General features: G+C 40.4%; 5 protein-coding genes across 5 annotated transcripts; 1 reads left to right on the top strand and 4 right to left on the bottom strand.

Annotated features, from left to right (window-relative positions):
* Window positions 1-20604: 20604 nt before the first annotated feature.
* On the bottom strand, window positions 20605-37906 carry LOC110972423 (peroxisomal succinyl-coenzyme A thioesterase-like). The gene is given in 12 exon segments (XM_051952144.1): window positions 20605-21299; window positions 21380-21521; window positions 26808-26888; window positions 27683-27776; window positions 27988-28070; window positions 29420-29539; window positions 36819-36952; window positions 36955-36987; window positions 37094-37284; window positions 37364-37463; window positions 37569-37770; window positions 37888-37906. Coding segments are annotated over 11 exon segments (1311 nt in total). The 5' UTR covers window positions 37765-37770; window positions 37888-37906; the 3' UTR covers window positions 20605-21162.
* Window positions 37907-44949: 7043 nt separating this feature from the next.
* On the top strand, window positions 44950-55982 carry LOC127535113 (peroxisomal succinyl-coenzyme A thioesterase-like). The gene is made up of 11 exons (XM_051952153.1): window positions 44950-45039; window positions 46649-46850; window positions 46956-47055; window positions 47135-47325; window positions 48320-48489; window positions 50888-51007; window positions 53420-53502; window positions 53677-53770; window positions 54216-54296; window positions 55304-55445; window positions 55531-55982. Exons 2-11 carry the CDS (start codon window positions 46655-46657, stop codon window positions 55665-55667), a joined length of 1314 nt encoding a protein of 437 aa, XP_051808113.1. The 5' UTR covers window positions 44950-45039; window positions 46649-46654; the 3' UTR covers window positions 55668-55982.
* An 8482-nt stretch (window positions 55983-64464) lies between these two features.
* LOC127535112 (peroxisomal succinyl-coenzyme A thioesterase-like) lies at window positions 64465-101865 on the bottom strand. Its single transcript, XM_051952146.1, has 11 exons — window positions 101750-101865; window positions 81798-81996; window positions 81622-81721; window positions 81351-81541; window positions 80182-80351; window positions 76643-76762; window positions 66692-66774; window positions 66434-66527; window positions 65908-65988; window positions 64757-64898; window positions 64465-64671 (listed from the first exon to the last, which is right to left on the bottom strand). Exons 2-11 carry the CDS (start codon window positions 81988-81990, stop codon window positions 64535-64537), a joined length of 1311 nt encoding a protein of 436 aa, XP_051808106.1. The 5' UTR covers window positions 81991-81996; window positions 101750-101865; the 3' UTR covers window positions 64465-64534.
* LOC127535111 (peroxisomal succinyl-coenzyme A thioesterase-like) lies at window positions 83778-101891 on the bottom strand. Its single transcript, XM_051952145.1, is given in 12 exon segments — window positions 83778-84417; window positions 84503-84583; window positions 84586-84643; window positions 85888-85968; window positions 86414-86507; window positions 86682-86764; window positions 94853-94972; window positions 98854-99023; window positions 100453-100643; window positions 100723-100822; window positions 100898-101096; window positions 101750-101891. Coding segments are annotated over 11 exon segments (1308 nt in total). The 5' UTR covers window positions 101091-101096; window positions 101750-101891; the 3' UTR covers window positions 83778-84280.
* Window positions 101892-116053: 14162 nt separating this feature from the next.
* kbtbd13b (kelch repeat and BTB domain containing 13b) lies at window positions 116054-119487 on the bottom strand. Its single transcript, XM_022213041.2, has one exon. It carries the CDS (start codon window positions 119485-119487, stop codon window positions 118042-118044), a length of 1446 nt encoding a protein of 481 aa, XP_022068733.2. The 3' UTR covers window positions 116054-118041.
* Window positions 119488-127430: the final 7943 nt, after the last annotated feature.

Here is a 127430-nt window from a genome sequence, read left to right as displayed (position 1 = left end):
ATACGGCATGCCAGGGGTTTTTTCACCCGTTGCCTGGCCAGAGAAAATGCGGCCTGTGATGCAGATGAAGTCCTGTGGCCTGACCCAGTACGGAGGAGTGATGCTGTGGCAGAGTAATGCACTTCTTTTCTTTGTACTTCATTTGTATATTTTTGTGCTGTATTTTTACGTACAAGTGCTACATGTAACTGCACAGGATTTCTGTTTTTTGCAAATTCTTTTTTCTATGTACAAGTGTTACAAATGCCCAGGTATTTTGCAACATGCATTTAGCCTGAATAAACATTTATTTCTACCACTTCATGTCCTGAGCATTGTGTTTTCCTTTTTTCTATGTAGTGTTTAGTGACTACTCAGTAGAGTATTTACTTTAGATTGACTTGAGGCATGATTTGACAGCATAGTTCAGTTTTGAGCACAGATTGAACTGTTTCGGAGTGAAAGTTTGGTTTTGCAAGAAGAGTCAGAGGTTTTGTGAATGTAGCTTGAAAATTGGGTTTTTTGTTCACAGTTTAGGGAAAAGGAGAACGGCTTTCCAGGAATGTGTCTTAGCAATTGAGAAAAACTGTAAGTCAGGAGCGTGGTTTCAGGTCCTATTGAAATGTATCACCCCAGTGATAATTATATTGATTCTATTCTGTCTGTTCACCTCATGTGTCTTTCTATGTGTCAAAGCCACGATGTCAAGAATCATCTGTTCCACACAATATGCAATATGTATCACAATATGCTCTCCTTCAAGAAGACAGGCATTCTGTGTACTCAGACGAAGGATCATCAGACGGAGAAGACGAAGTGTGAACAGAATGTGAAGTGAACTTAAAATAATCTCTCTTATGACAATCTAGCGAAGTGTAAGAGAGTGATAATACCAGGGATGTACACACATCCAAAGTTCCATATATTTATCAGCTAATTCTGCTTCTATCTTACTTTACTCTATTTTGCTCAACATTTAACCTATGCTTTTTATGCTTTCTCTCCCCTCCTGAGATGCTGATTCGCTCTGAGAGCCGTCGCTGTGGCAGCAGGATGATATGGGTGCTTTCCCCACCTTTCTGAAGTTACTGCCACAGGGGTTTTCCATCCACATGAAGAGGCATCCAAAATTAAAATCCATCCATCCATTCTCTATACACCGCTTTATCCTCACTAGGGTTGCCGGGGGTGCTGGAGCCTATCCCAGCTGACTCAGGCGGAGGCAGGGGACACCCTGGACAGGTCACCAGTCTGTCACAGGGCTACATATACAGACAAACAATCACACTCACATTCACACCTACGGGCAATTTAGAGTAATCAATTAACCTCAGCATATCTTTGGACTGTGGGAGGAAGCCGTAGTGCCCATAGAAAACCCACCCATGCACAGGGAGAACATGCAAACTCCATGAAGAAAGATTCTGGGAATGCAGAGACAAGAAATGGGGATCTTCTAGCTGCAAGGCGACAGTGCTAACCACCAATTCAATGTGCAGCCAAATAGAAATTCAGCCAGCTCTTAGGCTGAATCCCAAACCGCCCCCTACACACTCCCCCTCCACTACCGAGTGTCACTCCAAAAGAAGTCACACCCGCAGCTGTGGAGGGCACCTATTACTGAAGGGGGAGGGTATAAATACGATCGTCAGGAATGGGATGCCCTGTCGCCTCACCGGAAAACGGAAGACGTCATTGCCATGGTAACACAAAGACGCCTACTGTCACGGCTGTAGCTCTGTGGCACAGGTTGCAACTAACAAGGATCGCTGCTGCTTCCAGAAGACGAAAGTGTCCCACTTTTCTTTCACTCACATGTTTTCCAGTCCTATTATCTGGCATTTCAAATCCAACAAATGAATAAATGAATTCTGTCAGTTGTGTTCAAATTTTAAGGTGTCAGGGGGTGCACAATTAAATCAAACGTCAGCGGAGAAGAAGATTTGTTTCTTTTGATTTATCTTTTTTCACCACTCTTTTTGTGATGTTCTGTTAGTGTAAAAAAGGCGTGGGAGAAATAATGGACGAATATGGAACTCGCATCAATATGTTTGTTTCCTCCTCCATTTCGACGTGGCACTTCCTGAAAAAGTTGTCCAGAGTGAGCGTCGATGCAGACTCGCTATTTAAGGGCTGAACAGTCCACTCCCCCTCCGCACTACGCGGTTTGGGACGGCCCTGAATATGGAGGACCCTCCGCGGGAACGTGCAAACGGAGGGGTAGTGTGTAGGGATAGTGTGTAGGATTCAGCCTTAGTAAACTGGGATCACACTGGGGCCCACATGCTCCTGATTACACTAATCAACCACTAACAAAAGCAAAAAAAAAAAACTAGAACCACCCTCAAAGGGACCCCAGGGGTCATCACAGCATGTACTGTAACCAGCCAGTTACAATCACAGTTACAGCCTAAAGCCATCCATCATGTTGAGTGCAGCCACAGCAGATGTTAAATAGCAAGTCTGTCCACAATTTAAGCAGACAGCTTGACATCATGTTCCTTTTGGAGTATAATTCATCATACACACATTCTCATGTGTTCCATGATACAAGGTCAACAGACCTGTAGTCCATTTCATCTAGTTTGTTCCTCCCTTCCTCTCTATGTCCTCACATGAAGTCAAAACTTTGCTTTCCATCAATTTATCTTCAATAACTGAGCACACTGCCAACATAAGAGAGAAATAACAATTTTCAAGGGTTTGAAGTTCAACTTAAAGACCACCAGTATCCTTTACTCCGTGGTGGTTCACTCTGTAGTTTTCCTGAAGTGTAAAAATACTGACTGACTGCTGAGCTTCTTTCACATCTTAAGTTCAAGTTAAGCCTCACTATGTGAAGCTTCACTCTCCTCCCACAGCAGCATGTATCATTACTCTGCCTGGACACAAGATGGTAGCATGGACTACTGAAACTCCTCATTCAGCCTGTGGATGCTGTCAGGTGTGGTCTGTTGTACTCCAAAGGTCTGTACAGGGTGTCCCAAAAGTTTGGAAACAAAGTTTAACTGCAGTGTCTGTTTGAGTTTGGGGTGCATGAATTCACTCTTATTTTACCCATTTTTGTTATAGCATAATAAAGTAACTTAAAAGCATAGTATTTGCAGAGTGCAATAACTCGGAAGAAAATTAATAGAACCATAAGGTCCAGGTATGTTGGAGCATCACTTCAAAATGCAGGCCATCAGTGTCAGATTTCAAAACTCTTGATGGTAAAGTATCTGACAGTTTAAATTTTTTTAAACATCCAAAAGTACTATGAGGCAACATTTACTGGCCAGTTTGAGGAACCTTCCTAAGCATAAATGAAGATACATTCCAGAAGATACCAGTGTAACCAGTGTAACCAGGTGGTGGAAACGTTCACAACTTTGTATAAGAAACAAACATGAACATGTTGAAATTTGTTTGTTTTACACTAATCTGTTACTCTTCTGAATATATCTGTGGTACTGGTTTATTGAAATAACATTATATTATTTGGATTATAGACTTTTCATTTGTTTCCAAACTTTTGGGTCACCCTGTATGATAAAGCAGGACGTGATGTTACTGAGGTAGCTTCAGGTTTCATTTACCAGGGTATCACACACTAAATCCCATGCTAGGATATTGGAAATGAAGTTAAGACCAGCATTTGAGCCAGCAGATTTAGGAGGAACTTTCCAGGTTGTGTCCAGTGGACCAACTTTTTACAGCTGGTCAAGGGAGCCTAGGAGTTTGCTAGTTCAAATTATATGTGATTTATAGATTTGGTCAAAGTTTATGACTGAGTTCTCCCTTCCCTCCACTCACTACAAAAGCTTCTGCAGGGATGTGGTCGCTGTAGCATACCTTGGCAGTGAAGAAGCAGCTGAGCTTTAAGGCAAAGCTGTTCATTTACCAGATTGTCTATATCCCTTTTCCTGCCTGTTGTCTTGAACTTTGGGTAGTGACCGACGGAACAAAACTGTGAATATGAGCAGCTGGAATTAGTTTTCTCTGCAGGTTAACCAGGCTTAAAGGGGAACTTTGTTTTTTTTAACCTGGGGTCTGTTTTCATATGTCTTTTCATACATGTGAGTGATGGAGAAATGAATTTTCAACATAGCTCCAGTATTTAGCCAGGCAGGCAGCTTCGCAGCTCAGCTGTCTCGAGATTTGCTTTCTAGCGTCCTGAGGTTTGGATACAGACCACAACAAATAGCGATCGCCAAGTAATGTGGAGGTTTTCGTTCACTTCTCATCTCTAGTATGTTGTGGGACACTCGTTGAGACTATCCGAGCCGGTCAGTGTGGGAAAAAGCACGTTAGGGCAGACTTTGATGCGGGGGGGCAAGTTGCCCCATACTTTTCACTAGCTGAGCTGCGAAGCTGCCTGCCTGGATAAATACTGGAGCTATGTCGAGTCAGAGTTGTCTCTCAAGTCAAAGCAAAATTTTACTTGCGCAAGGAATCACTTGAACACAGCAGACAATGAACGTGTGACTGGCAATAGATGGAAACAATTTATTTTCTGAACAGGCACAAAATCAAGTTACATTGGTATGATCATAGCCTAGCCGCGCTAGACAACCCACGGCAACGAATTTAATTCTCTGCCAGGGTGGGTCTAGTTACCCTCCATAAGGCTCGAGGCTGGATTCTCCTAAAACTGGCCGGACCAATCACCATGAAGTGTAGAGTCAGAAGGCGGGCATAACTAAGTGACGACAGAAGCACGACGATTCTGACAGAAACAACCAGAAACAACTAGTCTAGCCGCGCTAGACAACCCACGGCAACGAATTTAATTCTCTGCCAGGGTCGACAACAAAAACGACAACAGTTGTTGAGCTCCATTAGCACCGACTCTGAATAATCTTTCTGTTAACATGTCTGTAATATACTTGAGCTTCACCCATTGACTGTATAAATAAGGCTTCATCGAACTACCGCATCCTCTGATTTCCGGCGTTCTAGGAGCCTATTCGTTGCGCTGATTGGTTGTATACCTACCCAATTGCTGCAAAGTGATTTGATAGACCCTTGTGCCTTCAGAAACATGGGTGTAGTGTGGCTAGGCTAGTATTATCAGTTTCTGAGCTGCAAATTTCAACCGGCTGCTTGGAGAACCAATTTGTTATATTTCCAAGGTCAGAGTTAAATCATGGAAATTGACTGGGTACACTGGGTTATATGAGTTCACAGTCACACAGTTATACAGTAGTTTGAAATCATAAATCACATTTAATCATGAAATAATTATAATTTTATAACAATGACCCTAAAATGGACTAAGTGGTTTGAACAATGGATGGATGATGGACAGATGGTCTCCTTGAGTTTATCAAAACAAGTTAAACAGCACTGCCATGTGATAACTTGAATATTTTGTAATTATTTGTCATGTTGCCATTCTCAACTCTTTTTGCTGTAGAAATGGGAACATACTGTGACTGTAAGAAGCTTGTCCACTTTTTTGTTCATCTGTATAAAGGTGAAAAATGGGATCTCAGAGAGTTTAGATAGCCATCTAGATAAACTGCTTATAAAAAAGCATGATATTGTTCTGCATGCCCAGATAAGCCAGCTCCTAAAGCACATTGAACACTCTTAAAGCATCGGTTAACACTGTCAGGCAGAAAGGGACAAATGTCAGATGTGTGCTATGGTGTCTCATAGGTATCATGGAGAAAATTTTAAAAAAAATGGTGCCCTCAAATTACAGAATTAATGTTTCTGAATTTATCGCTAATGTGCACACAAACCTTCAGTGCATGCAGCCTGGTGGAAATGCTACATCTAAACCTTCTCTGTGAAGTTTCTAAATTAATGTTCTCCCTAGTATTGTTTTTTTTTTTGAAAGTTTTAATTTGTCACTCTCTAAAATAAAATTAAGAGATGTAACAAACATAACAGTTTAATTTATGTGGATCATTTAATTCAAGAGAATTTTTCTTTTGCTCTCCATGACACTTCCCAGGCTCCTTCATCACATCTGTCATCAAAAAGGTTCTATATACTTTAAATGCATTTCGTTGGAGGTTTCCCAGAGGAGGTGAGAGCTGTGATACACCAGACCAGATCAACAGATCAACAGATTTTCACATATTTTAATCCCTGAGACACTAATACCAGACAAATCATTGTTTTTTTAATGACAAATTTAATTTTCAGGCAAGGCAAGTTTATATGTAGAGCACAATTCAAACAACACAGTTCAAGAAGCTTTGGAATGACAAAGAAATACATTCAGCACAGAACTTTAAAATTGATTATAAAAATGATTTAAAGGTAGACATTGAGATCATACAGTAAAATTGTAGACATAAAACATAAAAGCAATAAAAGTGCATTAAAGGTAGACATTAAGATCATACATTAATATGCATGCAATACAGACATATTCATTTCTCCTTCTTCTTCAACTATCCTGCCTGCCCCTGATCGGCTCCGTTGCAAACTTTCTATTATGAAAACAGTTCATCAAAAAGTATTTCTGAAAGCATTTGATGTGAGAAATAATATTACGTGTCCACTAGATCCACCAATTTCAGGCATCTCATTCACTGTCTATGTGCACCACATTACATGCTGGTTCCGTTGCCATGGGTTTAAAGCTGTGATCCTGCACCTTGTCAGCTATGACAGTCCTGGTACTAGCAAACAATGTAGCCAGTCCACAATAGATCATTTTTCAAGACATAGAAAGTGCTTGAGTTTACGGAAAGTCTTAAAATGTTGAATATAAATGCATAATTTCACGATGAATTTGCAGTAAACTGTGAATGCAGCAGACAGATGAAAAATGCAGGTAAATTCTAAATGAAACAAACATTTTTGTTCTTTAAGTTCATGTACATTTATTCATTGATTCAGTCATCAACCAAAATTTATTTGAATTGAAAAGCCTTGCTTATTGTGTCAAATATTGCTATTTGGCAAAAAAAAAGAAGAAAAAGCGATTAATCACAATTAATTACAAAGTCTCTAATTAATCAGATTTTTTTTTTTAAATTGTGTCTCACCACTGATAATTATATATAATTTAGCCACCACTTTGTGTTAGTTCATACAATATAATAACTATCTTGAAAAGAATTGATCATTCAGTCATGTAGAAAGAGAAACGCTGAACATTCTGGGGTTCCTGCTTCTCTAATGTGAGAATTTTCAGCATTTCTCTGTCATAGCTCAGAAAATTAAATAATTTGAGGCTTTGGATTGATGGTGAGATAAAATGAGACATTTGAGAACATATTGTGCTCTAAAAAAACTTTGATAGTCATTTTTCATTAGTTTTTGACACTTTCTATCTAAACAAATGAAAAAAATAGATAGTTGAAGCAATGGTTGCAGCTTTGCTTCTTTAGATCTTGAGAGTGAAGAAACTTTGATGTGATTGGATGATCGAATTGATGTGCATAACCTGACATCATGTTTGAGGAAAAAACAAAATTTTATTTCACTTTGGATCTCTGCAGTCATTAGGTGTTGTCTTGGTTACAGGTGGGATGATAATGTTGCACCAGGGTTTGCAACGCCGTACAGATTCTCCCTCAGAAAGACCAAGATCTTGGTCCAGGCGTCCTCCTGAGCACAACAATGTTCCACCGTCTGTCCGCCCCACAGAAGCATCACTGTAAAACAACAACAAACACCCGTCACAAGTCAAGCTCCTTATTCCCATCAGTGACTTCAGCTTCCCAGTCTCAAAGTGAACTTACACTTCTGACGTGTGTCTATTGTTCTGAAGATGCTGGCTCGAATATGTGGTGTGTATGGTGGTTCCATCAGGTGACCTGCTTTTGGGTACGACAGGATGGTCAGCAGGTGGCTGTTCCCTGCTCGCTCCATCATCTCTTTTATCTGGAAAACAGGAGATTCAAATCCTGATGTCATATCTGTCAAAAAAAAATTACATGCGACGGAGTTAAGTGACGATCAGTGTTGGTTTGTTTGATCGTTCGCAACATTACTCTAAAAAGGACAAACGAATTTGGAAGAAATTTTTAGGGAAAGTCAGAAATGTCACAAGGACCAATTGATTAGATTTTGGCAGTGATGCAGTTTATGGTCTGGATCTACAGATTACTTGAGGGTTTCTGTATTATTGCTAGATACTACAATAATACAGAAACATCAGCTCACATGATTATGATCCTACTACTAATTGACTGCTGCGAACCACGAATTGTTTAAAGATTTCATCCTGTAGAAATCATACAAATACTGAGCAGCCTTGGTAAATACTGTGCTCTCTGAGTGCTTTTCTTGTTTATCTGTGTGCAGACCTTGGATGTTTCCATTCTACAAATAATTTAAATCTTTTTTATTTACCTGGGAAACATCCTACGAAAATCCTCAAGTTAATACTTAGAAGCTGCTAAATTTACAGAATGATGGGAAAACTCCTAAAGTTCATGAGCAAACTAGTCAAATAAAAGAGGTGCTGCAGACTGAAAGGAAGTACGGCAACAGCTAAATATGTAGCATTTTTGTAAGATCTAACATCCCACTGAAAGAGTTGAATTTCGAATGTACACCATGTCCCAAAAGTTTCTTCACCCCAGAAAAACAAAGCTGAATATGCAATATAATTGATTTTTTCAATAAACAGTATTTCCCCCTTTCACTTTGATCACGGCTTTCAGTCTTTTAGGCATGGAACGTACGAGGTTCTTGAGTAAGGACGGTTCTATCTTCCCCCATCCCACACTACCCTTGAATTGAGCTGTTTCATGGTGGTTGGTGGTGGACTGGTAAAGATGCGTCTGTTCAGAATTTCCCAACAATTCTCAGTTGGGTTGAGGTCAGGGGAGTTCGGTGGTCATTCCTCCTTGCACAGAAAGCAAGGTAGATGCTCGGAATACCATTGCTGAGTCATATGGGCAGTATGTGCAAGACCACCATCTTGCACAAATACCAATTCTGAACACCTGTTGAACATTTTCTGTTCAGTTACAGGCCTTGACTTTATTTCCTCCAGGTCAAAACTGGAATTAGTATCTTTTCTAGAATGTTGTTGGTATAATATTGAGCACTAACAGTGGTACCTTGAGGCACAATGTGCAGCTCTGAGAGACCTGAAGCAGACATAGCCCCCCAAACCACACTATGGGCACTGAATTTCACTTGCTCGGAAGATGCTACTTCTTCATGATCATTTGGATAGATATGGTTGTTTTGGCTGTTGGGTGTCGGAAGTAAGTAGAGAGGGCATCCATTACAGAAAATTCAATTCTCCAAGTCTTTTGGAGTCAGAGTTATGTACTTATTTGAAAAAGCCTTTTTTTTTTTCTTTTTGCAGTTTGGTGAATTGTGGGGTACTTTGCCTCTTGTAAGCTTTCAGCCTCAATGTTTCTATTAAATAATGATGCACAGTGCTCTTACTAATATCTTCTCCAAGATTTTTCAGCCTCTGACTGAATTGCCAGCATGTCTGGTTTCTTTTACCCTTGGTCTTTCTCATCAGATACTTGGCTCTGGCATTTAGGCCTGATGGACGTCCTGAGCGAGGCAAGCCTTTGAAGGATCCTTCTTTGTTCTACCTTTGCCACCACTTCTGCACCCAGCGGATACTTCTGCCAAGGGCTTGCATTACCTGCTGTAGTAATGGCCTGTGCATAAATCTCAGACCCTGAAAGACTAGCTTTCCCACCCTTAATCTTGGCCACGGTAACAACGAGAACGATAATTTGGTTGTGAGTGTAATGCATTTTGGTCAAGCAATAAATGTATATGCTGAGACCTGGCAGTTTGACCAACAAACAAACAGGATGTGACTGACCAGGTGGAAACCATTTTCGTGACCAAGAATCAAATGTGCTGTCCAGTGGGGAAAACAAACTTTTGGGACATGGTGTATCTAATGTTTATATTTCTGTCTCCCTTGTTAGAACTTGTTGATAAAATCATTTGTTGCACTGGAGTATGTTGTATTTGTTCCTCTGGGGCTTCAACTATACCATCTCATTTCATGTGTTAGGATTTACTTTTTAAGGTAGTACTAACTAAACACTGAAATTGATATTACATATGAGTGTTACAATATTGATAATAATAACCATTGAATGTGCAAAGAATGTATGAGTTGTGCTTGACCTTTAAAAGGAAGAGACGGAGCTAAGCACTAACTCCAAGCTCTGATGAATACAGACAGGTCAGGCTGGAAAGTTACAGCCGCTTTCAAAATGTTTCTTCTTCTACACATGCACACACAATAACAAAGATAGAGTTTTGGCTTTGATACAATGTAGAAACTAATTGTACTGGAACTGCTAACTCAAGGTTGTTTGAGGGAGAAAACAATAATAATCCTCCGTGTAGGACTCCTGCAACCTCCCTATGAAATACCACTAATGGCTACATGACATTACACCGAACAAAGGAAGAGGACTAACCGGTAGAGAGCGGGAAGAAGTTTGCAGGAGGGTTCATCTCACAGGGAGTGGCTCCTGGGGATTGGATGAATCGTGCCAAGAGATATGGACATATCTGCGCACCAACTCATTGGAGAACTGAGTCTAAGCCATGGTTTATCCCCACCTTTAGCCAATCACATTTCAATATTTGAATTATGTTTGTGTTCTATAACCAATCACATTTCACCATACTGAATAAAATGCTCTGTTCATATCAGACTTTATCCTTTCCTGGGAGGCTGTTCCAAACAGAAAAGGTCCTTGTACAAGATTCTCTTGAGACACTGCAGTTACAAAAAAACTGTTTAATTGGAGAGAAGTAGTTTGTCTTCCATCTAAAAAAACTAACACACTCTACACATGCATTTAGTCAATATCAAATATTGTTCCCACTGGTTGCTGCAACAAATATCCACACTATATAAACATGTTTTCTCACTGTGAGCAAAATGTTGTTCTTCACTAAACTTAATAACTTTGGCTTAAAACTTTGATTTCCATGATTTCATAAGAAACAACATGCTTCTTCCTGAAAGAAAATCACATATATGTTGCAGATGATAGTGCAAAATGTTGAATAATGTGTTTGCAAAAATTCACAGCAGTTACTACAACAGCAGTATGCATTATTCCTTCTTACTTTCCCTATATTTTCTGGATCTGTCAAAAAAAAAAAAATACTGAGTTTTAATTAGGAAATCAAACAATTTATAAAGACTTTATTTCAAAAAAATATATTTTGTATTTCACATTTTGGATTTCAATATCTCACTGCACTGCACTTTTGTTGCTTATTTTCCTGCAGCAGCTTTAGATTTTCTTTCCTGCATCACCTTCCATTACCTCAGGAATTCATAATTGCAGCAATCAGTAACATCGAAACCAACTTCTGGTATCTCGATTTCATTTTTTTAAGTTATTTTTTTTGCCCTTTTGTTGGCTTTATTAGATAGGTTAGTGGAGAGGCAGAGAAGAATGAAGGGGAATGCTGGAAGAACTGCAGCAAAGGGCTCAAATCGAATCGAACCCAGGCCACTGTGTCAGAGACTATAGCCCCCATTTGTGGGACGCCCGCTCAGCCAGTTGAGCAACCTGGTCATCTGCATGCTAGCTTGACTTCTAATCTGACTTCAGAACTCTTTTTATTCACACATAAAGCTGTTAGAAAAATTAACTTACATCCTTTGCAGCCTCAGAGGCAGGCCAGTTCTGATCGTCTTCACCCACAACCAGCAACAGAGGACACTGAAGACGTCCCATCTGCTCAGAGACAAACAGCTTTTCACTCTTCACCTCTAGCAGCTTCAGATTTTCTTACCTGCTTCACCTTCCATTACGTCAGGAATTAGTAGAGTTTTGAGACTTTGCTGACAGTTATTGGAAAATACAAGAATATAAATTCACCCACAACACTGATAAATTTTTCAACAAGAGTGGTTTTACAATAGACAGGACATAATGTAAATCTCCTGTTAACTCTGAGCAACAAACAAAGCTGGTCTGAATCAAAGAAAACTCAACTCACATTTTTGTTCCATCAAATGTCTAACAGATTTTAACCTTATCCAAATGTACTTTTTTATCTCTCGTGAATTAGGACAATTCCATATAAAATCAACCAAGTCTGAAAATGTTCCCTTAATAGCATAAAAATAAGTAACAGACCCTTGAGTAAACATGGGTGGGAAATTTTGCGCCATTTATTTTGTGTTATTTTCTCCTACTGCAAACAGTAAAACTGCACTTGTAAATTGTCTATGGCATGGCATACCCTTGATGTTTTACCCGTTTTGTGAATATTCCCTGGAAAAAATTTAAGAAGTGCCTTTTGGATACATTTTCAAGAGTCACATCACAATGTACCATATGGGATTGGTCAAAACAAGTTAAAGGACATGAAGGATCCCTATATATTTACAGTTTGATATCAGATTCATCCTCCAGCCATGATTCCTTCTGTGTCAATTACCCTTGATGTATTAATGAAATATTTATGTAATAATTAAACTGTGATTCAACACTTGCATTGAAAACAAGATGAAGTGTTCAGGAATAAGAGATTGCGGTGATACTTACATCCACTTTGATTGAGGGGTCTGCGGTGGGCTGGAACACATCTCGCCAAATCACCTCATTCTTCTCATTGACGCGAATTTTTGAGGCATTGCTGGTTTGACAACAGAAGAAATAAAAACACTTGAAAAGGACAACTGTACATTCTAAATCTTGGCCAAACCAAGTCTCAGATTTACGACGGCGTTTTAGAGCCACATTGACTTTCTTTTTTTTTTTAGACTTCGAGAATAAAGTTGTAATTTTACGAGAATAAAGTCATAATTTTAAGAGAATAAAGTCGTAAAATTACGAGAATGAAGTCATAATATTACGAGAATAAACTCGTAAATTTACGAGAAAAAAGTCGGAATATTACGAGAAAAAAAGTCGTAATTTTACGACTTTATTGACGGAAAAGTACGAGAATAAAGTCGTACTTTTATGATTGAATAAGAATGAAGCTCCGAGAAGTCAGTCAAGAGTAGCTTACAGGAAGATCGCCTCGTTGACGACCATCTCTTTTGTAGTGCTGTTCCACATTGTTAGCAGGTAATGTAACGTCCACATCTATTTCTATAAAACGGTTTTTGTTTTAGCTAAACATTGGTTTGAGGTACAATTTAATTAACTTGTTATCTAAGGCTGTCTTCAGCTAACCATCTAGATAGCTAGATAGTTAGCTAAATTTGCTGGTTCGTAGGTTAAATATTAGCCCACGGTTTTTCAAAATTATCCACGTAATAATTTTACGAGCCAGATCTGTGAGTCGGCGTGCCACGTTTTGGACAGTTACCGATAATTCTAGTACAATTCTGTTAAATGTTGGGCTAATGTTCTGCACTCAGACTAATCAGTGATGTTTCTGTTTCCTTCGTCAGAATTGGGAACCTCAGTAGATGATGCAGCTAAGCCTACTTCAGAAGATGCCATAGCAGAGGACAACTGGAAAATAAAAAAACAGGTAGCACAAGGTAGAGTCTATTTATAATGCCTATTTGCTCCCAAGTCTAGCTTCTACCATGGCACGAGTGTTCAAGTTTGTTTTGAATGTGTTTATCTATGGAAGTTGTCTAAGTGATACACCTGTTCTCAGATATAATTAGGTCATACAAGCAAATATCACATTCCTGTGGTGTGATTGTAATTAACACAAATGCGCTCAACCGTGACAGATTCATTGTCAGCTGGTAATCAAATCAAACATGTAACATCATGAGGAGATAACATGAGGAGCAAGATAACAAACATTATATTTACTAGTATCTGAACGCACACTAAGTTCACCACAGTATTAACAATAATGCTCCGAAGAAACTCTCCACCTCTCATTAAAATTTTGATTACATTCTAATGAGAACTTTTCTACACTCACCATTCACTTAGTTGTTTAGTACTCATTCTTGTCATTAGCTGCTCATTGACTTCCCTGTTTTTTATTCTGCAGATCCAGGATGACAGAGAAGTCTGATATTGTAGCTTTCTTGAGAGGTCGAGGTGTTCCAGAGGAAACAGTCAATTTGATTGAAGAGCAAAAGGTACTGTCCTGATAGTACTAAAAAATAAAACAGTCCCACAGCCGGTTTTGTTTTGTAACTCTGAGGGGGCAAGAAAATTAACCTTTAAGAAGTTTGATTTCCATAAACTAGACTGAAAGCAATGTGTAATTTCCAAATGACATATTGCAGCATTTCCAAATCATAGAATTTGGTTTCTATGTTGTAATTATGAATAGTACTTGATTTGGTAAGAATCTGTTAAATAAATTGAGAGCAACTTTGCTCAAAGTGTTTGGTTAAACAAGCTGACCGAAGCACTATCTTGATGATTGTTCTATCTGGAGTATGAAACATAAATGGATTACTGAGGAGGGCTATATAATACGACATTGACTTTTTTAGCTGGAGTGATCACTACTACGGTGATAACAAGCGTTATATACCATACAACTCTGCATCAGAACACTTGCACAGCAACTGATGCATGTTTTCTTTGCTTTTTACTGTACATATTTAAGTTTCTTGTTTCTCACATTGCTCTCTCACATCTTTAGTTAACAGACCTGTCCCTTCCCTATTCACAGATTGACAGAGAGGTCGTCTTGCTCATGGAAGATGCACAACTGGCCAGTTATCTTCCATCATATGGAGATAGGGTTGCCCTGTTCAACTTTTGCAAGCGTAACACAAACTCATCAAAGCGGAAACAGAGTCTTTTTGAGAAAATAAGACAGAAACTCAAAATTGGAAAGAACAATGACAAAGAGGATGAGGAGCCAGAGACATCGAACAGCACAGAAAGTAGAACAAAGCAGCAGACAAGAAAAATTGAAATAGGATGGATTCACAGTGTCAATAATGTGACAAAGCAAGTGAGAACAAAACAGGGTGGAGGGACAAGAAAAGTCACAATGAACAAGGCAACTTTTGACGACATATTAAAACAAGGAAAGGCCCTGTTCTTTCCAGAAGGTGAATCTTGCAAAGGTCATGAATCTGACCTTGAATTTGATGTTTGGGATTTCAAGCAAATTTCTCTTCCCAAGGAAGTTTCTATTGAACAAATATTCAACACTGTCAAACTCCCAATTTTGCGCTTTTACTTAGCAACTAAGCCAAAACTAGTGTTTAGTGAGGAGTCTGATGTCTTTTGTGACACCTAGCATTTCTGTGAGATAACATCATTTGATTTTGTCCCCCAACTGAGCTGAATCTGTGGTATTGTTGACACATCTGCATTTTAAGCCCTGTACTTTTTGGTATTAATGTGAAATTCATTGTAGTTTGATTTCTGCAGTTATCAGAGGTTAAAGCAAGGGCTCGTCCAGGATTTGAACCCGGGACCTCTCACACCCTAAGCAAGAATCATACCCCTAGACCAACGAGCCACATATCAGCCTCTTCACAGCTGTCATTCTGTCCAGCTAAGATTGGACTGTTCAAACTGCCATGTGGCAAGTTGCAGTTCCACATTTCATCTAGTCCAACAGCACTCTCTGGTGGTTAAATGTTCATCTTGCTTACCTCAGAAGCTGCAGTTCAAACTGGTTTAACCCCGCAACCCTAACACCTAACACCCTAACCCCTTACTCTAATCCTAACCCGCTAACACCTAAATCCCGAATCCCCTAACCCTAACTGTAATATTCTGACAAGAATATATTTTATTTTGCCTTATGCATCATTTGATTATGGCTGTAGTCACCTGGTTGGATGGTGGTGTCACATGGTTGAGGACACACTGTGTTGTGGTGTGCTGGCTCCGCCTGCTTGTTTTTGCTATACTTATTACAAGCTCTGCTCAGTAAAGCGTTCTTCTTCTCATTCTACACTGGATACCTGCCTCCCTCGTTTATGTACGGACTGTACACACTCAGAAGCACAACACTATCAACTAACCCTAGCCCAGAATCGCTCTTTGTCTGGTCCCTCCCCCAGGACCAAATTGCCTTGGGAGACCCTACCAGGGGCTATTGCCCCGGACAACATAGCTCCCAGGATCACAGGGACACTCAAACCCCTCCACCGCGATAAGGTGGCGATTCAATGGGGGGTAACCTTAACCTTAACCTTAACACCTAACCCCCTAACCTCTTAACCCTGACTGTAATCCTAATTCCCTAACACCTAACTCTAATCCTAACTCCGTAAGTCTAACCCTAACCCCTGAGAAAAACCCAAAGGGTAGAGGGAGAGGAAAGAGGCCCGGTAAATCCCCCTAGGACCAACGAAATTAATAATTGATCTTCAGAGGATCACTGGACTCCCTACCCCCCTCCTCAGCTCTCTGTCTAACGGGTCCGGTTCTCCAGCCCAGTGGGGTCTGATCCAGATGGGTTCTGAAGAACATTTAAAGGCCTGGTCACACCGCCCGAACTTTGCTGGAGCATTCCCAGAGTGGTGAAAAAAATTCATCACCACTCGTAACCGTTCACCACCGTTTAACAGAAGTTGGCCCCCGTTAAAGCAACGCCGTATACGCTCAGCCACCGCTGATGTTTCTGGAGGGGCCCTCCTACCGCTCCGAAAGTTTTGAGCTGCACAAAATATTGCGAGCGGTGAGGAGGGGGCAATTTTCCGCCCCGGCAAAGTTCACCCCCACTCCACCAACGCCCAGTCAAAGATTGGCACCGCTAGACGCAAGTTCGTGGACGCTTGGGTCCGCAAGGCCAACGCAGAAATCTTGAACGCTGGACCACCGCTGCTTCGCCAACGTTGCCCGGGCGGCGATTAAACGTTGCACAAACTTCGGTGGAGCGGTTGTAAGCGTTTTACGAGCGGGCACGGGGTTGCTGGAATGGTGTCGGGCGTTGAAGCAGCGATCCATGGCGGCGATGAACTTTGGTTTGGCGTTGGTATAGAGGTGTTGGAGCGGGACCAGAATTTGGCTCTAAATACGGGGAGAAATGGACCAGGAGCTCATTTGGAATCAAGCTGCCGTTGAGTTCAGACCTCATCTCGAATTTGCTCAAAGTTACAGTAAAACTGTATCACCATGGATGCTGAGAGACTTGCTATGATTGGTGCACTAGTCCAGCAGCAGAATCAGAACCTCCTCAGATTGCAACAAGCTGTTGACAGAAGGAAAAGAGAGAGAAGAAGGAGAGACAGAGTTGTGTGGGTCAGACAGTGGCTGTGCTAGCAGTGGCTGCTGTTGTGGCCTGACTGGTCTCTGCAAAATATAATGGAATAATAAATGAAAAAGGTTGAAGTAAAATACATAACAGTATTTTTTCACAGTTGTTAAATATTTCTTGACACAACCAGTGGGCCACATCTATTTACCTGACTCCATTGCTTCAGCTGCCTGCTCAGTAATGATCTTCTTGGAGGCTGCTGCCTTTCCTTCTCCAGCCTTCCTCTTCTTTTGTCCATGTGGCATGATGAACTTCAACTATCGACTTCTATCAAAAATCTATCAGAACTTGTATCAAAACGATCCGTTCAGCTCCGTAGTCACAAGCGGTATGCCGCTAAACCAACTTTATACCCGCGCCGAGCCAACGCCCGCATGCGCAGAACGCCGCTATACCAACGCTCGCGTCACCGCTAACCCAACGCTCGCTACCGCTAAACCAACGCTAAAGCAACGCCGGCTTCAGCGGTGCACCGCTAAGCCAACGCCCGTGTTTTCGATTTTTTCCCATTTTGTGCGCGGTGACGAGCGTTGTCGAAATTCGGCCCCCCTCCCTACCGTTCAAGGAACGCTCCAGCAAAGTTCGGGCGGTGTGACTGGGCCTTAAGCTGGTATTCATGGAAAATTCACCTAGCTTCTCACTGCCTCCATCCAAACGCCTAATTCTGCTTCCTCTGATAATTAATTTAACTGAGTAGCCGCTTTCGAATGGTCAAATTAACTACCAGTCACGTCTGTTAACGGCAGCTTTTCCTTTCACGGGTTTTGGCACTTGGTAAGTTGCTAGGTTAAAGTTTAGAGGTTAGGAAAAAACCCCAAGGATATGTTTGTAATAGGCCACCCTCGGCCCCAAAGACTAGTAACCTTTCAGAACCTTTTTTAGATGTAATGCACACAATAACCTGACTTTTTTACCACCCCGGAAAATATTCACAAGTAATCATTGTGATAAGGATAAAGTGAATTTCCAGTCTGTTAACTTTGATTGCAGGAAAAATGTTAATTATACAATTGAGCAAGGGTATAGCAATAGCTCTTAATCATCAGATAATTATTCAAACATCCATATTCTTTCAATACTGAACACGACTCCTAAGTGGAACTATGCTTTCATAAAAGAGAAGTAATAATCACCCAGATCATATAATTTGGAGTGAGAGAGTAGCCGGCTTGGCCGTAGTCGACTGCTCACCTGAAACACGATAAGCCTTGGAGACCCGCCGGGGCCCAGGGGGAAGTGGACGGGGGTCCGGACCAGATTTAGATCTGCATGTATCCAATGTGATTGTTTGGGCCAGATAAAAGCTTTGTAATTCCATTCTGGTGTTGTTCCTCACAGGGAAAATAGAGTTCAGTAATGTTCCTTCAGTCAGCATTATTTTTAGATCACAGTTTCGTAATCCTCAAACACTGCAGAAAAAACACTACTTTTGTCCATAATTCCAATAGAACATTTATTCCTTTGCAGATCATGTTGAATTCCCCGACTGGAGTTGCGTGATAAAATCCCCTTTGCTCAGGGCATTTCTACCCTGGTTTGCATCGAGCGACTACCACCCAACGACTTCCAACTTGCGTCTCGATCAGGTGTAATTTATATTGAACTGAACCTTTTGCATATGCAATGACTGCACCCTTAATTAATATAGCAATGGTCTCATACTAAATTAACTTGAGCAATAGCTTCATTTCTACCCCCTCACAACTTGCACACTTGTACCATGCACCGACTACATGGACACCTCCACTTTTAAGGAACGGAAACTATCTGCTTTGGACTGTCCAGACAGCCTGTCTCCAACTGATCCCTGATCAGGAAGTGGAGAAACAGATGTCAGCCTCTAACTGTTGCTGGCATCCCATTGTGCAATCTTTTGGACAATGTGTACAGACTAAAAAATCCCTAATCTATTTTGAGTTTAGTAACCTTTACGGTGAACATTTGACCCTAGTTTGCCTTTGCTCTTGACTTCTCACCTCATTACCAGGTTAAAAACCTCTTATTTTAACAGTAGTCAAAACTCTTCCTAAAACATCTCAGTTTCATAGTAATCAAAAATCTTAAAAGCATTTACATTTCGTAAAGCATAAGTTCCTTATTTTAGTCTAATCAGTTTCCTATGGTAACCAAAAACATCACTTTTCACAGTGAGTTGCTATTCCCACTTGGTTACTTCTTAAAACAAAGATTCTCAAGACAACCTTTCAAAAATAATCAAACCATCACTTTTTACAGTGAGACACGCGTCTGATTTTTACATGTTTCAAAATTAAGGAACGTGACTAATAGACACTTGGTTAGTTCAAACACATTCATTAGGTTATGGCATAATTTGATCCTAAATCACAGGTTACAATATCACAATGTTCCCCTATTTAGCTGTTGTTCTGTCAGAGTCTCCCTCTTGTGGCTGATTCTGGGATCCCATATCTCCATGCTTCACAACACCCTCCACTATGAGATCCCAGTCAGCCCCTATAAATGGCTGGTTTTGGGATCCCATATCTCCATGCTTCACAACACCCCCTGACCCTAACTCTAATCCTAGCCCCCTAACCCTGGCGCGTGGCCTTGCCCCTGGCCCATCCATCTCTGCCCCTTCGTACGTCCGCAGGCGAGAGCTCTCGTGGAGCCTCCGGCTGTTGTAGATGGGGAGGGAGAGCCCGTCTCTGCCATTTTGCACATCTGCGGGCGAGGGCTCTAGCGGAGCCCCCAGCGACCACGGATGGGGAGGTGGGGCACACAACGATCCTAACCCCCTTTCCCTAACCCCAACACCGAGCCCCCTAACTCTAATCCTAATCCCCTAACCCCAACACTGAACTCCCTAACTCTAATCCTAGCCCCCTTAAATGTCTGTGAAGGTTCTCAGTCGTTCAGGTCATCTTGTGGTGAAGGATTTAATTCAGGCAACTGGACTTATTCTTGTGATCTTGAAGACGTTTCGCCTCTCATCCGAGCGGCTTCTTCAGTTCTAAGAATTAGTTTGAGAACTCTCCCCAGAAGATTTAACCACTTGTGCAGAGTTTCATTACTGGGGCGAAGTTCAGCCTCTCTGTGTTGGCCGTCAATCTCCTCCCACAGAAACAACACTCTGCTTGGACACAAGATGATGCCATTTAGTCACTGGAACCCCGCAGTCAGTCTGATCATGTTATATCGTTTAATATACAGTTATATTGCCAAGCTTTATTACTCCGCCAAGGCAAGGCAGCGTCTGTCTGTCTGTCTGTTAGCAACACTACTCAAAAACAGACTCGGATGACATTTTCAGGGAAGGTCAGAAATTACACAAACAGCAACTGATTCCAGCACAGCCGCTTGCCATTAACGTGATGAGCCAGAGCACCGGAGCAGGAGGGGGCGTGACACTTATGTTAATCTTAGAGGTAAAAAGCATCATAGCTTCATGTAAGTACAACGTAGTCTTGGCAGATAAATATAAATGGAAAAGAAGAAAGGAGAAAGGCAGGCTTGAACTGTCCTGGAAATACATGGGGATCATCATCTCATGGACTGATTACTCCAGAGAAGTGTTGAAGTATTCAGACACTTGTTCAATCATTTTGTATTTTATTAATAGAACAGCCGTACAGCATGAGAGTCAGAATGCAGATTTTAAAAAGCTTGGATTTCTTGAACACACCTCTGACAGCTCTGGTTTACAAAAATGAATCTATATCTCGATGATTATGCAAGGCAATTATCAATGAAAAGCTGCATCTGTTCTCTGGTGTTACTTTCTCTAATGTAATTAATTCAAAAACATATTGGCCAATAAATACATTTTATTCATATGGAAAACACTGTCAAAAGGAAAGTCCATCCAACTCAAAAAACAACCATTTGTGTTTTTCCTTATTTTAATTACTAAGTGTATGTGGCTTGGAAGTGGCAGCATGAGAGGTCATGATGTAAAATGATGTTACTGGCAACAGAGAAAGATATGCAGGAACTCTGCATTGTTTTTCACCATGTTCCCATTGAAATGATTTCCTCATTGTTACTTAACAGAAACACAAGAATCTTCTGGTTAGCTAAGTATCATATTGCAGATAGGCCTCCACTACAGTGCCCACTTTACTTCTACAATCATGCTTGTCAACTTGGTTACAGGTGGGAAAGTGTTGCTGCACCAGGGTTTGTGCTGCTGTACAGATTCTCCCTCAGAAAGATCAATATCTTCTTCCAAGCGTCTTCCTGAGCACGAGAATGTTCCACCGTCCGTCCACCCCACAGAGCCATCACTGCAAACACAACAAACACCTGCCATGTAAATGAAGTTCCTGATTCTGGTGCATTAATCTGCAATCAGCCAGAGACTTACTCTTCTCCAGTGTGCCCACTGTTCTGAACATGCTGATTCGGACGTGTGGTGTGTACGGTGGTTCAATCAGGTGACCTGCGTTTGGGTATGACAGGATGGTCAGCAGGTGGCTGTTCCCTGCTTGCTCCATCATCTCCTTCATCTGGAAAACAGGAGGTCCAAACTTTGTCTTTACCTTGAAAACTGTCATGCCCTCGAGCCCCAGCAAGCTGGCAGCCTTCCCTCTCCTTCCCCTTTTTCATCCTGTGAGTGTGGTGTGTGTGATTGTGGAGTGTTTACAGGTGCAGATCATTGGCTAATTACCTGAGGGTGCATACCTGCAGTGAGGAGTGGTCAGCTCTTCTACTCCTCTCTCTGCTCCATACAAGCTTGGCTCAGACCACAGCACAACAGGGTTAGTCAACCCAGCTACTCTGCATGTTCTTGCTTAGAATCTGTTCTTGTTCTAACCGTGTTTCTCCTCTGTGCAGTCTGTGGCCACTCCTGCTCACTCTCTCCGCTTGCCCGTCCTGCCTGTCAGCTCAGTCTGCCTGTCTCCCTGTCACACTTCTCTGGTCCACACACACTGTCAGCTACACGTCCTCGACACTTGGCTCTGTTTAACACCTTTATCACCAACAAAAGCCTCATCCTCCATGAATTCTTTTTGGTTAATAATCCGGACTTCCTTCCTTCACTGAAACATGGCACAAACTGCTGCACTGCTTTCCACTCAACCAAGCAACACCTAAAGGATAAACCTATACAGACAAACCCTGTCCAGAACAACCGGGTGGCGGTATTGCAGCAATTCACAGAAAATACATTAAAATCACCATGCTGTCCATCCTGGCTGTTTCCTCATTTGAACATCCATCCATCCATCCATTATCTATACACGGCCAAATCCTCATTAGGGTCGCGGGGAGGGGCTAGAGCCTATCCCAGCTGACTTGGGGCAAAGGCAGGGGACACCCTAGACAGGTCGACATATACAATCACACCTCACACCTATGAGGGATCACTTAACCGCAGAATATTTTTGACCTGTAGGAGGAAGCCAGAGGCATGCACAGGGAGAACATGCAAACTCCATGCAGAAAGATCCTGGGAAGGCCGGGATGTGAACCGGGGATCTTGTAGCTGCAGCCCGTCATTTGAACATGTTGTATATAAACTCCCTGGGCCTGGCCCTCTGGTTACTGCTGTTACTTACCACCCACCCAAACCAAACCCGGATTTTCTCACTGACTTCCCTGACATCCTCATCCAGTTCTGTACCATCTCGCCATCCGTTCTCCTCCTTGGTGACTTCAACATCCACATCGACAGTGCTGACTCTATACACGGCAATGAATTTCTCAATCTTCTCCACTGCTTTAATTTCACACAATACATTCACTTCCCCACACACAGCCGTGGTCACATCGTGGACTTGGTCTGCTCCACTGGTCTCCTTCACCGGTCTCCAGATATCACAGCCATCATGCTACAACCTCCCCCTTATCTCTCTCTACTGCTCTCACTCACAGGCTAGCTACATTCACCGTCCACCCCATTTCCCACCTCCCCTTCCTCTCAGAAATCCCAGAACGTGCTATTGCATCTCAGCTCCACACCCACCTCACGTCCAGTAATCTGAAGTTTATCAATCTGGTTTTTGGCCCAAATACAGAACTGAAACAGCCCTCCTCAAAATATCCAATGACCTACTCCTCTGGACAATTCAATATTCTCATCCTCCTTGACCTCATCACTTAGCCTAGCCGCGCTAGACAACCCACGGCAACGAATTTAATTCTCTGCCAGGGTGGGTCTAGTTACCCTCCATAAGGCTCGAGGCTGGATTCTCCTAAAACTGGCCGGACCAATCACCATGAAGTGTAGAGTCAGAAGGCGGGCGTAACGAAGTGACGACAGAGGTGTGACGATTCTGACAGAAAAAACCAGCGCACAATAAACAGTTATCTTTCGACTCGGCTTTGGCCACAGCCCTTTAAAGATTTGAAGCTAAAATTCAACTTGAAAGATAAACAAAGGACGGCATTTAATTGTTTCATTGAGAAGAAAGACGTATTTGGACTTATGCCGACGGGATATGGCAAATCCTTAATATACCAGTTAGCTCCGCAGCTCTGCGGCTCCGCTGGTTGGGAAGCTAATGGGACTTAGCCACAATCTGCCGGTGCTCTCGGAACTACGTCAGCCTATTCGTTGCGTTGATTGGTTGTATACCTACCCAATTGCTGCAGAGGGATTTCACAGACAACCTTTTAGCCCGCCTCCCTCCCTGTCGAGCTTCCCTAGACCCTTGTGCCGTCAGAAACATGGGTATAGCATGGCTAGGCTACTCATCACTGCCTTCGACACCATCCACCACTCTATCCTCCTCTCCTGTCTAAAACATCACTCCACATCACTGGCACAGCACTTGCCAGGATCAAATCATACCTCTCCAACCAACAACAATTCATCCATAGAAATAACTGCTCCTCCTCCACTGCTCCCCTAGCACAAGGCGTCCCCCAAGGTTTGGTGCTTGGTCCTCTACTCTTCATCCTTTACATCCTACCCCTTGGTAACCTCACTCGTCATCATAGTCTCCAGTTCCACTGCTATGCCGAAGATGTACAACTATGCATCTCCATCAGATCCCTCACCTCCTCCTCCCTCTCAAACTGCCTCGCTGGAATAAAATTCCGGATGCAAACTAACTACCTTCAACTCAACTGTGACAATTCTCTCACCCTGTCCATCCATCACTTCTGTCTCACTGTCGACGACAGTTCACCCCTGACTCCATTCCTCTCACACCCGCAACCTCGGACTAAGCATTGACACCCACCTCACTTTCGAACAGCACATCAGACATGTCACAAAAACAGCCTTTTGTAATCTGAAAAACATTGCTCGTCCTTGGCCATCTTTCTCCTTCTCTGCAGCTGAAATCCTCATCCACACCGTCATCACCTTCAGACTCACCTACTAGAATAGCCTCTTTTATGGTCTACCCTCCAAACTTCTCAATAAACTTCAGCTCATGCAGAACTCTGATGCCCATCTCCTCACCCACACCCGCTCACATGAACACATCACTCCCATCCTCCAAAATCTCCATTTGCTGCAAAAGTAAAGGAACTGGTCTCACTGTTCCAATACTTTTCGAGGGAAGGGTAAGTGGGGCTTCTTCCTTGTGTATCTTTGGAAGTCCATACACACGTGGACAAAATTGTTGGTACCCCTCAGTTAAAGAAGGAAAAACCCACAATTCTCACTGAAATCACTTGAAACTCACAAAAGTAACAATAAATAAAAATTTATTGAAAATTAAATAATCAAAAACAGCCATTGCTTTTGAATTGTTGATTAACATAATTATTTTAAAAAACAAACTAATGAAACAGGCCTGGACAAAAATGATGGTACCTCTATAAAAGATTGAAAACTATTTGACCAGAGTGACATGATTAACTCAGGTGTGTCATTTAATTGACATCACAGGTATTTCCAAACTCATAATCAGTCAGTCTGCCTATTTAAAGGGAGACAAGTAGTCACCCTGCTGTTTGGTGAAAAGGTGTGTACCACACTGAACATGGACAACAGAAAGCGAAGGAGAGAATTGTCCCAGGACATCCGAAAAAAATTATAGACAAACATCTTAAAGGTAAAGGCTATAAGACCATCTCTAAACAGCTTGAAGTTCCTGTGACAACAGGGGCTCATATTATTCAGAAGTTCAAGACCCACGGGACAGTAGCCAACCTCCCTGGACGTGGCCGCAAGAGGAAAATTGATGACAAATTGAAGAGACGGATCGTTCGAATTGTATCCAAAGAGCCCAGAGCAACCTCCAAAGAAATTAAAGATGAACTCCAAGGCCAAGGTACATCAGTGTCAGATCGCACCATTCGTCGTTGTTTGAGCCAAAGTGGACTTCATGGGAGACGACCAAGGAGGACACCACTGCTGAAAAAAAACTCATAAAAAAGCGAGACTGGAATTTGCAAAAATGCATGTTGACAAGCCACAAAGCTTCTGGGAGAATGTCCTTTGGACAGATGAGACCAAACTGGAGCTTTTTGGTAAGGCACATCAACTCTATGTTCATAGACTCAAAAACCAAGCATACGAAGAAAAGAACACTGTCCCTACGGTGAAACATGGAGGAGGCTCAGTAATGTTTTGGGGCTGCTTTGCTGCATCTGGCACAGGGTGTCTTGAAAGTGTGCAAGGTACGATGAAATCTGAAGACTATCAAGGCATTCTGGAGAGAAATGTGCTGCCTAGTGTCAGAAAACTTGGTCTCAGTCGCAGGTCATGGGTCTTCCAACAGGACAACGATCCAAAACACACAGCCAAAAACACCCAAGAATGGCTGAGAGAAAAGCGTTGGACTATTCTAAAGTGGCCTTCTATGAGCCCAGATCTGAATCCCATTGAACATATGTGGAAGGAGCTGAAACATGCCATTTGGAGAAGACACCCATCAAACCTGAGACAACTGGAGCTGTTTGCTCATGAGGAGTGGGCCAAAATACCTGTTGACAGCTGCAGAACGCTCATTGACAAATACAGAAATCGTTTAATTGCAGTGATTGCCTCAAAAGGTTGTGCAACAAAATATTAAGTTATGGGTACCATCATTTTTGTCCAGCCCTATTTCATTAGTTTGTTTTTTTAATAATTATGCTAATCAACAATTCAAAAGTGATGGCTGATTTTGATTATTTAATTTTCAATAAATTTTTATTTATTGTTACTTTTGTGAGTTTCAAGTGATTTCAGTGAGAATTGTGGGTTTTTCCTTCTTTAACTGAGGGGTACCAACAATTTTGTCCACGTGTGTATATGCATGGTGTCACTTCTCCTGGAAAAAGCTGGTAAATAATTGGCTTCTCCTCTTTTCCAGCTGTTGTAAGCAGTCTATGATCTTCTTTTGGTAACTGCCTGTGCAGTCACACCTCAGAGCATCATCGGTGACATTGTCAATGAGTCATGCTGTCATTGTAGCGTGATGATGGTCTGTGTTGAGTACCACTGTGGTAGTACTGTGGTCTTTATTCAGAGATTTTACTGCATTCCTGATGGTGTTGGATGGAATGACAGATTATTGCACTAGAGATCACCTCAGATACCTTCAACCTGAGTTGTTTTGCTTCTGCTTCTGCTTGATTGTTGTTCTTATGTCTGATTTTGTAGCTGAAATAAGGCCTAATACTGGTAACACTTATGTTGTTGAATTTAATGTGTGGGTGAATATGTAAAATTCAGCTTAATTTGATTGGAAAAATCCAGAGTAGTTCATAAACAGCAGTGAGTTTTATCCTTCCATCATCATATTAATATCTCAGTGAACTTGTTCACTTTGGTCTCAGTGATCAGTAAAATCTGAACAAACTTTTGTTATCCTGATTCCTAACCTGACCTCAAACCTCTTGTTACTCACATCCTTTGCAGACTCTGAGGTAGGCCAGTTCTGATCGTCCTCACTTACAACCAGCATCAGAGGACACTGGAGTCGTCCCACCTGATCAGAGACAAACAGCAGCAACATTTTACACTTCTTCACCTGTTGTAGCGTTAAATATTTCTGCATCATCTTCAATCGTCTTGGAAATCATTTATCTGTGGAGTTTTGAAATGGCCTTTACAGCAAAGTCTGTCTCAACAAATGTGAATTTCACAGGAGACAGGACATAAAGCAAAGATCCTGTTAACTTGGGTCAACAAACATAAAAGAGGTCTAGTTCGAAGTAATGGAACGCATCAAATTTTTCTGAGAATCATCACATTTTTACAATTTATTCAGTGTCAAAGCAATACAGCGATAGTTGTCAGTTCATCCAGTGGTACATATGAAGAAAAGAAAGAACTGCTGACAGCTAATTCTGTGAACTTCATTTTCCAAAATGTAAACAAATAATAGCAAACATGTTGTTGCGGCCCACATAATATAATAGCCTATACAGGACAGACAGTAAAGTCCAGTCATGGAATCATGATACGTTTATTTAGACAAAAGAAACTGAACAAAATCATAAAACATTCATAAGTCCAAAATATATCATTGCTTAAAATTTAAATTGACCTTTTGTTATTTTCTATTTTTTTGCCCATGTTGCCCATTCTGTAATTGCCTTGGGAATTGCTTTTATTCATATGTCAATTTTGGAGATGTTCCTCATCATTTGTACACAGAATCAAAATTGCATGCTTTCAAACTGTGTGCTGAAAAAGAAGGGCAAAAATACAGTTTTCAAACTAAAAACAGCATGAACTACATAAGAATGAGACAGAGACATTTTGGCTGGTGTTACTCACATCTACTTTGAATGAAGGGTCAGTGGGGATGGGCAGCAGCAGATCACGCCAGATCATTTCATTGTTCTCACTGAAGCGAGTTTTCTCAGCATTTCTGAATAGACAGCAAGATAAATATAAACATAAATAGATGGACTCCATGTTCTCTAACTCTGACTAATGGCCCAGCTCAGACTTGACCAAGACCAAGTCTCAGATTAATGTCTGTTTGTCTCCTTATCTTTCTTTCCATTCAATTTCTATGAATTTGTCTTTAACTTTGGCTTCAACAGAAATCATAATTAACTTCAAGTTGATCAACTTACTTATTCATGTAGTCCAGTACTTGTTCCACAGATCCGTCGACCGGCTGCACATGACTCCCACCAATACACACCGCACATCTGAGCTGGAAGACACACACACACTTTAAATATACAGCCTTTCACAGAAGAGCAGCTGAAAAAAAAATCTTAACGATTACTTTCAAAGCAGCGATTTTCCAAATTCTTTTTAAGAATGACTAAGCATTACCATCATAATTGTTGTAATTAGTAATCCTATCATCCTAAAGCATTATGAGCAGTGATAACACTGAACTGAATATTTAATTTGTGAAAATATGCCACAGCAACAACACAATATTGTAGTGGGGAAAAAAGCTGTTGGGTTAATAAGAGAAACATCAAATTACAACAGCAAATATTTCACACTGAAATTGGTATGATTAGTGGAAGAGGCAAAGTAAATTGGCTCATAACTGTTGGATGGAGTTTGACTCTGGTGCTATTTAAAGACACTAACTAGCTAAACATTGATTTGACATGGATGAGCCCAAAACAGAACTACCGGGGTTTGTTTAAGAAATTAAAGTATTTAAGATGAGCTTGTAAAGGTCAAAATCAATTGTTCATATATGCAGCCTGGAAAATTTCAAATGGGAACTAAAGCCAGTACGTGTCACTTACACATGATTATACCTAAGGTGCAACAGGAAGTTGGCCATTTTGAAATATGTGTCATATTTTGGATGATTTTGGACCATTTTGAATTTCAAAAGCTATGAACTCAAACAGGGTAAGAGCTCCAAATTGGGTAGGATGCACACCAGCCATGGGTGTTCAAAAGTTATTAAAATACTCTGCAAAAGTCTGAGGGCATGGAAATGGCGGTTCCTGGAACTTCAATGTTTCGCCATGTAGCAGGAAATGCTGTATAACTGGCCTGTACATGCTTTGATCTGCCTGAAACTTTACACGTGTCATCAGACTCCAGCTCTCATGACATCCATATGTTGAAATACAGTCACAATGATAGTTACACCTGGTGGATGGACAGCAAATGCTGTCTACCTAGCCTGTACATGCTCCAATCTGCCTCAGATTTTACACATGTGGTCAGAGGTTGGCCCTCATCACATCCATAGGACAAAAAAATGCGCTTTCATTCACAGTGCCACCTCATGGACATGCTTGGATTCGCTGACCAACAAGGATGCGAACAACAATGGCTTGTGCTGAAGAGGCTGTTTCAGTGATACTCTTGTTTCAGTATTTTTGCAATCAGCAGTGATAGCTGGCCATGTCTTTCCTCAAGAGAAGCCAAAGCAGCTCTTGAAGCCCAGAGGCCCCTGAATCCTGGTAACATGGCAAACTATTTCTCAGTCAGCAGTCTCCAAGTAGTTTCTGGTCCCAAAAGAAAACTCCAGCCAAGAGTTTATCTAGCATACATCAACCTTGACAGCTAAAGTTGTCTTACCTTCATAACCTGGGAGTAAACAGCCATTTTCAGGGTGAAAGCAGAGCCCAGGGAAAGGCCCAGCATGGCAATCCTACTGTCACAGATCTGAGGATGCTGCTGCAGGAATTTATAGGCTTTCTGCAGCAGAGAAACATAACAGAAAACAAAGTTTGACAAATACATAAACCAGTCTGTTTTTGTCTTCTTCCCCATATAGAACATCACACAATTTCTGATGGTTAAACAAACTTGAATCTGAAGTCTTTTTTTTTTTTTTTACTGGCCACGCATTTCTATAAACCTGCATCCATGACATCTTGGCAGCTGGTCCATCAGTCTGAAGCAGGCTGCTGTAATGTAGGTGTGAGTATAGTATCTGATCTGAGACATGTATTACTTAATAAGTTAGTAGAATGGAATCTGTTTTGTCTATTGTTGTATCTGACCAGTAAGTTGTGGGAAAACATACATTTCCTTTTTCCCTATGTAAGCAGGTGGTCTCTGACCTGAGATGTGTGTTTCTGTTTTGGTTTGGGAATGTTTACGTTAAAGTGGCTTCTGTGCCTGGGAGATCGTAAAGTGACATGGGGCCTGTCATTGAAGGGAAGCCATATGTCATGTTAGGTTTCCATACATGAATCGATATCAGTGCGTGCCTTCTGTTATCCTAGACGAGAAACTCTGTGTTATGTTGATTTAGGGGTGCATCCTGTTTTTACCTGTTTTCACCAGAAGGGTACAAAATGACCACTCGCCCATCATTCTGGGAGATGTTTGTATTGGCTGTGAACCTCCACAGGCAAACCATGGGGCCTGTCCAGATGCTGTCTTCTTATAATTATATCATATTAAAAGCAACAGTGTCACCGGATGTGTTATTCAACCTCGGCACATCTAAGAGACACCACGACATGAGCTTTGATGCTGAGCTTTACTCTGTGTTAGGTGACATTTCTTAACCTTAAAGAACCCATCTTAAACATATTCATAGGTTTATAATTTTGTTTGAAGGGCATACTAGAACATGTCTGCATGCTCTAATGTTCAACAGACACTAAATTGTGTTTGTCATATTTCACATTGCTGTAGCACCTCTCTCACCCTCTGTCCAAAGCTCCCTTTTGTAGAACAGTTTTGACATTTTAAGAGCCACATCCTGAAAAGGCCAGTCTGCTCTGATTGGTGGCTGGCCTGATGTCAACAGGTCAGACTAGCTACGTACCTGTACCATAGATCTGAGGTTATAGAGTAATAGTGGACCACTATTTTTGTTTCAAGGCATGGCCAGACAAGCTGTTGCGCAGCCCTAGTGGAAATGTGTTACATGATGACATAGATATGTATCGCAAGAATAACCTGGACTTCAAACAAGGCAAGGTAAAGAGCAGTTGTTTCTGTGGGAAAGACTAACTCATTGTGACTTTGGGCATTAGAAGTTCGGTAGAGAAGGAAAAGGAAAGCACCATATAGTACAACGTGTGCTCTTTAAGGAGGTGTCACACTTTCATTATCTTCTATTGTAGGAGTCAGGATGATTGTTTCCCCTTTATTTATTACCTCCGCCAGGAGGTTATGTAATCACCGGAGTTTGTCTGTCTGTCCGTCTGTGTGTGTGTGTCTGTTTGTCTGTTAACAGCATAACTCAAAAAGTCATGGACGGATTTTCACCACATTTTTACAGGATGTCCGGAAGAGCGAAAGTAACAATCGATTAGATTTTGGAGGTGATCCGGATCACCGTCTGGATCCAGGATTTTTTTGAAGGTCGAAGGACAATTGAGAGATGGCCGCCATCCTGTAAAAATTTGGTGAAAACTTTGGTGAAAATCCGTCCATGACTTTTTGAGTTATGCTGTTAACAGACAAACAGACACACACACACACACACACACACACACACACACAGACGGACAGACAGACAAACAGACACACGGCATGGCGGAGGTATGTGCTCTCCGAGTGCTTTTCTAGTTTGTTCTTTTTTCTCTTGAGTTAACCCCATCTAGTGGCTGAAGTATGGGGATAGAAGCGAGGGAGACTGCCAGGAAGGTGTGGCCGACCTGAAAGAGACAGTGTGTTGACTGCAACTCACATCCAAGGCTTGCGGCCCATTCATCTTAAGTTTACCTTTAGCATCGGAAGCGTTTTGTTTCTAAGTTTCTAAAAAATTTATGCTACAGTAAATAGTGCCGTATTTTAAAAACATTTTTCTGTAGACATTATTTTCTTTTGGATGTGTGTCAAGTCAGATGCTTCGGTACAGTCACCACAGTGGCTATATAGACTCAGGAATAGCCTCTACATCTGTCATTTTCTCATTTTGAAAAACTCAGATAGCTGTCCTAAATGAGGCATTCCTCCTCTACTGCTGCTGTGGCTACAAATCATTCAATCAACATAAGGGTCATTCCAAAATTGGAGGACATTTTACATCCCATCTCATCAAATTTTAAATTATCCATGGACAAAATACTAAAACATGCAGTTGTTGGGTAAATATATAATTGTCCTGAGACCAAATCTAAAAAATAAATAAAAATAGGAGAAAAGAATGCTTGAAAATATTTTTTAATGTATTTTTAATATAACAGCTAGAATAGTCATTTAGCACAAAATGTTAACATTTTTTAATATACCAAAGAAGTTTGGAGTTCCCCCTAAAATGTGATTTTTCTCGTACCACCCCCTAATGGCCAAACTGCATCTCAAATGAAACAGTTAAAAAGAGATTTAAATCTCCTTTTTTGGTGTTATTTTTTTCATTGGTGTCTCTTGTAATTGTGGGAACATTTTTTAATCAACATAATATTTTAAGTAATAATTATTATGCATGGAACGTGTGTCCCACAACATGCATGCAAACCTGTTAGCATAACCTTTTTAGCTGGTAGAAGAACAAAACTGTGAATCACGAGATACGCTGGAATTAACATCATTTAACAGTTTTCCAAAAGAATGGGTAAAGCAAAGCTATGTCCTCTTTTCTATTTTTCATATATTCATAACATTATCAGCCTTGATTGAATGTCTCACTCTACTTCATGCAACCTGTTACGCAAAATATCAGGATAAGACAAATTCTTTTTACTTTTTTCTTGACTTTATTTTCCATCAGTAAGTTTGTCCTCTTGGTCAGCAGCAGTAACAGCTAGCTAAATATCTAGCTTCTACTCCTTAGAAAAGGCTAACATTAGCATGGATTAGCAGCCCTGTTACTGTGAATAGTGTAGGGTTAGCAAACAACAAATAAAACCATAGATGTGTAAGTTGAGCCAATCAAGCCTTTGACAGTTCATTACCTATTACTGATGAATATGTAGCAAAAATTGTGAAAGAGAAAGTTTGTTTTTCAAAAACTGTGAAGGACAAATGTCCTCCAATTCTGGAATGACCCACATATTGTAAAATGATGACAAATAACCAGCTGATTTGTGCTATGAGTGAGTAAAGTTTTGGAAAACAACATGACTGGGAAATTGTTAACCTATGTTCTCATATACCTTTTTTCTGTTTACATTGTGGTGCATGGCAACCTCAAACTGATATTAAATAGCACTGAAGAGCAGCTGAGGGCCAGATCTGAATTTAAAAAAAAAATAGAGTGTAACACTAAAACATGGAAATGATTTCACATTCCGTACTCCCTCCATTAATATTTAATTTCAACACTGGAGGAGATAGTTGAATTACTTTCCCATCTTTTTTGAAAAATGTGGTCTTTCAGTGGGAGAGCATTATTTCTTCATTTTACATTCTGATTTTGTAATGCTTTCCCAAAAACTCTGTCTTCTCTCTCGCAAAAAGTTCCTGTTCAGCTGCAACTTCTGCTCAAAACAAATGTCCTGTGCTTCAGTTTAATTGTAGCTGCTAACTCTCTGACTGTTTCTGTTAGCTTGCCAAATTTTCTGCTGTCAGATCTGTGTGAAACAATCCTGTCAAAAGTCTCAAATCATTAGAAAACCAACTAGAATGTTGCTACTGAAATCGTTGCTACCGCCCTGCAGGTGCATTTGCTCTATTTCTTATAGTGTCCCTGACAGGCAATTACAGCTTAAATATACCAGTGTCCATATTTCTTACTCTAATAGTTATAAACTGAATAATAACTCAGCAGCACAGTGTCTTCCCATGTCGTCACAAGCAGCATCCCTTTCAGGCAGTTATTGTGCAGCAGATCACTGCCAGCATGGATCACCAGGTCAAAGACCTCAAGTGTTTTATTGGTGCTCTCACCGTCCTCAGATTTAATTGGTAAAAGCATATTTGCAGCATGAGAGTACACCCACGATGACATGCCTGGCTTTCAAGTGTTAATTATTAACAGCAATAATAATTAAAGCCACACTTTAAGCTGTGTGACAAATGTTATTGTGGTTTGTTCCAACTCATGTAATGCATCAGTGAGGTTACTGGAGATAAACTAACACATTTAGCTGCTCTGTATTTCTCCGATTTTGTTTCGAGTGGAGAGTAAAATATGCATATGAACATGTAGCTTTATGTCATTCATGATTTTAGATCAAAAGCTGACCTCACTAGATAAATGGGCAATGATTTTATTTCCAGAAACTGTGCAACATGGCATGTACTAAAATTTAACCCTATATTCCTATGCTGCAAATATGCTTTTACCAAATAAATCTGAAGAAAGTAATAGCATCATTTAAATACTCTACGTCTTTGATATGAATGATCTGTGCTGGCAGTAACTGCCCATAAGGGGCAATGTAGAAAAACTAAATTGGCCTAATTTATCTTAATGTGCTCACACATCAGTATATTTTGCTGATGCTACAATATAGAATATATGGATCTCTTACAATGGTACCAGCCATTCGTTGATTCCTGCACATTTGCTACAATGAGACAGCCAATGCAGATGCAGCAGACCAGCTGTAGGAAGGGTTGCAGGAGGGTTGTGGGAGGGGAGGGAAAAACAAAGGTTCATGACTGACTATCTCAGGACTTTGGACATATAAATTCTGTATATCTGTATTTTGTATCTCTTACATCAGTCCATGGATACTGCATGTTAAAAACAATAAAAGCTGCTAAACTTAAATTGACCAATTTTTTTTTCTGTAGCAAGGTGACAGAAAGTCATAGTTTAGTGGGAATATTGTTACATGTGGCTATTACAGTGAAAAATGGGGACACTGGTATATATACACGACCATTCAAAAGTTTGGGGTCACTCAGACAGTTTCAAATTTTCCATGAAAACTCACACTTTTATTCATGTGGTAACATTATTGCACAAGGGTTTTCTAATCATTATTAGCCTTTCAACACAATTAGCTAACAGTGTTTCTGGAAGGAAAAGAACACAGGAGTGATGGTTGCTGGAAATGTTCCTCTGTACCCTATGCAGATATTCCATTAACAATCAGCCATTTCCAGCTAGAATAGTCATTTAGCACATTAGCAACATTTAGACTGTATTTCTGATTCATTTAATGTTATCTTCATTGAATAAACAGGTTTTTCTTTCAACAATAAGGGCATTTCTAAGTGACCCCAAACTTTTTACTGTTTTAAATCCAGAAGTCCTACACACAAAAAAATGTAACACGCCCTGTAAGGCAAAGATAGATTAACCTGGTTACACTGTAACTGTGTAATGTTGTGTAGACACACTGCAGGAAGTAAAGTGAACGCATCTGCAAGAAGACAGATGCGATTTCATGGGTCAACATCATAGCTGGTATTTTATGGCTTGTGGATGTTTGCCAGGGTTGTTTCACAAAGAAAGCAAAGCAGTCTGAGTGAGAGAAGGCTCACTGTAAACTGAACCACAGGACTGTTGTGCAGCAACAATATTTCTGAACGCAGGTCAACAGTTTTGAAAAGGTTTTTTGTTGTAGAGATAGGAGTATACCTCCATATAAGCAGTCTCTGCTCTGGGTGAATGAGTGTTGAGGTGAATGAACCCATGAACCAGTTTTTTAACGGGTTTATTGACACATAACCTCCCCCACACAGAGATAAGAGACACACATTACAGCGTGTGTAGGCAGCTCAACAATACCACTGACGGATTGTAAGTCAATCTATCCCACACCCAGAATTTTAAAAGTACAAGTATTAGTTTCTGCAAGGCCTGTGATGTATTTTTAAACCCACGCTTGAATTCCAGTTTGTCCCAGAACAAAACTATGATGGGCTGCTTCTGTTTTGTCCAATAAGTTTCAGATCCCAATGGAGAGTGTTGACACTAATGACAATATCAAAGAAGCTGAGGAGTGACTTGGTTCGCACTAAAATAATTAGTAGATTGACAAAGTAATTAATCAAGACAAAATGAACTGGCAACTATTTGACAAATCAATTAATAGCTTATGGGATTTCTTTTTTTTTTTTTTTAATTCTGGAGCATTCTGTAATTCCAGCTACTACATAACAACAATTTGCTGCATTTTAGCACTGTAAAGATGGACTCAAATTCACTCTACTTCATGCAACCTGTTATGCAAAATATCAGGATAAGACAAATTTTACTTTTTTCTTGACTTTTTTTCCATCAGTAAGTTTGTCCTCTTGGTCAGCAGCAGTAACAGCTAGCTAAATATCTAGCTTCTACTCCTTAGAAAAGGCTAACATTAGCATGGATTAGCAGCCCTGTTAGTAATTAATCAAGACATTCTGTAATTCCAGCTTCTACACAACAACAATTTGCTGCATTTTAGCACTGTAAAGATTGACTCAAATTTCACACCTACATTTTTTGGTTGCTGAACAGTGATTTTTATCTAACTTCTTTTATTGAGGAATCACAAGCAGTTTTCACCAGCCTGACAGCATTCTGGCTACATTTAAAAGCTCACAACGTTGTTGGGCTTCAGAGCGCTTCAGCCTGTAAACTGTCACGCTGCTGGTCTAACTTCATCTGGTTCCTGAACAATATTTTAGATCTAGATCTCTCAGTTTGTTCTCAGCAAAAGCCAACAATGTCAAAATGATTAACCAGCACAACTCACAGGTTTCAGGACATTTTTCTATTTCACTCTTCGTCCAAGATCTAAAAAATGGTTTGTTTTGTTTCAAAGCATATAAGAGTTCTTATACATCCTTCTTTGTGTAAATACCTTATATGCTATCTTTCTAACAAGCTGAACAAATTGACAAATTGTAGCAGACCTACTTATTTGACACACTGTTTGGGCAATAGAATTTCATTCATTAAAGAGGGATGACTTTTAAAATGTATGGTTGGCTAAGAGTACCTGTCACATTCTGTAGAAGAAGAACACATAATGTACAGAAAAGGTCTTTTGAGATAATAAACAATACTTTGAAAAATAAATGCAGCTACGGCAAAATAACCAGACTGCACTGTGTAGTAACTACCAGATTATAAAAGTCCATTTTGTAGACAGCTTCTCCTGAGTGACCATAATATTCATTTCATGAGATTTACCTCAAAGTACTGGTTGTCCACCATTTTTCCAGTTTCCATGGTGGTTTTAGGTGTCAGGTAGTTAAGGGCCATGGAGGCGATGCCATTGGAGGCCAGCAGTGCTGCACGATATTCCACCAACGGCCCTCCACCCCCCACAGGTCCAGGAGGCCAGGAAAAGGTCCATTTCCTGAAGACAAGTCAGCACACTACAGTAAAAACATTTTGCATGGCAATGAAGTTGTAAGAGGTTTTTCCGCTGCTTTGGATTACATCTAATGTTACTCTAGTCCTACCTGCAGGCAGGAAGAGGGTCGCAGTGAGTCCATCCTCTGTGACTGGGATTCTGCGGACGCCGGGTGCCATGTACCAACGCTCCACCAACACACTGGCCAGCGGCACCTGATCCACAAAGCCCTCTGTCTGGTGACCCTGGTACACTGAAACTGTGACCTCCATGGGAGTCTGGACGTTTTTCTTCCTCAACCTGAAGGGTGATGGAATAGTCAGCCCCGACAGTGATAATGGATTCTGAACTGACTGGCATCATTTTACAGTTGGCCTACCTCAGCCCTGGTTTGCTGCCTGGAACTGGTCTGAGGCTCCACAGTAGACCCATTGCTTCAACCCCAGAATATGTCCCACCCACGCTGGTATCCTGTGAAACTGTGAAGTAGGGAGTACAATCTTTTCGATACCTGCAATAATACTTGGCTAAATGTATTTATTCATTTTCCTGATATTTTTATTTGCAGGCAATTAACCATGTACCATTTACAGTCCCGCTTGCATCAGCTGTGTAGTGAGCAAATGCTTCCCAGCTGTTTCCATCTTCACAATGGTAGGAGGCATGGATGGTGAGCTGGAAACCAGGGAGGACCTTCTGAACCAGGACGATGAACTTTTCATCCATCAGTCCTCTGGATGGATGGACTGACAAACTCACACAACGCTGCTCCTTGTCCATCTTCAACTGAAACAAATTACCAAAAGTGATGTGGTTGTTGTAGCATATCTTAGCCGTGAAGAAGCAGCTGAGCTTTAAGGCAAAACTCTTCATGTACCAGATTGTCTATATCATTTCTCCCACCTGTTGTCTTCAACTTTGGGTAGTCACTGACAGAAAAAAAAATGTTGATGCGACCAGCTTGAATTAGTTCTCCAAGACAGCTCAGTGTGGATCCACTACTCCTTCACAAGTCAATTGAAGTAGTTCAGGCACCTGATAAGGATCTCCCAGGAGGAGATAGAACAAGTCACAGGAGACCAGAAAGCCTGGGTGTCTCCTCTCTCTTTGTTAGTTTTGTGACCCTAAAGTGGACGAAGTGGTTTGAACAATGGATGGATGGATGGATGGATGGATGGATGGATGGTCCCTTTGACTTTTTGAAAACAAGTTTAACATTATTGCCATGTGATAACATCGACATTTTGTAACTATTTGCCATGTTGCCATTCTCAAATCATTGCTTAACCCAATGCAATACTGTAGAATAAAATAAGGAATTAAGATAATGTCACTTAACCATCCATTTTTGCTGTAGAAATGGGAAAGCATTGTAGAAGCTTGTCTACTTCATTATTTCAATTCAAGTTTCTCGAATTGTTCATCTGTACAAAAGTGAAAAATGTGATCTCAGAGAGATAAGATAGCCATCTAGATAAACTGCCTATAAAACGATCTGATTTAGTTTTGCTTGCCCAGTTAAGCCAGCTCCTAAAACACATTGAACTCAGTGACTAAAAAAAAAAAAAAAAAAGAAGCTTGGAGTAACAGCTAAAGATGGGAAAGAATCACTGGAGCTGGTCAACATTAATAAAAATAAAGCCCTAAAGGATGTATCCTCCTCAGAGGACAGGAGGAAGTGATTCTTAAAAATCATCACTGCACACTTGACATCTGCCAAAGAGTGCTTTGACACTCACAACTTAAAACTGTCCTTTGAAAATAATGTTACTTTTAATGAGACAATAATTTTCTCCTGAAAAAAATGTCATTCTATTTGTTAAGTTTCAACTAGATATGCAGTAGGTCTGAGCATTCTTCCTGCATTCATCTACATACAGTGTTGCTCAGCTTGTGCATGGGACTTTTACACTTAGAGCAGATCAGTTTTTGCATGAGTTTTGCTTGATCTTTAGTGCAACGGGATGTTATGTTTGAAGAATATCCTACGCTGTTTCTCAGACATACCAGCTATTGTTTTATCCAGAACTCTTTGCTGGCTTCATGAAGACCCAGTTGGGATAGCCACAGGCTGTTTTCTTCATATATGTACGCTTCATTTCTTTTCCCTGTGCTGTGGTCAACCTGGTCCTGGTCTGACATCTTCTCTTGTGAACTTGTCCACCGGTTGATCTGTTCTGTCAAGGTTTCTACTGCTTGGACTTGGATTTTATCCAGGGTGTCATCCACATATCTGAACCAGTATATATCAGAGGATACTCATCAGTCATTTAGAACTGAACAAGCCTTGTGGCTTGTGTTTCCTTTAAGCTCTCAGAAATAGCAGGATTGAGATGACCATACATCTGAAAGTTCATAAAAGACCTAATTCTTTATCCAAATTCTATTTAAGTTGCATAGTGTTTCATCAAGTTATGTGTAAGAATCACTTACTGTATTTGCAGACTGAAACAGACCTCCCAGCTGTTGATTCCAACAAACTGTATGACCGACTGCAGAGTTTTATCTGACCATGTGAAGTCCAGCCCCACTTGGCAGAGCTTCAGTCTCCTCCCACTAAACATCTCTCTCTCTGGACACAAGATGACGCCATTTAGTCACTTTAACTCAACCGTCAGATCATGTTTGTCTTTGTACAAATAGGCATCAACCCTCTTGCACGCATTGACAGGAATTGCAAATTGTTTACTTCAAGACCTGATTTTTTGTAGAATACTGTAAAAAGGAAGTTTATGAGCTCTCCTGTTCTGGATGAAAATAGAGGTCATTGGTAAAGCAAGGATCAGGAAGGGAAAGGACAGTCGTCGTATTTGGGCAGAGAGTTCAGCTCAGCCTGCAATATGGTTGCATGTATCAATCAAAAAAATCAGAAATGAGAACCTGTAAATTACCTGACAAGTTACATAACTATTACAGCCATTTAAAAGTAACTTGTTTCTTCACAGTATTAGGCACTGAAAAAAAGAACAGTTTCAAGCATTTTGTGTTACCAAAATTGAGCACATATTGGAATGTTTGGTGTCTGGGCCAGAGGGCATTTAGCTTACATCAACCTTTGAATGTACTGACTTTATCTCATTGTATGACCTGTTTCATGACACATAATCTGTAAATCTGTAACCAATAACAGCAATGACAAGTGTAATATACACTTTGCAGCTATTTATAAATATTTATGTTTGATTGGAAGTAAACATAACATCAAGAGGGTGAGGCTCAATGAGTACAAACCAACAAATTCATACAACGTAATTGTTTATTAAAAATGAATCACTCACATGTTTAAAGCATTCCAGGTGACATTAGCATTAGCATTCAGCATCAAAGATTGGAAAAACGTTGCCTGGCCTGATGAGTCTCAATTTCAGCTGCGACATTCAGATGAGTCAGAATTTGACATAAACAACATCAGCATGGATCCATCCTGCCTTTTATCAGTGTGGTGGTGGTGGCGTACTGGTGTGGGGGATGTATTCTTGGCCACACTTTGGGCCCCTTAGTACCAGCTGAGCATCCTTTAAAAACCACAGCCTACCTGAGTATTGTTGCTGAGCATGTTCATCCCTTTATGGCCACAGTGTTCCCATCTTCTGATGCTACTTTCAGCAGGATAATGCTCCATGTCACAAAGCTCAAATAACCTCTAAATGGTTTTTTGAACATGACAATGAGTTCACTGTACTCTTGTGGCTTCCACAGTCACCAGATCTCAATCTAATAGAACCTCTGGAATATGGTGGAACGGAAGATTAGCATCATGGACGTGCAGTCGACAAATCTGTAGCAACCGTGTGATGCTATCTTGTCAATATGGACCAAATCTCTGAGGAATGTTTCCAACACCTTGTTGAAAGTATGACATGAAGAATTAAGACAGTTCTGAAGGTAAAAGGGGTCCAATCTTTTACTAGCAAACTGTGCCTAATAAAGTGGTCAGTGAGTGTAGGTGATACATTTGGGCCCAGTGTGCTCTGCTGACAAAAACCTCTCTCACTTTCTCTGTAACAGGAGCTTTCTTTTTAATGCAAGCACATCAGCAGCATTGTTTTGAGACATTCACACCCATCCATACCTGTCTATGTTATTGATGAAGTGTAACTTTTCATAGCCACCACCTTGTGTTGTCTCCCCACTTGTTGCACTCTTGAACTGGGCTGTAAGGGATGCAAAGGTGATGTAAAAAAAAAAAAAAAAAAAAAAGACTCCTGGTTTTGAGCCATGACAGAACAAGACAGCCATTGTAGCTGGTGCTTGTAATGTAAAATTGTTTTTTTTTTCTCAGTGGAATCTCTGTTCCAGTTAATCTTATTACATTCTTTCAGTGTAACCTTTACTCCAGTTAACGTTTGAACTCATAGGTCTTGGGAGAAGATAAGGTCATCATGCCACCAGATATAATGAGAAAAGATCAGGTGGTGGTACCTGCTTTTCCACCGGTATCTATTGGTACGCCCATAAATAAGAAGAGTAGATACGACACTCCCCTCTGAGCGGCGTGCCTGCGGAGACACTAAGCTAGTGGGGGCAAAGTTTCAGTGTTTTCTATTGATGTCAATGGCCCGAAAACTAAAACAAGAAGAACTCCGGCTCACTGTGCTGCATACAGTTGCACACTACGTCGGACGATCAAGACAAGGAAACTTGGAATAACTTTCCACAAGTAAGAATAGTTTTTGGCTCTTTTTTCATTATTTAATCTTGTTGAGAGTCAATGAGAGCTAACTAGTTAGCCATTAGCAAAACACTAACACGAGCTAACAGCTGGACAACCAAATACCAGACGATTAATAGTAGCTGTAGTATAGCTGTACAAGCAGTAGCAGTAATACGAAAAGTACAAGCAGCAGTAGTAGTATAAGTAGCTGTTAGAGTCGTAGAAGTAGCATCAGCATGTGTACTAGTATTACAAGTTGTAGTAGCAGTGACGGTATCAGCAGCAGTAGTTGGTGTATTACCACTAGTATTGGTGGTATTGATAGTGGCCTTACTATTAATACCACCAATACTACCAATAGTAGTTATAAAGCCTAACTCATATATATTCAGATTAGCATCTATGTTATTCCTCCAAACCAATTTTATTATTGGGATTACAGGCAATTCTTTAGGACTGCTCTCAAATAATTGAAATGTTACTAAACAAAGTTATACTTATCAAATTAAATAGCTTTGGTCTCCAGTATATTGGCTAATTCAGTTCTTTGTACTTAATTTATTAGCATGATTTCTTCAGAAATATATTGTTGTGTACATACTTATTTACTTCTCGGTCTACTTTTTTTTTACTCCATGTAGGTTTCCCAAAGACTATGGGTTTAGGAAGAAGTGGGAAGCAGCTCTGAGGAGAGAGGGGTTTGCTGCAACTATATAACAGTCTAGAGAGAGAGCGATTAAAAAAATAATAATCCATCTATTCTCCATACACCGCTTTTCCTCACTAGGGTCACGGGGGTTGCTGGAGACTATCCCAGCTGACTCGGGCGATGGCAGGGGACACCCTGGACAGGTCGCCAGTATGTCGCAGGGCGACATATACAGACAAACAATCACACTCACATTCAGTTTTAGAGTGATCAATTAACCTCAGCATATTTTTGGACTGTGGGAGGAAGCTGGAGTGCCCGGAGAAAACCCACGCATGCACAGGGAGAACATGCAAAGTCCATGCAGAAAGATCCCAGGCCCAGGCTGGGATTTGAACCGGGGATCTTCTTGCTGCAAGGCGAAAGTGCTAACCACTATACACTGTGCAGCCCATAAATAATAATTAATATTAATAATTCTGTTGTTTATTGTAATTGTGTTTATTGTAAATGCAAATAAACTCTATCCTGTTCTAGTCTAGTTCCTTGTTATATGTATATAACAGCCTAGACATATATATGTGTATATATATATATATATATATATATAATTGAATAATAAATAATAATAAATTAATGTTAATAAGAGATAACAGATTACATTTGCAATTAAATCTTTTGATCTCAAAACATTTTCTACATATCTAAATATTTACATTTATATATGTAATGGCTGAACTGAAAAGATTCCCTGGCCTCTGGACCTAAATAATAAGATAACTAAAATTGCAGGCTACATTTGTAGGAAGCCTTTTTCTATGGGTTGTTTTTTTTTTCAGATCAAATATTCTCTATCAATAGCACATGTTTTATGCTGTCATCGGATACAGATAATGCAGACAAGGGGAAAAAATAAAAAATAAAATAAAATAGCACATTTTTAGATATTGACAATAAAGTAGACCACACGAAAATCGGTTGAGAAATGAGCAAATTATGATTTATTTTCAATGTACATGCTTTGCTTTGAATAGGAGCTTTGCCCCCTCCAAGATGGCCGCCACGTAGGCACGTCGCTTAGCCGGCTGCTACAGCGTGCTGGCGTGTCTACTCTTCATATCTATGGCAGTGACTGCTATGGCCAATAGCAGCCAATAGCAAATTGGTGCGTTTGATTTAGTCCACTGGGACGTTTTCCACAACTAGTCAATAGACATCAACAAGCGCTGCTGCGCTGGGACGGGACGAGCAATAAATTACACCTGAAATTCCATATGTTCTTGTGATTGGCTGAAAAACTTTCAACAGAATTTACAACCTTATCATCGACAGACAGATATTTAAAAAAAAACGGAGAGAAGCACTACAAAACGGTTAAGATTTTTTTCTGTCAAAGTAATAATGCAAAGGAAAATAACCTGTTTGTTGAAAAGAAAAGGCAGAGACACTGAAGATGGGTTACCACAGAAAATCAGAAACTAACTGCTACTACTGTAACTACTTTAGGCCTCTGTGGAAAATCTTTTAGGTGATGTGTTTTCATGTTTAGTTCCATTCTGAGTGTTTGCTCGTGACCTCATGTCTGTTCTTAGAGCCTTGTATTCTGGATGTGTATCAGTGTTTCAATTAAAGCAAAAAGTTTACCGCATTTTCAAGTGTTATTAATTCCTTTGGCCTACAGTAAAATATTATGTTTATATTTGTTTGTGTTTTAACTTTGCTATTTTAAAATCCATGAAGTTATAGCGAGACGAAGGTTTTGGTATTAGTACCAGAAAGAATTTAAAACTACTTTCACCCCTGCTCATACTAAAGAAAACAGAACAAGAGAACAATAAGTAATTCATAGTTACCAATTAAATAAGTGAAAAGACAATCATTAACTCCTATAAACACTTGGCATCGGTCAAGCCCCGTCTTCATCCTTGTATCGTGTAAAAAAAATCATGTTTTTATACTGAATTTTAAACTGGTGTATGTTTGGACATTGCTTCAACTCCACATTCAAACTGTTTCACAGACTGAAACACAGAAACTGTTTCTGGTGGTAAGGGCATTGCAAATTTTGCAGTTGTGTTTTCTTCTTAAATTACAGCTTCTTTCTCAACCACTGAACAATTTTACAATATTTCCTGGCAGTGGTTTATTTTTGGCCTTGTACATTATTTGTGCCGTTTGATATCACACCAGATTGTGGTTTTAAGTAATTTTGACTGTAAGAATAAGGGGTTGGTGTGTTCCAGATAACCGACCTTGTGAATGATCCTTATTGCCCTTTTTTTGGACAAGAATAATGAATGTAACAAACTCTTGTAATTGTTGCCCCAAACCTCTATGCAGTAGACTTCTGATCCAGAACCTGCTTTGCTTTGTATAATACTGAGATTTTTTGGACATTTTATTGTGTACAGGTGTAATACGCGACTTCCACTTCTTTTCATCTATCGTTGCCCCAAGGAGTTTATGCTTAAAAACTCTTTCAATCTGATCTCCATCTATCTCTATTTGAACTTCTTCTGCAGTTGCTAAATATTATTAATTTTGTTTTATTCAAGCTTAGGGATAATTTATTTCTATCAAACCATATTATTTATCTTCTCATTTCTGTAATGTCTTCTAATAGTTGATGAATGAGGTGACTGAAGCTCTGCCAAGTGGGGCTGGACTTCACATGGTCAGATAAAACTCTGCAGTCGGTCATACAGTTTGTTGGAATCAACAGCTGGGAGGTCCGTTTCAGTCTACGAATACAGTAAGTGATTCTTACACATAACTTGATGAAACACTATGCAACTTAAAAAGAATTTGGATAAAGAATTAGGTCTTTTATGAACTTTCAGATGTATGGTCATCTCAATCCTGCTATTTCTGAGAGCTTAAAGGAATCATCCACAAGGCTTGTTCAGTTCTAAATGACTGATGAGTATCCTCTGATATATACTGGTTCAGATATGTGGATGACACCCTGGATAAAATCCAAGTCCAAGCAGTAGAAACCTTGACAGAACAGATCAACCGGTGGACAAGTTCACAAGAGAAGATGTCAGACCAGGACCAGGTTGACCACAGCACAGGGAAAAGAAATGAAGCGTACATATATGAAGAAAACAGCCTGTGGCTATCCCAACTGGGTCTTCATGAAGCCAGCAAAGAGTTCTGGATAAAACAATAGCTGGTATGTCTGAGAAACAGAGTAGGATATTCTTCAAACATAACATCCCGTTGCACTAAAGATCAAGCAAAACTCATGCAAAAACTGATCTGCTCTAAGTGTAAAAGTCCCATGCACAAGCTGAGCAACACTGTATGTAGATGAATGCAGGGAGAATGCTCAGACCTACTGCATATCTAGTTGAAACTAAAAAAATAGAATGACATTTTTTTCAGGAGAAAATTATTGTCTCAACATTATTTTCAAAGGACAGTTTTAAGTTGTGAGTGTCAAAGCACTCTTTGGCAGATGTCAAGTGTGCAGTGATGATTTTTAAGAAGCACTTCCTCCTGTCCTCTGAGGAGGATACATCCTTTAGGGCTTTATTTTATTAATGTTGAACAGCTCCAGTGATTCTTTCCCATCTTTAGCTGTTACTCCGAGCTTCTTTTTTTTAGTCACTGAGATCAATGTGTTTTAGGAGCTGGGTTAATCAGATCGTTTTATAGGCAGTTTATCTAGATGGCTATCTTATCTCTCTGAGATCACATTTTTCACTTTTATACAGATGAACAATTTGAGAAACTTGAATTGAAATAATGAAGTAGACAAGCTTCTACAATGCTTTCCCATTTCTACAGCAAAAATGGATGGTTAAGTGACATTATCTTAATTCCTTATTTTATTCTACAGTATTGCATTGGTTTAAGCAATGATTTGAGAATGGCAACATGGCAAATAGTTACAAAATGTCGATGTTATCACATGGCAATAATGTTAAACTTGTTTTTTAAAAAGTCAAAGGGACCATCCATCCATCCATCCACCCATCCATCCATCCATCCATTGTTCAAACCACTTTGTCCACTTTAGGGTCGCAAAACTAACAAGGAGAGAGGAGACACCCAGGCTTTCTGGTCTCCTGTGACTTGTTCTATCTCCTCCTGGGAGATCCTTATCAGGTGCCTGAACTACTTCAATTGACTTGTGAAGGAGTAGTGGATCCACATTGAGCTGTCTTGGAGAACTAATTCAAGCTGGTCGCATCAACATTTTTTTTCTGTCAGTGACTACCCAGAGTTGAAGACAACAGGTGGGAGAAGCGATATAGACAATCTGGTACATGAAGAGTTTTGCCTTAAAGCTCAGCTGCTTCTTCACGGCTAAGATATGCTACAACAACCACATCACTTTTGGTAATTTGTTTCAGTTGAAGATGGACAAGGAGCAGCGTTGTGTGAGTTTGTCAGTCCATCCATCCAGAGGACTGATGGATGAAAAGTTCATCGTCCTGGTTCAGAAGGTCCTCCCTGGTTTCCAGCTGACCATCCATGCCTCCTACCATTGTGAAGATGGAAACAGCTGGGAAGCATTTGCTCACTACACAGCTGATGCAAGCGGGACTGTAAATGGTACATGGTTAATTTCCTGCAAATAAAAATATCAGGAAAATGAATAAATACATTTAGCCAAGTATTATTGCAGGTATCGAAAAGATTGTACTCCCTACTTCACAGTTTCACAGGATACCAGCGTGGGTGGGACATACTGTGGGGTTGAAGCGATGGGTCTACTGTGGAGCCTCAGACCAGTTCCAGGCAGCAAACCAGGGCTCAGGTAGGCCAACTGTAAAATGATGCCAATCAGTTCAGAATCCATTATCACTATCAGAGCTGACTATTCCATCACCCTTCAGGTTGAGGAAGAAGAACGTCCAGACTCCCATGGAGGTCACAATTTCAGTGTACCAGGGTCACCAGACAGAGGGCTTTGTGGATCAGGTGCCTCTGGCCAGTGTGTTGGTGGAGCGTTGGTACATGGCACCCGGCGTCCGCAGAATCCCAGTCACAGAGGATGGACTCACTGCGACCCTCTTCCTGCCTGCAGGTAGGACCAGAAGAAAGTCTAGAGGGAGGTGTTCTGTGGGTGTAAATGTGGCCAGCATTGGAGGCATGAACTGGATGTGAGGTGCATTAGGAAACAAATGCAGTGAGCAGAGAAAAGGAGATGTGAGAAGACTCTTAAAGGCTTTTCCAAAACACCTTTCTGACTTTTGAGGTTGTGCAAAATCAAAAATACAGGCGTGAAACCTCCCTTGGACCATGGTGTCGACTGAACAGCTGAACCTTGGTACAAATGAACAGTTAGTCTGGGTCTTGGTTGAACTTATACCGTGGCTCAGTATATTAGTGAACAAACTGTTTTTAGATGGTTTGGACTTGTGGACCAATAGCAGAAAGATTATTGTTGGAAGGAAAAATAATAAAAAAAAATAGTCAAAATGGCACAAAGGGAGGAGATCAAGTTTTTAATTGAAATATGGTGTGACAACATCATTTAAAGAATACTGGAAAAAATGCTGACACTTTCCAAGTATTTCTAGAAAGAATGTGAGACAGAATAGTAGAGGACAGGGGAGCAATTTCCCCTGAAGATGAACATCCTGCACCAGCCTTACACAAAGCTGCACATCGCCATTTCAAAATGCAGCACATCGACCTATGAGAAGGACAAATTTCCTTTTTAGGACGACTTGGGTATCATTAAGGACTTCTCTGCACACCAATCTGACAATCAATCATCAACAGATGACTGGTTGGAGGAATGTCGAGTGAAGATCTTTAGTGCAGTCATGTGATGACAATGTCAAATTTTGTGGATCAAATGTAGACAATGCAACAAAAACATGGACTTTGATTTGGAACTTCAGGTGTTAGAAGTCCTTTAAGCTGTGGCTGACAGGTATTGTTTGAGTACTTAAGTAAAAAAGATATTCAGTAAACACGTTAAAATAGCTTTCATTTGAAAGCAGTCCAGAGTTAAAGAAGGATCACAAAAACAAAATGTAACATGCAATGCTTTGATTTGGACCTGTCGATAGGACCTGGACCTTTCCCCGGCATCCTGGACCTGTGGGGGGGTGGAGGGCAGTTGGTGGAATATCGTGCAGCGCTGCTAGCCTCTCATGGCTTCGCTTCTCTGGTCCTCGACTACCTTACAAGTAAAATCACCATGGAAACTGGAAAGATGGTGGACAACCAGTACTTTGAGGTAAATCTGATTGATTTCATGTTTCAATCATATACATATATACACACACATATATATATATATATATATAGGTAAATAGATGGCTGCTCAGTGGAGTAGTGGTTAGCACTTTCGCCTTGCAGCAAAAAGATCCCTGGTTTGAATCCCGGGGTGGGCCTGGGATCTTTCTGCATGGAGTTTGCATGTTCTCCCTGTGCATGCGTGGGTTTTCTCCGGACACTCTGGCTTCCTCCCACAGTCCAAAAATATGCTGAGATTAACTGATTACTCTAAAATTGCCCGTAGGTGTGAATGTGAGTGTGATTGTTTGTCTGTATATGTAGCCCTGCGACAGACTGGCGACCTGTCCAGGGTGTCCCCTGCATTTGCCCGAGTCAGCTGGGATAGGCTCCAGCACCCCCCACGACCCCAGTGAGGATGAAGCGGTGCATAGAGAATGGATGGATGATGCAGTGAGGAGCTTCTAACCTCTTAAACAACCATGTTGGGAGATGTGTCCTGCGGTCATGGAAAGGATGTTAATCTGTCTCAGAATGATTGGCCTGCATCAAGCAAAGAAAACAACAACGTAGATTTCTGAAACAACTAAAGTCAGGCTAAAAATTGTCCAACGCATTATTAAAACTTAAAAGGATAGTGGTGAACCATCATCTTCGAGGAAGAAATGTGGTGGGTCTTGTGGTCTGATGAGTCCAGATTTACCTTGTTCCAAAGTGATGGGTGCATCACAGTAAGAAGAGAGGCGGATGAAGTGATGCACAAACTCATTTTCGTCCAGGTGTCACGGCGCAGGGGGAGAACCCGAGCAGAGAGCACACAGACGAGGAACTGAGACTGAACAAAGGCGGGTATATATTTACAGAGGGGACAATTAGCAGGGGACAGATGAAGAAAACCAAGGGTCCAGAGAAACTAAAATTAACTTGCAGACAGGGAAGGGCAGGGGGTGTCGGTGCTGGGAACTGGCCCGGCAGACGTTCTGAGGACGGGGACGTGGTGGGTGGCGGAGAGCGGATGAGTGGTTCAGGTTCCAGGAGGGGACGGCAGACAGGGTTTCAAGGCAGGGGAACACGGCAGGAATCCAGGTGGGGGTCCAGTTGGTGGGACCAGGCAGCAGGGTCAGCAGAGGACTGGGTAGAAGGAAAACAAGGGTCATTAGACAGGCGAAATACATGAGATATATTAAAGTGGTTTAAAGCCAAGACCAACTGACTGCATGAGCAGAGTCTACAATCTGGCAGGGTGTGGAGTTTGGGACCAGCTTTTATGGAGAGGATGACGAACAGGTGTGCTGCACCACAGCTGCCTGGAATTCAGTGGAGTAGTGATTGGAGATGAGCCACAGCTGGGCCAGGCAAACTGCCGAGCTTCAGCAGGGAGGATGAGGGAGGAGTCAGATGGGGGCTGAGGCTGGAGCAGAGGAGGGGGCTCTGACACCAGGGGCCACAGAAAGCCCAATTTGATCTCAAGTGAGCCGCACCAGTAACATCACAGCATAATAACCTATAAATAACCACAATTCCAACTTTTTCAGCACTATTCTGGCATTTAGCAAATAGAAATAATTTTGGTAATCCTAACTGACCTCAATCAGGAAAAGTTCAGTCTGATTTCATCCCAGACAGTGAGAAGAAAGGTTGTGTGTCTTTTTATACGGTCTATGTCAAGTTCTGGTTTCAACTATATAGAGAGATATTGTTTAGCTGGCTGCAGACACTGGAATGTGTGCCTGTTATCCATGTGTTTATGTGTCAATAATCCCATTTAAAAGTGGTTCATTCACTTTCACTCTCATTCCCCCTCCGCAGAGGCTGCTCAGCTATTAAAAGTAAAAATTGCTGGAGGAAGTGACTCATGTACAATTTCATTTCTTCTTAACTTGTTACAAAGAAATGTAATTGTACATTGTTACTGTGACATTAGTAGAGGTAATTTTGGTTCAGAGGTAGATTTCCTTATCTTGAGGAATTCATGAATCCAATAATGAATTCCTCAAGATAAGGAAATCTACGTCTGACAGCTCTTTAACCCTTTGATGCGCAACATGGGTGAAAAGTGACCCAAACCCAATGGAAAATAGGTATCTCCTGACCCACGCTGCGCAAAGAGTTAAAGTCAGAAAATGTGACTTCAGTCACTTGCACCAAGAGGAGAGCTCAAACTCAAAGATCATATCTACATTATAGCAGCCTGCTTCTCATTGATGGACCTGCTTCCATGATGTGATGGAAGCAGGTTTATGGAGATCTGTTGACAACAAAATGTTTTCAGGTTTGAGTTTGTTGAAGCATCAGAAGTTATGTGACATCTAACACATATCAGATAAACGGATGAAAACACACAGGTTTTTGCGTTTCGGCACTCACACTTTGTTTTCTGACTTGTTTTCCTGTTGCAGACAGCCTACAGAGTCCTGCAGCAGCATCCTCAAATCCTTGGCAGCAGGATCGCCATGTTGGGCCTTTCTCTTGGCACCAGTATTACATTCAGAATGGCTGTTTACTCCCAGGTTATAAAGGTAAGGCAACCACAGCTTCAACATACTTTCATATTCTTAGTATTTGTAATGTGAAAGTGTTTTTGGAAATACATGTGTTCACTTTTTGTCATTCCTGTTTATTAAGTCAAGTAAAATCAAGTTTATATTTTTATAACACATTTGAAATTAAAAGTGATGTACACATTTTAAGACAGGCATGGAGATGGTAGACAGATGTAGATAGGTGGACGGTTCCCCAGATTAGTGTCCTGGATGGTTGAACTGAACACAGCAATCCGTTCTGAATGCCCTACTGCCCCATCCATGGTGCTGAAGAGAAAGCTGTTTTCTGTGCAGCAACATAGGAACACTGTTAGATATCATCCTCAAAGTCAGTCTTTTTGCAGTCGTCATTGGGTATTGGCAAAGACATATGACTAAGACAAAATGTAGGAGGAATATTTGCACCGATAAATGTAAGAGAAGAGGAAATAATAAGATTTCAGTGAAGTTTTTTCTAGTTTTGAAATAGTACATACAGAAGCTCATGTGTATGTCACAGGCCAAATTAGAATCCAGGCAGATTTAGAATCCGCCAAGGCAGAATTAGAATTTTGATTTCGCCTAGGCGAAATCAAAATTCTACCATGGTTTTTGTACCGATTTCAATCTTGATATATTAATAGCCTGTATATTAGAAAGAATAACCCTAAAACTAACCCTAACCCTCTAACAGGATTTTGGTATACAGTATTCATATTCAGAACCCTTCAAATTTCAATCTAGCCTAGGCGAAATCAAAATTCTAATTCTGCCGAGGCAGGTTTAAAATCTGCCTGGATTCTAATTTCGCCTGTAACATATACATGCCTAAATCTGGTAGGTCAAAAGAGGTCAACAAGATCTGTAGTATATGTGATATAGATATGTTTTACTTACAATGGTTCAGAGACAGGAAACAATGGGGAATGGCTAATCTGGCTGACTGTTTTAGAGAGAAATATAGAGGGTAGGTTGTGTATTAGTCGGGACAAGTAACATTCTGAAGCCTCCAGGCCTAGAAATGGTTTACCATGTTACTAGAGCTGGATTAAGAGTGCCAGGAGCCCATGTCTTGGAGTATTTGTTTCCTCAGGAAGAGTACGACAAGCTTAGCTGCTGATTCTATAAATGCTGTATCAGGAGAAGCACAGAAAGAATCACTTCAGCACAGCACAAGAACAAGGAATTTGTCCTTCGTGAGCTCTTTTGAAACGGTCTTACTTTTTAAGAAGCTGGAAGTTCTGAGGACTTCCGCTTTGAGCCCATGTGTTGGAGTATTTGTTTCCTCAAGAAGAGTATGACAAGCTTAGCTGCTGATTCTATCAATGCTGTATCAGGAGAAGCACAGAAAGAATCACTTCAGCACAGCACAAGAACAAGGAATTTGTCCTTCATGAGCTCTTTTGAAATGGTCTTACTTTTTCAGAACCTGGGAGTTCTGCTTTTATTCCAGCAGTAACTCTGCTTTGCCAAAGCATTTTGCGATGGTCAATGCTTTAAATAGATCTTAAATGTAAGATTTGCTTCAAAAATGTTGCATCATCATCTCATGCAATTTTACCTGGAAACCTCCTGTTAGACCAATCATTGCACAAAGGAGGTGTCCCAGGCATTCCAGGATGAATGGTGAACACAGAGGAGACAACCCATTTGAACAGAGCAGCACAAGAAAGCAGGAGAGACCTGGCAGTGCTGGGAATGAACCTTAATAATGCCTGTGGATCAGTCCCACACAAGCTACTGGAAGTTTCCCTGACCAGATATCATGTCACAGAAGATCCAAAATCTCATCCTTGATTATGACAACAACTTTTGCCTGAGGTTCCCCTCTGGGACGTTGACATCAGCTTGGCATTGGCAGATGTTCTCCGTCCAAATGTGCCTCTTGTCACTGATTAAGATACTAATGGATGACTTAAATGTATTCACAATATCAGTGTCTGGATGCACATTCATATCAAATCAAAGCAAAATATAGGTGACACGGCTGTGAGTTGAGTCTTTGTAGGTTGCAATGTGAATTGCAACCTGCAAAGACTCAAATGGCTCAACACATTGGCAAGGATGACCAAAATTCAGGTTTCTGGTCTCAGGAAAAGGACAAACAAACGGACAGCTCAGCTTTGGACTGGGAGGAACTCGGTGTCCATTTGTGACAGACAAAGAAGTCAAGAGACTGAATATGGTGTTAACAAGTGAATGAAGATCAGTCAGTTCCTGCTGAGGTGGCTGGGCTTGATGTGAAGTGTGAGCAGCATTGCCCTTTACAGGTCTAATAGCAAGCTTAAGTTTCCTTTTAGGAAGTTAGGGAGTTTCCTTTTTTTGCTCCTTGTTACTTCTTGGAATCTGCTTGTTGATTAAAACAAATTGTTGTCATATACTGAAAGTGTGTGTGTGTGTGTCTCACAGCTCAGATGTGTGGTGTGTATTGGAGGGAGTCACGTGCAGCCAATCGATGGATCTGTGAAAGAAATACTGACTTTTGTTAGCCTGTAAGTTGATCTATTTAAATGTACTTCATGATTTCTGTTGATGCTGAGATAGAATACACATTCATAGAAACTGAATTTAAAAGATAAGAAGTGAATCTGAGACTTGGTTTTGGTCAAGATTTTGAACATGGAGTCATCTTTTAGGTGTTTTTATTTACTTTGTTGTCCAATCAGAAATGGCTCAAAAGTTCGCTTCAGTGAGAAGAATGAGATGATTTGGCGAGATTTGCTACTGCCCATCACCACTGACCCCTCATTCAAAGTGGATGTGAGTATCTCAACAATTTCTCTTATTCCTGAACACTTCATCTTGTTTTCAGTGCAAGTGTCTAATCACAGTGTACTTTTATTATTATTGCAATGACCCTATTTCATTGGAGATACAAAGCACATTGAGATAAGATTAAAATCATCTGTTGGACATTTGATGGAACAAAAAAGGCATGTGAGTTTAAATTTCCTTCAGACCAGCTTTGTTTGTTGCTCAAAGTTAACTGGAGATTTACATTATGTGCTGTCTATTGTGAAACCACCTTTGTTGAAAGATTTTCCAGCGGTGTGGGTAAATTTCTATTCTTTCTTTTGCCGACAACTGTAGATAATGTCTCAAAACTCTGTGGATAATTAATTCCTGATGTAATGGACGGTGATGCAGGTGAGATAATCTGAAGCTGCTACAGGTGAAGAGTGAAAAACTGTTTGTCTCTGAGCAGATGGGACGTTTCCAGTGTCCTCTGATGCTGGTTGTAGGTGAAGACGATCAGAGCTGGGCTGCCTATGATTCTGCAATGGATGTGAGTTTATTTTTCTGACAGCTTCATGTGTGAATAACAGGAGATCTGAAGTCAGGTTAGAAGTCAATATAGCAAAAGTTAGCTTAGATTTTACTGATTTCTGAGACAAAGTGGAATAAGTACAGTGAAATACTGAAGTCCAAAATGTTGACCGCAACATTTTCTTAAAAATCTTCATGAAATTTTTGATTATCTCATTAAAACTCAGTAATTTCTTTTTTGAAGGTAGAATTTTTTTTTTTTTTGACAGACCCAGCAAACATCCGGGAAGTAATAAGGAATAATGCACACTGGTGTTGTAGTAACTGATGTGAATTTGCCAAACACATTATACAACTTTTACACTGTTATCCATAGCATATATCAGCAACATATATGAGGTTTTCTTTCAGGAAGAAACATGTTATTTTATATGATCTCAGGCAAAACAAAGAGTTGAACTTCTTCACACTCTCAGTTCTACGTTTTGTGAAGAACAACATTTTAGCCACAGTGAGAAAACAACATGTTTCTATAATGTGGTTATTTGCTGCAGCAGCCAGTGGGAACAATATTTGATTTTGACTAAATGCATGAAATGATATAATATAGTTCAAGCTAAACGGAAACAAATAGAAAATACTGCAGAGCAATAAATGATTTTATCAACAAGAGAAATTCTAACAAAGGAGACAGAAATAAACATTGGATGGATCCAAATCTAAAATTCCACTCTATTCGCAGAGATGTTCAATTTTAGAAAAATTCTACATTTCATATATTTAGCTGCCATACTTCCTTTCAAATCTGCAGCTCCTCTTTTATTTGACTAGTTTGCTCTTAAGCTTTAGGAGATTTCTCATAGTTCTGTAAGTTAAGCAGCTTTGAAGTATTAACCTACCCGGTAAATACAAAGTTAGATTTATTTCTAGAATGCAAAGATCCAAGGTCTGCACTTTAATAAACTAAAGACATCGTGAAGCTTTCTGGCACATAGCAAATCAGGATTTGAACCTCCTATTTTCCAGATGAAGGAGATGATGGAGCGAGCAGGGAACAGCCACCTGCTGACCATCCTGTCGTACCCAAAAACAGGTCACCTGATTGAACCACCGTACACACCACACTTTCGAGCCAGCATCTTCAGAAAAGTGGGCACACGTGAGAAGTGTAAGTTCACTTTCAGGCCGGGAAGCTGGAGACACTGACGAGAATAAGGAGCTTCACTTCTGACGGCTGTTTGTTGTGTTTGCAGTCATGGTTCTGTGGGGCGGACAGACGGTGGAACATTCTCGTGCTCAGGAGGACGCCTGGAAGAAGATCTTGGTCTTTCTGAGGGAGAATCTGTACGGCGGCACAAACCCTGGTGCAACATTGTTATCCCACCTGTAAACAAGATGACAGCTAATGACTGCAGATATCCAAAGTGAAGTCAAAATTGTAGTTTTTTCCTCAAAGACGATGTCAGGTTACGCACAGTGGGAACACTGCTAAAACTATCCAGGCTGTAGTTGCTGTTCAGGTGGTGGTTCTCTCTTGGCTCAACTATACAAGTGAGCCCTGTCTCACTGTTACTTTATCTTGTGATATATTTTCAAAACTATAGGATTTTTTTTGGTTCAGTTTTGATGAATTCATAACTTATGGCTACCCTGGCTTCTTTTCCATGACAGCAGCCTATGAGTTTTTTGGGTGTTGCAGTAGAGACCTATCTGCCAGATTATCCAGGAAAGTCTCAGGTTTGTTAGGCAGTAGTGGGAAGATCAGTACAATAGGAACATAATCAAACCAGCAGAGTTTATACGCATACAATTTGCAGCTGAACTGAAGCTTTTTGTGAGAGACAGCACAGAGATTTTGGGAAAGCATTGCAAAATCAGAATGTAAAATTGAAAGATTGAAAAACCACATTTTTCAATAAAGATGGGAAACTAACAGAACTATCTTCTCCAGTCTTGAAATTCAATATTAATGGAGGAAGTACCTAATGTGAAATCATTTCCATGTTTTAGTATTACACAGTAGTATTTTAAAAGTTAGATTTGATCCTCAGCTGCCTTCAGTGCTATTTAATATCAGTTTGAGGTTGCTACATTGTGTAATGCATCACAATGTAAACAGAAAAAAAGTTATATGAGAACACCGGTTAACAATATCCCAGTCACCCAGTCATGTTGTTTTCCTAAACTCTATTCACTGCTGGCACAAATCAGCTGCTTTATTTGTTATCCTTTTACAACATACATTACCAGTCAAAAGTTTGGACTCACCTTCTCATTTAATGGTTTTTCTTTATTTTCAAAACTATTTACGTTGTCGATTGTCACTGAAGGCATCAAAACTATGAATGAACACAGATGGAATTATGTAGTGTCGAGTGGGACCTAGTCTTTTGAGATCCCAGGAGCAACCACTACCTGAATAAAAGCTTTAAGCAGACCAACGAAAAGCTAAAATGAGAAACTATATAAATTAACCACATGATTATGCTTATGCTTGATGCAAGAATGATTTTCATAGGCTGATATATATTCTGAAATGATGATTGCTATAGAATAGAATGATTTAAAATGAGTAATATGATCATGTTAAGATGTAATGATCAAAAGGAGTGATTATAAATAAAAGCACTGTGTATGAGGAGAAGTAGCCTATTTTTAACTGTGCACATACAAAAAAGGGGAACTACAATGCTGGGGAAATCTTGGCCTGTGAGGAGTGTGTGCACAGTTCCAAATATGGTTATAGGAAGCGCATGAAGAGCGTGTTGATCAATGTCTTAAACAAAGTGTATGTGTTAACAACGGAATGTGGATGCTGTGTACTTGCTGGAAAAACATGATTTCTGTATAACTGATGTATGTGTTACAAGAGTTAGACTGTGTCTAAACCTATGAGTCAACTGGGCGTACCAAGAGTAGAAATGTGTGTGTGTGTGTGTGTGTGTGTGTGTGTGTGTGTGTGTGTGTGTGTGTGTGTGTGTGTGTGTGTGTGTGTGTGTGTGTGTGTGTGTGTGTGTGTGTGTGTGTGTGCCCATGTTTTTGCTATATTGTAGGGACCAAATGTCCCCACAACTGTCGGAAAACCGAAAACTATGTCACTTGTGGGAACCTCATTTCGGTCCCCACAAGTTTAAACAGTGTTTTCTTGGCCATGTTGTTGTTACTGAAAAAAGTAAAAGTGCAAAAACGTTTTCTTTAGGGTTAGCCATTGTTTTGGTTAGGGTTAGGGTTTGGTTAAGGTTAGGGTTGGGTTAGGGTTGGGGTTTAGAGTTAGACAATTGTCTTTTACATGGTACGGGCCTACCAAACCCAGATAAGGATTGCCCCTCCATAAGGGAGGGGCAAATAATGGTGTAGGGGCCTGCCCCTGCTATGCCCAGTCCTCTCCCAACCCAGACAACAAAAGAAAACTCAGAGAAGAAAATCATCTGTGCACTTAGGGAAGAGAGAGAGGAAAAAAGGGGGGGAGAGACAATAAAAGGAAAGATAAAACTTTGAGGTTCACCCAAATGATACCAATTAGACTAACCTTATGGAGTTTTGAACCCAGGGTTCTCAGTTTGAGAGTCAAAGTCCAATCTGATGAGTTATAGTTCATTTGTTGCAGGCTGAGCTTTCAACAGGTCTAATTTGTTTGAATTTAGAGTCGAACAGGGGGAAGAAAACTAGAGCCTTGAGAGCTTGACAATTGTTTCTAAATACACTGCCTTTGTGTGGTTTTGAACCCAAGGTTCTCGGTTTGAGAGTCGAGGTTCAAACCAGTGAGCTATAATTCATTTGTTTTAATTTTAACATAAGAGACCTACATAGTTAAGGTTAGGGTCGAAAAGAGGAAAACACAAGTCTTGAGACCCAAACACCCGTTTCTAACCCAGCTGTCCTTATGCGGTTTTGAACCTGGGATTCTCCATTTGAGAGTAGAGGTTCAAACCAATAAGCTATAGTTTATTTGCTTCAATTTAAACTTTTCAACAAATCCAAATGGTTAAGGTTAGAATACAGGAAAAGGGTAAGAGTTAAAGTGCACAGTGAAAAAATAAGGAAATAAATAACAAAGAAAAAAATTTTAAATCAAGATCGGGACTTAATCGAAGAACTGGGTCCCCACCCTGACAGAGAAAAGGTAGAGTGGGGTTCTGTGCCCTGCAGTTGGTCTGGGGCTAGGGCAGGTACAAGGCCCGGCTTCTCCCCCCCTGCAGAAAGGATCCTCGCCATCTCGTTGGTCATCTGCGGTTCCTTAGGGTCCTGTGGAGGAGCCGGTGGGAAACTTGATGGGATGTCGACCTTCCGCTGCAGGCCAAGGGTTGAATTGTCGGTGTCAGCCAGGTCCCTGCACCCCGACTGCCCCCTCCGTCCAATGGCCCCGGACCGTGATGTAGAAGAAGATCTGGGGCTCGGTGATTTTTGGCCCTCCTCGTTCCCTCCAGGAAGGACCCTCGTCGTCACATCGGTCGTCTGCGGTTCCTCCAGGTACTGTGGTGGGGCCAGCGGGAAACCCGGTGGGACGTCGGCCCTCCGTTGAAGGCCAAGGGCTGGGTCGCCGGTGTCCACCGAGTATCTCCGGCTCCGCCCCCTCCTCCCTCCAGCGGCTATCTGCAGCTCTCTCCGCATGCAAAGGAAAATAACCTGTTTGTTGAAAAGAAAAGGCAGAGACACTGAAGATGGGTTACCACAGAAAATCAGAAACTAACTGCTACTACTGTAACTACTTTAGGCCTCTGTGGAAAATCTTTTAGGTGATGTGTTTTCATGTTTAGTTCCATTCTGAGTGTTTGCTCGTGACCTCATGTCTGTTCTTAGAGCCTTGTATTCTGGATGTGTATCAGTGTTTCAATTAAAGCAAAAAGTTTACCGCATTTTCAAGTGTTATTAATTCCTTTGGCCTCCAGTAAAATATTATGTTTTTATTTGTTTGTGTTTTAACTTTGCTATTTTAAAATCCATGAAGTTATAGCGAGACGAAGGTTTTGGTATTAGTACCAGAAAGAATTTAAAACTACTTTCACCCCTGCTCATACTAAAGAAAACAGAACAAGAGAACAATAAGTAATTCATAGTTACCAATTAAATAAGTGAAAAGACAATCATTAACTCCTATAAACACTTGGCATCGGTCAAGCCCCGTCTTCATCCTTGTATCGTGTAAAAAAATCATGTTTTTATACTGAATTTTAAACTGGTGTATGTTTGGACATTGCTTCAACTCCACATTCAAACTGTTTCACAGACTGAAACACAGAAACTGTTTCTGGTGGTAAGGGCATTGCAAATTTTGCAGTTGTGTTTTCTTCTTAAATTACAGCTTCTTTCTCAACCACTGAACAATTTTACAATATTTCCTGGCAGTGGTTTATTTTTGGCCTTCTACATTATTTGTGCCGTTTGATATCACACCAGATTGTGGTTTTAAGTAATTTTGACTGTAAGAATAAGGGGTTGGTGTGTTCCAGATAACCGACCTTGTGAATGATCCTTATTGCCCTTTTTTTGGACAAGAATAATGAATGTAACAAACTCTTGTAATTATTGCCCCAAACCTCTATGCAGTAGACTTCTGATCCAGAACCTGCTTTGCTTTGTATAATACTGAGATTTTTTGGACATTTTATTGTGTACAGGTGTAATATGCGACTTTCACTTCTTTTCATCTATCGTTGCCCCAAGGAGTTTATGCTTAAAAACTCTTTCAATCTGATCTCCATCTATCTCTATTTGAACTTCTTCTGCAGTTGCTAAATATCATTAATTTTGTTTTATTCAAGCTTAGGGATAATTTATTTCTATCAAACCATATTATTAATCTTCTCATTTCTGTAATGTCTTCTAGTAGTTAATGCAATTTGTCATCAGAGCAGAAAATATTTGTATCTTCTGCAAATGGTATTAATTTAAACAGATTGGCGACTTTGCAAAAATCATTTATATAAAGTATAAAACGTTTTGGTCCTAACATTGACCCCTGGTGGACACCATAAGCAATGTCAACTCAAAATTCTGTAACAAAGCCACTATTGAGTATGAACAAGAAGAAGAAGAGAATTGTTTGGGCCGATAAAAAACACAAGGAGTGGACATTAGATCAGAGGAAATCTGTGCATTTGTCTGATGAGTTCAAATTTGAGATCTTTGCTTCCACCCGCTGTATCTTTGTGAGACCAGAAAAGGTGAATGGATGGTCTCTGCATGCATGGTTCCCACCGTGAAGCATGGAGGAGGAGGTGTCATGGTGTGGGGGTGCTTCGCTGGTGACACAGTCTGGGATTTATTCAAAATTCAAAGCACACCGAACCAGCATGGTTACCACAGCTTCCTGTAGCGGCATGCCATCGCATCCGGTTTGCGTTTAGTTGGGCCATCATATGTTTTTCAACAGGACAATGACCTCAAACACACCTCTAGGCTGTGTAAGGGCTGTTTGACCAAGAAGGAGAGTGATGGAGTGCTGCGTCAGATGATCTCGCCTCCACAGTCACCTGACATAAACCCAATTCAGATGGTTTAGGTTGAGTTGAACTGCAGAGTGAAGGCAAAGGGGCCAACAAATGCTCAGCATCTCTGGGAACTCCTTCAGGACTGTTGGAAAACCATTTCAGGTGACTACCTCATGAAACTCCTCCAGAGAATGCCAAGAGTGTGCAAAGCAGTCATCAAAGCAAACAATGGCTATTTTGAAGAATCTAAAATATAAAACATGTCTGACTTATTTCACACTTTTTTGTTTACTACTGTCAGTCAGTCTAGCCTTCCTTAACCCTTTCCTCAGGTTAATTCAGGTCCAGCTCTCCGTTTAAAGGGTTAGATTCTATCTGCCTATTAGAATTTACCTAACAGGATTCAGTAGAATAATTAAGCTGGTGTCGAGGAATACTCACCTAGGTCCTTACTGTCTTACACACGTGGACAAAATTGTTGGTACCCCTCAGTTAAAGAAGGAAAAACCCACAATTCTCACTGAAATCACTTGAAACTCACAAAAGTAACAATAAATAAAAATTTATTGAAAATTAAATAATCAAAAACAGCCATTACTTTTGAATTGTCGATTAACATAATTATTTAAAAAAAACAAACTAATGAAACAGGCCTGGACAAAAATGATGGTACCTCTATAAAAGATTGAAAACTATTTGACCAGAGTGACATGATTAACTCAGGTGTGTCATTTAATTGACATCACAGGTGTTTCCAAACTCATAATCAGTCAGTCTGCCTATTTAAAGGGAGACAAGTAGTCACCCTGCTGTTTGGTGAAAAGGTGTGTACCACACTGAACATGGACAACAGAAAGCGAAGGAGAGAATTGTCCCAGGACATCCGAAAAAAAATTATAGACAAACATCTTAAAGGTAAAGGCTATAAGACCATCTCTAAACAGCTTGAAGTTCCTGTGACAACAGTGGCTCATATTATTCAGAAGTTCAAGACCCACGGGACAGTAGCCAACCTCCCTGGACGTGGCCGCAAGAGGAAAATTGATGACAAATTGAAGAGACGGATCGTTGGAATTGTATCCAAAGAGCCCAGAGCAACCTCCAAAGAAATTAAAGGTGAACTCCAAGGCCAAGGTACATCAGTGTCAGATCGCACCATTCGTCGTTGTTTGAGCCAAAGTGGACTTCATGGGAGACGACCAAGGAGGACACCACTGCTGAAAAAAACTCATAAAAAAGCCAGACTGGAATTTGCAAAAATGCATGTTGACAAGCCACAAAGCTTCTGGGAGAATGTCCTTTGGACAGATGAGACCAAACTGGAGCTTTTTGGTAAGGCACATCAACTCTATGTTCATAGACTCAAAAACCAAGCATACGAAGAAAAGAACACTGTCCCTACGGTGAAACATGGAGGAGGCTCAGTAATGTTTTGGGGCTGCTTTGCTGCATCTGGCACAGGGTGTCTTGAAAGTGTGCAAGGTACGATGAAATCTGAAGACTATCAAGGCATTCTGGAGAGAAATGTGCTGCCGAGTGTCAGAAAGCTTGGTCTCAGTCGCAGGTCATGGGTCTTCCAACAGGACAACCATCCAAAACACACAGCCAAAAACACCCAAGAATGGCTGAGAGAAAAGCGTTGGACTATTCTAAAGTGGCCTTCTATGAGCCCAGATCTGAATCCCATTGAACATATGTGGAAGGAGCTGAAACATGCCATTTGGAGAAGACACCCATCAAACCTGAGACAACTGGAGCTGTTTGCTCATGAGGAGTGGGCCAAAATACCTGTTGACAGCTGCAGAATGCTCATTGACAAATACAGAAATCGTTTAATTGCAGTGATTGCCTCAAAAGGTTGTGCAACAAAATATTAAGTTATGGGTACCATCATTTTTGTCCAGCCCTATTTCATTAGTTTGTTTTTTAAAATAATTATGTTAATCAACAATTCAAAAGTGATGGCTGATTTTGATTATTTAATTTTCAATAAATTTTTATTTATTGTTACTTTTGTGAGTTTCAAGTGATTTCAGTGAGAATTGTGGGTTTTTCCTTCTTTAACTGAGGGGTACCAACAATTTTGTCCACGTGTGTACATCCAAACGTCTTACCCTTCTTATTTCAATAAATACTCTCTTACGAAGCAGCCCTCCTTGTAGCAGAATTGATTTACTGATCACGCTTGTTAGTGGCAGCTTTCCTCTTATAACTGTTTGCACTTGGTGATATTCCTAGGTTGGTTTTAGAGGTTTGGAACACTAACCTTAGGGGTAATGTTTAAATAACTAGTTGCATTAAATTAACCTTTAAGAACCATTAGATTTAATGCACACAATAAACTTAACTTTTTACCACTATGCAGGATAGGTGAATCATAATAATCTCATAAGACTTCTCTTTAAATGCAATATAGCTTTTTATTAAGCAGGGTTATAGCAACAGCTCATGATTAAACAATTTAATTATTTCTGATTATTTCTAACTTAACTAAACTGAAGTAAACTAAACTGAGCGTACCTAAGAATCTTCTCTAATTGTAAAATTTAGGAGAGAGAGAGTGGACGGCTCAGCTGTTGCCGCCCCGCCCGGTCTTGACCTGCGTCTAGTTGAACTCCTCTGTAGACCAGCAGACTCAGTACAAAGTCTCCTTTCGGCCTGAAGGATGTCCTTCCTCGGCAGGGTGAGCGGAGAGGTTCTGAAAGCCAATCGTGGTCTGGCAGTTATCTTTTGTGGCAGCAGCTGGAACACAAGTTCGGGCGTTCCTGCTGTCTCTCAGTAGGCTGGTGGCTGTGGAAAGTCTCCGACTCTCCAGGCTGCAATGGGTCGCTGGGTCCCCCGCTGCCTCCTGCGCCTCTCTGGATGTCGTAGGTGCTTTCTTCTCTTCGTCTCTTTGGATAACTGCAGACGTCTCAGGACTCTTCGTCTAGCAGAGTGTGGTCTTTGCTTGTTGAACAAAGTTAGAACAACTTTGCTTCCAACGATGTCCTCAGCAAACTCTGGAGCCTAAGTCCTGCATTGTCTCCACATCTCTTGGGTAAAAGGTCCGGTGTCGACTCTTCAAGACTTTGGCTACTCCGGGGAACAACTCTCCCCGGGGGAGAACTCAGAATTCAGTGTCTCTGTCTCTGTCTTTTATACCCTCCTCCTTAGCTTTAGCTTAGCACACACACACACACACACACACACACACACACACACACACACACACACACACACACACACACACACTTCTACTCTTGGTACGCCCAGTTGACTCATAGGTTTACACACAGTCTAATTCTTGTAACACATACATCAGTTATACAGAAATCATGTTTTTCCAGCAAGTACACAGCATCCACATTCCGTTGTTAACACACACACTTTGTTTAAGACATTGATCAACACGCTCTTCATGCGCTTCCTATAACCATATTTGGAACTGTGCACACACTCCTCACAGGCCAAGATTTCCCCAGCATTGTAGTTCCCCTTTTTTGTATGTGCGCAGTTAAAAATAGGCTACTTCTCCTCATACACAGTGCTTTTACTTATAATCACTCCTTTTATGGAAAGGAAGCCAGGGTAGCCATAAGTTATGAATTCATCAAAACTGAACCAAAAAAAATCCTATTGTTTTGAAAATATATCACAAGATAAAGTAACAGTGAGACAGGGCTCACTTGTATAGTTGAGCCGAGAGAGAACCACCACCTGAACAGCAACTACAGCCTGGATAGTTTTAGCAGTGTTCCCACTGTGCATAACCTGACATCGTCTTTGAGGAAATAACTACAATTTTGACTTCACTTTGGATATCTGCAGTCATTAGCTGTCATCTTGTTTACAGGTGGGATAACAACGTTGCACCAGGGTTTGTGCCGCCGTACAGATTCTCCCTCAGAAAGACCAAGATCTTCTTCCAGGCGTCCTCCTGAGCACGAGAATGTTCCACCGTCTGTCCGCCCCACAGAGCCATGACTGCAAACACAACAAACAGCCGTCAGAAGTGAAGCTCCTTATTCTCGTCAGTGTCTCCAGCTTCCCGGCCTGAAAGTGAACTTACACTTCTCACGCGTGCCCACTTTTCTGAAGATGCTGGCTCGAAAGTGTGGTGTGTACGGTGGTTCAATCAGGTGACCTGTTTTTGGGTACGACAGGATGGTCAGCAGGTGGCTGTTCCCTGCTCGCTCCATCATCTCCTTCATCTGGAAAATAGGAGGTTCAAATCCTGATTTGCTATGTGCCAGAAAGCTTCACGATGTCTTTAATTTATTAAAGTGCAGACCTTGGATGTTTGCATTCTAGAAATAAATCTAACTTTGTATTTACCGGGTAGGTTAATACTTCAAAGCTGCTTAACTTACAGAACTATGAGAAATCTCCTAAAGCTTAAGAGCAAACTAGTCAAATAAAAGAGGAGCTGCAGATTTGAAAGGAAGTATGGCAGCTAAATATATGAAATGTAGAATTTTTCTAAGGTTGAACATCTCTGCGAATAGAGTGGAATTTTAGATTTGGATCCATCCAATGTTTATTTCTGTCTCCTTTGTTAGAATTTCTCTTGTTGATAAAATCATTTATTGCTCTGCAGTATTTTCTATTTGTTTCCGTTTAGCTTGAACTATATTATATCATTTCATGCATTTAGTCAAAATCAAATATTGTTCCCACTGGCTGCTGCAGCAAATAACCACATTATAGAAACATGTTGTTTTCTCACTGTGGCTAAAATGTTGTTCTTCACAAAACGTAGAACTGAGAGAGTGAAGAAGTTCAACTCTTTGTTTTGCCTGAGATCATATAAAATAACATGTTTCTTCCTGAAAGAAAACCTCATATATGTTGCTGATATATGCTATGGATAACAGTGTAAAAGTTGTATAATGTGTTTGGCAAATTCACATCAGTTACTACAACACCAGTGTGCATTATTCCTTATTACTTCCCAGATGTTTGCTGGGTCTGTCAAAAAAAAACTGTTCTACCTTCAAAAAAGAAATTATTGAGTTTTCATGAGAAAATCAAAAACTTCATGAAGATTTTTAAGAAAATGTTGCGGTCAACGTTTTGGACTTCAGTATCTCACTGTACTTATTCCACTTTGTCTCAGAAATCAGTAAAATCTAAGCTAACTTTTGCTATATTGACTTCTAACCTGACTTCAGATCTCCTGTTATTCATTCACACATGAAGCTGTCAGAAAAATAAACTCACATCCATTGCAGAATCATAGGCAGCCCAGCTCTGATCGTCTTCACCTACAACCAGCATCAGAGGACACTGGAAACGTCCCATCTGCTCAGAGACAAACAGCTTTTCACTCTTCACCTGTAGCAGCTTCAGATTATCTCACCTGTATCACCGTCCATTACATCAGGAATTAATTATCCACAGAGTTTTGAGACATTATCTACAGTTGTCGGCAAAAGAAAGAATAGAAATTTACCCACACCGCTGGAAAATCTTTCAACAAAGGTGGTTTCACAATAGACAGCACATAATGTAAATCTCCAGTTAACTTTGAGCAACAAATAAAGCTGGTCTGAAGGAAATTTAAACTCACATGCCTTTTTTGTTCCATCAAATGTCCAACAGATGATTTTAATCTTATCTCAATGTGCTTTGTATCTCCAATGAAATAGGGTCATTGCAATAATAATAAAAGTACACTGTGATTAGACACTTGCATTGAAAACAAGATGAAGTGTTCAGGAATAAGAGAAACTGTGGTGATACTCACATCCACTTTGAATGAGGGGTCAATGGTGATGGGCAGTAGCAAATCTCGCCAAATCACCTCATTCTTCTCACTCAAGCGATGTTTTGAGTCATTTCTGATTAGACAACAAAGTAAATAAAAACACCTAAAATGTTCAAAATCTTGGACAAAACCAAGTCTCAGATTCACTTCTTATCTTTTAAATTCAGTTTCTATGAATGTGTATTCTATCTCAGCGTCAACAGAAATCATGAAGTACATTTAAACAGATCAACTTACAGGCTAAAAAAAGTCAGTATTTCTTTCACAGATCCATCGATTGGCTGCACGTGACTCCCCCCAATACACACCACACATCTGAGCTGTGAGACACACACACACACACTTTCAGTATATGACAACAATTTGTTTTAATCAACAAGCAGATTCCAAGAAGTAACAAGGAGCAAAAAAAGGAAACTCCCTAACTTCCTAAAAGGAAACTTAAGCTTGCTATTAGACCTGTAAAGGGCAATGCTGCTCACACTTCACATCAAGCCCAGCCACCTCAGCAGGAACTGACTGATCTTCATTCACTTGTTAACACCATATTCAGTCTCTTGACTTCTTTGTCTGTCACAAATGGACACCGAGTTCCTCCCAGTCCAAAGCTGAGCTGTCCGTTTGTTTGTCCTTTTCCTGAGACCAGAAACCTGAATTTTGGTCATCCTTGCCAATGTGTTGAGCCATTTGAGTCTTTGTAGGTTGCAATTCACATTGCAACCTACAAAGACTCAACTCACAGCCGTGTCACCTATATTTTGCTTTGATTTGATATGAATGTGCATCCAGACACTGATATTGTGAATACATTTAAGTCATCCATTAGTATCTTAATCAGTGACAAGAGGCACATTTGGACGGAGAACGTCTGCCAATGCCAAGCTGATGTCAACGTCACAGAGGCAAACCTCAGGCAAAAGTTGTTGTCATAATCAAGGATGAGATTCTGGATCTTCTGTGACGTGATATCTGGTCAGGGAAACTTCCAGTAGCTTGTGTGGGACTGATCCACAGGCATTATTAAGGTTCATTCCCAGCACTGCCAGGTCTCTCCTGCTTCCTTGTGCTGCTCTGTTCAAATGGGTTGTCTCCTCTGTGTTCACCATTCATCCTGGAATGCCTTGGACACCTCCTTTGTGCAATGATTGGTCTAACAGGAGGTTTCCAGGTAAAATTGCATGAGATGATGATGCAACATTTTTGAAGCAAATCTTACATTTAAGATCTATTTAAAGCATTGACCATTGAAAAATGCTTTGAAAAAGCTGAGTTACTGCTGGAATAAAAGCTGAACTTCCAGTTTCCTTTTTTTGTTATTAAACTTTTTTATTTTCACACACAGCACATACATGTATCATTTACTTTTGTGTTCATACTTTGTATATATATTGCTGTCTTATCATCAAAACAAAAAGAGAAGAAAGAATAATAATGATAATAATAAATACATAGATAAATGATAATAATAATAATAAACCTAAGTAAATAATATAATAATAATATTAATAGTAATGATAATAATCATAATAATAGAAATGACAAAAATAAATAAATACAAAAATAAATAGTTAAATGGTTAAAAACTAGATACATAATTAGAAATAAAATAGTTTTTAAAAAAATATTTAAAAAATAAAAAATAAATAATGACTGGAAAATAACAGTAATTGCGGTAATGATACAAAGCTTGTTGTCTCATATGCATCCTTTATCCCTATATCCTTTATCTATAATTTCTCTTGCAAACTAAATCTTATTGTAGGGTGGTAACAGCAATGATAGGAGCTACAGCATCACAAATTATGTCTGCATCTTAAGTATAGCTAGATTACTACTTATATGTATGGTACTGATTAAACTGATTTGATAACTGAACCAAAACAACAAAATAGAACCTGATGAGTGGAGTTAAGAACATGGGGGTTTTATCACCTTACCCAGACTTCTGCCCATGAGTTCTTAGAAAATGTAACCAATTTTTCCAATAACTTTCAAATTTGTCTTGTTCAAGCCTAAGAATAAAGGTTAGCCTCTCCATTGTAAAGATATCCCGAACCACTTTGATCCAATCCTCAACTGTAGAAGAATCTCTTGCCAGCCATTTCCTTGTGATTGCTTTTTTACTAGCTAATATTAGGATATTGTACATATATTTGTTTTCAGGTCCCTTCACAGAGTCCGGTCTTAGTCCAAGAAATAGGGTCATGAAATCTGAAGGAATCACTATTTTCATAATTTGCTCCATGTTCAATTTATTTTCTTCCCAGAATTTTGAGATGACCGGGCAGTCCCAAAACACATGGAAATGTGTTGCCTTGCTCTCGCCACAAGATCTCCAGCAGGATGTGGTCCCTCCAAGAGCACTCCTCTGAGTCGGAACTTTAAAAAACCTAACTATACTTTTCCACCCAAATTCTCTCCAGGACATAGCAGATGTACTTTTCCACTGTTGGACAATTATTTTCTCCCATGTTTCCGTCTGCATCGTGATGTTACTTTCCTTCTCCCATTTCTCCTTTATATACACAGTATCCTCCCTTACCAGCTCTTGCACACTTTATATATTTTTTGATATGTTTCCATATCCAGGGTCTGACTTGTAGCTAAGTAGAAAAATCTTCACTAAACCCAGGTTTGTTTGTTGCAATTCTTCCTTTTTCGTTGCTTTCTCTAGATAATGTCTAAGTTGCAGAAATCCATAAAAATCCTGATTGGTTAAACCAAATCGGTTTTTAACTCATTCGCTGCCATTGACGTCTATAGACGTCAATTAAAATCCGAACGTTCGCTGCCAATGATGTCTATAGACGTCAATCATGTTTTTTGACTGAGGGGGCTGCATGATAGTCTGTCGGAGCTTGTCGGTGAAAATCGTTTAGTTTTGGAACGTGAGAGTGTTGCGGTGGGCCAAAAGAATGACAAAGACAGTGGCCATGGTGGGGCGACAGCAAAAAGTGCCACTGCCAACAGCCACTGGCGATCAAAGCCGCGCTAGAAACCGAAACCTAGCGCGGCTTCGGTTTCGGTTTCGCCACCACCGCTGTCTTGAGCTCATCTGATGAAGCCGAGTCAGATGAGTTTTGAGCGAGCACACATACACACACCTAAAAATAGATTGTTTATATTTTGTAAGATGTATTGTTCTGAACCAAAATGTTGACTTGTGTTGCTTGTTTGTAAATAAATGATTTAGCTAACAAAAAGTTAAAAAGTTGACCTCAAAACGCTTTTTCCGAGTTGTTTTTGTTGTTTCATATAAGTAAACAACTGTTCAGTTGTGTGGGATGTCACTAAACCAAAAAATATTGGCATCAAAGTGACTGCTCTGATTGATGTGCCTCTCTGCACAAAAAGCTCGTTATCTTTGTTTTTTGGTCAAAAACAGGTGTTTTTGCTGAAACGACCCTATGTTCTGCTACCGATAACTTTACAACCGAAAATGCGAGAAACAAACTTTTTTTTTCCTGATGAAAGAAGAGAATCTACCCTTTCTTTCGGTAGTTTCAATGTTTATGTAGTCTTAAAACTTGATATTCTGTAGATCTTGAAAAATCTGTCAAAATTCTTAAAAACTCTGGCAGTATGGGGCTCTTTGCTCTGAAAACAGCTGGCAGCCACTGAGTTAAGATCCTGAAATTGTTGCATTTTGCCCCCCTCATAAAGATCACTATGTTTTGTTAACCCTTTCTTTGTCCACTGTTTAAATCTTGCATCCATCCTATTTGGTAAGAACTCCGAGTCATATCCTATCCATCTTAAGACCCAGTATTGTTCCTTGGTCTTATTTTCACTAATTACCCTGTGCAAAATCCTAACTGATGTTTTTATTCATGGGTTTACATCTTTCAGACTGGAGAACAATCCATTGTCTCCTATAACTGCTTGCAATGGGACATGGCTGCATATTTGACACTATGTCTTTCCACTTCGCTTTGTAGGTAGGGTTGCAAATGCTAACCAGAGTTTTTATCTGTACCGCTTTATAGTAATTTATAATATTTGGGAGTGAGACGCCTTCTTTGGCTTTTGCTAGTTGAAGAATCTTATAACGAATTCTTGGCTTCTTCCCCTGCCATATGAATCGTGATATCAGTTTATCTAATTCCTGAAATTTCTCCTCTGAAAGTTCTGCTGGTATGTTTTGGAACAGATATAATAGCCTCGGAAGCACATTCATTTTTATTGTTTCAACCCTCTGTCCCAGTCCTAGAAAGGGAACTCGATTCCACCTGTTCAGATCAGATTTAATTTTGGAAAATAAGGGGTCATAATTCTCCGGTATAATCACGTCCAGGTGTTTTGGAATATTCACACCAAGATATTTAATTGACTTCGAATCCCAACTGACTTTAAGTTCCTTTCTGATGGTTTGACTAGGAGAATAATTAAATGCTAAAATTTGAGATTTATGGGTCTTTAGTTTATAACCTGATAAAGTTCCATATTCCTTCAGGGTCTTAAGCAGATATGGAAGAGAAACAGATGGCTGTCCCAAGTATATTAATATATCATCAGCAAACAAGGCAATTTTGTGTTCTTCTTGAGACACCCTGATCCCCTTTATCTTCTCATTCTGTCTTACACATTGACTCAGAGGCTCTATAAAAATGGCAAATAAGAGCGGGGACACAGGGCAACCCTGCCGACATCCCCTTTCTAGCTCAAAATTATTTGATAATCCTCCATTAATGTGAATTTTAGCCGTTGGTTTATAATAATAAACTGTGGAATTGAAATCTCTCTAATGTTTTATATAGGAAGGACCAATCGACAGAGTCGAAGGCCTTCTCTGCATCTACAGCGCTCGATTTAAGGCGGAGAGGTCCGGTCACCCAAATGACATTTTTTGGGCCACCAACATATGTCAATTTAGACATTTTTTGGAGCCAAAATCAACTTTTAGTGGCCAAAAAAATTAATCCTACATTTTTTTTTTTTTTTTTTTTTTGGGGGGGGTTCCAGTTCTTCCTCCACGTCAACTTGTTAGCTGGAGCCGCCGAGCTATCACTGGTCGCTAGGCAAAGTGTGCCTTAAAACCCCCCACGGCCGTGAAAAGTCACCCACGAATGAGCAGCGCATTGTCCGGAGCTCCTAGCGGGCGACTGGGACGTTGACAGCCGGAACAGGTGCGGTTTGTCCCGGGCAGATGAGCGACGAGGAGCGGCAGGTGTTAGCCGAGCAGCTCGCGGGGGATAGCTAGCCAGCCGGGGAGTCTGAGCAGTCTGTGACCGGGGAGAGCAGCCGGCGGACCCGCCGAGTTAAAAATGACAGCTCCGGTGGCTTGGTGCTTTCCGTTCGCGGTGCTCAGGCTCAGTTGGTGCTGTCCTCCGGATGCCGCCACCACATTGTGGGCTGGTTCTGGATCCGACGGAGTCTCGCGGACTCCCGCGAGATGTTAACGACGCTAACATCAGCGACAATAAAGAGTTCAAATTTGAAATTAAATCGGCGGAAATCCGCGGAAAATTGCCATCCCTGAAACTTGGATTTGGAGGTCAGTAGCCCAAATCAAAATATTTGGGCCCCTAACCAGCGTGTTTTTTGTCATTTTTGGTCGCCAAAATTGGTTTTTAGTCGCAAATGGCGACCTGGCGACTAAATCGAGCGCTGATCTAACCCTAATAGGACACCCTCTAAATTTTTTCTATTTATATGGTTGATAACATGTAATGTCCTCCTAACATTGTCCTGTGTTTGCCTCTGTCGAATGAACCCCGCTTGATCCAATTGTATGATTTGTGGAAGTATTATTTCTAGGCGTTTTGCCAGAATTGACGTGAAGAGTTTATAATCTTGGTTCAACAAACTAATTGGGCGGTAATTACAGCAGTCTGTCTTATCTTTACCATCTTTCGGTATTATACTTATGATTGCCTCCCTCCAAGATGGAGGTATCTCTCTTTTTTTAAGGACCCAGTTGAATGTTCTTAGTAGTAATGGTGATAAAGACTCTCTAAAAGTCTTGTACCATTCCGCTGGGAACCCGTCAGTACCAGGAGACTTGTTTAATTTAAGTCTAGAAATTGGCTTTTGGAGTTCTTCAACGGTCACATTAGCCATTAAAAAATTATTCTCGTCTTCTGTAACTGTTGGGAGATTAAGTGACGCAAGCAGTGATTCCGGTGACTTGTCCCCCTTATTGGTCATCCGGGCATATAAATTTTTATAATATTTTTCAAAGCAAGTGCGAATGTCCTGAAAGTCATGTTTCATTTGTTTAGTGGTTGGGTCTTTTATTTTTATATACTACTCTCTCTGCTTGTCGCTTTCTTAGTTTATAAGTCAGAATTTTGGTTGATTTACTACCTGCTTCAGAATACCTCTGCTTCAGAAAGACTAACTTCTTCTGTATCTCAACCTCGTAAATTTCTTTGATCTGGTTTTTGACATCCTTAATTTTCTGAGTAATGTTCGAACGGACATCTTTTTTATGCTTTTTTTGCATATTATCTAACTCTTTTTCTAGTTGATTCAATTTTTCTTGTCTGAGCTTCTTTTCAAGGGCCGATTTTGGAATTATTTTTCCTCTCAGGACCGCTTTACTCGCATCCCACACCATAAGTGGGGACACTTCCCCATTATCATTTTCTGACAGGTATAACTGAATTTCCTTTTCAAGTTCTTCCTTCATTTTTGCTTAAAGTACATTGAAATTAAGTCTCCAGGTGAAAGTATTTTTGCTGCTTTTTAGATTTAAATCTAAATACACTGGGCTATGATCTGATAAATCCATTATCCCGATTTTACAAGACCTTACAAAACTGACATCTTTAAAGTACATAAAAAAAATCTATTCTTGAGTAAGTTTTATGTGGTGGGGAATAAAAGGTATAGTCTCTAGTTGCGGGATTGAACTCCCTCCATACGTCACAAATGCCCATCTCTGTCATTATCTTTCGCACCTTATTGCTTACTGTATTATTCTGGGTCTGAGTTAATCTTGATGCATCCCACTCTGGATTCAATCTCAGGTTGAAGTCACCACCACAAAACACCATTCCCTGGGCTTTTGTAATCATTAGGTCAAATATCTTTCTGTAAAACCCCCATGCCGAACCCGGGGGTGCATATACATTTAAGAGAGTAATTTCTAATCCTTCTAGTTTTCCTACAAGCATATTAAATCTACCTACCTTGTCCGTTATTTCTGTTATCTTTTCAAAAACTACTCTTTTCGATATAAGGGTTGCCACCCCCCTTCTATGTCCTGTCTTATAAGAGGATGAATAAACCTGATTAAAGCCCTGCCTTTTGAGTTTTGCATGCTCAGGCTCTGTTAAATGTGTCTCTTGTAGAAATATTATGTCTACCCTGTCTTTTCACATTTTGCTCAGAATTTTACTTCTTTTTATTGGATTAAGTACACCCTTCACATTATAGGAGGCCAACCTAAGTGTAACTTTTTGTCTTTCCATTTTTAATCAAGTGCCACTTTTAGTCTTTCTACCCCCCCTCCACTCGAACTTTATAAAAACATGAACACAGAAAATAACATTAATAGAACAGTCCCAGAAAAACATGAACTTCATACATTTTACCAATATCACAGGTTGAACTTCCAGTTTTGAGGTCTTATTTGTGACCCTGGATGAGCTGAGATGTTCTGTCAGCTCAGAGAGTAAGCCTCCATGTGTGTCCAGCTGTGGAGGGCCCTCCATGTTTTTAGCCTGTTCAGTTCTTCCCCAATCTTACATTATATAAGAAATGTCATTAACCTAAACCAGTCATTTCCCATGGCAGTGTTTTAAGTATAGTTTGTTTCACATTCCCTATTACTTCTAGGCCTCCTTACCGTGAGGTATTTGCATTGAAACAAGATCAGTTCACTGGTCAGAATGCCTGAAAGCGTCCATTCTCTTTTTGAAACCATCCCGCAGAGACTCTGGCTGCTGCGCTGCTCCTCTCGGTGATCGGATTTTGCACCACATCAGGTTTCCCACTCTGTCAATCCAGCTCGTTGGTGGTTTATAAATCGTCACAGATAAGCCTCTCTTCACCATGTCCTTCGTTACCTCTTCTGCAGAGATGTACAAGCATGTTTCTCCCTCATAAAACACCCTCATCCTGGCTGGAAAAGGAGTCTGGAATCTTATTTTATTCTCCCGCAGCACTTTCTTTGCCTCGGTGTATTCTCGGCGCTTTCTGAGGGTCTCGGGTGCATAGTCGTGGTCCACAAAAACCTTTCTCTCCTGATAAAGAAACCCCTTTTTTTGCCACACGAGTTTCAGTATTTTTTCTTTAGTTTTGCTGCTGGAGAACTTAACTACTATGGATCTCGGGGGGGAATCAGCCGGAGGTTTCGGTCCCAATGCGCACGTTCGATCTTGAGGTCGTTGGTGGGAGACAGCTCCAGTTTATCCCCCAGGAGATTTTCCACAAATGATATCATCGATGTGGAGTTGCTCTCTGATCCTTCCTCTATGCCGTGTATTCTTATATTCTCCTGTCTTGCTCTTCCCTTTTGATCTGTTAGCTTCTCTTCCAACTTAGCCTGTAGCTTTAGTAGCTCCCTCGTAGCCTCCTCCAGCCCCTGCACTCTCTCCTCTGACTCGGTAAGTCGCGTTTCGACTTCATCTACTCGTCTGTTAGTTGCCTTAATATCCTCTCTTATCTCACGAAGAGTATCCCCATTTTCACGCCGAAACTCACTGAGCTCTTGCAATATCATCTGCATGCTAGCCATGTCAGCGTCCACTTGTAGCTCCTCTCTGTCAAGATGGCTAGCTGTATCGTCCTCGCTCGATTCTTTCTCGGCTGTTTGAGCCCTATCCTTCATCTGTGAAACGCTTTTTTGTTTTGGTCTCGGCATGTTATAAACGCCACTTCTAGACTTCGTTTGTTGACAGTCAGTAATCTTTCAAAAATCTGGCGTTTGTCTTAAAGATTGGGGAGCTCTGTTCGTGTGCTGCCTACCTCATGGCTGCTTAAAGCGGAAGTCCTCAGAACTTCCAGGTTCTTAAAAAATAAGACAGTTTCAAAAGAGCTCACGAAGGACAAATTCCTTGTTCTTGTGCTGTGCTGAAGTGATTCTTTCTGTGCTTCTCCTGATACAGCATTTATAGAATCAGCAGCTAAGCTTGTCGTACTCTTCTTGAGGAAACAAATACTCCAAGACATGGGCTCCTGGCACTCTTAATCCAGCTCTAGTAACATGGTAAACCATTTCTAGGCCTGGAGGCTTCAGAATATTACTTGTCCCGACTAATACACAACCTACCCTCTATATTTCTCTCTAAAACAGTCAGCCAGATTAGCCATTCCCCATTGTTTCCTGTCTCTGAACCATTGTAAGTAAAACATATCTATATCACATATACTACAGATCTCGTTGACCTCTTTTGACCTACCAGATTTAGGCATGTATATGTTACAGGCGAAATTAGAATCCAGGCAGATTTTAAACCTGCCTAGGCAGAATTAGAATTTTGATTTCGCCTAGGCTAGATTGAAATTTGAAGGGTTTTGAATATGAATACTGTATACCAAAATCCTGTTAGAGGGTTAGGGTTAGTTTTAGGGTTATTCTTTCTAATATACAGGCTATTGATATATCACGATTGAAATCGGTACAAAAACCATGGTAGAATTTTGATTTCGCCTAGGCGAAATCAAAATTCTAATTCTGCCTTGGCGGATTCTAAATCTGCCTGGATTCTAATTTGGCCTGTGACATACACATGAGCTTCTGTATGTACTATTTCAAAACTAGAAAAAACTTCACTGAAATCTTATTATTTCCTCTTCTCTTACATTTATCGGTGCAAATATTCCTCCTATAATTTGTCTTAGTCATATGTCTTTGCCAATACCCAATGACGACTGCAAAAAGACTGACTTTGAGGATGATATCTAACAGTGTTCCTATGTTGCTGCACAGAAAACAGCTTTCTCTTCGGCACCATGGATGGGGCAGTAGGGCATTCAGAACAGATTGCTGTGTTCAGTTCAACCATCCAGGACACTAATCTGGGGAACCGTCCACCTATCTACATCTGTCTACCATCTCCATGCCTGTCTTAAAATGTGTACATCACTTTTAATTTCAAATGTGTTATAAAAATATAAACTTGATTTTACTTGACTTAATAAACAGGAATGACAAAAAAGTGAACACATGTATTTCCAAAAACACTTTCACATTACAAATACTAAGAATATGAAAGTATGTTGGAGCTGTGGTTGCCTTACCTTTATAACCTGGGAGTAAACAGCCATTCTGAATGTAATACTGGTGCCAAGAGAAAGGCCCAACATGGCGATCCTGCTGCCAAGGATTTGAGGGTGCTGCTGCAGGACTCTGTAGGCTGTCTGCAACAGGAAAACAAGTCAGAAAACAAAGTGTGAGTGCTGAAACGCAAAAACCTGTGTGTTTTCATCCGTTTATCTGATATGTGTTAGATGTCACATAACTTCTGATGCTTCAACAAACTCAAACCTGAAAACATTTTGTTGTCAACAGATCTCCATAAACCTGCTTCCATCACATCATGGAAGCAGGTCCACCAATGAGAAGCAGGCTGCTATAATGTAGATGTGATCTTTGAGTTTGAGCTCTCCTCTTGGTGCAAGTGACTGAAGTCACATTTTCTGACTTTAACTCTTTGCGCAGCGTGGGTCAGGAGATACCTATTTTCCATTGGGTTTGGGTCACTTTTCACCCATGTTGCGCATCAAAGGGTTAAAGAGCTGTCAGACGTAGATTTCCTTATCTTGAGGAATTCATTATTGGATTCATGAATTCCTCAAGATAAGGAAATCTACCTCTGAACCAAAATTACCTCTACTAATGTCACAGTAACAATGTACAATTACATTTCTTTGTAACAAGTTAAGAAGAAATGAAATTGTACATGAGTCACTTCCTCCAGCAATTTTTACTTTTAATAGCTGAGCAGCCTCTGCGGAGGGGGAATGAGAGTGAAAGTGAATGAACCACTTTTAAATGGGATTATTGACACATAAACACATGGATAACAGGCACACATTCCAGTGTCTGCAGCCAGCTAAACAATATCTCTCTATATAGTTGAAACCAGAACTTGACATAGACCGTATAAAAAGACACACAACCTTTCTTCTCACTGTCTGGGATGAAATCAGACTGAACTTTTCCTGATTGAGGTCAGTTAGGATTATCAAAATTATTTCTATTTGCTAAATGCCAGAATAGTGCTGAAAAAGTTGGAATTATGGTTATTTATAGGTTATTATGCTGTGATGTTACTGGTGCGGCTCACTTGAGATCAAATTGGGCTTTCTGTGGCCCCTGGACTAAAATGAGTTTGTGCATCACTTCATCCGCCTCTCTTCTTCCTGTGATGCACCCATCACTTTGGAACAGGGTAAATCTGGACTCATCAGACCACATGACCCACCACATTTGTTCCTCCAAGATGATGGTTCAACACAATCCTTAAGGTTTTAATAATGCATTGGACAGTTCTTAACCTGATTTTAGTCGTTTCAGAAATCTACTTTGTTGTTTTCTTTGCTTGAGAAGTGAGAAGATGAGAAGCTCCTCACTGCATCAGCTAGAGTTAAATAAATTGTTGCCTACTGAAATGTATTCATCACTGCAGCAATTATCCTATGGAAGGCTCTTGTCTATTTACATATATATATATATATATATATATATATATATATATACAGTGCCTTGTGAAAGTATTCGGCCCCCTTGAACTTTTCAACCTTTCGCCACATTTCAGGCTTCAAACATAAAGATATAAAATTGTAATTTTTTGTCAAGAATCAACAACAAGTGGGACACAATCGTGAAGTGAAATTTATTGGATATTTTAAACTTTTTTAACAAATAAAAAACTGAAAAGTGGAGCGTGCAATATTATTCGGCCCCCTTGCATTAATACTTTGTAGCGCCACCTTTTACTGCAATTACAGCTGCAAGTCTCTTGGGGTATGTCTATCAGTTTTGCACATCAAGAGACTGAAATTCTTGACCATTCTTCCTTGTAAAACAGCTCGAGCTCAGTGAGGTTGGATGGAGAGCGTTTGTGAACAGCAGTCTTCAGCTCTGCCCACAGATTCTCCATTGGATTCAGGTCTGGACTTTGACTTGGCCATTCTAACACCTGGATACGTTTATTTGTGAACCATTCCATTGTAGATTTGGCTTTATGTTTTGGATCATTGTCCTGTTGGAAGATAAATCTCCGTCCCAGTCTCAGGTCTTTTGCAGACTCCAACAGGTTTTCTTCCAGAATGGTCCTGTATTTGGCTCCATTCATCTTCCCATCAATTTTAACCATCTTCCCTGTCCCTGCTGAAGAAAAGCAGGCCCAAACCATGAGGCTGCCACCACCATGTTTGACAGTGGGGATGGTGTGTTCAGGGTGATGAGCTGTGTTGCTTTTACGCCAAACATATCGTTTTGCATTGTGGCCAAAAAGTTCGATTTTGGTTTCATCTGACCAGAGCACCTTCTTCCACATGTTTGGTGTGTCTCCCAGGTGGCTTGTGGTAAACTTCAAACGAGACTTTTTATGGATATCTTTGAGAAATGGCTTTCTTCTTGCCACTCTTCCATAAAGGCCAGATTTGTGCAGTGTACGACTGATTGTTGCCCTATGGACAGACTCTCCCACCTCAGCTGTAGATCTCTGCAGTTCATCCAGAGTGATCATGGGCCTCTTGGCTGCATCTCTGATCAGTCTTCTCCTTGTTCCAGGTGAAAGTTTAGAGAGACGGCCGGGTCTTGGTAGATTTGCAGTGGTCTGATACTCCTTCCATTTCAATATGATTGCTTGCACAGTGCTCCTTGAGATGTTTAAAGCTTGGGAAATCTTTTTGTATCCAAATCCGGCTTTAAACTTCTCCACAACAGTATCTCGGACCTGCCTGGTGTGTTCCTTGGTCTTCATGATGCTCTGTGCACTTTAAACAGAACCCTGAGACTATCACAGAGCAGGTGCATTTATACGGAGACTTGATTACACACAGGTGGATTCTATTTATCATCATCAGTCATTTAGGACAACATTGGATCATTCAGAGATCCCCACTGAACTTCTGGAGTGAGTTTGCTGCACTGAAAGTAAAGGAGCCGAATAATATTGCACGCCCCACTTTTCAGTTTTTTATTTGTTAAAAAAGTATAAAATATCCAATAAATTTCATTCCACTTCACGATTGTGTCCCAATTGTTGTTGATTCTTGACAAAAATTTTTAATTTTATATCTTAATGTTTGAAGCCTGAAATGTGGCGAAAGGTTGAAAAGTTCAAGGGGGCCAAATACTTTCACAAGGCACTGTATATATATATATATATATATATATATATATATATATATATATATATATATATATATATATATATAAAGAGTTCATTTGCAAAAACAGGTAACTCCATTTTCAGAAAACTCATTTTTTTATTGTTTACTTGAGATAATAATAATGATAATAATGATAATAATAACACTAATAATTTATTTTTTCTCTATTTTTTCATGGATTTTTCTTCTGAGTCAAATCCACTCAACTTCAGTTTGATTGATATTATCTCTAGTAAACAACAAAAAAATGTTTTCTGAAATTTTTATCAAAACGGAGTTATCTGTTTTTGCAAATGAACTCTTCATATATATATATATATATATATATATATATATATATATATATATATATATATATATATATATGCATGCCGTAGACTTTTCTTTTATCTGCTGCTTACTAGTGACTGAAACATGAAGTTAATCAGATTTACCTCAAAGTACTGGTTGTCCACCATCTTTCCAGTTTCCACGGTGAATTTACTTGTAAGGTAGTCGAGGGCCAGAGAAGCGAAGCCATGAGAGGCTAGCAGTGCTGCACGATATTCCACCAACTGCCCTCCACCCCCCCACAGGTCCAGGATGCCGGGGAAAGGTCCACGTCCTTTCAACAGGTCCAAATCAAAGCATTACAAGTCACATTTTATTTTTGTGATCCTTCTTTAACTCTGGACTGCTTTCAAATGAAAGCTATTTTAATGTGTTCACTGAATATCTTTTTTACTTAAGTACTCAAACAATACCTGCCAGCCACAGCTTAAAGGACTTCTAACACCTGAAGTTCCAAATCAAAGTCCATGTTTTTGTTGCATTGTCTACATTTGATCCACAAAATTTGACATTGTCATCACATGACTGCACTAAAGATCTTCACTCGACATTCCTCCAACCAGTCATCTGTTTGTGATTGATTGTCAGATTGGTGTGCAGAGAAGTCCTTAATGATACCCAAGTCGTCCTAAAAAGGAAATTTGTCCTTCTCATAGGTCGATGTGCTGCATTTTGAAATGGCGATGTGCAGCTTTGTGTAAGGCTGGTGCAGGATGTTCATCTTCAGGGGAAATTGCTCCCCTGTCCTCTACTATTCTGTCTCACATTCTTTCTAGAAATACTTGGAAAGTGTCAGCATTTTTTCCAGTATTCTTTAAATGATGTTGTCACACCATATTTCAATTAAAAACTTGATCTCCTCCCTTCGTGCCATTGTGACTATTTTGTTTTTATTTTTCCTTCCAACAATAATCTTCCTGCAATTGGTCCAAAAGTCCAAAACATCCAAAAACAGTTTGTTCAGTAATAACAAACTGAGCCATGGTATAAGGTCAACCAAGACCCAGACAAACTGTTCATTTGTACCAAGGCTCAGCTGTTCAGTCGACACCATGGTCCAGGGGAGGTTTCACGCCTGTATTTTTGATTTTGCACAACCTCAAAAGTCAGAAAGATATTTCGGAAAAGGCTTTATTTAAGAGTCTTCCTACATCTCCTTTTCTCTGCTCACTGCATTTGTTTCCTCATGCACCTCACATCCAGTTCATGCCTCCAATGCTGGCCACAGTTACACCCACAGAACACCTCCCTCTAGACTTTCTTCTGGTCCTACCTGCAGGCAGGAAGAGGGTCGCAGTGAGTCCATCCTCTGTGACTGGGATTCTGCGGACGCCGGGTGCCATGTACCAACGCTCCACCAACACACTGGCCAGAGGCACCTGATCCACAAACCCCTCTGTCTGGTGACCCTGGTACACTGAAACTGTGACCTCCATGGGAGTCTGGACGTTCTTCTTCCTCAACCTGAAGGGCGATGAAATAATCAGCTCTGCTAGTGACAATGGATTCTGAACTGACTGGCATCATTTTTACAGTTGGCCTACCTGAGCCCTGGTTTGCTGCCTGGAACTGGTCTGAGGCTCCACAGTAGACCCATCGCTTCAACCCCACAGTATGTCCCACCTACACTGGCATCCTGTGAAACTGTGAAGTGCAAACTTTTCAATACCATCAAAGTATTTGCCCAAAGTTTTCCACATCCAAGTACTGAAAAATGTACCGTTCACAGTCCCGCTGGCATCTGTCATGTAGTGACCGAATGCTTCCCAACTGTTGCCGTCTTCACACTGGTGGAGGGCATGGACAGTCAGCTGACAACCAGGGAGAAACTTCTGAACCAGGACAATGAACTTTTCATCCATCAGCCCTCTGGACGGATGAACAGACAACTTAACACACTGCCTCCTGTCCATCTTGAGCTGAGAAAAATAAAATAATCTGAGACAAATAGGCTACTACTACTATTTTAATATGTTGATTAGTTTCTATTTTATTTCACTTTCTAAATATCTATTTGTTTGTTTTGTCCATTGTCTTGTTTTCTTATAGTTTTCCTTCTCTCTTATCAGAACAATTCCTATTACATTGTTGTGCTGTATAAATAAACGTGCCTTGTCATTATCTATAAAACGCTTTATGTTCTCATAATGTTGCAGGTTTTGTATGAAAACCTTTGGTATGACAACTATATCAATAGAATAACATTTACATTAACTTTGAACTGTTGTGGAGTACATGCGAAATGAAAGTACAAATACCTCAGATTTGTAGTGCTAGCATAAGCATGCCTATACAGTGCACTACCCTTGCCAGTGCGTAAAGTCCATCAGGTATTTATGGCGTATGAAGGAGTTCAAGGTGAGTGTACTTTAACCAGACAATGCATGCATTGTCTTTTTCAGCGAAAACATGTTGTCCACGATAATCCCAGTAACAACCTGATACAAGCTACTCACTGCTGGTCACCTTTGCTCTTGTAATGACAGAGAGAGAACGCTCTCTACTGCGGCACACGCGTTTAAAACCTGTAGACACACGCATGCATATCCACTCATGTCACAGTTTCTTACCTTCTTAAGGTTTGTTGGTTCTTGGTAAACTTTGGTTTATAAAGTGTCTCTGCTATGACTTAACTCACTGAAGAATGCGGAATACAAGCTGTGAGACAATATCTGTAACGCCACAACAGCAGACTTCATAAAGCTTCACGACAACTGTCCGACAAACAACCAGGTATGGTAGTCAGAGGATTCATTCTCCTCCCACAGATACGACGCTCTGCTGGGACACAAGATGGCGCCGTTGAGCCGCTGATCTCCACAGTGAGTGCAGCGCAGCCAGGAGTAGGAGATTTTCAGGGACATTTGGCATTCAGGAGACATTGTTAATCTCCTGAATGTTGGTCCTTCGCTGTGCAGAACAACATATTTTCAGACACCAGAGGTTTCTGCCCCAACACGAGTCACCATACCAGATATGTGTCTGGTAATTTGAAAGGTGTTAACGTTTGTATCCCCTCCAGCTCTCTTTGCAGGAGACCTGTGTGTCCTTCTGTGAACGTAGAAACACAAGGAAATATACATGTCCCAATTTAATACAGAAATACATGTGAGTCTGCAAAAAGGAGGTTTTCTTAACCAGGGTCAGATGTCATCATAAATGAATTTATGAGGCTTTTGGTGGAAGGTGGAGATGTCTCTGGGCCATAAAAATCCACTTTAGAGCACTCTGTGTATTTTCTTGGGGGGGCTTGTTTTTCCTTGAAGTGAGATCTCCTAAGGAATGTTGGGCCTCCTGATATGGATGTCACCTACAACAATCGACAACGTAAATAGTCTTGAAAATAAAGAAAAAACATTAAATGAGAAGGTGAGTCCAAACTTTTGACTGGTAATGTATGTTGTAAAAGGATAACAAATAAAGCAGCTGATATGTGTCAGCAGAGAATAGAGTTTAGGAAAACAACATGACTGGGTGACTGGGATATTGTTAACCGATGTTCTCATATAACTTTTTTTTCTGTTTACATTGTGATGCATTACACAATGTAGCAACCTCAAACTGATATTAAATAGCACTGAAAGCAGCTGAGGATCAAATCTAACTTTTAAAATACTACTGTGTAATACTAAAACATGGAAATGATTTCACATTAGGTACTTCCTCCATTAATATTGAATTTCAAGACTGGAGAAGATAGTTCCGTTAGTTTCCCATCTTTATTGAAAAATGTGGTTTTTCAATCTTTCAATTTTACATTCTGATTGTGCAATGCTTTTCCAAAAACTCTTGTGTTCTCTCTCACAAAAAGCTTCAGTTCAGCTGCAAATTGTATGCGTATAAACTCTGCTGGTTTGATTATGTTCCTATTGTACTGATCTTCCCACTACTGCCTAACAAACACCCACAAAACTCCTAGGTTGCTGTCATGGAAAAGAAGCCAGGGTAGCCATAAGTTATGAATTCATCAAGACTGAACCAAAAAAATCCTATAGTTTTGAAAATATATCACAAGATAAAGTAACAGTGAGACAGGGCTCACTTGTATAGTTGAGCCGAGAGAGAACCACCACCTGAACAGCAACTACAGCCTGGATAGTTTTAGCAGTGTTCCCACTGTGCGTAACCTGACATCGTCTTTGAGGAAAAAACTACAATTTTGACTTCACTTTGGATATCTGCAGTCATTAGCTGTCATCTTGTTTACAGGTGGGATAACAACGTTGCACCAGGGTTTGTGCCGCCGTACAGATTCTCCCTCAGAAAGACCAAGATCTTCTTCCAGGCGTCCTCCTGAGCACGAGAATGTTCCACCGTCTGTCCGCCCCACAGAACCATGACTGCAAACACAACAAACAGCCGTCAGAAGTGAAGCTCCTTATTCTCGTCAGTGTCTCCAGCTTCCCGGCCTGAAAGTGAACTTACACTTCTCATGTGTGTCCACTGTTTTGAAGATGCTGGCTCGAAAGTGTGGTGTGTACGGTGGTTCAATCAGGTGACCTGTTTTGGGTACGACAGGATGGTCAGCAGGTGGCTGTTCCCTGCTCGCTCCATCATCTCCTTCATCTGGAAAATAGGAGGTTCAAATCCTGATTTCCTATGTGCCAGAAAGCTTCACAATGTCTTTATGTTGTTCTTCACAAAACGTAGAACTGAGAGTGTGAAGAAGTTCAACTCTTTGTTTTGCCTGAGATCATATAAAATAACATGTTTCTTCCTGAAAGAAAACCTCATATATGTTGTTGATATATGCTATGGATAACAGTGTAAAAGTTGTATAATGTGTTTGGCAAATTCACATCAGTTACTACAACACCAGTGTGCATTATTCCTTATTACTTCCCAGATGTTTGCTGGGTCTGTCAAAAAAAAACTATTCTACCTTCAAAAAAGAAATTTGTCAGGGCTCCCTCCTCACCCCCGTCCTTCCCACCTGACATCCCCAAATACCCCTTTTCCCCATCTCATGCTCCTCTCCTGTTCCTCTGCCCTGTCTGTCTTGCCTGTCGCCCATCCGCTCCTCTGCCCTGTATCTCCCCCTACAGCTCGGTGCCTGAGTGGAGTCTAGCTTCCCAGCTGACTCCACTCAGGCAATCAACCACCTCCACGGCTCCCGGACAGCTGACGATCATCACACTAATGACTCACCTCAACAATAAGAACCGGCTCATCCTTCCACTCCCTGCCAGATTGTTGAACAAGAACCATGCAGTTCAGTTTGCTCTCTAGCCTCTCACAAAATCTGTTTGAGTTTCTGCCTAGTTTTCTCACATTGTTTTCTCCTGCCTCCATACAGACCAGCTGTCCGGGATCCCCGCCATCCTCCTTCTCCTCCGGCTCTCCCCAAGACTAGTCATCACCGGTTTCCCCCTGCCTGGACCCCCACTCCTGCCTGGACCCCCACTCCTGCCTGGACCCCTTCTGCCCCTGCCTGGACCCCCCGTTTCTGGCCAAAACCCTCCCACTACACCAGCCGCTCCTTCACCCTGGATTTCCCCCCACCATGCCATTATTCACCCCCCAACAATAAATCACTTTCATTCAGCCAGCCTTGGTAGTGTGGCTTTCTGCTCGGGTCCACCTGCACACCGTGACAAAATTACTGAGTTTTAATGAGATAATCAAAAATTTCATGAAGATTTTTAAGAAAATATTGCGGTCAACGTTTTGGACTTCAGTATCTCACTGTACTTATTCCACTTTGTCTCAGAAATCAGTAAAATCTAAGCTAACTTTTGCTATATTGACTTCTAACCTGACTTCAGATCTCCTGTTATTCACACATGAAGCTGTCAGAAAAATAAACTCACATCCATTGCAGAATCATAGGCAGCCCAGTTCTGATCGTCTTCACCTACAAGCAGCATCAGAGGACACTGGAAACGTCCCATCTGCTCAGAGACAAACAGTTTTTCACTCTTCACCTGTAGCAGCTTCAGATTATCTCACCTGTATCACCGTCCATTACATCAGGAATTAGTTATCCACAGAGTTTTGAGACATTATCTACAGTTGTCGGCAAAAGAAAGAATAGAAATTTACCCACACCGCTGGAAAATCTTTCAACAAAGGTGGTTTCACAATAGACAGCACATAATGTAAATCTCCAGTTAACTTTGAGCAACAAACAAAGCTGGTCTGAAGGAAATTTAAACTCACATGCCTTTTTTGTTCCATCAAATGTTCAACAGATGATTTTAATCTTATCTCAATGTGCTTTGTATCTCCAATGAAATAGGGTCATTGCAATAATAATAAAAGTACACTGTGATTAGACACTTGCATTGAAAACAAGATGAAGTGTTCAGGAATAAGAGAAATTGTTGAGATACTCACGTCCACTTTGAATGAGGGGTCAGTGGTGATGGGCAGTAGCAAATCTCGCCAAATCACCTCATTCTTCTCACTGAAGCGAACTTTTGAGCCATTTCTGATTGGACAACAAAGTAAATAAAAACACCTAAAAGATGACTCCATGTTCAAAATCTTGACCAAAACCAAGTCTCAGATTCACTTCTTATCTTTTAAATTCAGTTTCTATGAATGTGTATTCTATCTCAGCATCAACAGAAATCATGAAGTACATTTAAATAGATCAACTTACAGATTAAAAAAAGCCAGTATTTCTTTCACAGATCCATCGATTGGCTGCACGTGACTCCCCCCAATACACACCACACATCTGAGCTGGGAGACACACACACACACACTTTCAGTATATGACAACAATTTGTCTTAATCAACAAGCAGATTCCAAGAAGTAACAAGGAGCAAAAAAAGGAAACTCCCTAACTTCCTAAAAGGAAACTTAAGCTTGCTATTAGACCTGTAAAGGGCAATGCTGCTCACACTTCACATCAAGCCCAGCCACCTCAGCAGGAACTGACTGATCTTCATTCACTTGTTAACACCATATTCAGGCTCTTGACTTCTTTGTCTGTCACAAATGGACACCGAGTTCCTCCCAGACCAAAGCTGAGCTGTCCGTTTGTTTGTCCTTTTCCTGAGACCAGAAACCTGAATTTTGGTCATCCTTGCCAATGTGTTGAGCCATTTGAGTCTTTGCAGGTTGCAATTCACATTGCAACCTACAAAGACTCAACTCACAGCCGTGTCACCTATATTTTGCTTTGATTTGATATGAATGTGCATCCAGACACTGATATTGTGAATACATTTAAGTCATCCATTAGTATCTTAATCAGTGACAAGAGGCACATTTGGACGGAGAACGTCTGCCAATGCCAAGCTGATGTCAACGTCACAGAGGGGAACCTCAGGCAAAAGTTGTTGTCATAATCAAAGATGAGATTTTGGATCTTCTGTGACGTGATATCTGGTCAGGGAAACTTCCAGTAGCTTGTGTGGGACTGATCCACAGGCATTATTAAGGTTCATTCCCAGCACTGCCAGGTCTCTCCTGCTTTCTTGTGCTGCTCTGTTCAAATGGGTTGTCTCCTCTGTGTTCACCATTCATCCTGGAATGCCTGGGACACCTCCTTTGTGCAATGATTGGTCTAACAGGAGGTTTCCAGGTAAAATTGCATGAGATGATGACGCAACATTTTTGAAGCAAATCTTACATTTAAGATCTATTTAAAGCATTGACCATCGCAAAATGCTTTGGCAAAGCAGAGTTACTGCTGGAATAAAAGCTGAACTTCCAGTTTCTTTTTTTTTGTTATTAAACTTTTGTATTTTCACACACAGCACATACATGTATCATTTACTTTTGTGTTCATACTTTGTATATATATTGCTGTCTTATCATCAAAACAAAAAGAAAGAAGATAATAATAATAATAATAAATACATAGATAAATTATAATAATAATAAACCTCAGTAAATAATATAATAATAATATTAATAGTAATGATAATCGTAATAATAGAAATGACAAAAATAATTAAATAAATAAATACAAAAATAAATAGTTAAATGGTTAAAAACTAGATACATAATTAGAAATAAAATAGTTTTTAAAAAAATATTTAAAAAATAAAAAATAAAAAAGAAATAATGACTGGAAAATAACAGTAATTGCGGTAATGATACAAAGCTTGTTGTCTCATATGCATCCTTTATCCCTATATCCTTTATCTATAATTTCTCTTGCAAACTAAATCTTATTGTAGGGTGGTAACAGCAATGATAGGAGCTACAGCATCACAAATTATATCTGCATCTTAAGTATAGCTAGATTACTACTTATATGTATGGTACTGATTAAACTGATTTGATAACTGAACCAAAACAACAAAATAGAACCTGATGAGTGGAGTTAAGAACATGGGGGTTTTATCACTTACCCAGATTTTTGCCCATGAGTTCTTAGAAAATGTAACCAATTTTTCCAATAACTTTCAAATTTGTCTTGTTCAAGCCTAAGAATAAAGGTTAGCCTCTCCATTGTAAAGATATCCCGAACCACTTTGATCCAATCCTCAACTGTAGAAGAATCTCTTGCCAGCCATTTCCTTGTGATTGCTTTTTTACTAGCTAATATTAGGATATTGTACATATATTTGTTTTCAGGTCCCTTCACAGAGTCCGGTCTTAGTCCAAGAAATAGGGTCATGAAATCTGAAGGAATCACTATTTTCATAATTTGCTCCATGTTCAATTTATTTTCTTCCCAGAATTTTGAGATGACCGGGCAGTCCCAAAACACATGGAAATGTGTTGCCTTGCTCTCGCCACAAGATCTCCAGCAGGATGTGGTCCCTCCAAGAGCACTTCTCTGAGTCGGAACTTTAAAAAACCTAACTATACTTTTCCACCCAAATTCTCTCCAGGACATAGCAGATGTACTTTTCCACTGTTGGACAATTATTTTCTCCCATGTTTCCGTCTGCATCGTGATGTTACTTTCCTTCTCCCATTTCTCCTTTATATACACAGTATCCTCCCTTACCAGCTCTTGCACACTTTATATATTTTTTGATATGTTTCCATATCCAGGGTCTGACTTGTAGCTAAGTAGAAAAATCTTCACTAAACCCAGGTTTGTTTGTTGCAATTCTTCCTTTTTCGTTGCTTTCTCTAGATAATGTCTAAGTTGCAGAAATCCATAAAAATCCTGATTGGTTAAACCAAATCGGTTTTTAAGATCCTGAAATTGTTGCATTTTGCCCCCCTCATGAAGATCACTATGTTTCGTTAACCCTTTCTTTGTCCACTGTTTAAATATTGCATCCATCCTATTTGGTAAGAACTCCGAGTCATATCCTATCCATCTTAAGACCCAGTATTGTTCCTTGGTCTTATTTTCACTAATTACCCTGTGCAAAATCCTAACTGATGTTTTTATCCATGGGTTTACATCTTTCAGACTGGAGAACAATCCATTGTCTCCTATAACTGCTTGCAATGGGATATGGCTGGATATTTGACACTCTATGTCTTTCCACTTCGCTTTGTAGGTAGGGTTGCAAATGCTAACCAGAGTTTTTATCTGTACCGCTTTATAGTAATTTATAATATTTGGGAGTGAGACGCCTTCTTTGGCTTTTGCTAGTTGAAGAATCTTATAACGAATTCTTGGCTTCTTCCCCTGCCATATGAATCGTGATATCGGTTTATCTAATTCCTGAAATTTCTCCTCTGAAAGTTCTGCTGGTATGTTTTGGAACAGATATAATAGCCTAGGAAGCACATTCATTTTTATTGTTTCAACTCTCTGTCCCAGTCCTAGAAAGGGAACTCGATTCCACCTGTTCAGATCAGATTTAATTTTGGAAAATAAGGGGTCATAATTCTCCGGTATAATCATATCCAGGTGTTTTGGAATATTCACACCAAGATATTTAATTGACTTTGAATCCCAACTGACTTTAAGTTCCTTTCTGATGGTTTGACTAGGAGAATAATTAAATGCTAAAATTTGAGATTTATGGGTCTTTAGTTTATAACCTGATAAAGTTCCATATTCCTTCAGGGTCTTAAGCAGATATGGAAGACAAATAGATGGCTGTCCCAAGTATATTAATATATCATCAGCAAACAAGGCAATTTTGTGTTCTTCTTGAGACACCCTGATCCCCTTTATCTTCTCATTCTGTCTTACACATTGACTCAGAGGCTCTATAAAAATGGCAAATAAGAGCGGGGACACAGGGCAACCCTGCCGACATCCCCTTTCTAGCTCAAAATTATTTGATAATCCTCCATTAATGCGAATTTTAGCCGTGGGTTTATAATAATAAATTGTGGTGGAATTGAAATCTCTCTAATGTTTTATATAGGAAGGACCAATCGACAGAGTCGAAGGCCTTCTCTGCATCTAACTCTAATAGGACAGCCTCTAAAAATTTTTTTTATTTATATGGTTGATAACATGTAATGTCCTCCAAACATTGTCCTGTGTTTGCCTCTGTCTAATGAACCCCGCTTGATCCAATTGTATGATTTGTGGAAGTATTATTTCTAGGCGTTTTGCCAGAATTGACGTGAAGAGTTTATAATCTTGGTTCAACAAACTAATTGGGCGGTAATTACAGCAGTCTGTCTTATCTTTACCATCTTTCGGTATTATACTTATGATTGCCTCCCTCCAAGATGGAGGTATCTCTCTTTTTTTAAGGACCCAGTTGAATGTTCTTAGTAGTAATGGTGATAAAGAGTCTCTAAAAGTCTTGTACCATTCCGCTGGGAACCCGTCAGTACCAGGAGACTTGTTTAATTTAAGTCTAGAAATTGGCTTTTGGAGTTCTTCAACGGTCACATTAGCCATTAAAAAATTATTCTGGTCTTCTGTAATTGTTGGGAGATGAAGTGACGCAAGCAGTGATTCCGGTGACTTGTCCCCCTTATTGGTCATCCGGGCATATAAATTTTTATAATATTTTTCAAAGCAAGTGCGAATGTCCTGAAAGTCATGTTTCATTTGTTTAGTGGTTGGGTCTTTTATTTTATATACTACTCTCTCTGCTTGTCGCTTTCTTAGTTTATAAGCCAGAATTTTGATTGATTTACTACCTGCTTCATAATACCGCTGTTTCAGAAAGACTAACTTCTTCTGTATCTCAACCTCGTAAATTTCTTTGATCTGGTTTTGACATCCTTAATTTTCTGAGTAATGTTCGAACGGACATCTTTTTTATGCTTTTTTTCCATATTATCTAACTCTTTTTCTAGTTTATTCAATTTTTCCTGTCTGAGCTTCTTTTCAAGGGCCGATTTTGCAAGTATTTTTCCTCTCAGGACCGCTTTACCCGCATCCCACACCATAAGTGGGGACACTTCCCCATTATCATTTTCTGACAGGTATAACTGAATTTCCTTTTCAAGTTCTTCCTCCATTTTTGCTTAAAGTACATTGAAATTAAGTCTCCAGGTGAAAGTATTTTTGCTGCTTTTTAGATTTAAATCTAAATACACTGGGCTATGATCTGATAAATCCATTATCCCGATTTTACAAGACCTTACAAAACTGACATCTTTAAAGTACAAAAAAAACAAGCAATTCTTGAGTAAGCTTTATGTGGTGGGGAATAAAAGGTATAGTCTCTAGTTGTGGGACTGAACTCCCTCCATACGTCACAAATGCCCATCTCTCTCATTATCTTTCGCACCTTATTGCTTACTGTATTATTCTGGGTCTGAGTTAATCTTGATGCATCCCACTCTGGATTCAATCTCAGGTTGAAGTCACCACCACAAAACACCATCCCTGGGCTTTTGTAATCATTAGGTCAAATATCTCTCTGTAAAACCCCCATGCCGAACCCGGGGGTGCATATACATTTAAGAGAGTAATTTCTAATCCTTCTAGTTTTCCTACAAGCATATTAAACCTACCTTCCTTGTCTGTTATTTCTGTTATCTTTTCAAAAACTACTCTTTTCGATATAAGGGTTGCCACCCCCCTTCTATGTCCTGTCTTATAAGAGGATGAATAAACCTGATTAAAGCCCTGCCTTTTGAGTTTCGCATGCTCAGACTCTGTTAAATGGGTCTCTTGTAGAAATATTATGTCTACCCTGTCTTTTCACATTTTGCTCAGAATTTTACTTCTTTTTATTGGATTAAGTACACCCTTCACATTATAGGAGGCCAACCTAAGTGTAACTCTTTGTCTTTCCATTTTTAATCAAGTGTCACTTTTAGTCTTTCTACCCCCCCTCCACTCGAACTTTATAAAAACATGAACACAGGAAATAACATTAATAGAACAGTCCCAGAAAAACATGAACTTCATACATTTTACCAATATCACAGGTTGAACTTCCAGTTTTGAGGTCTTATTTGTGACCCTGGATGAGCTGAGATGTTCTGTCAGCTCAGAGGGTAAGCCTCCATGTGTGTCCAGCTGTGGAGGGCCCTCCATGTTTTTAGCCTGTTCAGTTCTTCCCCAATCTTACATTATATAAGAAATGTCATTAACCTAAACCAGTCATTTCCCATGGCAGTGTTTTAAGTATAGTTTGTTTCACATTCCCTATTACTTCTAGGCCTCCTTACCGTGAGGTATTTGCATTGAAACAAGATCAGTTCACTGGTCAGAACGCCTGAAAGCGTCCATTCTCTTTTTGAAACCATCCCGGAGACTCTGGCTGCTGCGCTGCTCCTCTCGGTGATCGGATTTTGCGCCACATCAGGTTTCCCACTCTGTCAATCCAGCTCGTTGGTGGTTTATAAATCGTCACAGATAAGCCTCTCTTCACCATGTCCTTCGTTACCTCTTCTGCAGAGTTGTACAGGCATGTTTCTCCCTCATAAAACACCCTCATCCTGGCTGGAAAAGGAGTCTGGAACCTTATTTTATTCTCCCGCAGCACTTTCTTTGCCTCGGTGTGTTCTCGGCGCTTTCTGAGGGTCTCGGGTGCATAGTCGTGGTCCACAAAAACCTTTCTCTCCTGATAAAGAAACCCCTTTATTTGCCACACGAGTTTCAGTATTTTTTCTTTAGTTTTGCTGCTGGAGAACTTAACGACTATGGATCTCGGGGGGGAATCAGCCGGAGGTTTCGGTCCCAATGCGCACGTTCGATCTTGAGGTTGTTGGTGGGAGACAGCTCCAGTTTATCCCCCAGGAGATTTTCCACAAATGATATCATCGATGTGGAGTTGCTCTCTGATCCTTCCTCTATGCCGTGTATTCTTATATCCTCCCGTCTTGCTCTTCCCTTTTGATCTGTTAGCTTCTCTTTCAACTTAGCCTGTAGCTTTAGTAGCTCCCTCGTAGCCTCCTCCAGCCCCTGCACTCTCTCCTCTAAATCGGTAAGTCGCGTTTCGACTTCATCTACTCGTCTGTTAGTTACCTTAATATCCTCTCTTATCTCACGAAGAGCATCCCCATTTTCACGCCGAAACTCACTGAGCTCTTGCAATATCATCTGCATGCTAGCTCCTCTCTGTCAAGATGGCTAGCTGTATCGTCTTCGCTCAATTCTTTCTCGGCTGTTTGAGCCATATCCGGGTGTGAAGACGACACCAAGCGCCAGTAGATCAAAACAAACATGGCAACGGAGGACAACGATCGTGTAGATGCTGCTATTAAGTCAGTTTTAGCTGACTCTCCTATCGCTTCTTGGAAGGAAGAACAACGAGAGGCGCTTTGCGCATTTCTGGATGGTAAAGATGTTTGTGTTTTTTTACCTACGGGTTTTGGTAAGAGTTTAATCTACCAATTGGCTCCGCTCGTTGTGAAGATCCCGCGATTGGCTAAAAACAAACCTGTCAGAGGCAGGACATGCTGTTGCATTGTCCAATCCGTGCCTCTTTCCTCCGAACGGATTTACATGGAGCGGTCCCAGATTGATATTGTGGAGTACTATCAAGTACTACACAATTATTAATCTGGCTATTGCCAGGTTACCTCATGGTTGCTTAAAGCGGAAGTCCTCAGAACTTCCAGGTTCTTAAAAAGTAAGACCATTTCAAAAGAGCTCACGAAGGACAAATTCCTTGTTCTTGTGCTGTGCTGAAGTGATTCTTTCTGTGCTTCTCCTGATACAGCATTTATAGAATCAGCAGCTAAGCTTGTCATACTCTTCCTGAGGAAACAAATACTCCAACACACGGGCTCCTGGCACTCTTAATCCAGCTCTAGTAACATGGTAAACCATTTCTAGGCCTGGAGGCTTCAGAATGTTACTTGTCCCGACTAATACACAACCTACCCTCTATATTTCTCTCTAAAACAGTCAGCCAGATTAGCCATTCCCCATTGTTTCCTGTCTCTGAACCATTGTAAGTTAAACATATCTATATCACAAAGTACAGATCTTGTTGACCTCTTTTGACCTACCAGATTTAGGCATGTATACATGAGCTTCTGTATGTGCCATTTCAAAACTAGAAAAATCTTCACTGAAATCTTATTATTTCCTCTTCTCTTACATTTATCGGTACAAATATTCCTCCTATAATTTGTCTTAGTCATATGTCTTTGCCAATACCCAATTACAACTGCAAAAAGACTGACTTTGAGGATATCTAACAGTGTTCCTATGTTGCTGCACAGAAAACAGCTCTCTATTCGGCACCATGGATGGGGCAGTAGGGCATTCAGAACAGATTGCTGTGTTCAGTTCAACCATCCAGGACACTAATCTGGGGAACCGTCCACCTATCTACATCTGTCTACCATCTCCATGCCTGTCTTAAAATGTGTACATCACTTTTAATTTCAAATGTGTTATAAAAATAAACTTGATTTTACTTGACTTAACAAACAGGAATGACAAAAAGAGAACACATGTATTTCCAAAAACACTTTCACATTACAAATACTAAGAATATGAAAGTATGTTGAAGCTGTGGTTGCCTTACCTTTATAACCTGGGAGTAAACAGCCATTCTGAATGTAATACTGGTGCCAAGAGAAAGGCCCAACATGGCGATCCTGCTGCCAAGGATTTGAGGGTGCTGCTGCAGGACTCTGTAGGCTGTCTGCAGCAGGAAAACCAGTCAGAAAACAAAGTGTGAGTGCTGAAACGCAAAAACCTGTGTGTTTTCATCCGTTTATCTGATATGTGTTAGATGTCACATAACTTCTGATGCTTCAACAAACTCAAACCTGAAAACATTTTGTTGTCAACAGATCTCCATAAACCTGCTTCCATCACATCATGGAAGCAGGTCCACCAATGAGAAGCAGGCTGCTATAATGTAGATGTGATCTTTGAGTTTGAGCTCTCCTCTTGGTGCAAGTGACTGAAGTCACATTTTCTGACTTTAACTCTTTGCGCAGCGTGGGTCAGGAGATACCTATTTTCCATTGGGTTTGGGTCACTTTTCACCCATGTTGCGCATCAAAGGGTTAAAGAGCTGTCAGACGTAGATTTCCTTATCTTGAGGAATTCATTATTGGATTCATGAATTCCTCAAGATAAGGAAATCTACCTCTGAACCAAAATTACCTCTACTAATGTCACAGTAACAATGTACAATTACATTTCTTTGTAGCAAGTTAAGAAGAAATGAAATTGTACATGAGTCACTTCCTCCAGCAATTTTTACTTTTAATAGTTGAGCAGCCTCTGCGGAGGGGGAATGAGAGTGAAAGTGAATGAACCACTTTTAAATGGGATTATTGACACATAAACACATGGATAACAGGCACACATTCCAGTGTCTGCAGCCAGCTAAACAATATCTCTCTATATAGTTGAAACCAGAACTTGACATAGACCGTATAAAAAGACACACAACCTTTCTTCTCACTGTCTGGGATGAAATCTATGGAGGTATTTCAGGTGCAAAACGTTTGAGCACCTGTAACATTGAATTTGTAGTTGTGTACATTGAATTTGTATGTGTATCAGCAAATCTGAATTCCCACACTCTATGAGTTGTGTACTTGTAAAATAATTTCTTGTGTGTGTCGATTTTTTTCTTCCCACAGATACAACACAAAAATACACATTCACAAAATCGTAATTACAGGTGCACAAATCACATTTACAGGTGCACAAATCATATTTACAGGTTCACAAATCCTTCTCTACAAGTCACATATTTCAACACTCACACGCTCACATTTTGCACGTATTGTTGCAGGACACTAAGTGCAAAACATACTTGTGCACCTGTATTGTACGAAGTGAAGTTGAGGTGAGAATTTGAATATGTGCAAATCTGAATGTGAACTTGTGCAATAAGTATGTGAAATAATTTACCATGAAAATAGCTGTGTCCTCTAACACACGAACACACATTGCTACTTACAACCACTCGAATCCTCCCCACGAGTCACACATTCTCTGTTTTCTACAGGTGCAAATCAGAAATCTACAGGTGCAAATCAGAAATCGTACTTCCGGTCCCGCTGAGATATTTGGTGCAAAACTACAAAACGATCCGATCTGTGTATAAATTCTATGCTCTGAGATTGACAGGCTTTTCGGCCAGTCGGAAAGACGCTTTGCCCGCCCAGCCAATCAGAGGTTTTTATTCCGTCCGAGGTCGCTTTACCAACTTCCGGGTGTGTAATTTCACGATGGAGAGAGTATAGGCAGTTCTTGTTTTGGACGGCTGGTCTGCGCTAATCTCTATAATGCGCATTTCCCAATGACTCAAATAACTTATCCATTCCTCTTAGTATATTGAAATCAAAGCCTACACCAGGGGTCGGCAAGTAGATGTGGCTTCGGGCCAAAATGTTTGTAAACAATCGAACAGCGGGCCAACCTGCGGTGGGGTTGCGCTCTGATTCCGCGAGCGGGTGGGGGTGGGGTGAGGTACCGCGAGCAGCGGTACCTCACCCCACAGAGGACCCCACAGAGAGCCAGCGGAGCTTCTACAGCTGATCGCCGCTGCTTGGGACACACGTCTCAATTCTGATCACAGATATATTAAAAATGACTCCCGAGACACACACGTTTTGCACACACTGTTGCTCAGTGAAATCTGGCTACAACCGTGTCCGACCAGTAGCGCAAACACGGAAATGCCCGATAGCAGCCGACCACGCGAGTTTCATGTTGCGGTGACGGACTGGCTTGGCTCTGTGCCAAATCAAATTTTCAAAATCATCTGGCAGGCCAGATATTATTCCTGACGGGCAAGTTTTGGCCCGCGGGCCGCCAGTTGCCAACCACTGGCCTACACTCTCTCCATCGTGAAATTCCACACCTGGAAGTCGGTAAAGCGACCTCGGACGGAATAAAAACTTCTGATTGGCTGGGCGGGCAAAGCGTCTCTCCAACTGGCCGAAAAGCCTGTCAATCTCAGAGCATAGAATTTATACACAGATCGGATCGTTTTGTAGTTTTGCACCAAATATCTCAGCGGGACCGGAAGTACGATTTCTGATTTGCACCTGTAGAAAACAGAGAATGTGTGACTCGTGGGGAGGATTCGAGTGGTTGTAAGTAGCAATGTGTGTTTGTGTGTTAGAGGACACAGCTATTTTCGTGGTAAATTATTTCACATACTTATTGCACAAGTTCACATTCAGATTTGCACATATTCAAATTCTCACCTCAACTTCACTTCGTACAATACAGGTGCACAAGTATGTTTTGCACTTAGTGTCCTGCAGCAATACGTGCAAAATGTGAGCGTGTGAGTGTTGAAATATGTGACTTGTAGAAAAGGATTTGTGCACCTGTGAATATGATTTGTGCACCTGTAAATGTGATTTGTGCACCTGTAATTACGATTTTGTGAATGTGTATTTTTGTGTTGTATTTGTGGGAAGAAAAAAATCGACACACACAAGAAATTATTTTACAAGTACACAACTCATAGAGTGTGGGAATTCAGATTTGCTGATACACATACAAATTCAATGTACACAACTACAAATTCAATGTTACAGGTGCTCAAACATTTTGCACCTGAAATACCTCCATAGAAATCAGACTGAACTTTTCCTGATTGAGGTCAGTTAGGATTACCAAAATTATTTCTCTTTGCTAAATGCCAGAATAGTGCTGAAAAGGTTGGAATTGTGGTTATTTATAGGCTGTGATGTTACTGGTACGGCCCACTTGAGATGAAATTGGGCTTTCTGTGGCCCCTGGACTAAAATGAGTTTGCGCATCACTTCATCCGCCTCTCTTCTTACTGTGATGCACCCATCACTTTGGAACAGGGTAAATCTGGACTCATCAGACCACATGACCCACCACATTTGTTCCTCGAAGATGATGGTTCACCACTATCCTTAAGGTTTTAATAATGCGTTGGACAGTTATTAACTTGACTTTAGTTGTTTCAGAAATCTACTTTGTTGTTTTCTTTGCTTGAGAAGTGAGAAGATGAGAAGCTCCTCACTGCATCAGCTAGAGTTAAATAAATTGTTGCCTACTGAAACGTATTCATCACTGCAGCAATTATCCTATGGAAGGCTCTTATTTATTTACCCATATATATATATATATATATATATATATATATATATATATATATGAAGAGTTCATTTGCAAAAACAGGTAACTCCGTTTTCAGAAAATTCATTTTTTTATTGTTTACTTGAGATGATAATAATAATAATAATAATAATAATAATAACACTAATAATTTATTTTCTCTCTATTTTGTCAAGTATTTTTCTTCTGAGTCAAATCCACTCAACTTCAGTTTGATTGATATTATCTCTAGTAAACAACAAAAAAAATGTTTTCTGAAAATTTTATCAAAACGGAGTTATCTGTTTTTGCAAATGAACTCTTCATATATATATATATATATATGTGTGTGTGTATATATATATATATATATATATATATATATATGTATGTATACATATATATATATGCATGCCGTAGACTTTTCTTTTATCTGCTGCTTACTAGTGACTGAAACATTAAGTTAATCAGATGTACCTCAAAGTACTGGTTGTCCACCATCTTTCCAGTTTCCATGGTGATTTTACTTGTAAGGTAGTCAAGGGCCAGAGAAGCGAAGCCATGAGAGGCTAGCAGCGCTGCACGATATTCCACCAACTGCCCTCCACCCCCCCACAGGTCCAGGATGCCGGGGAAAGGTCCAGGTCCTATCGACAGGCCCAAATCAAAGCATTACAAGTCACATTTTGTTTTTGTGATCCTTCTTTAACTCTGGACTGCTTTCAAATGAAAGCTATTTTAATGTGTTTACTGAATATCTTTTTTACTTAAGTACTCAAACAATACCTGCCAGCCACAGCTTAAAGGACTTCTAACACCTGAAGTTCCAATTCAAAGTCCGTGTTTTTGTTGCATTGTCTACATTTGATCCACAAAATTTGACATTGTCATCACATGACTGCACTAAAGATCTTCACTCGACATTCCTCCAACCAGTCATCTGTTGATGATTGATTGTCAGATTGGTGTGCAGAGAAGTCCTTAATGATACCCAAGTCGTCCTAAAAAGGAAATTTGTCCTTCTCATAGGTCGATGTGCTGCATTTTGAAATGGCGATGTGCAGCTTTGTGTAAGGCTGGTGCAGGATGTTCATCTTCAGGGGAAATTGCTCCCCTGTCCTCTACTATTCTGTCTCTCATTATCCCCCGCCGGCCGTAGGCACGGAGGGGGATATTGGCGTGGGCACGTCCGTCCGTACGTCCGCATTTCGTTTCCAGAGCATATCTCTGAAACTGCTTGAGGGATTTCATTCATATTGCACCCAGGCCATCTCTATATAGTATAGATGTGCCTTTTGGGATGTATGACCTTGACCTGATTTTCAAGGTCATAGTGAGGCACTCCAAATATTTTTTTGTTTTCAGATCATATCTCACAAACTACTTGAGGGATTTCAGTCATATTGCGCACACTAAGCCTGTTGGTAATGTAGATGTGCCTTTTGGGGTGTATGACCTTGACCTGACTGTTTTTTTTTTTATTGTAGTGAAGATGTATCATTTTGTAGGTGTATCGTCCAGTATATATTATTATTTCTTGCACTTAGAGGTACTATATATAAGGTGGGGGATGTTTTAAGCGGAGCGTGTTTATTCCTTCTAGAAATATTTAGAAAGTGTCAGCATTTTTTCCAGTATTCTTTAAATGATGTTGTCACACCATATTTCAATTAAAAACTTGATCTCCTCCCTTCGTGCCATTGTGACTATTTTGTTTTTATTTTTCCTTCCAACAATAATCTTCCTGCAATTGGTCCAAAAGTCCAAAACATCCAAAAACAGTTTGTTCAGTAATAACAAACTGAGCCATGGTATAAGTTCATTTGTACCAAGGTTCAGCTGTTCAGTCTACACCATGGTCCAGGGGAGGTTTCACGCCTGTATTTTTGATTTTGCACAACCTCAAAAGTCAGAAAGATATTTCAGAAAAGGCTTTATTTAAGAGTCTTCCCACATCTCCTTTTCTCTGCTCACTGCATTGGTTTCCTCATGCACCTCACATCCAGTTCATGCCTCCAATGCTGGCCACAGTTACACCCACAGAACACCTCCCTCTAGACTTTCTTCTGGTCCTACCTGCAGGCAGGAAGAGGGTCGCAGTGAGTCCATCCTCTGTGACTGGGATTCTGCGGACGCCGGGTGCCATGTACCAACGCTCCACCAACACACTGGCCAGAGGCACCTGATCCACAAAGCCCTCTGTCTGGTGACCCTGGTACACTGAAACTGTGACCTCCATGGGAGTCTGGACGTTCTTCTTCCTCAACCTGAAGGGCGATGAAAAAATCAGCTCTGATAGTGATAATGGATTCTGAACTGACTGGCATCATTTTACAGTTGGCCTACCTGAGCCCTGGTTTGCTGCCTGGAACTGGTCTGAGGCTCCACAGTAGACCCATCGCTTCAACCCCAGAATATGTCCCACCTACACTGGCATCCTGTGAAACTGTGAAGTGCAAACTTTTCAATACCATCAAAGTATTTGCCCAAAGTTTTCCACATCCAAGTACTGAAAATGTACCGTTCACAGTCCCGCTGGCATCGGCTGTGTAGTGACCGAATGCTTCCCAACTGTTGCAGTCTTCACACTGGTGGAGGGCATGGACAGTCAGCTGACAACCAGGGAGAAACTTCTGAACCAGGACGATGAACTTTTCATCCATCAGCCCTCTGGACGGATGAACCGACAGCTGAACACACTGCCTCCTGTCCATCTTGAGCTGAGAAAAACAAAAGAATCTGAGACAAATAGGCTACTACTACTATTTTAATATGTTGATTAGTTTCTATTTTATTTCACTTTCTAAATATCTATTTATGTTTGTTTTGTCCATTGCCTTGTTTTCTTATAGTTTTCCTTCTCTCTTATCAGAACAATTCCTATTACATTGTTGTGCTGTATAAATAAACGTGCCTTGTCATTATCTATAAAACGCTTTATGTTCTCATAATGTTGCAGGTTTTGTATGAAAACCTTTGGTATGACAACTATATCAATAGAATAACATTTACATTAACTTTGAACTGTTGTGGAGTACATGCGAAATGAAAGTACAAATACCTCAGATTTGTAGTGCTAGCATAAACATGCCTATACAGTGCACTAACCTTGCCAGTGCGTAAAGTCCATCAGGTATTTATGGCGTATGAAGGAGTTCAAGGTGAGTGTACTTTAACCAGACAATGCATGCATTGTCTTTTTCAGCGAAAACATGTTGTCCACGATAATCCCAGTAACAACCTGATACAAGCTACTCACTGCTGGTCACCTTTGCTCTTGTAATGACAGAGAGAGAACGCTCTCTACTGCGGCACACGCGTTTAAAACCTGTAGACACACGCATGCATATCCACTCATGTCACAGTTTCCTACCTTCTTAATGACCACTAGTGTAGTCAACTAGCAGAACTCAGAGCTGCTAGCTTCGGGTTTGTTGGTTCTTGGTAAACTTTGGTTTATAAAGTGTCTCTTCTATTACTTAACTCACTGAAGAATGCGGAACACAAGCTGTGAGAGAATATCTGTAAAGCCACAACAGCAGACTTCACCAAGCTTCACTACAACTGTCCGACAAACAACCGACAGGTATGGTAGTCAGAGGATTCATTCTCCTCCCACAGATATGACGCTATGCTGGGACACAAGATGGCGCCGTTGAGCCGCTGATCTCCACAGTGAGTGCAGCGCAGCCAGGAGTAGGAGATTTTCAGGGACATTTAGCATTCAGGAGACATTGTTAATCTCCTGAATGTTGGTCCTTCGCTGTGCAGAACAACATATTTTCAGACACCAGAGGTTTCTGCCCCAACACGAGTCACCATACCAGATATGTGTCTGTGTTGTTTACTAAACAGAAACCTCCTAGCAGTCTGTGGGGGACCCAGTTGCATTGTGGGTAAAACATAACTTTAAAATGTTTCTTTGCCCAGTGCTCAGTTTTGAAGCTTTGACTTCCATGACATGTTTTCTTTCACACAAGTACAAAGAAAACATCCCAGATACACGTTTATTGTATGGGAACTGTTGCTTAATGTTTCAAGAAATTTGTAACCCAAATAATAATTCTCCTCATCTAAGAAATCAACTGTGGAAGTTTTATGGTTACATCTATTGGTATTCTTTTATACATAAATGCTGGTTTCCAAAATGCATAAAATGTACAAAATTTTGCAGTTTCTTATTTTAAAAAGAATCAAGAATCTTTATTGTCATTGTGTTACCACACAGTGGAATTTCAATTGGTGACTCTCAGCTATAGATTTAAAAAAAAAAAAAAAAAAAAAAAACACATAAAATAAAATAAATGAATAAAAAGTCCTCCAAAATATAAATATACAAGCAGAATTAGTGCACCTGAGCAGCTGAATGAGTGGTAAATTGCAGTCCAGTGCAAGACTCAGTTCTTTATTGTACATACTGTGTCTGTTGTGTGTGCAGGGGGAAATGGATTGGACAGGTCTGGGATGAAAACTGTTAGGGGAAAAAAGGGTTCTGCACAGTGACTTGGTGGTTAGCACTTTCACCCTGCAGCTAGAAGATCTCTGGTTCATATCCCAGCCTTTCTGCATGGAGTTTGCATGTTCTCCTTGTGCAGGCATGGGTTGTCTGCAGCTTCCTCCCACAGTCCAAAAACATGCTCAGGATTATTGGTAACTCTAAATACGAGTGTGATTGTTTGTCTGCTGGTATGTATATGTAGCTCTGCAATAGACTGTTACCTGTCCGGGGTGTCCCCTGTCTTCGCCCTAAGCCTGCTGAGATAGGCTCCATAATGTTATGCCTGATCGGTGTAGACAGTACCAGTCAAGAGTTTGGACACACATTCAATGGTTGTTATTTATTTTAGTTATTTTCTATATTATAGATTAATACTGAAGACATCAAAACTGTGAAGAACACATATGGAATTATGTAATAAGCAAAAATGTTAAACAAATCAGAATATGTTTTATATTCTTTAAAGTACTCCTCCTTTTGCTTTGATGACAGCTTTGCACAATCTTGACATTCTCTCAATGAGCTTCATGAGGTCGTCCCCAAGAATGGTTTTGAATTTACAGGTGTGCCTTGTCAAGAGTCAAGTTGTGGAATTTCTTGGTTTCTTAACGTGTTTGAGACCATCAGTTGTGTTGTGCAGAGGTAGGGTTAGTAGTACACAGTGGATAGTCCTATTTGCTGTTGTAGTCCATAGCATGGCAAGAACCACTCAGCTCAGTAAAGAGAAACACCAGTCCATCATTACTTTAAGGCATGAAGGTCAACTAATCTGGAAAATGTCAAGACATTTGAATGAATCCTCAAGTCCAGTCGCAAAAACTGTCAAACACTACGATGAAACTGACTTTGATGATGACCACCCCAGGAAAGGAAGACCAAGAGTCACCTCTCCTGCTGAGGATAAGTTAATCTGAGTCACCAGCTTCAGAAAACGCAAGTTAACAATGAATCAGATTAGAGCCCACATAAATTCTTCACAGAGTTCAAGAAGCAGGCAAATTTCAACGTCAGCTGTTGAGAGGAGACTGTATGAATCAGGTCTTTGTGGTCTAATTTCTGTAAAGAAGCCACTCCTGAGGATGAACAACAAGAAGAGAATTGTTTGGGCCATGAAAAACAAGGAATGGACCAGTGGAAATCTCTACTTTTGCCTGATGAGTTCAAATGGGAGATTTTGGCTTCCAACTGCCCTGTCTTTATGGGACACAGAAAAGGTGAACGGATGGTCTCTACATGCATGGTCTGATGGTGTGGGGGTGCTTCACTGGTGACACTGTTGTTGATTTATTCAAAATCCAAGGCACATTCAACCAGCATAGTTACCACAGCATCCTGCAGCAACATGCCATCCCATCCGGTTTGTGTTTATTTGGACCATCATATGTTTGTTAACAGGACAATGACCCCAAACACACCTCCAGGCTGTGTAAGAACTATTTGACCAAGAAGGAGAGTGATGGAGTGCTGCGTCAGATGACCTGGCCTCCACAATCACCTGACCTAAACCCAGTTGCCATGGTTTAGGATGAAATGGACCACTGAGTGAAGGCAAATGGGCCAACAAATGCTCGGCATCTCTAGGAACTCCATCAAGAGTGTTGGAAAACCATTTCAGGTGACTACCTCATGAAGTTGACTGAGAGAAGACCAAGGGTTTGCAAAGCTTTCATCAAAGCAAAGAGTGGCTATTCTGAAGATTCTAATATATAAAACATGTTTTGACTTAACAAATGTGAATCTCTTCACATATTACATGTGCTTGAATAAATTAATGTATGATGTGGCTGTAAGTGAACATGCAGTCAGTCTAAAGTCTCCAGATGACCCCATACACCCCTTGGCCTTTGACCTCTGAGGAGAATAGGAAGGAGAAGGGATTGTTGTTACCCGACTGAGTGCACAACAACAAAATGTCGTCTGGTTGTCAGTCAACACTTAAGCATCCATCTGTTCTCTTGGGGTCTGTTGATTTTATGAGGCGCCTAGGACAATATGAACTATAGTTTTTCAGATTTGACTTTTTTATTTTTACACAGACTTTCATGTTATTGACTCATTTTGCCAGCTGTTTTTAATTTTATTATTATTTATTGTTATTTTTCTTCTGCTCCAGTGGGTTCCAAAAACCTGAGAGAACCAGTGAACATGCTTAAATTTTCCATTTGTTTTGAATTTAATACAATATGCTGGCTTAGAAATCTGAGCAAAAACTTGAATCTCAGGAAAATATGTAGCTATTCTATTCAGAGGTCGCCATATTGAATCCATGCTTCCATCTAACTCTATCATCAGCATCCTATTTTTCACACCAACTACTTCATGTCTTCTTTCACCACATCCATAAACCTCCTCTTTGGTCTTCTTCCAGGCCTCTTGTCTGGCAGTTTACTCAGGAAAATATATATGATTTTCAGAATATTTTAGTATTTTTTGCCTCTTTTTCCTTTAATAACAGCAGCATTAGAGGTACATGGACTCCAGCAATTTGCTCAGTCCTGACAATTCTGATAATGTTCTCACAGCAGAATTTGAAAATGTTTGAAAAAGCATCTTGTCATGCCAGGAGTGTTTGTCTTTCTCCATCTTCAAGCGCTCATAAACGTTCAGTGGGGTTGAGGTCATGTGACAGTGGAGGAAAGCCAGTGACAGTCATCTTACCTTGGTCTTCAAGTCAAAGTTTTGAGGTGTTTTCGGACTCAGCCTTATTTTGGCTGCAGATGAGTCGATCAAATCCATCTATTTGTCGTCTGTATCAATGGAAGAATACAACTCAAGGGAATCTGAGCTTTTTTAGATGGGAGTTAGCATGGACATTATGTGTTTCAGTTGGATTTCTGACACAGATATATTTCTTCTATATTTTCCACATCAGAACCCCTTCTATTTTTAAATGTTTCTAAATCATCAAACTTTCTTTCTTTTTTTTCCTTTTTTTTTTTTACAGTTTTAAATGAAGACAGGGGAGATTTTTGGAAACCACAGAAGTATTTTAGAAGAAATGTTTAAATTTAGTATTTAAAACACCTTATAGACCGTGTGTAAGATTTCACAGGTGCGCAGTATAAACCAGACCTGTCCCCAAAAAATTGCTTTTCTATACAACTGACCTGCTTTCTCACTTAAGCTTTTAATGAAATGTCTTTTCTTCAGCATGATGTTTGTTTGCAATGTAACACAAATCCATTTCTGATCAACACATCATTGTATTGCTTACCAGCTTTTCAATAACAAATCAACACTATAACATCACATGTTGCTAAAGAGTCATATTTCAGCCTAAATCATGCTATTTTTTGTCAACCTAATTAAGTAAATTTGTTCCCTAACCCCAACCAAACAGTGTGGGAAAATGAAACTTCAGCTGAAAAATTCTGGTGCTACATGGAACAAAGCGCAAATGAGAAGGCAGTGTTGTTATAATTTTGCATGAATGAATCTTGGTTATAAGCTTCACATTTTCTGCCATTTATTAAAAAAAAAATCTGGTCCTTTCGATGAATGAGCACACATGTAATGTACACTTTGTTCTTGAAGATGGCTCATAAATACCCTCACTGTTGTAAAAGTGCCTTTCTCTGCATCCAGTACAGAGACAGATGAGGAGTGTGTTTAGCCTAGCTTAGCATAAAGACTGGAAGTAAAAGGAAACTGCTAGCCCAGGTATTTAATAGAGAAAAAGAATCTTTCCATAACTGTGCCTGTCAACAACTATAGAGTCTGCAATTGTTGAATTGATGGATATGATTATACACTAATTAGCTGCTTGCTAACCTGAGTTTGTAGAGAAAGAAGAGATGCCTGAAGGAACAAAGAAACACAAACAGTGACTAACCAGACACCCTGTGATAACCGTGATAAATGTGTGCCATGTCTCTGTAAATCATCCTCATTTATTTCAGCACTTTAACACTGATGATGAACGACCGGCAGCCTCCTGAATGATGCGAAGCTAATAATACTAATAACAACTTAATGTGAAAAAACATATTGAGGTGAGTTAAGAGGTCAAAGATCAGCTGTCCTCAGCATGGTGAAAAATGTCTTTAACCATGCCCCCCCCCCCCACTCCACAAACACACGCACACACACACACACACACACACACACACACACACACACACACACACACACACACACACACACACACACACACACACACACTAAATGGATGGCAACAGAGACTGGTTTAAGGGAAGCAGACAGAAAAGCTCAGCTGCTTTAAAATATATTCATACATTCAATATTCATGGCGGTCGCACATCATTGTCTCCTTCTACAGACGGGGTGGGAGGGTGTATGGGTGGGTGGGAGTCTCATTCACAACAAAAGGACACAAAGGAGGGCACACCTGTTACCATCAGGACTGAGGTTTTTATTTTCTAAAAAGGCAGACAAGCCTGAATTTACATGAAGCATGAAAACTGAACCGTAAGAGGACTTCATTTATAACTCCTGAACACATTCCATTACATCTGCTATTGGACTGATTTCACTCATTCATGCAGCTATTTGTTTCACATTATTTCTATGATAGTGGTAGTATGTATACTACTGTTCAAAAGTACGTGACCCCAAATTTTTGAATGGTAGTGTATATCTGATTAAATTTCCCAAAATGTTTTTTTTTTTCACCAATAACCCCTTAACTCCAACATGAAAACAAACCAACTCATTTACCATGTTTAAGACTTTTTTTTTTTTACTGCTCAATGATGGTCATTCCTAGCACAGGCCACACACACTGATGAGTCTCCTTAATGCCACATTTGTTTAAAGAAGACCAACTTCATGCTGCCTCACTCAAAAGTCTATAAATAGGCTCTTTTTCTGCACTGAGGGAGGCAACCATTTACGGACTCAAACTCTCCGAGTGGGAGTTCTGTGTGCTGGTGATGAGGAGACAACACACATCTTTGTGTTGGTAGGGGGTGGGGAGTATCTCCTCATGGTTCAGGGTCTTCACTTCTGTTGATGTGCGTTACAAGTAAAGATGGTACTGATCTGAGAAAGTCCCTCCAGCAACAGCAGCTTGTCTTGTGACTTCTGTTCCATTCACTCCATGTTGAAGTATGTAAAAATTTAGGATTTGCACTTATGGTGATGATTAGTAAACTGACTCAAATCTGTGTAAGGGTGTCCCTAGAGTCTGGACACCTAGGAAATCTTATTAACTACAATTTTATTGCCTCCACAGATTAAATATGGCTTTGTCGAAAGAAGAAAGAGTTGAACTGGTACTTCTCAGTGGACATAAAGGGTGGACATTATTATTTTTATGTAAGCACATGTATATGTGTAAGCAAATTCTAGCTAAGCAGTAATATCTGTCTTCCTGTGTTATGTGTATTTCTTGTTTCCTCACTTCTAGCTTTCCTACCTGGGTCTTACCTTATGTGGGTCAGTGTTTTATCTTGTAGTTTTTGTGTAGATTTTGGTTATTAGTCCGCCCATCCTCCAGTGGGACAACTAATCAACTTCTGTCCCTGTACTTCCTCCATTCAGTTGATTCGTACTTCCTGTTGTAGTTCTTTGACTACAGTTGTAGTTCTGTTCATTGTCAACAGTGTAAATAAATCTTATATTTTGGATATGTCTTGTATTTTGCCTCTTTGCCCCGCACTTGAGCCCCTGTCAGCAGATGTGTGATAATTTTTGTCTCTGAAGAACTTTCAAATGTACAGAATTTATGTAGACGTGAAGCATGGCAGCAAAAACTTTGTCTTAATAAAAAGCACAACCTTCAATAGTGAATCACTGGTAACAAAATGACCCAATACTCAAAATTTCATTTGTATTTTTATGGAACAAACCAGCTTTAAAATTTGTGTAGTATTTTGGCTGTGACTGTACTAAAAGAAACTTCATTTGCAGACCTAAGAGTGATTCTGCAATATTTCACAAATGTACGGGGTGTCCGAAAAGCTTTTTTCACCAATGTATCTACAAATATTAACATCTAACTCCGTCTCCCCTTCAACTCTACTTTGGTCAGTCCTCTGTTCATCAACCATCCATCACCAACAAAATCAGTCCACAGTCTCCACTGCCTCTCTGAGACTTTTGGTAGAATTAATCTCCATTTTTTCTTCCTTTCTTTTTTACCATACTCCTCTTTGGGTGCATCTGGATGTACACCTCAACCAAAAACTCACAGGAACATCATTACATTGTTTAGTTTTCTTTATTTGAAGGGACTTTTTAGGTTAAGATGTTTACAGGACTGTATTCTGGATTGTTTCAAATAAACCTCTCTGCTGGTGGATTTGAAAGGCAAAAAAAAAAAAAAATGCAAAAACAAAATTACACCATTTTGTCAGAGCCAGGCACTGCTGAAATGGTCAGAAACAAATCTCTTCAATCTACAGATTATGTAAATAACATATAGAACATATCTGTAGTATGTAGAGCCTACCTACCTTTTTTTTTTTCAATTTTAAAACATAAAACAATCCATAAAATGTAATATTTGTTTTTCCTCATATTGTGATTTATGTCATTTATCTACATATTTATGCCATGATCGTTCTGTTTCCATGGAGGTTAAGGACTTTATATGGCAATGAACAATGAGCACAGAAATAAAAGGGGTTGTTGGACAGATTAAGGGAGGTCACAGTTAAATTTAACAATGTTTCCGAGTAATTAGACCACAGTGAGAATTTGAGTTCAACTGAATTTCAGAGGTGTCAGGACCACCACAGCAACAATGACATCAACACCAGTGTGTCACATGTGCATGTGTGTAAAGGCTGTTTTTAGCCTGACCTACACATGTGGACAAAATTGTTGGTACCCCTCAGTTAAAGAAGGAAAAACCCACAATTGTCACTGAAATCACTTGAAACTCACAAAAGTAACAATAAATAAAAATTTATTGAAAATTAAATAATCAAAATCAGCCATCACTTTTGAATTGTTGATTAACATAATTATTTTAAAAAACAAACTAATGAAATAGGGCTGCACAAAAATGATGGTACCCATAACTTAATATTTTGTTGCACAACCTTTTGAGGCAATCACTGCAATTAAACGATTTCTGTATTTGTCAATGAGCGTTCTGCAGCTGTCAACAGGTATTTTGGCCCACTCCTCATGAGCAAACAGCTCCAGTTGTCTCAGGTTTGATGGGTGTCTTCTCCAAATGGCATGTTTCAGCTCCTTCCACATATGTTCAATGGGATTCAGATCTGGGCTCATAGAAGGCCACTTTAGAATAGTCCAACGCTTTTCTCTCAGCCATTCTTGGGTGTTTTTGGCTGTGTGTTTTGGATCGTTGTCCTGTTGGAAGACCCATGACCTGTGACTGAGACCAAGCTTTCTGACACTAGGCAGCACATTTCTCTCCAGAATGCCTTGATAGTCTTCAGATTTCATCGTACCTTGCACACTTTCAAGACACCCTGTGCCAGATGCAGCAAAGCAGCCCCAAAACATTACTGAGCCTCCTCCATGTTTCACTGTAGGGACAGTGTTCTTTTCTTCGTATGCTTGGTTTTTGAGTCTATGAACATAGAGTTGATGTGCCTTACCAAAAAGCTCCAGTTTGGTCTCATCTGTCCAAAGGACATTCTCCCAGAAGCTTTGTGGCTTGTCAACATGCATTTTTGCAAATTCCAGTCTGGCTTTTTTATGAGTTTTTTTCAGCAGTGGTGTCCTCCTTGGTCGTCTCCCATGAAGTCCACTTTGGCTCAAACAACGACGAATGGTGCGATCTGACACTGATGTACCTTGGCCTTGGAGTTCACCTTTAATTTCTTTGGAGGTTGCTCTGGGCTCTTTGGATACAATTCCAACGATCCGTCTCTTCAATTTGTCATCAATTTTCCTCTTGCGGCCACGTCCAGGGAGGTTGGCTACTGTCCCGTGGGTCTTGAACTTCTGAATAATATGAGCCACTGTTGTCACAGGAACTTCAAGCTGTTTAGAGATGGTCTTATAGCCTTTACCTTTAAGATGTTCGTCTATAATTTTTTTTCGGATGTCCTGGGACAATTCTCTCCTTCGCTTTCTGTTGTCCATGTTCAGTGTGGTACACACCTTTTCACCAAACAGCAGGGTGACTACTTGTCTCCCTTTAAATAGGCAGACTGACTGATTATGAGTTTGGAAACACCTGTGATGTCAATTAAATGACACACCTGAGTTAATCATGTCACTCTGGTCAAATAGTTTTCAATCTTTTATAGAGGTACCATCATTTTTGTCCAGGCCTGTTTCATTAGTTTGTTTTTTTAAATAATTATGTTAATCAACAATTCAAAAGTAATGGCTGTTTTTGATTATTTAATTTTCAATAAATTTTTATTTATTGTTACTTTTGTGAGTTTCAAGTGATTTCAATGAGAATTGTGGGTTTTTCCTTCTTTAACTGAGGGGTACCAACAATTTTGTCCACGTGTGTAGTTCCTCTGCAGAGCTGGTTGGATAACAACACACATGCATGTAAACATAGGGATCATACACCGTGCGCCACCTCACTGACCTAAGCAGGCAGTGACAACAAACATCATTGCAGTGTTTTCCATCATAGAGCTCATCTTCATGTTTTTTTTTTTTTAAAGTTGTTTCAGTTCACTTGGAAAGTTCCATCTAAAAACACAATTCACACTTTCTGTTCTGAGGAAAGACACTAACTAACCCTAACCCTCTGATGTGAAGTTAGAGATGTGGATGGCTGGTACTGATGCGTCATAGTTAATATATTAAGACTGATGTTCATTGTATGCATGGTATTAACTGTAATTCAGAAGAATGAAACAAATAAGACAGAAAGATCTGAGAGTTACATCCAAATAAGTTCCAATACACTGTATTGAAAAATAATGCAGGAACTGATCTCGCTGTTTATGCTTTTCTTTTCAACACAGTCTCCTTTAACTTTAGTGCACTTGGTCGACCAATGTTCAAGCTTCACTGTCCCTTTGTGGAAGAAGATCACAACTTGAACCTCCAGATTCTCCTCAGCAGCATGGATGACTGTCAGCCCTTTGAAATTGCTTGGATGAGAGGTGAAACATCTTCAAGAACCTAAAACACAAGTCCAGTTGCTTTTTAATGAAGCTCCTAGAGTGACCGTGACCTACATGATTAAGATGACCTATCACAAGTGAAAATAGTGCATTTAGAATTTTGCTTCATTGAAGTATTAGCATCAAACCACACTGAAAGTGCCCAAAGTTCTTATTATACTGAATGGATATTATTTCAAATTATTATTACTCCGCCAAGGAACGCAGTGGAGTTATGTAACTATCGGCATTGGTTTGTCTGTTTGTTTGTTAACAACATTACTCAAAAATGGACTAATGGATTTGGATGAATTTTTCAGGGAAAGTCAGAAATGACACAAAGACCTACCAATTACATTTTGACAGTTATGCAGGTTATAGTCTGGATCCAGAGATTTGTTAAATATTTCCGTATTATTGACTACAAGTGAACACTACATCAGCTGCCTGCTGATGATCACGTGATTGCGATCCTACTACAAAATCGACCGCTGCGGACTTACCAGGACTTACCCGTCGAAAAGGATGCAAGGAACAATTGATTAAATTGTAAGGGTGTTTCCGAGTCCTATCACTTCCCACCATCCATTACATATATAGGTCATATATTCACTATCTGTACATAACGTACACATGCAAAACACACGCCTGTGCTCAGCTCAAGGTCATTTTGTTTGTGGGTACATAAACGGCCACATTCTATGTTGCCGTGATTTCTGATCATCAATAACTAATAAACAAAAGCTGCATTTATTTTTTTTAAAAATGTGACATTTCCGACAATGAATGAACAGATTTGGCAAAGTCGGGCCCACTCTGAGTGTTTTTCTAGTTACCTCCACCAGGAGGTTATGTAATCACCGGAGTTTGTTTGTCTGTCTGTCCGTCTGTGTGTGTCTGTCCAATTGAGAGATGGCCTGGCGGCCATCTCTCAATTGTCCTTCGACCTTCAAAATATTCCTGGATCCAGACGGTGATTCGGATCACCTCCAAAATCTAATCGATTGTTACTCTTGCTCTTCCGGACATCCTGTAAAAATTTGGTGAAAATCCGTCCATGACTTTTTGAGTTATGCTGTTAACAGACAAACAGACACACACACAGACAGACACACACACAGACGGACAGACAAACGGCATGGCGGAGGTATGCGCTCTCCGAGTGCTTTTCTAGTTTATTTTGTGTTACGCTGTTGGTGTATAAAAAAATCTATTCAGTCACTGTCAGAGCAGGTGAAAGTGGGGTGTTTTTATACATGATACATACCACTGGAGACTCAATTTATATTAATACATGATAATTTGATCATATAGTAAATTGTTACTTTGCATCATCGGCAAAATGTAGTAGCTAAGGTTGTCAAAAAGCCCTAAATATACACTATTGAATTGAAATATAAATGTAGCATGAAATCAAACACAAGCACACTAAAATTACTTTAAAAAAATACTGCACTTGAGAAATGTTGCTTAGTTCTTCCACCACTGGGGAAAAGACAGAGATAATACAAAGAATGACAGTAGCCATTTTGTTCTCGGTTAGTTTTTACTGAAAAATATGTATCATTTGAAAGTGATCTGAGACTGTGCAGCGTAGCAAAGCAGACAGCACACTAACCCACTATGTGGTCAAACACTGATAACGTGATTAATGTTTCGTAGATTGACGTTCATCTGTCACCGACTCAGAGCTCTGGTTCCTGGCTTCTCTCCCAGACTGAGGCTGGGGGTTATGGAGGCCGCTGTGTCCTGGCCTGACCCCGCACTCACTCTTTATTCTCAGTCAGATTTAGCATCGCTGCCTGCTGCTGGCGCCTGGCCCGGCTGACCGTGGTGCCTGGCTCTGCCTGCCGTTAACCTCCATCATCGTCATCATCATCAGTGCCAACAGGAAACAGAGGCTGCTGCAGGAAACAGAAGCTCAGTGTGAGGATGAACACTGGACTTCACATGGAGCCAGCAGCAGGCACAGACACACTGACTGCATTATAAAAACATTTATTTTACACATCCTGAAGATGAAGGCACACAGTCTTAGAAACCATCTCTTTAACTCAGTTTTCTTTGGAACATTCACCCTAATTAATGTTCATTTCCTGATTACCTGGCTATAATACATAAAATTGCAGCTTTATTGTAGCGTTAAGTTAAGCTAACTAGGTGCTAGCTGTAGGATTTAATGGGATTTTGAACTTTATAAGGAATTTTGTTTTGTTGCCCTGTATTGTTGCTTTTTTAGCTTTGTGTTCAACTTGGAGCAGCATAAAAACAATAATATGAGTACAGGCTACAGATGAGAGTGTTCTGTAAGAAGACAATTTTGGAGGACAGGGAGGAAAGCCCGATCAGAAAACAACAACACTGAAGCATCTGAAGCAGTGAGATGGGGGAGGAGTGGCAGCAGTAATTTCACCACTGAGGACAACTTAAGGGATTTTCTGCATTTTCGGACCCCATTCAAAGATCAAAACCAACATCAGATATATTATCTGTTTATCAAAAATCTGGCTTAGTATTTTTTTTATCTGTGGGTGCTAAAAACACTTCAGTGAGACACTGGATTACATGATATCTTATTTGAACGAATATGGACACCACAGTTTATTTTCCAGCAACCCTTTTGACTGTTAGCAATGACTTTCCTCTAGTTCTTGTGACACACTAGCTATGGTGCATGTATGAGAACAACGCTGGTATTCTAAAAACATTTATATACGGCAGGCGTGCCACAGAAGACAACACTGGAGTTCCAAATTAATGCCAAAATTCTGCAAATGTGATGCTACTGTTATAATTTCTGGAAATACAAGTTGGATCTCAATCCTAACTTGCCAAATACTGCATAATGCATTTTAACCAAGCCATAATCTATTTCTAACCAACATCAAGTGAAGACAACATTTGAGTCAAGTGCTAATTTTGCTAAAAGACATTGTTTTTGTTTATTTTTTGAAATGCTAATCCACATGATAGAAGATAGAAAAACCTTTCTGGAATAAGATCTAATGCATCAGACATTTAACTCATATGTCAGGGACCTGTTTTACAAATCAAGTTTAACATATCCTTTTTGTTTTCTGGCTTCACTTAAACGAACAATTATTTTCAGAATAGACAGTCTCACAAAGCCTTTTAACAAGTTGGTTAGTCAACCAAAAGTTTCTGAAATGAAAAAGTCAGAGTTGGCACCAGATGTTTAATCATGAACAAATCTACTGACACCACAGTGACTTAATTTACAAATGAAAGGGAAGGTACTATAAAATCAGAAAATGTCAAAATTTTGCAAATAATACAGACTAAAGTAAGATTGCTGCAGCCAACCAAGGCAGAAAGCTGACCAAACGGGTAAATTAACAGGCTTATCAAGATTATCAAGATTACTCCAAAATTATTAAAGCATGAGTATATCTGACTATAGTTTCAGCTGTGCATTCTGTTGAAACAAAACACAGTTTTTGTGTCGTTTTCTTAGTTGCAGTCCTGACAGTGAAAAACAATCTAAGCGCAAGTAAAAATAAAAAATAAAAAAGCACTCAGAGAGCGCAGTACTATACCAAGGCTGCTCATTTCTTCTATCATTTCCGACGGATAAGTCCTGATGTGTCCACAGTGGTTGATTTGTAGTAGGATCATAATCATGTGATCGTCAGCAGGCAGCTGGCGTAGTGTTCACTTGTTGTTCACTTGTGTCGACCCCGTGTCGTTATCATTGATACAGAAATCGTGGATCCAGACTATAAGCCGCATCACTGCCAAAATCTAACCAATTGGCCGTTGTGTCATTTCTGACCTTCTCTGAAAAATTCATTCTTAGTCTGTTTTTGAGTAATGTTGCTAACAGACAGCCAGACAGAAAAACCAGCATCGATTGTCACATGACTCTGCCACGTTCCTTGGTGGAGAGAAAACATAAAAATATAATTTGTGTCTAGCAGGCTGACTCTCATTTTGTACACAGAGCTATGGATAAGTGTGTTCAATTTTGTATATTTCTCAGGAAATCACAAACTATAACCCTAACCCTAACCCTAACCCTAACCCTTTAAAATGTGAAAAAACCCAGCACAACTGCTGCAGTCAATGAGGAAAGAAAGCTTCGAAAGCTGGACACTGTGTGAAATTATTTGATTAATTAATTAATCTATGAATCCATCACATCAAACTGTTTTGTGTTATCCATACGTCACTATTCGTTGTATTGAGCAGACTATGTGCGAGACATTAGGCCTTTCTCAAATAACTTAACTCCAGAGTCACCAGGATGACAGAAGTAGCACAAGCAGCTATTGAAGCAGCGTAACCATGTGTGGCAAGTGCAACTGCTTTTGCATTACAGGAATTGCTCTTCAGAGATGATGAAAGTCATCACTTTTATTAGTCTGTGGAAGTGTTTCTAGATATACTACAGTGCCCATATTTTTGTAAAGACATACCACGTGACTCACTAATGTGCTTCTGCAGAGCAACAGAGCTCTCTGGAAAAACTAAGTAAGCTAAGTCAGACTGTGGGTGCACAACCCATTGTTTTCTAGTAGCACAATTGTATTGCTAGTTTTTTGTCACTCTGTGAAATTTGTTGACATTAAAATTAATATACAAATGCACGCAGATCATGTTTCTTAACAAGACCTGTGACTCTACCCTTAAAGCTCGTGTCCGGAGTTTCCGTTTGTTTTCAATTTATGTATCATTGTTTAACAAAGCTTAAATGTGTTAGTCTAGTTCGATACTATAATATAAAGTTTGTATAACGCGATATGAAAATTTATTCATGAGCTCCGCCTTCCTCTCATAGACCCCCATGTTATTCCAAAAAGCGCCGGTCGCTGCCGACCAATCAAGTTCGAGCTTCAGCTTTGTCATGCTGTCAATCAACGGTTACGCGCACAGCAAGCAAGCCCATGCAGAGGTGGGCGAGCTACGCACTATGCAACCGCGAGCACATTTGTTTTGCTTGTGGAGGAGCTGAGAGAGCATCAGGGCTCAGCAACTTCCAGAAAAGTTACCAATCCCACGGCTTGTCAGGCCAAGAGACTGCAGGACATTTTTTGGCTCGGGGTGCTCGCCTCGCTCCCCGACCACGGCCTCCATAGCCCGTCTGACGGCTTCGTTTAGATGCCCGACCTCTGGAGGAAGATGTTGGGGCGTCTGGGACATACTCTTCGTCAGAGGAGTCATGCAATTCTGAACTCTAGATAGAAATAAATAAACAATGTAACACATATACACGCGTAAATGCACTAAGTTTGATAAACAACGTCATCGAGAGGGATACACGAGTGTAATCACATATTGAAACTTTACTCGTTAGTCCTAGCAGATTCATGTTATTTTGGTATTAGGACAAGTTAGACTCAATACAGAATTCTAACGTAATTCCTTTATTATTTACTAAATGTACTAAATGTAGAGGAGTGGAAAACAGCAAAACAGGCAAGATGCTGCAGCACTCCGGGCACTCCTCTCATGTACTGCGCGCGTGCACAAATAAAGGGGCGAAATCAGAGGGAGGGACCAACAGTGTTTTGGGAAACGCTGCGATTCAAACTCCGCACACGAGCTTTAATGAGAGAAAATGATGGCTAAGTTATTTTCACCATCAATTTGTGTTTGAGACTTTACTCAGGGCTGCACAGTAGGATAGTGGTTAGCATTTTCGCCTTGCAGCAAGAAGATCCCCGGTTCAAATCCCGGCCTGGGCCTTGGATCTTTCTGCATGGAGTTTGCATGTTCTCCCTGTGCATGCGTGGGTTTTCTCCGGGCACTCTGGCTTCCTCCCACAGTCCAAAAATATGCTTGGATTGGTTACTCTAAATTGGCCATAGGTGTGAATGTGTGTGTGATTGTGTGTCTGTATATGTAGCCCTGCGACAGACTGGCGACCTGTCCAGGGTGTCCCCTGCCTTCACCCGAGTCAGCTGAGATAGGCTCCAGCACCCCCGCGACCCGAGTGAGGATAAAGCGGTGTATAGAGAATGGATGGATGGATGGATGGATGGATGGATGGATGGATGGATGGACTTTACCCATATGCAAACCACAACCTGCTCTGACCCTAACAATAGGGGGCAGTACCACAGGAAATACTTCTGAAACTACAGTTCTGAATGTAAAAAGATGCTGACAACCCAATGAATCCCAGATCAAAGAAAGTCACTCCTTCATCATGAGAGCGTCTGGCAGCCGAAGCAAAAATGTCCACACAGATCCACTTCTGGGGAAACCTTTCATCTGTCGCCTGGGCTTCCAGTTTTTACTGTGAACTGTGTATTCTAGAGCCATGCTTCTGTTGAGCGTGAACACAGAGTCCCCTCTCACCACAGCTGTGAACAGTGAGCCTTTGCTGTTGGCAAAGTGTCCCGGCAGTGATGACCACTGGCCGGAGCTCAGATTATAGCAGTCCATCAGGCATCTTAAGAAGTCGTCAGATGGGCCATTTCTCATGATGTAGAGGTTGTCCCTGTGGCCGACCATGCAGTGGCCGTAACTCTGGTGCCGGATCAGGGTGGTAACAAGCCGCCACTCGTCTTTCCCTGACACATATTCGTAGATCTCTGTGGTCTCCATTGGCCTCCATAAACACACAAATATTCGGCTCATGGTTTTGGTACAAGCTGCTCCTGCTGCTGGCCGAGGTAAGTGAGCAGCAAATGTCCACATCTTGGTCTTTACATTGTACGTTTCCACAGAAGACATCACCATTCGCTCATATTCTCCTCCAATGGCATAGAGATTTCCATCTACACCCAACAAGCTCAGATTATAGCGCAGCTGAGCGGGACTGGGAATGCAGCTCCAGCTTTTGTTTTCAACACTGTAGCAGAAACAAGAATCCACAACTTGTTTGTGGACTCCATGAACTCCTCCAATAATGTAGAGTTTGTTGTCTAATACAGTCACTCCAGCCATGGAAGTGCTGGCCTCTAGAGGAAGATCTGTTAATACTTTCCAGTTATTGCTAATTTCATCCAGGTAGCAGATCGTCCTGGATGCAGCATGGACAGTTTCATCAACACCACAGGTCACATGCGCCCCTACAGCCACGAAAACACTCGGGGTCAAAGACTCCACGTAAGAGATCAGCTCTAACGGTAAAGTTTCCTTGACTTCTGACTCCAGGTCAGAGTACATGTCTCGAATGAACAGTGCAGCAGCATGGTAGAGATCCATGAGGCCAAAGGTTGCAGCAGTGTGATACATCAGCAAACAGTTGTCAGTGTCAATGAGACTGATAAGATATTTGGTGAGTGGTGTCACCTGCAAGAAAGCAGCGCATTCAATAGCTTCAACAATATCGTCTCCATCCAGAATGGGCATCTCACCACGTAAAACTGCCAAGGCGATAATGAAGCCTTGAGCACGCAGAGACTTGAGATGGATTTCTTCTTGCTGACATTCCTTCATTCCAGAGCGATACAGAGCTTGGAAATAGTCACAGCTCTGAACAAGCAACATTCTCTCCTCAGAGAAGTGTTCGTCTCCAACGACAATAGTTAATCTAGCCGAGTCGAGATCAGCGGCAGAACATGGCAGACAGCTTTCACCTTCTGCACCGTCACAGTTGGCACTATCCTCCGATTCACAGCTGTGTACTGACATTGCTATTGTCTGACTGTGAAATTCAAGAAAATGTCACACGTTTTATAATATGGTAATAGTAATAGAACACGAGAGGGTTGAAACATTTCCAAAAGTCTTGAAGTGGAGCTGGAGGGGAGTGACTCCCTGTGAGGATCAGTCTTCTCACAGCTTTCAAAATAGACACAGCTAAACATAGCAGAGAACAAATGATCCGAGTCACGTTCATGTTGTGGGCAGGACTGGAACAGGCGAACACAGTGTTAATGATGCCTGCTGCTAGTAATAGGTCAGTTCACCCGAATCAAACACTGTTAGACAGAGACAGGAGCCACCACACTTAGATTCAAAACTGCTCTTCAGGAAATCTGTAGTTGATGTTACTGAAGTTTTGTCCATCTTCATATACCGTCAATGAAAAATCTACACAAGTTAGCATAAACACTCCCCACTGGAGCAGTTTTATATTGGCTTAAACAAGCCGTACTGTATAGTATGATGTCTGGTTTGTCACTTTACGGAAAAATTCTATGTAAAACTGATAATTTGCTTCATTCAAGGGCTGTTTGTTGGCCAGAATCAGTTGTGGGGTTATTATTAGAAACTTCAAGAAGTTATTGTTAATAGCCAGGAAAGCCCAGCACATAATCACATGTAAAATGTCTAGTTGTCATCTTTTATACAAATACATAATACTTTTTTTTTTACACAGATGAGAGACAAAGTGTTCATAAATAATCTTTAGAGTTGTTTGTCGGCAGAATATATTACATTTGAGTGTTGCTAAATCTGTTTCCATTTGCTTCCAGTCTCTGTGCTAAACTAAGCTTCTGGATGTACCCTTATATTTTTGGACAGAAATGTTATGAAATAGGAAATAGGTGAAATTACCAAAACTTTTACATTAAATTGTGAAAGTCTGAAATGTTTAAAGGTGAGTGGCTGGGTCAGATTCATAGATAAAATGAGATAAAATAAAGTGAGATAAAATGCTGCTTTGTTAGAAAACCCCAGATGACTACAAATATGACATTATTTGACAAATTACATCCATCAAAGTTGCACTTGGTGAAGGAGAGCAGTCCTCTAGCAGCTGAAGGGTATGATAATGGTACTCTCCAACCTCCAGATCATCAGTGAGTGACTGTGAGCTCTGATCACTTTGAAGATGCTTGTGTCCACTGAACAATAGCAGCTCTCTGTTTGCATCTTTAAATGTGTTTTTATGTTGACCAGTCTCTTTACATTCACTTACATGGAAGGAGGAGGCGCTGACCCAGATCTGGGCTCACTGAGGCACACATAATACCTCAGGTCATGTGATTCAGCTGTTTCCTCCTTAGCCAAAACAATCCTATTGGCTCCAGCGGTTTGTGAACAGGCAGAGGAGACTGGGGGAATCACACAGTTACATATTACAAAGTATATACTGACTATTTATATGCATGGACAAGAAAAGGAAACAAGGGTACTCACAGACAGGATGCCATATACACTAAACTGATATGAAGGTTAATTCGAGATCATTTTACAATACAATACAGTACAATACAACAACTTTATTAATCCCTGAAGGGAAATTTCTGCCATGTACTGTAAGGGTTAGTTTCAGGAAAACAGTCCTTGAAACCTCCTATTCACTCTAAGTTCTGTATCAAAAAATAAATAAAATAAATAATAATAATAAAAATATGTATGTATGTATATATATATATATACACACATATTTTCTGGAATAGAAGGTGGAGCATCCAGAGTCAGATAGGCCCTTTTTCTTTTTTCAGAGATGGCAGAGACCAAAACAGAGATAAAATAAATGTTGGACTTATATTCATGATTGCTATAGAATGCTGATGGTGTTGTGTGTTTGCTGGATGTGGATGAAGACAGCTGTTTTTTTTAACACTTTAAGAACTATTTTGGAGTAATATAATTAATAACAACTAAAAAAGCACTCCGAGAGCGCAGTACTCTACCAAGGCTGTTCATTCTGCAATATAGCATTATCAGAAATTCAGCATTCATTTTTTATTAGAAATTCAGCATTTGTTTATTTATTAGTTATTCATGATCAGAAATCATGGCAACATTGAATGTGGCCATTTGAAATAGCTATACCCACAAACAAAATGGCCTTGCGCTGAGCACAGGCGTGTGTTATGTATGTGTACGTTATGTATGGATACCGAATTCCATCCATCCATTCTCTATACACCGCTTTATCCTCACTAGGGTCACGGAGGCTGCTGGAGCCTATCCCAGCTGACTCGGGCGAAGGGGACACCCTGGACAGGTCACCAGTCTGTCAGAGGGCTACATATACAGACACACAATCACACTCACATTCACACCTACGGGCAATTTAGAGTACCCAATTAACCTCAGCATATTTTTGGACTGTGGGAGGAAGCCGGAGTACCCGGAGAAAACCCACGCATGCTCAGGGAGAACATGCAAACTCCATGCAGAAAGATTCCTGGCCCAGCCCGGGATTTGAACCGAGATCTTCTTGCTGCAAGGCGAAAGTGATAACCACTATCCCACTGTGCAGCTGGGATACCGAACTGCACCACCTAAATATGTTGTAGACGTCAGGAATTGATGGGACTCGGAAACACACCCATACACTAGAACAACCAAGAGTGGATCAGTTGGTACATATCACTATTGAATCCAGAGAAGAGTTATTTGACCCTAATAAGCATATCTTTTGTGAGCATTGAGGTCCTTATTAGTCATTCGCATTCACACTAGCAAAACCAGGGTTTTTTTGGCTATAAAGCAAACCCAGAAAGTGGTCAGAAGATCCCAAACTGACGACTCTGGATAGCTACAATTAGCATCTGAATATTTGCAAATGTGGCTGCAGGGCTACTTTGGCTTTGTCAAACAATAGACCACTCAAACAGGCAATCAAGCAGATGACCTTTTTACATATTCCTGTGGGGTCACTGCCTGGGTGTGGAACGGTGCTGTTTACAGATCAACAAGCTGCAGGTTGCCTACCCCTGCTCTATATCCAGGATACAGTGTAACTAAATATTCAGACAGAGAAATTGAGACAGTTGTTCTTTTGTAATGTTTTCATGTCAGACACTTCTCAATAAATCCTCAGCAAAAAAGAAAAAAAACCCTGAGTTTTGATATCTTCCTAACATTTTGTCAAATCCTCGCAACGAGTCAATCAAAATTGAAAACCCTACTGAGCAGTCAATTGTTCCTTGCATCATTTCTGACGGATGAGTCCTGATAAGTCCGCAGCAGTTGATTTGTAGTAGGATCGCAATCATGTGATCTTCAGCAGGCAGCTGACAAAGTGCTCACTTGTCATAGTTACAGTGATCCCGTGCTGCTATCTCGCAATGATACAGAAATCTTTAACAAATCTGTGGCTCCAGACTCTGATTGTCACAGAACTCTGCCACGTTCTTTGGCAGAGTAACTGTAGTGTAGCGGTAGTAGTTAATGCTGGTTTTAAATTTGAGTCTTTATGGCATTTTGCTTTGCAACTTAACTAAAAAGTTTCCTGATTATCACGAAAAAATAGAAACTAAGTCTGGTTTTCTGTAAGTCTTCATTCATTCTAGCAGCTTTGAGAGGTGCAATAGAGCTTTGAGCTAATTGCTAACATAACACATAATAACACATAACATGTTAACATGCGGGCTGCTCAGTGGCGTAGTGGTTAGCACTTTTGCCTTGCAGCAAGAAGATCCCGGGGTCAGCCTGGGATCTTTCTGCATGGAGTTTGCATGTTCTCCCTGAGCATGCGTGGGTTTTCTCCGGGCACTCCGGGCATGTTAACATGCTCAAGGTGATGACACACTGATGTGAAGCAGCTGTGATGTCATGTTTACCATCTTAGAGTAGTATGTTAGCTTACAATAGCTTGCTAATTATCACAAAATTCAAAGTAGAACTGAGGCCCAAATGAATGATATTCATTTTGTGACAAGTGTTGGGCTGAGTTAGCTTAGCCGCGCTAGACCCAGCTCTTAAGACACAAGGGTTTAGGAACGCTCGACAGGTAGGGAGGCAGGCTAAAAGGTTGTCTTTCAAATCACTCTGCAGCAATTGGGTAGGAATACAACCAATCAGCGCAACGAATAGGCTGACGAGTTCCTAGAGCGCTGGATTGTGGCTAAGTCCCATTAGCTTCCCAACCAGCGGAGCCAACTGGTATATTAAGGATTTGCCATATCCCGTCGGCATAAGTCCAAATATGTCTTTCTTCTCAATGAAACACTTCAGTGCCATCCTTTGTTTATCTTTCAAGTTGAATTTTAGCTTCAAATCTTTAAGGGCTGTGGCCAAAGCCAAGTCAAAAGATACACACGTGGACAAAATTGTTGGTACCCCTCAGTTAAAGAAGGAAAAACCCACAATTCTCACTGAAATCACTTGAAACTCACAAAAGTAACAATAAATAAAAATTTATTGAAAATTAAATAATCAAAATCAGCCATCACTTTTGAATTGTTGATTAACATAATTATTTAAAAAAACAAACTAATGAAATAGGGCTGGACAAAAATGATGGTACCCATAACTTAATATTTTGTTGCACAACCTTTTGAGGCAATCACTGCAATTAAACGATTTCTGTATTTGTCAATGAGCGTTCTGCAGCTGTCAACAGGTATTTTGGCCCACTCCTCATGAGCAAACAGCTCCAGTTGTCTCAGGTTTGATGGGTGTCTTCTCCAAATGGCATGTTTCAGCTTCTTCCACATATGTTCAATGGGATTCAGATCTGGGCTCATAGAAGGCCACTTTAGAATAGTCCAACGCTTTTCTCTCAGCCATTCTTGGGTGTTTTTGGCTGTGTGTTTTGGATGGTTGTCCTGTTGGAAGACCCATGACCTGCGACTGAGACCAAGCTTTCTGACACTAGGCAGCACATTTCTCTCCAGAATGCCTTGATAGTCTTCAGATTTCATTGTACCTTGCACACTTTCAAGACACCCTGTGCCAGATGCAGCAAAGCAGCCCCAAAACATTACTGAGCCTCCTCCATGTTTCACCGTAGGGACAGTGTTCTTTTCTTCGTATGCTTGGTTTTTGAGTCTATGAACATAGAGTTGATGTGCCTTACCAAAAAGCTCCAGTTTGGTCTCATCTGTCCAAAGGACATTCTCCCACAAGCTTTGTGGCTTGTCAACATGCATTTTTGCAAATTCCAGTCTCGCTTTTTTATGAGTTTTTTTCAGCAGTGGTGTCCTCCTTGGTCGTCTCCCATGAAGTCCACTTTGGCTCAAACGACGACGAATGGTGCGATCTGACACTGATGTACCTTGGCCTTGGAGTTCACCTCTAATTTCTTTGGAGGTTGCTCTGGGCTCTTTGGATACAATTCGAACAATCCGTCTCTTCAATTTGTCATCGATTTTCCTCTTGCGGCCACGTCCAGGGAGGTTGGCTACTGTCCCGTGGGTCTTGAACTTCTGAATAATATGAGCCACTGTTGTCACAGGAACTTCAAGCTCTTTAGAGATGGTCTTATAGCCTTTACCTTTAAGATGTTTGTCTATCATTTTTTTTCGGATGTCCTGGGACAATTCTCTCCTTCGCTTTCTGTTGTCCATGTTCAGTGTGGTACACACCTTTTCACCAAACAGCAGGGTGACTACTTGTCTCCCTTTAAATAGGCAGACTGACTGATTATGAGTTTGGAAACACCTGTGATGTCAATTAAATGACACACCTGAGTTAATCATGTCACTCTGGTCAAATAGTTTTCAATCTTTTATAGAGGTACCATCATTTTTGTCCAGGCCTGTTTCATTAGTTTGTTTTTTTAAATAATTATGTTAATCAACAATTCAAAAGTAATGGCTGTTTTTGATTATTTAATTTTCAATAAATTTTTATTTATTGTTACTTTTGTGAGTTTCAAGTGATTTCAGTGAGAATTGTGGGTTTTTCCTTCTTTAACTGAGGGGTACCAACAATTTTGTCCACGTGTGTAACTGTTTATTGTGCGCTGGTTGTTTCTGTCAGAATCGTCACGCCTCTGTCGTCACTTAGTTACGCCCGCCTTCCGACTCTACACTTCATGGTGATTCGTCCGGCCAGTTTTAGGAGCATCCAACCTCGAGCCTTATGGAGGGTAACTAGACCCACCCTGGCAGAGAATTAAATTCGTTGCCGTGGGTTGTCTAGCGCGGCTAGGCTAGGGCTGAGTGAGATTTGTCCTGATAATGGTGATGGAGGAAAAGTCAGAGAATCATAAAGGTTAGAGGACCGGTGCTGACACAACCCGGTCTCACGGGGATTCGTGAAACTGTCACGTAAGTTTTAGTTTCGGTTTCGTGCGCACCAACACGATTTCGTCATGTTTTTCGTGCCGCTCACCACGAAATGTTTTTCGCTGTGGTAATCACATCTGAAAGTGGTTTATACCGGCGGATTCATGACGATCTAAGCTGTCCATCGGCGTATACTGCTTGTGTGATCGCGTTTGCGGCCGCCGGCCGCCGGACATTCTTGAAATTCCTATGCAAATTGGTAAGTGTACCACCGGCTTATGGTTAGGTTATGGTTAGGTTATGGTTAGGATTATGGTTAGGGTTATGTTTAGGGACGATGTCATGCAAAATATAGCGTTGGATTCGCCGCGGTTTTAAATTAAAAATATAATATACACATTCTTTTGAAATACGTTCTGAGTGGCACGAAAAGTCCGCCGTTTAAAATACATTGGTGTGCATTTCGTGGTGAGCGGCACGAAAAACATGACGAAATCGTGTTGGTGCGCACGAAGCCGAAACAAAAATTTACGTGACAGTTTCACGAATCCTCGTGAGATCGGGCTGGCTGACAGGGACTAGAATAAACTGTTGAGAAATGTAATTGAAATATTCCCATAAATGCTGACTGTGAGTAACTCTGTTGACCCCTCTGTTCATGCTGAGGTATTTTAGTTCATGTGCCTTCTGCCTGGTATGGTATTTATTCTGTTGATGCTGAATAAGAGTGATGACTCAGCAGTGACTCAGCTTCAGCTCACTTCCTCCACATGTGGTCCTGCAGTGGCTGTGGACGAGCTCCTCAGCTAAACGCTCTCCATTTCAAATGCAAATGATGGTGTTGCATAAATAAATACATATTCATCATGCTTCTCATTCATTTGGTAGGCTTATGCAACACTGAGTAACACACAGTGTCTTACATAACCTGATGCCAGGCTGCGAACTGGGAAGAGCTCAATCCAAAACAGAGGGACTGGAATGATGAGCGGGGATAGAGAAAGCAGGTCACCGGGAGACATGCAGTGAGGAGCTTTTTCCCTTGACTGATTGCTGTTTGGACTGATGCTGACTGGTGTTGTTCTTCTGACAGGGTTGGAATATTACTAAACTCCAAGCACAATGGGTATCACCTTCATGAATTTAGGTTTTGATGCATTATGTAACTCAGTAGGCAAATCTGAAGTGGTTTAGATTGCTATTGTATTTAAATAACAATGTGCCACAGACAATGTGAAAACAATGTGACAGTGTATGTCTGAGCAGAGACTCTGCAGCTCTCCCTGGATTTACATAGTGAGTTTCAGCTCACTGTTGAGCTGCAGCTTTACTGTTCTGATTTACAGACATACTGGTGGAGTCTGTTGCAGATAAAGAGAGATTTTTCCCCTCAGACGCTGGCAGAGACCAAAACTAGAGCTAAAAGAGAATAAATATCATTCCAGATGAAAGCTTATGTTTCTCCCTAACTGCTAGATAAAATGAACTGCTGTTTGCTATCAAGAGTGCTGAAGTTTTAAAGACTGTTATTTCAGTGTGTTCACATCTTCTTTTCACTGTCCCCAAATCTTTTTTTTTGGATGAATTCAATTATTTGGAGGGGTGTCCCCATAGTATGGTATGGTGTCCCCATACTTTTGTCAACATACTATTGTGTATGTGATTGTCTGCTTGAGTGCAAATGTGTGCAATTGTTATCTTCATGAGTCCCTGAAG

Source organism: Acanthochromis polyacanthus, chromosome 8 (assembly GCF_021347895.1).
Source record: "Acanthochromis polyacanthus isolate Apoly-LR-REF ecotype Palm Island chromosome 8, KAUST_Apoly_ChrSc, whole genome shotgun sequence".
In the NCBI taxonomy this organism is placed as follows: Eukaryota; Metazoa; Chordata; class Actinopteri; family Pomacentridae; genus Acanthochromis; species Acanthochromis polyacanthus.
Note: the sequence above shows the minus strand (reverse complement) of the source record. Positions and strands in the feature narration are given on the sequence as shown.

Excerpts from the sequence above, each read along its gene's own strand:
- LOC127535113 (XM_051952153.1), top strand. The coding sequence starts at position 46,655 with ATGGACAAGGAGCAGCGTTGTGTGAGTTTGTCAGTCCATCCATCCAGA. Across the intron at positions 47,326-48,319 it reads GACCCTCTTCCTGCCTGCAG|GACCTGGACCTTTCCCCGGC; the intron begins GTAGGACCAGAA and ends ACCTGTCGATAG. Across the intron at positions 53,771-54,215 it reads ACCCCTCATTCAAAGTGGAT|ATGGGACGTTTCCAGTGTCC; the intron begins GTGAGTATCTCA and ends GTCTCTGAGCAG.
- LOC127535112 (XM_051952146.1), bottom strand. The coding sequence starts at position 81,990 with ATGGACAGGAGGCAGTGTGTTAAGTTGTCTGTTCATCCGTCCAGAGGG. Across the intron at positions 66,775-76,642 it reads TTTACTCCCAGGTTATAAAG|CTCAGATGTGTGGTGTGTAT; the intron begins GTAAGGCAACCA and ends TGTGTCTCACAG. Across the intron at positions 64,672-64,756 it reads AGTGGGCACGCGTGAGAAGT|TCATGGCTCTGTGGGGCGGA; the intron begins GTAAGTTCACTT and ends TTGTGTTTGCAG.
- kbtbd13b (XM_022213041.2), bottom strand. The coding sequence starts at position 119,487 with ATGTCAGTACACAGCTGTGAATCGGAGGATAGTGCCAACTGTGACGGT.